General features: G+C 40.0%; 1 protein-coding gene across 6 annotated transcripts; it reads left to right on the top strand.

The window, feature by feature from the left end:
• The first annotated feature begins 78,914 nt into the window (after positions 1-78,914).
• On the top strand, positions 78,915-123,263 carry syk (spleen tyrosine kinase). 6 transcript variants are annotated; one of them, XM_056736008.1, is made up of 16 exons: positions 78,915-79,074; positions 80,284-80,500; positions 92,010-92,266; positions 95,297-95,400; positions 98,414-98,877; positions 99,017-99,177; positions 100,132-100,279; positions 101,363-101,446; positions 102,063-102,131; positions 110,038-110,110; positions 111,127-111,286; positions 114,615-114,824; positions 118,661-118,850; positions 119,420-119,560; positions 121,641-121,753; positions 122,028-123,263. In XM_056736008.1, exons 5-16 carry the CDS (start codon positions 98,476-98,478, stop codon positions 122,098-122,100), a joined length of 1,824 nt encoding a protein of 607 aa, XP_056591986.1. In that variant the 5' UTR covers positions 78,915-79,074; positions 80,284-80,500; positions 92,010-92,266; positions 95,297-95,400; positions 98,414-98,475; the 3' UTR covers positions 122,101-123,263. The 6 variants fall into 6 exon arrangements, 5 of the variants coding, with proteins under 5 accessions (XP_056591986.1, XP_056591985.1, XP_056591984.1 ...); XM_056736007.1 differs by lacking the exon at positions 80,284-80,500 and having other exon boundaries at positions 78,941-79,074; XM_056736006.1 differs by lacking the exons at positions 78,915-79,074; positions 80,284-80,500; positions 92,010-92,266 and adding an exon at positions 92,311-95,184.
• Positions 123,264-144,179: the final 20,916 nt, after the last annotated feature.

Here is a 144,179-nt window from a genome sequence, read left to right as displayed (position 1 = left end):
GGGGCGTTCCTCTCGCGATATTAAAGCGGTTGAGGATCTACTCGGGGCGGTAACAAAGGCAGTCGACAGACTCAAACTCGACTGGCCGCAGGAACAAGAGGCTTCCAAGAGTTCAAAGCTAAACGACAGATATCTGTCGGGTGGCTGGAGGGATGAGCCTCAAAATCGGGCTCTCCCTTTCTTTGAGGATCTCCACGGCGAACTATCTCGCTCATGGCAGAAACCTCACTCCTCCCGTGTTTTCGTGCCATCGACGTTGATTTATTCGACCATCGTTGGTGCAAGGACACGGGGATACACGGCGATGCCCAAGGTTGAAGAGACGCTGGCTAGCTATCTCTCCCCTGGGACATCGTCGTCCCTGAAGAAGCCTTCTCTTCCCACCAAGCCTTGCAGAGTTACATCTGGGCTGGTGGGAAAGGCTTTTCAGGCAGCGGGTCAGGCTGGTGCTGCACTGCACACCATGGCGGTATTGCAGGCGTACCAGGCTGACCTACTAGATGATGTCAGCACTGGCGGGGTGATTGACGAAGCAGCGTTTTCGGACCTACGCTGCGCCACAGATTTGTCTCTCCGTGCAACCAAGCAGACGGCCCGTGCCATCGGCCGTTCCATGGCTGCTTTGGTTACTGCGGAGAGGCACCTGTGGTTGAACCTCACGGGCATCAAGGACAGGGACAGAACCTTCCTCCTTGATGCCCCGATCTCGCCTTCCGGACTGTTTGGAGATGCGGTTAATACCGTTGTCACCAGGTTCCGGGAGGCGAGACGACATGAGGAGGCTTTCGTAAAATACCTACCCCGCCGTGCCCAAGCGTCTGGAGTGTCTGCCACCCACTCCGGACCAGTTCCACAGTCCCATCCAGGCACACAGTCTCGGATGGGTCCAGTCTACCTGAGACGTGAGGTCCTCCGGCAGAGTGTGGTGAGTCGCGCCCCCCCTCGCAGAGGCAGGGGAGCGGCCCACCGTGCCCCTCAGGCCGCCTCGGGAGGGCCGGACCTGAGGCGCCTTATCTCTTCTAAGAAGAGATCTTAAGATATGTGTGCCCGGGACTGTGGGGATGTGCCCCCACCGAGGAGGGGTTCTTAAAATTCCAAGAGTAATTGGAGGCTCCCCTTCGGCACCGTCAAAAGGTCACTTTGCAATCTCCGCCGCCACTGGGCGTTTCGGGGATTAGCGGGCTCAAAAAGTATGCTAGATGTTCGGTTGACTCCTGCCATATCTCAGGCCGCCATACATCTGGCATCCCCCAATGAGAAGTGCCAAAATTGATACCCCTTTCGGAGAAAAGCTGGCAGCGTGGAAACTACTGCCGGGTATCTCTCCATGGGTTGAAAGAACCGTAGACCAGGACTACAGGATAAAAATTTGCATATCGCCCTCCGCGAACGGCGTGGTCTTCACGTCCATGCAACTGGAGCGAGCAAATCTGTTGGCACAAGAATTACAAGCCCTGCTGGTTAAAGGGGCCACAGAATGTGTTCCCCTACCAGACAGAGAATTAGGCTACTAAAGCCGGTATATTTTAGTTCCCAAAAGGGATGGGGGATTGCGTCCAAAGACGCACATGTTCAAAATGTTGACAATCAAGATGATTATGTCGTACATTCAGTCCCACGACCGGTTTGTGACGAACGATCTGAAAGTGCATACTTTCATAAAGAGATCCTGCCACAACACAGGAAATTCCTGAGGTTCGCTTTCGGGGGCGAAGCTTACCAGTATCGGGTTCTTCCATTCGGCCTTGCCTTGTCACCCCGCACATACACAAAATGCACCCTGCGACTCCAGGGTATCCGCATTTGAACATAGACGACTGGCTGAATTTAAGCTCAGTCTTGCGAGTTAGCGCTTCGACATTGGGATGTCGTCCTATCTCATCTCAAAGCTCTCGGGTTAAGACTCAACGCCACAAAGAGCGTTCTCTCGTAAAATACAAGGTATTTAGGGAAAATATGGGACTCGACCACGATGCAGGCACAAATGTCTCCTGCACTTGTCGAATCCATCCTGAGCACCCTGAGAAGCATCAGGCTAGGCCAGAAAGCAAAAACTTTCAAAGAGCTATAGGTCTCATGGCGGCGGCTTCCACGGTGATACCTCTGGGATGCCCGCACAAGAGACCGTTTCAGTTGTGGCTCAAAGCCGGGGGTTTTATTCAAGGGCCAACCCCCAAAGGCAGACAAGGGTGACGCGCCAGGGGCTTCTCACCCTTACTATGTGGTTCAGACCTCGGTTTCTGACTTTAGGTCCCACTCTCGGTCCGTGTTGTCGTCGCAAGTTGCTAACGACAGACGCATCCCTTATGGGTTGGGGTGCGGTCTTAAATGGCTGTCCAGCCCAAGGGATCTGGAGAGGTCATCTTCTCGAATGGCACATCAATTGCCTCGAAATGATGGTTGTATTTCTGGCCCTGAAATACCTCCTCCGGTAGTTACGAGGCTACCACGTCCTAGTGCGGGGAGACAACACTTCGGTAGTCTCGTACATAAATCACCAGGGTGGACTGCGGTCGCGCCACCTGAAAACATTGGCCCAGCAGATTCTGCCCTGGGTAGAGGGCACATTTCTGTCCCTCAGTGCAATTCACATCCCTGGGCATATGAATGTGGGAGCAGACTTGCTGTCCAGACAAGCTGTGACAAACGGGGAATGGAAACTCCACCCCGAAGTAGTCAAATCTGGGAAAGATTTTACGAAACAGAGGTGGACCTCTTTGCTACGTAGGAGACAGCATAATGTCCCCTCTACTTCTCTCTGACTCGTCCAGCTCCCCTGGGTCTGGACGCGATGGCCCATACGTGGCCCAAACTGCGTCTTTACGCATTTCCTCCAGCAGCTCTGCTCCCGGGAGTCCTGGCGAAGGTCCGTCAACAGGGCTCGCGCCTCTTATTGATGGCTCCCCATTGGCCAACCAGTATCTGGTTCTCGGACCTAGTATCCCTCCTCGACGAATAGCCATGGGCAATCCCAGTCAGGAGAGATCTCTTTTCTCAGGCGCAGGGGACAGAGTTTCATCCCCATCCTGAGCTCTGGAACCTCCATGCCTGGCCCCTGAAGGGCACCAGCTGAGAGATGTCGAGCTTCCGCCTAATGTAGTAGAGACTATTCTAAGTGCTAGGCCTCCCTCCACTAGAAGGAGCTACGCCCTAACATGGAGCGATGTTCACAGATGGTGCATGGTACACCATGCAGACCCAATTACTGCCAGATCGTTTCAGTTTTGGAGTTTCTGCAAGAGAAACTGTCCTCGGTGACAAGCCGCGGTACTCTCAGGGTTTATGTGGCCGCCATTTCGGCTTGCCACGCCCTGATTGATGGGGTTTCTGTGGGAAACACCCTTTACTCGCCCGATTTATTGTGGAGCAAGGCGGCCGATGCCTCCTTCTAGAAGGACAGTCCCTCCATGGGACTATGGGGTCCTGTTTAAATTATGCCCCTGGGATGGTCAAAGCTATTCTGCATCCTCACCCCAGGTGCTTGCCTAAAGTTCCGTTCTCCACTGTGCATACGGTTATTCTTGAGGCCTTTTGCCCTCCGCCGTTCACGACGTCAGAGCAGGAACGATTACATCGACTGTGTCCAGTACGTGCTCTTCAGACTTACGTCCACCGCACTAGCCAGTGGCGTAAATCAGAGCAACTTTTTATATGCTATGGGGGCCGCAATAAAGGGCGGCTGTAACAAAGCAAACAATATCACATTGGGTGAGGATGCTATTGCTCTGGCCTATGAGGCGCGCTGTCAAGCTTCACCTCTAGGAGTCAGAGCTCATTCCACAAGGGGGTTTCATCTTCTATGGCCTTAACAAGAGTTATCCCCTTGCAGCAAGTGTGTGATGCGGCGGGCTGGTCCTTTCCGCACACATTTGTTAGATTTTGTAGTCTGGATGTCCATGCCACTCCAGGCTCACGTGTCCTGGAGTCCACATCCCAGAGTCGTATCTGAGGCCTCCTCTCGGATTGTGCACACACGTCACACAACCTTGGGGGTTCCAGACACTTCCAGTGCGGCGGCGTTGGTATTCTCGTTCCCATAGCGTTTGAAACGCAGCATCGAGTGTAGCTTTTGATAGGGAACGTCTCGGGTTACTTGGCTGTAACCCTGTTCCCTGAAAAAGCGGGAACGAGATGCTGCGCCTCAATGCCGCACTGTAGGCGTGCCCGGACGTCCTTTCAGACAAAGTTGGAACCTGATGACGCGTCCGCATTCACGCGTATTTATAACCGGCAGGTGCGGGTGTAATTAGCCACGTCACCTGCCGAGGTTATTTAAAGCCAAAATAATTTTTGGCGTGTTTGACACACGTGCTTCACAACCGGTCGAACAAAGACTGTTCTCCCATAGCGTTTGAAACGCAGCATCTCGTTCCCGCTTTTTCAGGGAACAGGGTTACAGCCAAGTAACCCGAGACGATATCTTTTGCAAGAAAAAACAGTTTATTAGTCAAAAGCTTGTTCTGTGCACATTCAATTCACAGGATAATGCTTCTTATTCTGAAAACAGTTTATTAGTCAAAAGCTTGTTCTGTGCACATTCAACTCACAGGATCATGCTTCTTATACTGAAAACAGTTTATAAGTCAAAAGCTTGTTCTGTGCACATTCAATTCACAGGATCATGCTTCTTATGCTGAAAACTGCTTTTTGTTACACAGAGCATGAGAGGAGCATGAAATGATATCTTTTGCAAGAAGAAACAGTTTATTAGTCAAAAGCTTGTTTTGTGCACATTCAACACGCAGGATCATGCTTCTTATACTGAAAACTGTTTTTTGTTACACAGAGCATGAGAGGAGCATGAAAAGATATCTTTTGCAAGAAGAAACAGTTTATTAGTCAAAAGCTTGTTTTGTGCACATTCAACACGCAGGATCATGCTTCTTATACTGAAAACTGCTTTTTGTAAATAAGAGCATGAGAGGAGCATGAAATGATATGTTTTGCAAGAAGAAACAGTTGATTAGTCAAAAGCTTGTTTTGTGCACATTCAACTCACAGGATCATGCTTCTAATACTGAAAACAGTTTATTAGTCAAAAGCTTGTTCTGTGCACATTCAATTCACAGGATAATGCTTCTTATGCTGAAAACTGCTTTTTGCTACACAGAGCATGAGAGGAGCATGAAAAGATATCTTTTGCAAGAAAAGACAGTTTATTAGTCAAAAGCTTGTTTTGTGCACATTCAACTCACAGAATCATGCTTCTTATACTGAAAACTGTTTTTTGTTACACAGAGCATGAGAGGAGCATGATAAGATATATTTTGCAAGAAGAAACAGTTGATTAGTCAAAAGCTTGTTTTGTGCACATTCAACTCACAGGATCATGCTTCTTATGCTGAAAACTGCTTTTTGTTACACAGAGCATGAGAGGAGCATGAGATGATATGTTTTGCAAGAAGAAACAGTTTATTAGTCAAAAGCTTGTTTTGTGCACATTCAACTCACAGGATCATGCTTCTAATACTGAAAACAGTTTATTAGTCAAAAGCTTGTTCTGTGCACATTCAATTCACAGGATAATGCTTCTTATGCTGAAAACTGCTTTTTGTTTGACACAGAGCATGAGAGGAGCATGAAATGATATCTTTTGCAAGAACAAACAGTTTATTAGTCAAAAGCTTGTTTTGTGCACATTCAACTCACAGGATCATGCTTCTTATGCTTGAAAACTGCTTTTTGTTACACAGAGCATGAGAGGAGCATGAAAAGATATCTTTTGCAAGAAAAGACAGTTTATTAGTCAAAAGCTTGTTTTGTGCACAATTCAACTCACAGGATCATGCTTCTTATACTGAAAACTGCTTTTTGTTACACAGAGCATGAGAGGAGCATGAAAAGATATCTTTTGCAAGAAAAAACAGTTTATTAGTCAAAAGCTTGTTTTGTGCACATTCAACTCACAGGATCATGCTTCTTATGCTGAAAACTGCTTTTTGTTACACAGAGCATGAGAGGAGCATGATAAGATATATTTTGCAAGAAGAAACAGTTGATTAGTCAAAAGCTTGTTTTGTGCACATTCAACTCACAGGATCATGCTTCTTATGCTGAAAACTGCTTTTTGTTACACAGAGCATGAGAGGAGCATGAGATGATATGTTTTGCAAGAAGAAACCGTTTATTAGTCAAAAGCTTGTTTTGTGCACATTCAACTCACAGGATCATGCTTCTAATACTGAAAACAGTTTATTAGTCAAAAGCTTGTTCTGTGCACATTCAATTCACAGGATAATGCTTCTTATGCTGAAAACTGCTTTTTGTTTGACACAGAGCATGAGAGGAGCATGAAATGATATCTTTTGCAAGAACAAACAGTTTATTAGTCAAAAGCTTGTTTTGTGCACATTCAACTCACAGGATCATGCTTCTTATGCTTGAAAACTGCTTTTTGTTACACAGAGCATGAGAGGAGCATGAAAAGATATCTTTTTGCAAGAAAAGACAGTTTATTAGTCAAAAGCTTGTTTTGTGCACAATTCAACTCACAGGATCATGCTTCTTATACTGAAAACTGCTTTTTGTTACACAGAGCATGAGAGGAGCATGAAAAGATATCTTTTGCAAGAAAAAACAGTTTATTAGTCAAAAGCTTGTTTTGTGCACAATTCAACTCACAGGATCATGTTTCTTATGCTGAAAACTGCTTTTTGCTACACAGAGCATGAGAGGAGCATGAAAAGATATCTTTTGCAAGAAAAAACAGTTTATTAGTCAAAAGCTTGTTCTGTGCACATTCAATTCACAGGATAATGCTTCTTATACTGAAAACAGTTTATTAGTCAAAAGCTTGTTCTGTGCACATTCAACTCACAGGATCATGCTTCTTATACTGAAAACAGTTTATTAGTCAAAAGCTTGTTCTGTGCACATTGAACTCTCAGGATCATGCTTCTTATGCTGAAAACTGCTTTTTGTTACACAGAGCATGAGAGGAGCATGAAATGATATCTTTTGCAAGAAGAAACAGTTTATTAGTCAAAAGCTTGTTTTGTGCACATTCAACACGCAGGATCATGCTTCTTATACTGAAAACTGCTTTTTGTGAATAAGAGCATGAGAGGAGCATGAAAAGATATATTTTGCAAGAAAAACAGTTTATTAGTCAAAAGCTTGTTTTGTGCACATTCAACTCACAGGATCATGCTTCTTATGCTGAAAACTGCTTTTGGTTACACAGAGCATGAGAGGATTATGAAAAGATATCTTTTGCAAGAAAAAACAGTTTATTAGTCAAAAGCTTGTGATGTGCACATTGAACTCACAGGATCATGTTTCTTATGCTGAAAACTGCTTTTTGCTACACAGAGCATGGGAGGAGCATGAAATGATATCTTTTGCAAGAAAAAACAATTTATTAGTGAAAAGCTTGTTTTGTGTACATTCAACACACAGGATCATGCTTCTTATAATGAAAACTGCTTTTTGTAACAAAGAGCCTGAGAGGAGCATGAAATGATATCTTTTGCAAGAACAAACAGTTTATTAGTCAAAAGCTTGTTCTGTGCACATTCAATTCACAAGGATAATGCTTCTTATACTGAAAACAGTTTATTAGTCAAAAGCTTGTTCTGTGGACATTCAACTCACAGGATCATGCTTCTTATACTGAAAACAGTTTATTAGTCAAAAGCTTGTTCTGTGGACATTCAACTCACAGGATCATGCTTCTTATACTGAAAACAGTTTATTAGTCAAAAGCTTGTTTTGTGCACATTCAATTCACAGGATCATGCTTCTTATGCTGAAAACTGCTTTTTGTTACACAGAGCATGAGAGGAGCATGAAATGATATCTTTTGCAAGAAGAAACAGTTTATTAGTCAAAAGCTTGTTTTGTGCACATTCAACACGCAGGATCATGCTTCTTGTACTGAAAACTGCTTTTTGTAAATTAGAGCATGAGAGGAGCATGAAAAGATATATTTTGCAAGAAAAACAGTTTATTAGTCAAAAGCTTGTTCTGTGCACATTCAATTCACAGGATCATGCTTCTTATGCTGAAAACTGCTTTTTGTTAAACAGAGCATGAGAGGAGCATGAAATGATATCTTTTGCAAGAAAACACAGTTGATTAGTCAAAAGCTTGTTTTGTGCACATTCAACACACAGGATCATGCCACTTGTACTGAAAACTGCTTTTTGTTACACAGAGCATGAGAGGAGCATGAAATGATATCTTTTGCAAGAAGAAACAGTTTATTAGTCAAAAGCTTGTTTTGTGCACATTCAACACGCAGGATCATGCTTCTTATACTGAAAACTGCTTTTTGTAAATTAGAGCATGAGAGGAGCATGAAAAGATATATTTTGCAAGAAAAACAGTTTATTAGTCAAAAGCTTGTTCTGTGCACATTCAATTCACAGGATCATGCTTCTCATGCTGAAAACTGCTTTTTGTTACACAGAGCATGAGAGGAGCATGAAATGATATCTTTTGCAAGAAAACACAGTTTATTAGTCAAAAGCTTGTTCTGTGCACATTCAATTCACAGGATCATGCTTCTTATGCTGAAAACTGCTTTTTGTTACACAGAGCATGAGAGGAGCATGAAATTATATCTTTTGCAAGAAAACACAGTTGATTAGTCAAAAGCTTGTTTTGTGCACATTCAACACACAGGATCATGCCACTTGTACTGAAAACTGCTTTTTGTTACACAGAGCATGAGAGGAGCATGAAATGATATCTTTTGCAAGAACAAACAGTTTATTAGTCAAAAGCTTGTTTTGTGCACATTCAACTCACAGGATCATGCTTCTTATGCTGAAAACTGCTTTTTGTTACACAGAGCATGAGAGGAGCATGAAAAGATATCTTTTGCAAGAAAAGACAGTTTATTAGTCAAAAGCTTGTTTTGTGCACATTCAACTCACAGGATCATGCTTCTTATGCTGAAAACTGCTTTTTGTTACACAGAGCATGAGAGGAGCATGAAAAGATATATTTTGCAAGAAGAAACAGTTGATTAGTCAAAAGCTTGTTTTGTGCACATTCAACTCACAGGATCATGCTTCTTATGCTGAAAACTGCTTTTTGTTACACAGAGCATGAGAGGAGCATGAGATGATATGTTTTGCAAGAAGAAACAGTTGATTAGTCAAAAGCTTGTTTTGTGCATATTCAACTCACAAGATCATGCTTCTTATGCTGAAAACTGCTTTTTGTCACACAGAGCATGAGAGGAGCATGAAAAGATATCTTTTGCAAGAAAAAACAGTTTATTAGTCAAAAGCTTGTTTTGTGCACATTCAACACACAGGATCATCCTTCTTATACTGAAAACAGTTTATTAGTCAAAAACTTGTTCTGTGCACATTCAATTCACAGGATCATGCTTCATATACTGAAAACTGCTTTTTGTTACACAGATTATGAGAGGAGCATGAAATGATATCTTTTGCAAGAAGAAACAGTTTATTAGTCAAAAGCTTGTTCTGTGCACATTCAATTCACAGGATAATGCTTCTTATTTTGAAAACTGCTTTTTGTTACACAGAGCATGAGAGGAGCATGAAATGATATCTTTTGCAAGAAAACACAGTTGATTAGTCAAAAGCTTGTTTTGTGCACATTCAACACACAGGATCATGCTTCTTATACTGAAAACTGCTTTTTGTTACACAGAGCATGAGAGGAGCATGAAAAGATATATTTTGCAAGAAGAAACAGTTGATTAGTCAAAAGCTTGTTTTGTGCACATTCAACTCACAGGATCATGCTTCTTATGCTGAAAACTGCTTTTTGTTACACAGAGCATGAGAGGAGCATGAGATGATATGTTTGCAAGAAGAAACAGTTGATTAGTCAAAAGCTTGTTTTTTGCACATTCAACTCACAGGATCATGCTTCTAATACTGAAAACAGTTTATTAGTCAAAAGCTTGTTCTGTGCACATTCAATTCACAGGATAATGCTTCTTATGCTGAAAACTGCTTTTTGTCACACAGAGCATGAGAGGAGCATGAAAAGATATCTTTTGCAAGAAAAAACAGTTTATTAGTCAAAAGCTTGTTTTGTGCACATTCAACACACAGGATCATCCTTCTTATACTGAAAACAGTTTATTAGTCAAAAGCTTGTTCTGTGCACATTCAATTCACAGGATAATGCTTCTTATTTTGAAAACTGCTTTTTGTTACACAGAGCATGAGAGGAGCATGAAATGATATCTTTTGCAAGAAAACACAGTTGATTAGTCAAAAGCTTGTTTTGTGCACATTCAACACACAGGATCATGCTTCTTATACTGAAAACTGCTTTTTGTTACACAGAGCATGAGAGGAGCATGAAATGATATCTTTTGCAAGAAGAAACAGTTTATTAGTCAAAAGCTTGTTTTGTGCACATTCAACTCACAGGATCATGCTTCTTATGCTGAAAACTGCTTTTTGTTACACAGAGCATGAAAGGAGCATGAAATGATATATTTTGCAAGAAGAAACAGTATATTAGTCAAAAGCTTGTTTTGTGCACATTCAACACACAGGATCATGCTTCTTATACTGAAAACAGTTTATTAGTCAAAAGCTTGTTCTGTGCACATTCAATTCACAGGATAATGCTTCTTATGCTGATAACTGCTTTTTGTTACACAGAGCATGAGAGTAGCATGAAAAGATATATTTTGCAAGAAAAACAGTTTATTAGTCAAAAGCTTGTTTTGTGCACATTCAATTCACAGGATCATGCTTCTTATGCTGAAAACTGCTTTTTGTTACACAGAGCATGAGAGGAGCATGAACTGATATCTTTTGCAAGAAGAAACAGTTTATTAGTCAAAAGCTTGTTTTGTGCACATTCAACTCACAGGATCATGCTTCTTATGCTGAAAACTGCTTTTTGTTACACAGAGCATGAGAGGAGCATGAAAAGATATATTTTGCAAGAAGAAACAGTTGATTAGTCAAAAGCTTGTTTTGTGCACATTCAACTCACAGGATCATGCTTCTTATGCTGAAAACTGCTTTTTGTTACACAGAGCATGAGAGGAGCATGAGATGATATGTTTGCAAGAAGAAACAGTTGATTAGTCAAAAGCTTGTTTTTTGCACATTCAACTCACAGGATCATGCTTCTAATACTGAAAACAGTTTATTAGTCAAAAGCTTGTTCTGTGCACATTCAATTCACAGGATAATGCTTCTTATGCTGAAAACTGCTTTTTGTTTGACACAGAGCATGAGAGGAGCATGAAATGATATCTTTTGCAAGAAAACACAGTTGATTAGTCAAAAGCTTGTTTTGTGCACATTCAACACACAGGATCATGCTTCTTATACTGAAAACTGCTTTTTGTTACACAGAGCATGAGAGGAGCATGAAATGATATCTTTTGCAAGAAGAAACAGTTTATTAGTCAAAAGCTTGTTTTGTGCACATTCAACTCACAGGATCATACTTCTTATGCTGAAAACTGCTTTTTGTTACACAGAGCATGAAAGGAGCATGAAATGATATATTTTGCAAGAAAAACAGTTAATAGTCAAAAGCTTGTTTTGTGCACATTTAACTCACATGATCATGCTTCTTATGCTGAAAACTGCTTTTGGTTACACAGAGCATGAGAGGATTATGAAAAGATATCTTTTGCAAGAAAAAACAGTTTATTAGTCAAAAGCTTGTGATGTGCACATTGAACTCACAGGATCATGTTTCTTATGCTGAAAACTGCTTTTTGCTACACAGAGCATGGGAGGAGCATGAAATGATATCTTTTGCAAGAAAAAACAGTTTATTAGTGAAAAGCTTGTTTTGTGTACATTCAACACACAGGATCATGCTTCTTATAATGAAAACTGCTTTTTGTAACAAAGAGCCTGAGAGGAGCTTGAAATGATATCTTTTGCAAGAACAAACAGTTTATTAGTCAAAAGCTTGTTTTGTGCACATTCAACTCACAGGATCATGCTTCTTATGCTGAAAACTGCTTTTTGCTACACAGAGCATGAGAGGAGCATGAAAAGATATCTTTTCCAAGAAAAAAACAGTTTATTAGTCAAAAGCTTGTTCTGTGCACATTCAATTCACAGGATAATGCTTCTTATACTGAAAACAGTTTATAAGTCAAAAGCTTGTTCTGTTCACATTCAATTCACAGGATCATGCTTCTTATGCTGAAAACTGCTTTTTGTTACACAGAGCATGAGAGGAGCATGAAATGATATCTTTTGCAAGAAGAAACAGTTTATTAGTCAAAAGCTTGTTTTGTGCACATTCAACACGCAGGATCATGCTTCTTATACTGAAAACTGCTTTTTGTAAATAAGAGCATGAGAGGAGCATGAAAAGATATATTTTGCAAGAAAAACAGTTTATTAGTCAAAAGCTTGTTCTGTGCACATTCAATTCACAGGATCATGCTTCTTATGCTGAAAACTGCTTTTTGTTACACAGAGCATGAGAGGAGCATGAAATGATATCTTTTGCAAGAAAACACAGTTGATTAGTCAAAAGCTTGTTTTGTGCACATTCAACACACATGATCATGCCTCTTGTACTGAAAACTGCCTTTTGTTACACAGAGCATGAGAGGAGCTTGAAATGATATCTTTTGAAAGAAGAAACAGTTTATTAGTCAAAAGCTTGATTTGTGCACATTCAACTCACAGGATCATGCTTCTTATGCTGAAAACTGCTTTTTGTTACACAGAGCATGAGAGGAGCATGAAAAGATATATTTTGCAAGAAAGACAGTTTATTAGTCAAAAGCTTGTTTTGTGCACATTCAACACACAGGATCATGCTTCTTATACTGAAAACAGTTTATTAGTCAAAAGCTTATTCTGTGCACATTCAATTCACAGGATAATGCTTCTTATGCTGATAACTGCTTTTTGTTACACAGAGCATGAGAGTAGCATGAAAAGATATATTTTGCAAGAAAAACAGTTTATTAGTCAAAAGCTTGTTTTTTGCACATTCAACTCACATGATAATGCTTCTTATACTGAAAACTGCTTTTTGTAACAAAGAGCATAAGAGGAGCATGAAATGATATCTTTTGCAAGAACAAACAGTTTATTAGTCAAAAGCTTGTTTTTTGCACATTCAACTCACATGATAATGCTTCTTATACTGAAAACTGCTTTTTGTAACAAAGAGCATAAGAGGAGCATGAAATGATATCTTTTGCAAGAACAAACAGTTTATTAGTCAAAAGCTTGTTTTGTGCACATTCAATTCACAGGATCATGCTTCTTATGCTGAAAACTGCTTTTTGTTACACAGAGCATGAGAGTAGCATGAAAAGATATCCTTTGCAAGAAAAAACAGTTTATTAGTCAAAAGCTTGTTCTGTGCACATTCAATTCACAGGATAATGCTTCTTATTCTGAAAACAGTTTATTAGTCAAAAGCTTGTTCTGTGCACATTCAACTCACAGGATCATGCTTCTTATGCTGAAAACTGCTTTTTGTTACACAGAGCATGAGAGGAGCATGAAATGATATCTTTTGCAAGAAGAAACAGTTTATTAGTCAAAAGCTTGTTTTGTGCACATTCAACACGCAGGATCATGCTTCTTATACTGAAAACTGCTTTTTGTAAATAAGAGCATGAGAGGAGCATGCAATGATATGTTTTGCAAGAAGAAACAGTTGATTAGTCAAAAGCTTGTTTTGTGCACATTCAACTCACAGGATCATGCTTCTAATACTGAAAACAGTTTATTAGTCAAAAGCTTGTTCTGTGCACATTCAATTCACAGGATAATGCTTCTTATGCTGAAAACTGCTTTTTGCTACACAGAGCATGAGAGGAGCATGAAAAGATATCTTTTGCAAGAAAAGAGAGTTTATTAGTCAAAAGCTTGTTCTGTGCACAATCAATTCATAGGATAATGCTTCTTATGCTGAAAACTGCTTTTTGTTACACAGAGCATGGGAGGAGCATGAAAAGATATCTTTTGCAAGAAAAAACAGTTTATTAGTGGAAAGCTTGTTTTGTGTACATTCAACACACAGGATCATGCTTCTTATACTGAAAACTGCTTTTTGTAACAAACAGCATGAGAGGAGCATGAAATGATATCTTTTGCAAGAACAAACAGTTTATTAGTCAAAAGCTTGTTTTGTGCACATTCAACTCACAGGATCATGCTTCTTATAATGAAAACTGCTTTTTGTTACAAAGAGCATGAGAGGAGCATGAAATGATACAGGATCATGCTTCTTATGCTGAAAACTGCTTTTTGTTACATAGAGCATGAGAGGAGCATGAAATGATATGTTTTGCAAGAAGAAACAGTTTATTAGTCAAAAGCTTGTTTTGTGCACATTCAATTCACAGGATCATGCTTCTTATGCTGAAAACTGCTTTTTGTTACACAGAGCATGAGAGGAGCATGAAATGATATCTTTTGCAAGAAGAAACAGTTTATTAGTCAAAAGCTTGTTTTGTGCACATTCAACTCACAGGATCATGCTTCTTATGCTGAAAACTGCTTTTTGTTACACAGAGCATGAGAGGAGCATGAAAAGATATATGTTGCAAGAAGAAACAGTTGATTAGTCAAAAGCTTGTTTTGTGCACATTAAACTCACAGGATCATGCTTCTTATGCTGAAAACTGCTTTTTGTTACACAGAGCATGAGAGGAGCATGAGATTATATGTTTTGCAAGAAGAAACAGTTGATTAGTCAAAAGCTTGTTTTGTGCACATTCAACTCACAGGATCATGCTTCTAATACTGAAAACAGTTTATTAGTCAAAAGCTTGTTCTGTGCACATTCAATTCACAGGATAATGCTTCTTATGCTGAAAACTGCTTTTTGTTTGACACAGAGCATGAGAGGAGCATGAAATGATATCTTTTGCAAGAAAAAAACAGTTTATTAGTCAAAAGCTTGTTTTGTGTACATTCAATACACAGGATCATGCTTCTTATACTGAAAACTGCTTTTTGTAACAAAGAGCATGAGAGGAGCATGAAATGATATCTTTTGCAAGAACAAACAGTTTATTAGTCAAAAGCTTGTTTTGTGCACATTCAACTCACAGGATCATGCTTCTTATGCTTGAAAACTGCTTTTTGTTACACAGAGCATGAGAGGAGCATGAAAAGATATTTTTGCAAGAAAAGACAGTTCATTAGTCAAAAGCTTGTTTTGTGCACAATTCAACTCACAGGATCATGCTTCTTATCCTGAAAACTGCTTTTTGTCACACAGAGCATGAGAGGAGCATGAAAAGATATCTTTTGCAAGAAAAAACAGTTTATTAGTCAAAAGCTTGTTTTGTGCACATTCAACACACAGGATCATCCTTCTTATACTGAAAACAGTTTATTAGTCAAAAGCTTGTTCTGTGCACATTCAATTCACAGGATAATGCTTCTTATTTTGAAAACTGCTTTTTGTTACACAGAGCATGAGAGGAGCATGAAATGATATCTTTTGCAAGAAAACACAGTTGATTAGTCAAAAGCTTGTTTTGTGCACATTCAACACACAGGATCATGCTTCTTATACTGAAAACTGCTTTTTGTTACACAGAGCATGAGAGGAGCATGAAAAGATATATTTTGCAAGAAGAAACAGTTGATTAGTCAAAAGCTTGTTTTGTGCACATTCAACTCACAGGATCATGCTTCTTATGCTGAAAACTGCTTTTTGTTACACAGAGCATGAGAGGAGCATGAGATGATATGTTTTGCAAGAAGAAACAGTTGATTAGTCAAAAGCTTTTTTTGTGCACATTCAACTCACAGGATCATGCTTCTAATACTGAAAACAGTTTATTAGTCAAAAGCTTGTTCTGTGCACATTCAATTCACAGGATAATGCTTCTTATGCTGAAAACTGCTTTTTGTTTGACACAGAGCATGAGAGGAGCATGAAATGATATCTTTTGCAAGAAAAAAACAGTTTATTAGTCAAAAGCTTGTTTTGTGTACATTCAATACACAGGATCATGCTTCTTATACTGAAAACTGCTTTTTGTAACAAAGAGCATGAGAGGAGCATGAAATGATATCTTTTGCAAGAACAAACAGTTTATTAGTCAAAATCTTGTTTTGTGCACATTCAACTCACAGGATCATGCTTCTTATGCTTGAAAACTGCTTTTTGTTACACAGAGCATGAGAGGAGCATGAAAAGATATCTTTTGCAAGAAAAGACAGTTCATTAGTCAAAAGCTTGTTTTGTGCACAATTCAACTCACAGGATCATGCTTCTTATACTGAAAACAGTTTATTAGTCAAAAGCTTGTTCTGTGCACATTCAATTCACAGGATAATGCTTCTTATTTTGAAAACTGCTTTTTGTTACACAGAGCATGAGAGGAGCATGAAATGATATCTTTTGCAAGAAAACACAGTTGATTAGTCAAAAGCTTGTTTTGTGCACATTCAACACACAGGATCATGCTTCTTATACTGAAAACTGCTTTTTGTTACACAGAGCATGAGAGGAGCATGAAATGATATCTTTTGCAAGAAGAAACAGTTTATTAGTCAAAAGCTTGTTTTGTGCACATTCAACACACAGGATCATGCTTCTTATACTGAAAACTGCTTTTTGTTACACAGAGCATGAGAGGAGCATGAAATGATATCTTTTGCAAGAAGAGACAGTTTATTAGTCAAAAGCTTGTTTTGTGCACATTCAACTCACAGGATCATGCTTCTTATGCTGAAAACTGCTTTTTGTTACACAGAGCATGAAAGGAGCATGAAATGATATATTTTGCAAGAAAAACAGTTTATTAGTCAAAAGCTTGTGATGTGCACATTGAACTCACAGGATCATGTTTCTTATGCTGAAAACTGCTTTTTGCTACACAGAGCATGGGAGGAGCATGAAATGATATCTTTTGCAAGAAAAAACAGTTTATTAGTGAAAAGCTTGTTTTGTGTACATTCAACACACAGGATCATGATTCTTATAATGAAAACTGCTTTTTGTAACAAAGAGCCTGAGAGGAGCTTGAAATGATATCTTTTGCAAGAACAAACAGTTTATTAGTCAAAAGCTTGTTTTGTGCACATTCAACTCACAGGATCATGCTTCTTATGCTGAAAACTGCTTTTTGCTACACAGAGCATGAGAGGAGCATGAAAAGATATCTTTTGCAAGAAAAAAACAGTTTATTAGTCAAAAGCTTGTTCTGTGCACATTCAATTCACAGGATAATGCTTCTTATACTGAAAACAGTTTATTAGTCAAAAGCTTGTTCTGTGCACATTCAATTCACAGGATCATGCTTCTTATGCTGAAAACTGCTTTTTGTTACACAGAGCATGAGAGGAGCATGAAATGATATCTTTTGCAAGAAGAAACAGTTTATTAGTCAAAAGCTTGTTTTGTGCACATTCAACACGCAGGATCATGCTTCTTATGCTGAAAACTGCTTTTTGTAAATAAGAGCATGAGAGGAGCATGAAAAGATATATTTTGCAAGAAAAACAGTTTATTAGTCAAAAGCTTGTTCTGTGCACATTCAATTCACAGGATCATGCTTCTTATGCTGAAAACTGCTTTTTGTTACACAGAGCATGAGAGGAGCATGAAATGATATCTTTTGCAAGAAAACACAGTTGATTAGTCAAAAGCTTGTTTTGTGCACATTCAACACACATGATCATGCCTCTTGTACTGAAAACTGCTTTTTGTTACACAGAGCATGAGAGGAGCTTGAAATGATATCTTTTGAAAGAAGAAACAGTTTATTACTCAAAAGCTTGATTTGTGCACATTCAACTCACAGGATCATGCTTCTTATACTGAAAACTGCTTTTTGTTACACAGAGCATGAGAGGAGCATGAAAAGATATATTTTGCAAGAAAGACAGTTTATTAGTCAAAAGCTTGTTTTGTGCACATTCAACACACAGGATCATGCTTCTTATACTGAAAACAGTTTATTAGTCAAAAGCTTATTCTGTGCACATTCAATTCACAGGATAATGCTTCTTATGCTGATAACTGCTTTTTGTTACACAGAGCATGAGAGTAGCATGAAAAGATATATTTTGCAAGAAAAACAGTTTATTAGTCAAAAGCTTGATTTGTGCACATTCAACTCACAGGATCATGCTTCTTATGCTGAAAACTGCTTTTTGTTACACAGAGCATGAGAGGAGCATGAAAAGATATATTTTGCAAGAAAGACAGTTTATTAGTCAAAAGCTTGTTTTGTGCACATTCAACACACAGGATCATGCTTCTTATACTGAAAACAGTTTATTAGTCAAAAGCTTATTCTGTGCACATTCAATTCACAGGATAATGATTCTTATGCTGATAACTGCTTTTTGTTACACAGAGCATGAGAGTAGCATGAAAAGATATATTTTGCAAGAAAAACAGTTTATTAGTCAAAAGCTTGTTTTTTGCACATTCAACTCACATGATAATGCTTCTTATACTGAAAACTGCTTTTTGTAACAAAGAGCATAAGAGGAGCATGAAATGATATCTTTTGCAAGAACAAACAGTTTATTAGTCAAAAGCTTGTTTTTTGCACATTCAATTCACAGGATCATGCTTCTTATGCTGAAAACTGCTTTTTGTTACACAGAGCATGAGAGTAGCATGAAAAGATATCTTTTGCAAGAAAAAACAGTTTATTAGTCAAAAGCTTGTTCTGTGCACATTCAATTCACAGGATAATGCTTCTTATTCTGAAAACAGTTTATTAGTCAAAAGCTTGTTCTGTGCACATTCAACTCACAGGATCATGCTTCTTATGCTGAAAACTGCTTTTTGTTCCACAGAGCATGAGAGGAGCATGAAATGATATCTTTTGCAAGAAGAAACAGTTTATTAGTCAAAAGCTTGTTTTGTGCACATTCAACACGCAGGATCATGCTTCTTATACTGAAAACTGCTTTTTGTAAATAAGAGCATGAGAGGAGCATGAAATGATATGTTTTGCAAGAAGAAACAGTTGATTAGTCAAAAGCTTGTTTTGTGCACATTCAACTCACAGGATCATGCTTCTAATACTGAAAACAGTTTATCAGTCAAAAGCTTGTTCTGTGCACATTCAATTCACAGGATAATGCTTCTTATGCTGAAAACTGCTTTTTGCTACACAGAGCATGAGAGGAGCATGAAAAGATATCTTTTGCAAGAAAAGACAGTTTATTAGTCAAAAGCTTGTTTTGTGCACATTCAACTCACAGAATCATGCTTCTTATACTGAAAACTGTTTTTTGTTACACAGAGCATGAGAGGAGCATGAAAAGATATCTTTTGCAAGAAAAAACAGTTTATTAGTCAAAAGCTTGTTCTGTGCACAATCAATTCATAGGATAATGCTTCTTATGCTGAAAACTGCTTTTTGTTACACAGAGCATGGGAGGAGCATGAAAAGATATCTTTTGCAAGAAAAAACAGTTTATTAGTGGAAAGCTTGTTTTGTGTACATTCAACACACAGGATCATGCTTCTTATACTGAAAACTGCTTTTTGTAACAAAGAGCATGAGAGGAGCATGAAATGATATCTTTTGCAAGAACAAACAGTTTATTAGTCAAAAGCTTGTTTTGTGCACATTCAACTCACAGGATCATGCTTCTTATGCTGAAAACTGCTTTTTGCTACACAGAGCATGAGAGGAGCATGAAAAGATATCTTTTGCAAGAAAAGACAGTTTATTAGTCAAAAGCTTGTTTTGTGCACATTCAACTCACAGGATCATGCTTCTTATAATGAAAACTGCTTTTTGTTACAAAGAGCATGAGAGGAGCATGAAATGATACAGGATCATGCTTCTTATGCTGAAAACTGCTTTTTGTTACATAGAGCATGAGAGGAGCATGAAATGATATGTTTTGCAAGAAGAAACAGTTTATTAGTCAAAAGCTTGTTTTGTGCACATTCAATTCACAGGATCATGCTTCTTATGCTGAAAACTGCTTTTTGTTACACAGAGCATGAGAGGAGCATGAAATGATATCTTTTGCAAGAAGAAACAGTTTATTAGTCAAAAGCTTGTTTTGTGCACATTCAACTCACAGGATCATGCTTCTTATGCTGAAAACTGCTTTTTGTTACACAGAGCATGAGAGGAGCATGAAAAGATATATGTTGCAAGAAGAAACAGTTGATTAGTCAAAAGCTTGTTTTGTGCACATTCAACTCACAGGATCATGCTTCTTATGCTGAAAACTGCTTTTTGTTACACAGAGCATGAGAGGAGCATGAGATGATATGTTTTGCAAGAAGAAACAGTTGATTAGTCAAAAGCTTGTTTTGTGCACATTCAACTCACAGGATCATGCTTCTAATACTGAAAACAGTTTATTAGTCAAAAGCTTGTTCTGTGCACATTAAATTCACAGGATAATGCTTCTTATGCTGAAAACTGCTTTTTGTTTGACACAGAGCATGAGAGGAGCATGAAATGATATCTTTTGCAAGAAAAAAACAGTTTATTAGTCAAAAGCTTGTTTTGTGTACATTCAATACACAGGATCATGCTTCTTATACTGAAAACTGCTTTTTGTAACAAAGAGCATGAGAGGAGCATGAAATGATATCTTTTGCAAGAAAAACAGTTTATTAGTCAAAAGCTTGTGATGTGCACATTGAACTCACAGGATCATGTTTCTTATGCTGAAAACTGCTTTTTGCTACACAGAGCATGGGAGGAGCATGAAATGATATCTTTTGCAAGAAAAAACAGTTTATTAGTGAAAAGCTTGTTTTGTGTACATTCAACACACAGGATCATGATTCTTATAATGAAAACTGCTTTTTGTAACAAAGAGCCTGAGAGGAGCTTGAAATGATATCTTTTGCAAGAACAAACAGTTTATTAGTCAAAAGCTTGTTTTGTGCACATTCAACTCACAGGATCATGCTTCTTATGCTGAAAACTGCTTTTTGCTACACAGAGCATGAGAGGAGCATGAAAAGATATATTTTGCAAGAAAAAAACAGTTTATTAGTCAAAAGCTTGTTCTGTGCACATTCAATTCACAGGATAATGCTTCTTATACTGAAAACAGTTTATTAGTCAAAGCTTGTTCTGTGCACATTCAATTCACAGGATCATGCTTCTTATGCTGAAAACTGCTTTTTGTTACACAGAGCATGAGAGGAGCATGAAATGATATCTTTTGCAAGAAGAAACAGTTTATTAGTCAAAAGCTTGTTTTGTGCACATTCAACACGCAGGATCATGCTTCTTATGCTGAAAACTGCTTTTTGTAAATAAGAGCATGAGAGGAGCATGAAAAGATATATTTTGCAAGAAAAACAGTTTATTAGTCAAAAGCTTGTTCTGTGCACATTCAATTCACAGGATCATGCTTCTTATGCTGAAAACTGCTTTTTGTTACACAGAGCATGAGAGGAGCATGAAATGATATCTTTTGCAAGAAAACACAGTTGATTAGTCAAAAGCTTGTTTTGTGCACATTCAACACACATGATCATGCCTCTTGTACTGAAAACTGCTTTTTGTTACACAGAGCATGAGAGGAGCTTGAAATGATATCTTTTGAAAGAAGAAACAGTTTATTAGTCAAAAGCTTGATTTGTGCACATTCAACTCACAGGATCATGCTTCTTATGCTGAAAACTGCTTTTTGTTACACATAGCATGAGAGGAGCATGAAAAGATATATTTTGCAAGAAAGACAGTTTATTAGTCAAAAGCTTGTTTTGTGCACATTCAACACACAGGATCATGCTTCTTATACTGAAAACAGTTTATTAGTCAAAAGCTTATTCTGTGCACATTCAATTCACAGGATAATGCTTCTTATGCTGATAACTGCTTTTTGTTACACAGAGCATGAGAGTAGCATGAAAAGATATATTTTGCAAGAAAAACAGTTTATTAGTCAAAAGCTTGTTTTTTGCACATTCAACTCACATGATAATGCTTCTTATACTGAAAACTGCTTTTTGTAACAAAGAGCATAAGAGGAGCATGAAATGATATCTTTTGCAAGAACAAACAGTTTATTAGTCAAAAGCTTGTTTTTTGCACATTCAACTCACATGATAATGCTTCTTATACTGAAAACTGCTTTTTGTAACAAAGAGCATAAGAGGAGCATGAAATGATATCTTTTGCAAGAACAAACAGTTTATTAGTCAAAAGCTTGTTTTGTGCACATTCAATTCACAGGATCATGCTTCTTATGCTGAAAACTGCTTTTTGTTACACAGAGCATGAGAGTAGCATGAAAAGATATCTTTTGCAAGAAAAAACAGTTTATTAGTCAAAAGCTTGTTCTGTGCACATTCAATTCACAGGATAATGCTTCTTATTCTGAAAACAGTTTATTAGTCAAAAGCTTGTTCTGTGCACATTCAACTCACAGGATCATGCTTCTTATGCTGAAAACTGCTTTTTGTTACACAGAGCATGAGAGGAGCATGAAATGATATCTTTTGCAAGAAGAAACAGTTTATTAGTCAAAAGCTTGTTTTGTGCACATTCAACATGCAGGATCATGCTTCTTATACTGAAAACTGCTTTTTGTAAATAAGAGCATGAGAGGAGCATGAAATGATATGTTTTGCAAGAAGAAACAGTTGATTAGTCAAAAGCTTGTTTTGTGCACATTCAACTCACAGGATCATGCTTCTAATACTGAAAACAGTTTATCAGTCAAAAGCTTGTTCTGTGCACATTCAATTCACAGGATAATGCTTCTTATGCTGAAAACTGCTTTTTGCTACACAGAGCATGAGAGGAGCATGAAAAGATATCTTTTGCAAGAAAAGACAGTTTATTAGTCAAAAGCTTGTTTTGTGCACATTCAACTCACAGAATCATGCTTCTTATACTGAAAACTGTTTTTTGTTACACAGAGCATGAGAGGAGCATGAAAAGATATCTTTTGCAAGAAAAAACAGTTTATTAGTCAAAAGCTTGTTCTGTGCACAATCAATTCATAGGATAATGCTTCTTATGCTGAAAACTGCTTTTTGTTACACAGAGCATGGGAGGAGCATGAAAAGATATCTTTTGCAAGAAAAAACAGTTTATTAGTGGAAAGCTTGTTTTGTGTACATTCAACACACAGGATCATGCTTCTTATACTGAAAACTGCTTTTTGTAACAAAGAGCATGAGAGGAGCATGAAATGATATCTTTTGCAAGAACAAACAGTTTATTAGTCAAAAGCTTGTTTTGTGCACATTCAACTCACAGGATCATGCTTCTTATGCTGAAAACTGCTTTTTGCTACACAGAGCATGAGAGGATTATGAAAAGATATCTTTTGCAAGAAAAGACAGTTTATTAGTCAAAAGCTTGTTTTGTGCACATTCAACTCACAGGATCATGCTTCTTATGCTGAAAACTGCTTTTTGTTACACAGAGCATGAGAGGAGCATGAAATGATATCTTTTGCAAGAAGAAACAGTTTATTAGTCAAAAGCTTGTTTTGTGCACATTCAACTCACAGGATCATGCTTCTTATGCTGAAAACTGCTTTTTGTTACACAGAGCATGAGAGGAGCATGAAAAGATATATGTTGCAAGAAGAAACAGTTGATTAGTCAAAAGCTTGTTTTGTGCACATTCAACTCACAGGATCATGCTTCTTATGCTGAAAACTGCTTTTTGTTACACAGAGCATGAGAGGAGCATGAGATGATATGTTTTGCAAGAAGAAACAGTTGATTAGTCAAAAGCTTGTTTTGTGCACATTCAACTCACAGGATCATGCTTCTAATACTGAAAACAGTTTATTAGTCAAAAGCTTGTTCTGTGCACATTAAATTCACAGGATAATGCTTCTTATGCTGAAAACTGCTTTTTGTTTGACACAGAGCATGAGAGGAGCATGAAATGATATCTTTTGCAAGAAAAAAACAGTTTATTAGTCAAAAGCTTGTTTTGTGTACATTCAATACACAGGATCATGCTTCTTATACTGAAAACTGCTTTTTGTAACAAAGAGCATGAGAGGAGCATGAAATGATATCTTTTGCAAGAACAAACAGTTTATTAGTCAAAAGCTTGTTTTGTGCACGTTCAACTCACAGGATCATGCTTCTTATGCTTGAAAACGTCTCGGGTTACGTCTGTAACCCTTGTTCCCTGAGAAGGGAACGAGACACTGCGTCGCCATGGCAACGCTTTGGGGAACGCCTCAGCGTGACCAGCTCTGAGCACGTGTGTCAACATCGTCCAGTAGTGGAACGCTACGTCATAGATGACGTATGGACCAGGAGGTATAAAACGACATCCGAAATAGTGAACTTCAGCTCGAAAAACTTCGAAGCAAAAAGGCTTACAGGGATGTAGGGAGTATGGCAAGGTGACGCAGTGTCTCGTTCCCTTCTCAGGGAACAAGGGTTACAGACGTAACCCGAGACGTTCCCTTTCGAGGGAACTCGCACTGCGTCGCCATGGCAACGCTTTGGGGAACGAAATACCCAAACCGCCATACGCCCAAATGCCTGTCTGTGTGTACAAAAATGTCACGTGGAAGACACAAGCACCTGGGCTCCCGGGGTGAGATTCATGTCCAAACTATAGAATCTCACGAATGTGAGCGGAGAGGACCAGCCTGCCGCATCACACACGTCCCGCATAGACGCCCCCGACCTTAAGGCTACGGAGGCCGCCATACCCCTAGTAGAATGAGCTCTGACATCCAAAGGCGATGGTCTGCCAGAGGCCTCATAGGCCAGAGAGATAGTCTCAACTATCCATCTGCTGATGGTTTGCTTGGTTGCCGACAGACCTTTCTTCGGTGAACCAAAACATACGAAGAGCTGCTGCGCTTTCCTGCAAGCCGCAGTTCTGTGTACATACGAGTCCAGTGCTCGCACTGGACACGACAAATTTAACCTTTCCTGGTCCTTGCTCCTGAAAGGTGGAGGACAGAATGCTTGCAAGGTAATGGGTCTCGGTACATATCCATAACCTTAGGCACGTATCCTGCCCGGGGGAAAAGGAACGCCTTAACCAAACCAGGAGCAAATTCAAGGCACGTAGGGGAAACCGACAGGGCCTGAAGATCTCCCACTCTCTTGAGAGAAGTAATAGCCATCAGGAAGACTGTCTTAAGAGTAAGAAACTTAAGAGCGACTGAATGGATGAAAATTCCCGGACAAGCGCTTAGTCTTTGTGTAATTCCCTGTCTAACTTGTTCAAACATAGCTCTTTTAAAATTTGCTTTTAATTTAGCAGAGCTGTGAATGATATTTCTTTCTCTACCGTTCTCTTCCCAGGTAGGTACCCTAGTGTAGCTCACAGGCCTCAACCTGCGAGCACCATGAAGAAACTGTAGAACCAAGGGGTCTCTACCACAGGTATGCCCCCTAGCCGAACATGAAAGGCAGAAATGGCTGCCATATACACCTATAAAGTAGATGGGGATAAGTCCGCAGCAAAGGGATCTTGTAAGAACTCAAGCACTGTAGAAACTGGGCAGTTACAGGGTCCAAACGGTGAGCTGAACACCAAGTAGTGACGACTCCCCACTTCAAGGCATAAAGCTTCCTTGTAGAAGGAGCTCTGGAATTAAGTATGGTCTCCACAGCCTCAGCTGAGAGACCAGTGTCTAGAAGGCTAGCCCTCTCAGAGGCCAAACCCATAGTTTCCATAACTCCGGGCGTGGGTAATGTATCTGACCCTCCGCTTGAGAAAGGAGGTACCTCCTCAAAGGAATCTCCCATGGAGAGTTCTCCAACAGGTCTAAGATGTCTGAGAACCACACTCAGGCCGGTCAGAACGGGGCTACCAACAGTAGGTGAACTCCGTCTCTGCGCACCCTTTCCAGAACTCCCGGGAGTAGAGCGATCGGGGGAAAGGCGTACAGGTGAAACCTCGGCCACACCTGTGCCATACTTACCTGAGTCGCGAACAGATTTACCTCTGCCCAGCAAAACCTCATCCAAATCTGCTCCACCACCTTGGGTGGAGTCTCCATTCCCCCGGCCTCAGCCCCTGCCTCGACAGGATGTCTGCTCCTCGGTTCAGGTGACAGGGGATATAGACTGCCCTCAAGGAGAGCAGCTCCCCCTGAGACCAAAGGAGGATCTGAGGTGCCAACTTGTATAGTTGCCGTGACCGCAGACCCCCCTGGTGATTTATGTATGAGACCACAGCTGTGTTGTCTGTCCTGACAAGCGCATGTTGGTCTCTGAGTTGTGGGAGAAAGTGTGTCAACGCCAGAGACACTGCCATCATCTCTAGGCAATTTATGTGCCAAGATCGAAATTGGCTCTCCTATCGGTTTTGGCCCCATTGGCCTTCCACAACAGCTCCCAAACCTGTGAGTGAAGCATCGGTTGTCAGTGCAACGCGCCGACAACTGCTTCCCAACACTGGTCCTTGGGAAACGAACCAAGGTTCTTTCCACATTCTCAACGTGTGCAGGCATCTGCGTGTCACTTTGATAATGCGCAACTGGTTGCCCCTCGGGGAAAACCCTTTGGTCTTGAGCCAACACTGTAGAGGTCTCATATACAGCAGGCCGACAGGAATGATGTTGGACGCAGCTGCCATGAGTCCCAACAGCCTCTGAAAAAGCTTTACCGTCAGTGATTGGCCTAGCTTTATTCTGCAAACGGCTGACAGGATTGCAACAATACGAGCAGGCGTGAGCCGCGCCTGCATTGTGATGGAATCCCATATTACTCCTAAAAAATGGTTCTCTGTACTGGAGAAAGCACACTTTTCTTGGTATTCAGCCTCAGCCCTAGCTCCTCCATATGTGCGAGAACAACATCTCGATGTTGAACCGACAGATGCGATTTTGCTAGAACTTCTTGTTCCATCACCAGAGTCTACTCAGGGCACACCTCGGTGTACAAAACCCTGTTGAAGCGGGGTGGGCGGATTTGAAATTGGATCCGGTAACCCTGCTCTACCGTGCGCAGGACCCATTGTGACACATTTGGTAGACTTTTCCAGGCTGCCAAATGGACAACTAAGGGGACTAGCCTCTTGGGGCCAGCCTCTGGTGATATTATTACGGGAACCGCAACGGCTCGGCAAACCTCGATTGGCAAAGCCGGCTGAACCCTCTGGGGACACCGAGGAGGAACGGGCACCGTATAATGAGGTGCGAGCGCACGCTCCTCGGGGGGAAATGGGCTGTCAGGACTTTTACTTGTTTTCCCCTTTCCTCGCCTGGATGACTGCCCTCAGGTCAGTCCTAGGTTTGTAAGGCTGCGGGTGAAATTTTCTTCCTGAACCCCCATCCTTCTGGGGTGGGGCTCTGGAAGCAACACTCTGCTTCTGACGCTCACGATAGCTAGTGGACGCCTGTGGCTGTTCTCGCCCCGCCGCCTGGGGAGTTTGTCCGCGGCGGGGGAGATAAAGTTTAAATGCCGCAGCCTGTTTCTTAGCCTCCTCGAACCTTTCAACAACGGTATCTACAGCGTTGCCGAAAAGGCCCGTAGGGGACAATGGGGCATCCAGAAGAAATGCTTTGTCAGATGGTTTCATGTCTGAGAGGTTCAACCATAAATGCCTCTCAGTGGCTACCATAGCGCCCATGGAACGGCCTAAAGAACGAGCAGTCTCACGAGTAGCACGGAGAGAAACATCCAAAGCATGACGGACGGGTTGTAAAACATCCGCCGCCACCAGTCCCGTGTCGACCAATTCACGTAGCGCATCTGCTTGATACGCCTGAAGTAGTGCCACAGAGTGTAAGCAAGCCCCGGACTGCCCTGCTGCCGCATATGCCTTGCCAATCAAAGTCGATGTCACCCTGCATGGCTTTGATGGCAAGGTAGGGGCTTTTAGGGACGAAGCCGTGGATGGAGACAGATAGCTCGCAAGCGTCTGTTCTATTCTCGGCATCGCCCCGTAACCTCTTTCTTTATAGCCCTGAACATTTGAATAAATGCAAGTCTGTGGCGTGAATACTCGTGCGGTATATGGATGCTGCCACGACTTACACACCTCCTGATGTAGGTCAGAAAAGAAAGGGAGTTTGCGTCGTGAGTGTTGTGTGTTATGCTTGAGACATCGCTCGTCCATCTTATTCTCAGGACGAGCGTTAGGTTTATCTTGCGGCCAGTCTATTGTTAGTTGGGCTACCGCAGCTGTCATGACTTCCACCAGATCGGCGTGAACCGAAGCAGCAAGAGGGGGAACACAATCTAACTCTCCTGCTTCGATACCAGTTATGTCTACATCCTCAGATGCAGAACTTTGCCGAACCGGACTCCCTCTCTGAGCGGGAGAAACCGCAGTGCGTGCTCCCGACTCAGCAGAGAGAGAGGTGGAAGCTACGGAGGGTAAAGAGAAGCCGGAGCATGTCTCTTCAGCCTCCCTGACGTCCATCTGCGAGCCCCACGAGCGAAGATTCCGCTCTGCCTCGGCAAAAGCGGGACCATCACCACGCGGAGCTCGCACCTGGCCGTGCTTATCAAATAGTGCTGAACGGGAACGGAGCGTACGCTGTGGTAAAAGTCCACAGGCTTCACAGTCAGCTCCCTCGAGCGCTGACTGTGCATGCTCCGCTCCCAGACAGACTACACAGAGATCATGCGTATCATTGCTCGTGATAAAACGCGAACAAGGAGGAGCACAATGTCTGAAACTTTTCTCTGACATGTTAGCAAACTGGCTAACCAAACACACTTCTTTTACAGAACACACTCACGCTTCTTTTAACTAGACAAACACACACTACACACAGAGCCGTTGCTGAGAAGAAAAGAGCTGAAGTTCACTATTTCGGATGTCGTTTTATACCTCCTGGTCCATACGTCATCAGAGCATGGGAGGAGCATGAAATGATATCTTTTGCAAGAAAAAACAGTTTATTAGTGAAAAGCTTGTTTTGTGTACATTCAACACACAGGATCATGATTCTTATAATGAAAACTGCTTTTTGTAACAAAGAGCCTGAGAGGAGCTTGAAATGATATCTTTTGCAAGAACAAACAGTTTATTAGTCAAAAGCTTGTTTTGTGCACATTCAACTCACAGGATCATGCTTCTTATGCTGAAAACTGCTTTTTGCTACACAGAGCATGAGAGGAGCATGAAAAGATATCTTTTGCAAGAAAAAAACAGTTTATTAGTCAAAAGCTTGTTCTGTGCACATTCAATTCACAGGATAATGCTTCTTATACTGAAAACAGTTTATTAGTCAAAAGCTTGTTCTGTGCACATTCAATTCACAGGATCATGCTTCTTATGCTGAAAACTGCTTTTTGTTACACAGAGCATGAGAGGAGCATGAAATGATATCTTTTGCAAGAAGAAACGGTTTATTAGTCAAAAGCTTGTTTTGTGCACATTCAACACGAAGGATCATGCTTCTTATACTGAAAACTGCTTTTTGTAAATAAGAGCATGAGAGGAGCATGAAATGATATCTTTTGCAAGAACAAACAGTTTATTAGTCAAAAGCTTGTTTTTTGCACATTCAACTCACATGATAATGCTTCTTATACTGAAAACTGCTTTTTGTAACAAAGAGCATAAGAGGAGCATGAAATGATATCTTTTGCAAGAACAAACAGTTTATTAGTCAAAAGCTTGTTTTGTGCACATTCAATTCACAGGATCATGCTTCTTATGCTGAAAACTGCTTTTTGTTACACAGAGCATGAGAGTAGCATGAAAAGATATCTTTTGCAAGAAAAAACAGTTTATTAGTCAAAAGCTTGTTCTGTGCACATTCAATTCACAGGATAATGCTTCTTATTCTGAAAACAGTTTATTAGTCAAAAGCTTGTTCTGTGCACATTCAACTCACAGGATCATGCTTCTTATGCTGAAAACTGCTTTTTGTTACACAGAGCATGAGAGGAGCATGAAATGATATCTTTTGCAAGAAGAAACAGTTTATTAGTCAAAAGCTTGTTTTGTGCACATTCAACACGCAGGATCATGCTTCTTATACTGAAAACTGCTTTTTGTAAATAAGAGCATGAGAGGAGCATGAAATGATATGTTTTGCAAGAAGAAACAGTTGATTAGTCAAAAGCTTGTTTTGTGCACATTCAACTCACAGGATCATGCTTCTAATACTGAAAACAGTTTATCAGTCAAAAGCTTGTTCTGTGCACATTCAATTCACAGGATAATGCTTCTTATGCTGAAAACTGCTTTTTGCTACACAGAGCATGAGAGGAGCATGAAAAGATATCTTTTGCAAGAAAAGACAGTTTATTAGTCAAAAGCTTGTTTTTTGCACATTCAACTCACAGAATCATGCTTCTTATACTGAAAACTGTTTTTTGTTACACAGAGCATGAGAGGAGCATGAAAAGATATCTTTTGCAAGAAAAAACAGTTTATTAGTCAAAAGCTTGTTCTGTGCACAATCAATTCATAGGATAATGCTTCTTATGCTGAAAACTGCTTTTTGTTACACAGAGCATGGGAGGAGCATGAAAAGATATCTTTTGCAAGAAAAAACAGTTTATTAGTGGAAAGCTTGTTTTGTGTACATTCAACACACAGGATCATGCTTCTTATACTGAAAACTGCTTTTTGTAACAAAGAGCATGAGAGGAGCATGAAATGATATCTTTTGCAAGAACAAACAGTTTATTAGTCAAAAGCTTGTTTTGTGCACATTCAACTCACAGGATCATGCTTCTTATACTGAAAACTGCTTTTTGTTACAAAGAGCATGAGAGGAGCATGAAATGATACAGGATCATGCTTCTTATGCTGAAAACTGCTTTTTGTTACATAGAGCATGAGAGGAGCATGAAATGGTATGTTTTGCAAGAAGAAACAGTTGATTAGTCAAAAGCTTGTTTTGTGCACATTCAACTCACAGGATCATGCTTCTAATACTGAAAACAGTTTATTAGTCAAAAGCTTGTTCTGTGCACATTCAATTCACAGGATAATGCTTCTTATGCTGAAAACTGCTTTTTGTTACAAAGAGCATGAGAAGAGCATGAAATGATATCTTTTGCAAGAAAAAAACAGTTTATTACTCAAAAGCTTGTTTTGTGTACATTCAATACACAGGATCATGCTTCTTATACTGAAAACTGCTTTTTGTAACAAAGAGCATGAGAGGAGCATGAAATGATATCTTTTGCAAGAACAAACAGTTTATTAGTCAAAAGCTTGTTTTGTGCACATTCAACTCACAGGATCATGCTTCTTATGCTTGAAAACTGCTTTTTGTTACACAGAGCATGAGAGGAGCATGAAAAGATATATTTTGCAAGAAAAGACAGTTTATTAGTCAAAAGCTTGTTTTGTGCACAATTCAACTCACAGGATCATGCTTCTTATACTGAAAACTGCTTTTTGTTACACAGAGCATGAGAGGAGCATGAAAAGATATCTTTTGCAAGAAAAAACAGTTTATTAGTCAAAAGCTTGTTTTGTGCACAATTCAACTCACAGGATCATGCTTATGCTGAATTTTTTTTTTGTTACACAGAGCATGAGAGGAGCATGAAAAGATATCTTTTGCAAGAAAAAACAGTTTATTAGTCAAAAGCTTGTTTTGTGCACATTCAACACACAGGATCATCCTTCTTATACTGAAAACAGTTTATTAGTCAAAAGCTTGTTCTGTGCACATTCAATTCACAGGATAATGCTTCTTATTTTGAAAACTGCTTTTTGTTACACAGAGCATGAGAGGAGCATGAAATGATATCTTTTGCAAGAAAACACAGTTGATTAGTCAAAAGCTTGTTTTGTGCACATTCAACACACAGGATCATGCTTCTTATACTGAAAACTGCTATCTGTTACACAGAGCATGAGAGGAGCATGAAATGATATCTTTTGCAAGAAGAAACAGTTTATTAGTCAAAATCTTGTTTTGTGCACATTCAACTCACATGATCATGCTTCTTATGCTGAAAACTGCTTTTGGTTACACAGAGCATGAGAGGATTATGAAAAGATATCTTTTGCAAGAAAAAACAGTTTATTAGTCAAAAGCTTGTGATGTGCACATTGAACTCACAGGATCATGCTTCTTATACTGAAAACTGCTTTTTGTAAATAAGAGCATGAGAGGAGCATGAAAAGATATATTTTGCAAGAAAAACAGTTTATTAGTCAAAAGCTTGTTCTGTGCACATTCAATTCACAGGATCATGCTTCTTATTTTGAAAACTGCTTTTTGTTACACAGAGCATGAGAGGAGCATGAAATGATATCTTTTGCAAGAAAACACAGTTGATTAGTCAAAAGCTTGTTTTGTGCACATTCAACACACAGGATCATGCTTCTTATACTGAAAACTGCTATCTGTTACACAGAGCATGAGAGGAGCATGAAAAGATATATTTTGCAAGAAAAGACAGTTTATTAGTCAAAAGCTTGTTTTGTGCACAATTCAACTCACAGGATCATGCTTCTTATACTGAAAACTGCTTTTTGTTACACAGAGCATGAGAGGAGCATGAAAAGATATATTTTGCAAGAAAAAACAGTTTATTAGTCAAAAGCTTGTTTTGTGCACAATTCAACTCACAGAATCATGCTTCTTATACTGAAAACTGTTTTTTGTTACACAGAGCATGAGAGGAGCATGAAAAGATATCTTTTGCAAGAAAAAACAGTTTATTAGTCAAAAGCTTGTTCTGTGCACAATCAATTCATAGGATAATGCTTCTTATGCTGAAAACTGCTTTTTGTTACACAGAGCATGGGAGGAGCATGAAAAGATATCTTTTGCAAGAAAAAACAGTTTATTAGTGGAAAGCTTGTTTTTTGCACATTCAACTCACATGATAATGCTTCTTATACTGAAAACTGCTTTTTGTAACAAAGAGCATGAGAGGAGCATGAAATGATATCTTTTGCAAGAACAAACAGTTTATTAGTCAAAAGCTTGTTTTGTGCACATTCAACTCACAGGATCATGCTTCTTATACTGAAAACTTATTTTTGTAACACAGAGCATGAGAGGAGCATGAAATTATATCTTTTGCAAGAAGAAACAGTTTATTAGTCAAAAGCTTGTTCTGTGCACATTCAATTCAAAGGATCATGCTTCTTATGCTGAAAACTGCTTTTTGTTACACAGAGCATGAGAGGAGCATGAAAAGATATCTTTTGCAAGAAAAAACAGTTTATTAGTGAAAAGCTTGTTTTGTGTACATTCAACACACAGGATCATGCTTCTTATAATGAAAACTGCTTTTTGTAACAAAGAGCCTGAGAGGAGCACGAAATGATATCTTTTGCAAGAACAAACAGTTTATTAGTCAAAAGCTTGTTTTGTGCACATTCAACTCACAGGATCATGCTTCTTGTAATGAAAACAGTTTATAAGTCAAAAGCTTGTTCTGTGCACATTCAATTCACAGGATCATGCTTCTTATACTGAAAACAGTTTATAAGTCAAAAGCTTGTTCTGTGCACATTCAATTCACAGGATCATGCTTCTTATGTTGAAAACTGCTTTTTGTTACACAGAGCATGAGATGAGCATGAAAAGATATATTTTGCAAGAAAAAACAGTTTATTAGTCAAAAGCTTGTTTTGTGCACAATTCAACTCACAGGATCATGCTTCTTATGCTGAAAACTGCTTTTTGTTACACAGAGCATGAGAGGAGCATGAAAAGATATCTTTTGCAAGAAAAACAGTTGATTGGTCAAAAGCTTGTCTATTGCACATTCAACTCACATGATCATGCTTCTTATACTGAAAACTGCTTTTTGTTACACAGAGCATGAGAGGAGCATGAAAAGATATCTTTTGCAAGAAAAAACAGTTTATTAGTCAAAAGCTTGTTTTGTGCACATTCAATTCACAGGATCATGCTTCTTATGCTGAAAACTGCTTTTTGTTACATAGAGCATGAGAGGAGCATGAAATGATATCTTTTGCAAGAAGAAACAGTTTATTAGTCAAAAGCTTGTTTTGTGCACATTCAACACGCAGGATCATGCTTCTTATACTGAAAACTGCTTTTTGTAAATAAGAGCATGAGAGGAGCATGAAAAGATATATTTTGCAAGAAAAACAGTTTATTAGTCAAAAGCTTGTTCTGTGCACATTCAATTCACAGGATCATGCTTCTTATGCTGAAAACTGCTTTTTGTTACACAGAGCATGAGAGGAGCATGAAATGATATCTTTTGCAAGAAAACACAGTTGATTAGTCAAAAGCTTGTTTTGTGCACATTCAACACACATGATCATGCCTCTTGTACTGAAAACTGCTTTTTGTTACACAGAGCATGAGAGGAGCATGAAATGATATCTTTTGCAAGAAGAAACAGTTTATTAGTCAAAAGCTTGATTTGTGCACATTCAACTCACAGGATCATGCTTCTTATGCTGAAAACTGCTTTTTGTTACACAGAGCATGAGAGGAGCATGAAAAGATATATTTTGCAAGAAAGACAGTTTATTAGTCAAAAGCTTGTTTTTTGCACATTCAACACACAGGATCATGCTTCTTATACTGAAAACAGTTTATTAGTCAAAAGCTTATTCTGTGCACATTCAATTCACAGGATAATGCTTCTTATGCTGATAACTGCTTTTTGTTACACAGAGCATGAGAGTAGCATGAAAAGATATATTTTGCAAGAAAAACAGTTTATTAGTCAAAAGCTTGATTTTTGCACATTCAACTCACATGATCATGCTTCTTATACTGAAAACTGCTTTTTGTAACAAAGAGCATAAGAGGAGCATGAAATGATATCTTTTGCAAGAACAAACAGTTTATTAGTCAAAAGCTTGTTTTTTGCACATTCAACTCACATGATAATGCTTCTTATACTGAAAACTGCTTTTTGTAACAAAGAGCATAAGAGGAGCATGAAATGATATCTTTTGCAAGAACAAACAGTTTATTAGTCAAAAGCTTGTTTTGTGCACATTCAATTCACAGGATCATGCTTCTTATGCTGAAAACTGCTTTTTGTTACACAGAGCATGAGAGTAGCATGAAAAGATATCTTTTGCAAGAAAAAACAGTTTATTAGTCAAAAGCTTGTTCTGTGCACATTCAATTCACAGGATAATGCTTCTTATTCTGAAAACAGTTTATTAGTCAAAAGCTTGTTCTGTGCACATTCAACTCACAGGATCATGCTTCTTATGCTGAAAACTGCTTTTTGTTACACAGAGCATGAGAGGAGCATGAAATGATATCTTTTGCAAGAAGAAACAGTTTATTAGTCAAACGCTTGTTTTGTGCACATTCAACACGCAGGATCATGCTTCTTATACTGAAAACTGCTTTTTGTAAATAAGAGCATGAGAGGAGCATGAAATGATATGTTTTGCAAGAAGAAACAGTTGATTAGTCAAAAGCTTGTTTTGTGCACATTCAACTCACAGGATCATGCTTCTAATACTGAAAACAGTTTATTAGTCAAATGCTTGTTCTGTGCACATTCAATTCACAGGATAATGCTTCTTATGCTGAAAACTGCTTTTTGTTACATAGAGCATGAGAGGAGCATGAAATGGTATGTTTTGCAAGAAGAAACAGTTGATTAGTCAAAAGCTTGTTTTGTGCACATTCAACTCACAGGATCATGCTTCTAATACTGAAAACAGTTTATTAGTCAAAAGCTTGTTCTGTGCACATTCAATTCACAGGATAATGCTTCTTATGCTGAAAACTGCTTTTTGTTACAAAGAGCATGAGAAGAGCATGAAATGATATCTTTTGCAAGAAAAAAACAGTTTATTACTCAAAAGCTTGTTTTGTGTACATTCAATACACAGGATCATGCTTCTTATACTGAAAACTGCTTTTTGTAACAAAGAGCATGAGAGGAGCATGAAATGATATCTTTTGCAAGAACAAACAGTTTATTAGTCAAAAGCTTGTTTTGTGCACATTCAACTCACAGGATCATGCTTCTTATGCTTGAAAACTGCTTTTTGTTACACAGAGCATGAGAGGAGCATGAAAAGATATATTTCGCAAGAAAAGACAGTTTATTAGTCAAAAGCTTGTTTTGTGCACAATTCAACTCACAGGATCATGCTTCTTATACTGAAAACTGCTTTTTGTTACACAGAGCATGAGAGGAGCATGAAAAGATATCTTTTGCAAGAAAAAACAGTTTATTAGTCAAAAGCTTGTTTTGTGCACAATTCAACTCACAGGATCATGCTTATGCTGAATTTTTTTTTTGTTACACAGAGCATGAGAGGAGCATGAAAAGATATCTTTTGCAAGAAAAAACAGTTTATTAGTCAAAAGCTTGTTTTGTGCACATTCAACACAAGGATCATCCTTCTTATACTGAAAACAGTTTATTAGTCAAAAGCTTGTTCTGTGCACATTCAATTCACAGGATAATGCTTCTTATTTTGAAAACTGCTTTTTGTTACACAGAGCATGAGAGGAGCATGAAATGATATCTTTTGCAAGAAAACACAGTTGATTAGTCAAAAGCTTGTTTTGTGCACATTCAACACACAGGATCATGCTTCTTATACTGAAAACTGCTATCTGTTACACAGAGCATGAGAGGAGCATGAAATGATATCTTTTGCAAGAAGAAACAGTTTATTAGTCAAAATCTTGTTTTGTGCACATTCAACTCACATGATCATGCTTCTTATGCTGAAAACTGCTTTTGGTTACACAGAGCATGAGAGGATTATGAAAAGATATCTTTTGCAAGAAAAAACAGTTTATTAGTCAAAAGCTTGTGATGTGCACATTGAACTCACAGGATCATGTTTCTTATGCTGAAAACTGCTTTTTGCTACACAGAGCATGAGAGGAGCATGAAATGATATCTTTTGCAAGAAAACACAGTTGATTAGTCAAAAGCTTGTTTTGTGCACATTCAACACACAGGATCATGCTTCTTATACTGAAAACTGCTTTTTGTTACACAGAGCATGAGAGGAGCATGAAATGATATCTTTTGCAAGAAGAAACAGTTTATTAGTCAAAAGCTTGTGATGTGCACATTGAACTCACAGGATCATGTTTCTTATGCTGAAAACTGCTTTTTGCTACACAGAGCATGGGAGGAGCATGAAATGATATCTTTTGCAAGAAAAAACAGTTTATTAGTGAAAAGCTTGTTTTGTGTACATTCAACACACAGGATCATGCTTCTTATAATGAAAACTGCTTTTTGTAACAAAGAGCCTGAGAGGAGCATGAAATGATATCTTTTGCAAGAACAAACAGTTTATTAGTCAAAAGCTTGTTTTGTGCACATTCAACTCACAGGATCATGCTTCTTATAATGAAAACAGTTTATAAGTCAAAAGCTTGTTCTGTGCACATTCAATTCACAGGATCATGCTTCTTATACTGAAAACAGTTTATAAGTCAAAAGCTTGTTCTGTGCACATTCAATTCACAGGATCATGCTTCTTATGTTGAAAACTGCTTTTTGTTACACAGAGCATGAGAGGAGCATGAAAAGATATATTTTGCAAGAAAAAACAGTTTATTAGTCAAAAGCTTGTTTTGTGCACAATTCAACTCACATGATCATGCTTCTTATACTGAAAACTGCTTTTTGTTACACAGAGCATGAGAGGAGCATGAAAAGATATCTTTTGCAAGAAAAAACAGTTTATTAGTCAAAAGCTTGTTTTGTGCACATTCAATTCACAGGATCATGCTTCTTATGCTGAAAACTGCTTTTTGTTACATAGAGCATGAGAGGAGCATGAAATGATATCTTTTGCAAGAAGAAACAGTTTATTAGTCAAAAGCTTGTTTTGTGCACATTCAACACGCAGGATCATGCTTCTTATACTGAAAACTGCTTTTTGTAAATAAGAGCATGAGAGGAGCATGAAAAGATATATTTTGCAAGAAAAACAGTTTATTAGTCAAAAGCTTGTTCTGTGCACATTCAATTCACAGGATCATGCTTCTTATTTTGAAAACTGCTTTTTGTTACACAGAGCATGAGAGGAGCATGAAATGATATCTTTTGCAAGAAAACACAGTTGATTAGTCAAAAGCTTGTTTTGTGCACATTCAACACACAGGATCATGCTTCTTATACTGAAAACTGCTATCTGTTACACAGAGCATGAGAGGAGCATGAAAAGATATATTTTGCAAGAAAAGACAGTTTATTAGTCAAAAGCTTGTTTTGTGCACAATTCAACTCACAGGATCATGCTTCTTATACTGAAAACTGCTTTTTGTTACACAGAGCATGAGAGGAGCATGAAAAGATATCTTTTGCAAGAAAAAACAGTTTATTAGTCAAAAGCTTGTTTTGTGCACAATTCAACTCACAGAATCATGCTTCTTATACTGAAAACTGTTTTTTGTAACAAAGAGCATGAGAGGAGCATGAAATGATATCTTTTGCAAGAACAAACAGTTTATTAGTCAAAAGCTTGTTTTGTGCACATTCAACTCACAGGATCATGCTTCTTATACTGAAAACTTATTTTTGTTACACAGAGCATGGGAGGAGCATGAAATTATATCTTTTGCAAGAAGAAACAGTTTATTAGTCAAAAGCTTGTTCTGTGCACATTCAATTCAAAGGATCATGCTTCTTATGCTGAAAACTGCTTTTTGTTACACAGAGCATGAGAGGAGCATGAAAAGATATCTTTTGCAAGAAAAAACAGTTTATTAGTGAAAAGCTTGTTTTGTGTACATTCAACACACAGGATCATGCTTCTTATAATGAAAACTGCTTTTTGTAACAAAGAGCCTGAGAGGAGCATGAAATGATATCTTTTGCAAGAACAAACAGTTTATTAGTCAAAAGCTTGTTTTGTGCACATTCAACTCACAGGATCATGCTTCTTATAATGAAAACAGTTTATAAGTCAAAAGCTTGTTCTGTGCACATTCAATTCACAGGATCATGCTTCTTATACTGAAAACAGTTTATAAGTCAAAAGCTTGTTCTGTGCACATTCAATTCACAGGATCATGCTTCTTATGTTGAAAACTGCTTTTTGTTACACAGAGCATGAGATGAGCATGAAAAGATATATTTTGCAAGAAAAAACAGTTTATTAGTCAAAAGCTTGTTTTGTGCACAATTCAACTCACAGGATCATGCTTCTTATGCTGAAAACTGCTTTTTGTTACACAGAGCATGAGAGGAGCATGAAAAGATATCTTTTGCAAGAAAAACAGTTGATTGGTCAAAAGCTTGTCTATTGCACATTCAACTCACATGATCATGCTTCTTATACTGAAAACTGCTTTTTGTTACACAGAGCATGAGAGGAGCATGAAAAGATATCTTTTGCAAGAAAAAACAGTTTATTAGTCAAAAGCTTGTTTTGTGCACATTCAATTCACAGGATCATGCTTCTTATGCTGAAAACTGCTTTTTGTTACATAGAGCATGAGAGGAGCATGAAATGATATCTTTTGCAAGAAGAAACAGTTTATTAGTCAAAAGCTTGTTTTGTGCACATTCAACACGCAGGATCATGCTTCTTATACTGAAAACTGCTTTTTGTAAATAAGAGCATGAGAGGAGCATGAAAAGATATATTTTGCAAGAAAAACAGTTTATTAGTCAAAAGCTTGTTCTGTGCACATTCAATTCACAGGATCATGCTTCTTATGCTGAAAACTGCTTTTTGTTACACAGAGCATGAGAGGAGCATGAAATGATATCTTTTGCAAGAAAACACAGTTGATTAGTCAAAAGCTTGTTTTGTGCACATTCAACACACATGATCATGCCTCTTGTACTGAAAACTGCTTTTTGTTACACAGAGCATGAGAGGAGCATGAAATGATATCTTTTGCAAGAAGAAACAGTTTATTAGTCAAAAGCTTGATTTGTGCACATTCAACTCACAGGATCATGCTTCTTATGCTGAAAACTGCTTTTTGTTACACAGAGCATGAGAGGAGCATGAAAAGATATATTTTGCAAGAAAGACAGTTTATTAGTCAAAAGCTTGTTTTTTGCACATTCAACACACAGGATCATGCTTCTTATACTGAAAACAGTTTATTAGTCAAAAGCTTATTCTGTGCACATTCAATTCACAGGATAATGCTTCTTATGCTGATAACTGCTTTTTGTTACACAGAGCATGAGAGTAGCATGAAAAGATATATTTTGCAAGAAAAACAGTTTATTAGTCAAAAGCTTGATTTTTGCACATTCAACTCACATGATCATGCTTCTTATACTGAAAACTGCTTTTTGTAACAAAGAGCATAAGAGGAGCATGAAATGATATCTTTTGCAAGAACAAACAGTTTATTAGTCAAAAGCTTGTTTTTTGCACATTCAACTCACATGATAATGCTTCTTATACTGAAAACTGCTTTTTGTAACAAAGAGCATAAGAGGAGCATGAAATGATATCTTTTGCAAGAACAAACAGTTTATTAGTCAAAAGCTTGTTTTGTGCACATTCAATTCACAGGATCATGCTTCTTATGCTGAAAACTGCTTTTTGTTACACAGAGCATGAGAGGAGCATGAAAAGATATCTTTTGCAAGAAAAAACAGTTTATTAGTCAAAAGCTTGTTCTGTGCACATTCAATTCACAGGATAATGCTTCTTATTCTGAAAACAGTTTATTAGTCAAAAGCTTGTTCTGTGCACATTCAACTCACAGGATCATGCTTCTTATGCTGAAAACTGCTTTTTGTTACACAGAGCATGAGAGGAGCATGAAATGATATCTTTTGCAAGAAGAAACAGTTTATTAGTCAAACGCTTGTTTTGTGCACATTCAACACGCAGGATCATGCTTCTTATACTGAAAACTGCTTTTTGTAAATAAGAGCATGAGAGGAGCATGAAATGATATGTTTTGCAAGAAGAAACAGTTGATTAGTCAAAAGCTTGTTTTGTGCACATTCAACTCACAGGATCATGCTTCTAATACTGAAAACAGTTTATTAGTCAAATGCTTGTTCTGTGCACATTCAATTCACAGGATAATGCTTCTTATGCTGAAAACTGCTTTTTGCTTAACAGAGCATGAGAGGAGCATGAAAAGATATCTTTTGCAAGAAAAGACAGTTTATTAGTCAAAAGCTTGTTTTGTGCACATTCAACTCACAGAATCATGCTTCTTATACTGAAAACTGTTTTTTGTTACACAGAGCATGAGAGGAGCATGAAAAGATATCTTTTGCAAGAAAAAACAGTTTATTAGTCAAAAGCTTGTTCTGTGCACAATCAATTCATAGGATAATGCTTCTTATGCTGAAAACTGCTTTTTGTTAGACAGAGCATGGGAGGAGCATGAAAAGATATCTTTTGCAAGAAAAAACAGTTTATTAGTGGAAAGCTTGTTTTTTGCACATTCAACTCACATGATAATGCTTCTTATACTGAAAACTGCTTTTTGTAACAAAGAGCATGAGAGGAGCATGAAATGATATCTTTTGCAAGAACAAACAGTTTATTAGTCAAAAGCTTGTTTTGTGCACATTCAACTCACAGGATCATGCTTCTTATACTGAAAACTTATTTTTGTAACACAGAGCATGAGAGGAGCATGAAATTATATCTTTTGCAAGAAGAAACAGTTTATTAGTCAAAAGCTTGTTTTGTGCACATTCAACACACAAGGATCATGCTTATACTGAAAACTGCTTTTTGTAACACAGAGCATGAAAAGATATATTTTGCAAGAAAAACAGTTTATTAGTCAAAAGCTTGTTTTGTGCACATTCAACACACAGGATCATGCTTCTTATACTGAAAACAGTTTATTAGTCAAAAGCTTGTTCTGTGCACATTCAATTCACAGGATAATGCTTCTTATGCTGAAAACTGCTTTTTGTTACATAGAGCATGAGAGTAGCATGAAAAGATATATTTTGCAAGAAAAACAGTTTATTAGTCAAAAGCTTGTTTTTTTGCACATTCAACTCACATGATAATGCTTCTTATACTGAAAACTGCTTTTTGTAACAAAGAGCATGAGAGGAGCATGAAATGATATCTTTTGCAAGAACAAACAGTTTATTAGTCAAAAGCTTGTTTTGTGCACATTCAATTCACAGGATCATGCTTCTTATGCTGAAAACTGCTTTTTGTTACACAGAGCATGAGAGGAGCATGAAAAGATATCTTTTGCAAGAAAAAACAGTTTATTAGTCAAAAGCTTGTTGTGTGCACATTCAATTCACAGGATCATGCTTCTTATACTGAAAACAGTTTATTAGTCAAAAGCTTGTTTTGTGCACATTCAACTCACAGGATCATGCTTCTTATACTGAAAACAGTTTATTAGTCAAAAGCTTGTTTTGTGCACATTCAACACGCAGGATCATGCTTCTTATACTGAAAACTGATTTTATTAACACAGAGCATGAGAGGAGCATGAAAAGATATATTTTGCAAGAAAAACAGTTTATTAGTCAAAAGCTTGTTCTGTGCACATTCAATTCAAAGGATCATGCTTCTTATGCTGAAAACTGCTTTTTGTTACACGGAGCATGAGAGGAGCATGAAAAGATATCTTTTGCAAGAAAAAACAGTTTATTAGTCAAAAGCTTGTTTTGTGCACATTCAATACACAGGATCATGCTTCTTATACTGAAAACTGCTTTTTGTAACACAGAGCATGAAAAGATATATTTTGCAAGAAAAACAGTTCATTAGTCAAAAGCTTGTTTTTTTGCACATTCAACTCACATGATAATGCTTCTTATACTGAAAACTGCTTTTTGTAACAAAGAGCATGAGAGGAGCATGAAATGATATCTTTTGCAAGAACAAACAGTTTATTAGTCAAAAGCTTGTTTTGTGCACATTCAATTCACAGGATCATGCTTCTTATGCTGAAAACTGCTTTTTGTTACACAGAGCATGAGAGGAGCATGAAAAGATATATTTTGCAAGAAAAAACAGTTTATTAGTCAAAAGCTTGTTCTGTGCACATTCAACTCACAGGATCATGCTTCTTATACTGAAAACAGTTTATTAGTCAAAAGCTTGTTCTGTGCACATTCAATTCACAGGATCATGCTTCTTATACTGAAAACTTATTTTATTAACACAGAGCATGAGAGGAGCATGAAAAGATATATTTTGCAAGAAAAACAGTTTATTAGTCAAAAGCTTGTTCTGTGCACATTCAATTCACAGGATCATGCTTCTTATGCTGAAAACTGCTTTTTGTTACACAGAGCATGAGAGGAGCATGAAAAGATATCTTTTGCAAGAAAAAACAGTTTATTAGTCAAAAGCTTGTTTTGTGCACAATTCAACTCACAGGATCATGCTTCTTATGCTGAAAACTGCTTTTTGTTACACAGAGCATGAGAGGAGCATGAAAAGATATCTTTTGCAAGAAAAAACAGTTTATTAGTCAAAAGCTTGTTTTGTGCACATTCAACACACAGGATCATGCTTCTTATACTGAAAACTGCTTTTTGTTGTACACAGCATGAGAGGAGCATTTAAAGATATCTTTTGCAAGAAAAACAGTTGATTGGTCAAAAGCTTGTCTATTGCACATTCAACTCACATGATCATGCTTCTTATACTGAAAACTGCTTTTTGTAACAAAGAGCATGAGAGGAGCATGAAATGATATATTTTGCAAGAAGAAACAGTATATTAGTCAAAAGCTTGTTTTGTGCACATTCAACACACAGGATCATGCTTCTTATACTGAAAACTTATTTTTGTAACACAGAGCATGAGAGGAGCATGAAATTATATCTTTTGCAAGAAGAAACAGTATATTAGTCAAAAGCTTGTTTTGTGCACATTCAACACACAGGATCATGCTTCTTATACTGAAAACCGCTTTTTGTAACACAGAGCATGAAAAGATATATTTTGCAAGAAAGACAGTTTATTAGTCAAAAGCTTGTTTTGTGCACATTCAAGACACAATATCATGCTTCTTATACTGAAAACAGTTTATTAGTCAAAAGCTAGTTCTGTGCACATTCAATTCACAGGATAATGCTTCTTATGCTGATAACTGCTTTTTGTTACACAGAGCATGAGAGGAGCATGAAAAGATATATTTTGCAAGAAAAACAGTTTATTAGTCAAAAGCTTGTTTTTTGCACATTCAATTCACAGGATCATGCTTCTTATGCTGAAAACTGCTTTTTGTTACACAGAGCATGAGAGGAGCATGAAAAGATATCTTTTGCAAGAAAAAACAGTTTATTAGTCAAAAGCTTGTTCTGTGCACATTCAATTCACAAGATAATGCTTCTTATTCTGAAAACAGTTTATAAGTCAAAAGCTTGTTCTGTGCACATTCAATTCACAGGATCATGCTTCTTATTCTGAAAACTGCTTTTTGTTACACAGAGCATGAGAGGAGCATGAAAAGATATCTTTTGCAAGAAAAAACAGGTTATTAGTGAAAAGCTTGTTTTGTGTACATTCAACACACAGGATCATGCTTCTTATGCTGAAAACTGCTTTTTGTTACACAGAGCATGGGAGGAGCATGAAATGATATCTTTTGCAAGAAAAAACAGTTTAATAGTGAAAAGCTTGTTTTGTGTACATTCAACACACAGGATCATGCTTCTTATACTGAAAACTGCTTTTTGTAACAAAGAGCATGAGAGGAGCATGAAATGATATCTTTTGCAAGAACAAACAGTTTATTAGTCAAAATCTTGTTTTGTGCACATTCAACTCACAGGATCATGCTTCTTATGCTGAAAACTGCTTTTTGTTACACAGAGCATGAGAGGAGCATGAAAAGATATCTTTTGCAAGAACAAACAGTTTATTAGTCAAAAGCTTGTTTTGTGCACATTCAACTCACAGGATCATGCTTCTTATGCTTGAAAACTGCTTTTTGTTACACAGAGCATGAGAGGAGCATGAAAAGATATCTTTTGCAAGAAAAAACAGTTTATTAGTCAAAAGCTTGTTTTGTGCACATTCAACGCACAGGATCATCCTTCTTATACTGAAAACAGTTTATTAGTCAAAAGCTTGTTTTGTGCACATTCAACTCACATGATCATGCTTCTTATGCTGAAAACTGCTTTTGGTTACACAGAGCATGAGAGGATTATGAAAAGATATCTTTTGCAAGAAAAAACAGTTTATTAGTCAAAAGCTTGTGATGTGCACATTGAACTCACAGGATCATGCTTCTTATGCTGAAAACTGCTTTTTGCTACACAGAGCATGAGAGGAGCATGAAAAGATATCTTTTGCAAGAAAAAACAGTTTATTAGTCAAAAGCTTGTTCTGTGCACATTCAATTCACAGGATAATGCTTCTTATACTGAAAACAGTTTATTAGTCAAAAGCTTGTTCTGTGCACATTCAACTCACAGGATCATGCTTCTTATACTGAAAACAGTTTATTAGTCAAAAGCTTGTTCTGTGCACATTCAATTCACAGGATCATGCTTCTTATGCTGAAAACTGCTTTTTGTTACACAGAGCATGAGAGGAGCATGAAATGATATCTTTTGCAAGAAGAAACAGTTTATTAGTCAAAAGCTTGTTTTGTGCATATCCAACTCACAGGATCATGCTTCTTATACTGAAAACTGCTTTTTGTTACACAAGGCATGAGAGGATGATGAAAAGATGTCTTTTGCAAAAAAAAACAGTTTTCTTAGTCAAAAGCTTGTTTTGTGAACTTTCAGAAGCATGCTTCTTGCATTGAAAACTGCTCTTTGTAACACAGAGCATGAGAGGAGCATGTAAAGATGTATTTTGCAAGAAAAAAGAGTTGATTCGTCAAAAGCTTGTTTTATGTACGTTCAACACACAGGATCATGCTTCTTATACTGAAAACAGTTTATGAGTCAAAAGCTTGTTTTGTTTACATTCAACTCACAGGATCATGCTTCTTATACTGAAAGCTGCTTTTTGTTACACAGAGCATGAGAGGAGCATGAAATGATATCTTTTGCAAGAATAGACAGTTTATTAGTCAAAAGCTTGTTTTGTTTACATTCAACTCACAGGATCATGCTTCTTATACTGAAAGCTGCTTTTTGTTACACAGAGCATGAGAGGAGCATGAAATGATATCTTTTGCAAGAAGAAACAGTTTATTAGTCAAAAGCTTGTTTTGTGCACATTCAACTCACAGAATCATGCTTCTTATACTGAAAACTGCTTTTTGTTGCACAGAGCATGAGAGGAGCATGAAAAGATGTCTTTTGCAAGAAAAAACAGTTCTCTCAGTCAAAAGCTTGTTTTGTGAACTTTCAGAAGCATGCTTCTTGCACTGAAAACTGCTTTTTTTATACACATATTATGAGAGGAGCATGAAAAGATATATTTTGCAAGAACAAACAGTTTAATAGTCAAAAGCTTGTTTTGTGCACATTCAACACACAGGATCATGCTTCTTATACTGAAAACAGTTTATTAGTCAAAAGCTTGTTCTGTGCACATTCAATTCACAGGATCATGCTTCTTATGCTGAAAACTGCTTTTTGTTACACACAGCATGAGAGGAGCATGAAATGATATCTTTTGCAAGAAAAAACAGTTGATTAGTCAAAAGCTTGTTTTATGTACGTTCAACACACAGGATCATGCTTCTTATACTGACAACAGTTTATTAGTCAAAAGCTTGTGTGCACATTCAACTCACAGGATCATGCTTCTTATGCTGAAAATTGCTTTTTGTTACACAGAGCATGAGAGGATTATGAAAAGATATCTTTTGCAAGAATAGACAGTTTATTAGTCAAAAGCTTGTTTTGTTTACATTCAACTCACAGGATCATGCTTCTTATACTGAAAGCTGCTTTTTGTTACACAGATTATGAGAGGAGCATGAAAAGATATCTTTTGCAAGAAAAACAGATTATTAGTCAAAAGCTTGTATTTTGCACATTCAACTCACAGGATCATGCTTCTTATACTGAAAACTGCTTTTTGTTACACAGAGCATGAGAGGAGCATGAAATGATATCTTTTGCAAGAAGAAACAGTTTATTAGTCAAAAGCTTGTTTTGTGCACATTCAACTCACAGAATCATGCTTCTTATACTGAAAACTGCTTTTTGTTGCACAGAGCATGAAAAGATGTCTTTTGCAAGAAAAAACAGTTTATTAGTCAAAAGCTTGTTTTGTGATCTTTCAGAAGCATGCCTCTTGCACTGAAAACTGCTTTTTTTATACACATAGCCTAAGAGGACCATGAAAAGATGTCTTTTGCAAAAAAAATCAGTTTATTAGTCAAAAGCTTGTTTTGTGAACTTTCAGAAGCATGCTTCTTGCACTGAAAACTGCTCTTTGTAACACAGAGCATGAGAGGAGCATGTAAAGATGTATTTTGCAAGAAAAAAGAGTTGATTCGTCAAAAGCTTGTTTTTGCACATTCAACTCACAGGATCATGCTTCTTATGCTGAAAACTGCTTTTTGTTACACAGAGCATGAGAGGAGCATGAAATGATATCTTTTGCAAGAAGAAACAGTTTATTAGTCAAAAGCTTGTTTTGTGCATATCCAACTCACAGGATCATGCTTCTTATACTGAAAACTGCTTTTTGTTACACAGGGCATGAGAGGATGATGAAAAGATGTCTTTTGCAAAAAAAACAGTTTTCTTAGTCAAAAGCTTGTTTGTGAACTTTCAGAAGCATGCTTCTTGCACTAAACACTGCTTTTTGTTAAACAGAGCATGAGAGGACCATGAAAAGATGTATTTTGCCAAAAAAACTGTTGATTTGTCAAAAGCTTGTTTTGTGAACATTCAACTCACATAACTATGCTTCTTGTTGCACAGAGCATGAGAGGAGCATGAAAAGATGTCTTTTGCAAAAAAACAGTTGATTTGTCAAAAGCTTGTTTTGTGAACATTCAACTCACATAACTATGCTTCTTGTTGCACAGAGCATGAGAGGAGCATGAAAAGATGTCTTTTGCAAAAAAACAGTTGATTTGTCAAAAGCTTGTTTTGTGAACATTCAACTCACATAACTATGCTTCTTGTTGCACAGATTATGAGTGGAGCATGAAAATATGTTTTTTGCAAGAAAAAACTGTTTATTAGTCAAAAGCTTGTTTTGTGAACTTTCAGAAGCATGCCTCTTGCACTGAAAACTGCTTTTTGTTACACAGTGCATGAGAGGACCATGAAAAGATGTATTTTGTTAGAAAAAAACTGTATATTAGTCAAAAGCTTGTTTTGTTAACATTCAACTCACATAACCATGCTTCTTGTTGCACAGAGCATGAGAGGAGCATGAAAAAATGTATTTTGCAAAAAAAACAGTTGATTTGTCAAAAGCTTGTTTTGTGCATATTCAACTCACAGGATCATGCTTCTAATACTGACAACTGCTTTTAGTAACACAGAGCATGAGAGGACCATGGAAAACAGTTGATTAGTCAAAAGCTTTTTTTGTGCATATTCAAATCACTGGATCATGCTTCTAATACTGACAATTGCTTTTAGTAACACAGAGCATGAGAGGACCGTGAAAAGATGTCTTTTGTAAAAAAAACAGTTCATTAGTCAAAAGCTTGTTTTGTGCACATTCAACTCAGAGAAACATTCTTTTTGCACTGAAAACTGCTTTTTGTTACACAGAGCATGAGAGGACCATGAAAAGATGTCTTTTGCAAAAAAAACAGTTGATTTGTCAAAAGCTTGTTTTGTGAACATTAAACTCACAGGATCATGCTTCTTATACTGAAAACTGCTTTTTGTTAAACAGAGCATGAGAGGAGCATGAAAAGATGTATTTTGCAAAAAAAAATCATTTTTCTTAGTCAACAGCTTGTTTTGTGAACTTTCAGAAGCATGCTTCTTGCACTGAAAACTGCTTTTTTATACACATAGCATAAGAGGACCATGAAAAGATGTCTTTTGCAAAAAACTGTTGATTTGTCAAAAGCTTGTTTTGTGAACATTCAACTCACATAACCATGCTTCTTGTTGCACAGAGCATGAGAGGAGCATGAAAAGATGTATTTTGCAAGAAAAAAGAGTTGATTCGTCAAAAGCTTGTTTTGTGAACATTCAACTCACATAACCATGCTTCTTGTTGCACAGAGCATGAGAGGAGCATGAAAAGATGTCTTTTGCAAAAAAATCAGTTTATTAGTCAAAAGCTTGTTTTGTGAACTTTCAGAAGCATGCTTCTTGCACTGAAAACTGCTTTTTTATACACATAGCATAAGAGGACCATGAAAAGATGTCTTTTGCAAAAAAACTGTTGATTTGTCAAAAGCTTGTTTTGTGAACATTCAACTCATAACCATGCTTCTTGTTGCACAGAGCATGAGAGGAGCATGTAAAGATGTATTTTGCAAGAAAAAAGAGTTGATTCGTCAAAAGCTTGTTTTGTGAACATTCAACTCACATAACCATGCTTCTTGTTGCACAGAGCATGAGAGGAGCATGAAAAGATGTCTTTTGCAAAAAAAATCAGTTTATTAGTCAAAAGCTTGTTTTGATTACATTCAATTCACAGGATCATGCTTCTTATGCTGAAAACTGCTTTTTGTTACACACAGCATGAGAGGAGCATGAAATGATATCTTTTGCAAGAAAAAACAGTTGATTAGTCAAAAGCTTGTTTTATGTACGTTCAACACACAGGATCATGCTTCTTATACTGAAAACAGTTTATTAGTCAAAAGCTTGTTGTGTGCACATTCAACTCACAGGATCATGCTTCTTATGCTGAAAACTGCTTTTTGTTACACAGAGCATGAGAGGATTATGAAAAGTTATCTTTTGCAAGAATAGACAGTTTATTAGTCAAAAGCTTGTTTTGTTTACATTCAACTCACAGGATCATGCTTCTTATACTGAAAGCTGCTTTTTGTTACACAGATTATGAGAGGAGCATGAAAAGATATCTTTTGCAAGAAAAACAGATTTTTTGTCAAAAGCTTGTATTTTGCACATTCAACTCACAGGATCATGCTTCTTATACTGAAAACTGCTTTTTGTTACACAGAGCATGAGAGGAGCATGAAATGATATCTTTTGCAAGAAGAAACAGTTTATTAGTCAAAAGCTTGTTTTGTGCACATTCAACTCACAGGATCATGCTTCTTATGCTGAAAACTGCTTTTTGTTACACAGAGCATGAGAGGACAATGAAAAGATGTCTTTTGCAAGAAAAAACAGTTTATTAGTCAAAAGCTTGTTTTGTGATCTTTCAGAAGCATGCCTCTTGCACTGAAAACTGCTTTTTTTATACACATAGCATAAGAGGAACATGAAAAGATGTCTTTTGCAAAAAAAATCAGTTTATTAGTCAAAAACTTGTTTTGTGAACTTTCAAAAGCATGCTTCTTGCACTGAAAACTGCTCTTTGTAACACAGAGCATGAGAGGAGCATGTAAAGATGTATTTTGCAAGAAAAAAGAGTTGATTCGTCAAAAGCTTGTTTTTGCACATTCAACTCACAGGATCATGCTTCTTGCACTGAAAACTGCTTTTTGTTACACAGAGCATGAGAGGAGCATGAAAAGATGTATTTTGCAAAAAAAAATCAGTTTTCTTAGTCAAAAGCTTGTTTTGTGAACTTTCAGAAGCATGCTTCTTGCACTGAAAACTGCTTTTTTATACACATAGCATAAGAGGACCATGAAAAGATGTCTTTTGCAAAAAAACTGTTTATTAGTCAAAAGCTTGTTGTGTGCACATTCAACTCACAGGATCATGCTTCTTATGCTGAAAACTGCTTTTTGTTACACAGAGCATGAGAGGATTATGAAAAGATATCTTTTGCAAAAAACTGTTTATTAGTCAAAAGCTTGTTTTGTTTACATTCAACTCACAGGATCATGCTTCTTATACTGAAAGCTGCTTTTTGTTACACAGAGCATGAGAGGAGCATGAAAAGATATCTTTTGCAAGAAAAACAGATTATTAGTCAAAAGCTTGTATTTTGCACATTCAACTCACAGGATCATGCTTCTTATACTGAAAACTGCTTTTTGTTACACAGAGCATGAGAGGAGCATGAAATGATATCTTTTGCAAGAAGAAACAGTTTATTAGTCATAAGCTTGTTTTGTGCACATTCAACTCACAGAATCATGCTTTTTATACTGAAAACTGCTTTTTTTATACACATAGCATAAGAGGAACATGAAAAGATGTCTTTTGCAAAAAAAATCAGTTTATTAGTCAAAAGCTTGTTTTGTGAACTTTCAGAAGCATGCTTCTTGCACTGAAAACTGCTCTTTGTAACACAGAGCATGAGAGGATTATGTAAAGATGTATTTTGCAAGAAAAAAGAGTTGATTCGTCAAAAGCTTGTTTTTGCACATTCAACTCACAGGATCATGCTTCTTGCGCTGAAAACTGCTTTTTGTTACACAGAGCATGAGAGGAGCATGAAAAGATGTATTTTGCAAAAAAAATCAGTTTTCTTAGTCAAAAGCTTGTTTTGTGAACTTTCAGAAGCATGCTTCTTGCACTGAAAACTGCTTTTTTATACACATAGCATAAGAGGACCATGAAAAGATGTCTTTTGCAAAAAAACTGTTTATTAGTCAAAAGCTTGTTGTGTGCACATTCAACTCACAGGATCATGCTTCTTATGCTGAAAACTGCTTTTTGTTACACAGAGCATGAGAGGATTATGAAAAGATATCTTTTGCAAAAAACTGTTTATTAGTCAAAAGCTTGTTTTGTTTACATTCAGCTCACAGGATCATGCTTCTTATACTGAAAGCTGCTTTTTGTTACACAGATTATGAGAGGAGCATGAAAAGATATCTTTTGCAAGAAAAACAGATTATTAGTCAAAAGCTTGTATTTTGCACATTCAACTCACAGGATCATGCTTCTTATACTGAAAACTGCTTTTTGTTACACAGAGCATGAGAGGAGCATGAAATGATATCTTTTGCAAGAAGAAACAGTTTATTAGTCATAAGCTTGTTTTGTGCACATTCAACTCACAGAATCATGCTTTTTATACTGAAAACTGCTTTTTTTATACACATAGCATAAGAGGAACATGAAAAGATGTCTTTTGCAAAAAAAATCAGTTTATTAGTCAAAAGCTTGTTTTGTGAACTTTCAGAAGCATGCTTCTTGCACTGAAAACTGCTCTTTGTAACACAGAGCATGAGAGGATTATGTAAAGATGTATTTTGCAAGAAAAAAGAGTTGATTCGTCAAAAGCTTGTTTTTGCACATTCAACTCACAGGATCATGCTTCTTGCGCTGAAAACTGCTTTTTGTTACACAGAGCATGAGAGGAGCATGAAAAGATGTATTTTGCAAAAAAATCAGTTTTCTTAGTCAAAAGCTTGTTTTGTGAACTTTCAGAAGCATGCTTCTTGCACTGAAAACTGCTTTTTTATACACATAGCATAAGAGAACCATGAAAAGATGTCTTTTGCAAAAAAACTGTTGATTTGTCAAAAGCTTGTTTTGTGAACATTCAACTCACATAACCATGCTTCTAGTTGCACAGAGCATGAGAGGAGCATGAAAAGATGTATTTTGCAAGAAAAAAGAGTTGATTCGTCAAAAGCTTGTTTTGTGAACATTCAACTCACATAACCATGCTTCTTGTTGCACAGAGCATGAGAGGAGCATGAAAAGATGTCTTTTGCAAAAAAAATCAGTTTATTAGTCAAAAGCTTGTTTTGTGAACTTTCAGAAGCATGATTCTTGCACTGAAAACTGCTCTTTGTAACACAGAGCATGAGAGGAGCATGTAAAGATGTATTTTGCAAGAAAAAAGAGTTGATTCGTCAAAAGCTTGTTTTTGCACATTCAACTCACAGGATCATGCTTCTTGCACTGAAAACTGCTTTTTGTTACACAGAGCATGAGAGGAGCATGAAAAAATATCTTTTGCAATAAAAAACAGTTTATTAGTCAAAAGCTTGTTCTTTGCACATTCAACTCACAGGATCATGCTTCTTATGCTGAAAACTGCTTTTTGTTGCACAGAGCATGAGAGGAGCATGAAAATATGTTTTTTGCAAGAAAAAACTGTTTATTAGTCAAAAGCTTGTTTTGTGAACTTTCAGAAGCATGCCTCTTGCACTGAAAACTGCTTTTTGTTACACAGTGCATGAGAGGACCATGAAAAGATGTATTTTGTTAGAAAAAAACTGTAAATTAGTCAAAAGCTTGTTTTGTGCACATTCAACTCACATAACCATGCTTCTTGTTGCACAGAGCATGAGAGGAGCATGAAAAAATGTATTTTGCAAAAAATACAGTTGATTTGTCAAAAGCTTGTTTTGTGCATATTCAACTCACAAGATCATGCTTCTAATACTGACAACTGCTTTTAGTAACACAGAGCATGAGAGGACCATGAAAAACAGTTGATTAGTCAAAAGCTTGTTTTGTGCATATTCAAATCACAGGATCATGCTTCTAATACTGACAATTGCTTTTAGTAACACAGAGCATGAGAGGACCGTGAAAAAATGTCTTTTGTAAAAAAAACAGTTCATTAGTCAAAAGCTTGTTTTGTGCACATTCAATTCAGAGAAACATTCTTTTTGCACTGAAAACTGCTTTTTGTTACACAGGGCATGAGAGGACCATGAAAAGATGTCTTTTGCAAGAAAAAACAGTTTTCTTTGTCAAAAGCTTGTTTTGTGAACTTTCAGAAGCATGCTTCTTGCACTGAAAACTGCTTTTTGTTACACAGAGCATGAGAGCACCATGAAAAGATGTCTTTTGCAAAAAAAACAGTTGATTTGTCAAAAGCTTGTTTTGTGAACATTCAACTCACAGGATCATGCTTCTTATACTGAAAACTGCTTTTTGTTAAACAGAGCATGAGAGGAGCATGAAAAGATGTCTTTTGCAAGAAAAATCAGTTGATTAGTCAAAAGCTTGTTTTGTGCACATTCAACTCACAGGATCATGCTTCTTATACTGAAAACTGCTTTTTGTTACATAGAGCATGAGAGGAGCATGAAAAGATGTATTTTGCAAAAAAAACAGTTTCTTAGTCAAAAGCTTGTTTTGTGAACTTTCAGAAGCATGCTTCTTGCACTGAAAACTGCTTTTTTATACACATAGCATAAGAGGACCATGAAAAGATGTCTTTTGCAAAAAAACTGTTGATTTGTCAAAAGCTTGTTTTGTGAACATTCAACTCACATAACCATGCTTCTTGTTGCACAGAGCATGAGAGGAGCATGAAAAGATGTATTTTGCAAGAAAAAAGAGTTGATTCGTCAAAAGCTTGTTTTGTGAACATTCAACTCACATAACCATGCTTCTTGTTGCACAGAGCATGAGAGGAGCATGAAAAGATGTCTTTTGCAAAAAAAATCAGTTTATTAGTCAAAAGCTTGTTTTGTGAACTTTCAGAAGCATGCTTCTTGCACTGAAAACTGCTCTTCGTAACACAGAGCATGAGAGGAGCATGTAAAGATGTATTTTGCAAGAAAAAAGAGTTGATTCGTCAAAAGCTTGTTTTTGCACATTCAACTCACAGGATCATGCTTCTTGCACTGAAAACTGCTTATTGTTACACATAGCATAAGAGGACCATGAAAAGATGTCTTTTGCAAAAAAACTGTTGATTTGTCAAAAGCTTATTTTGTGAACATTCAACTCACATACTCACAACTCACCCTTGTTCCCTGAGAAGGGAACGAGACACTGCGTCGCCATGGCAACGCTTTGGGGAACGCCTCAGCGTGACCAGCTCTGAGCACGTGTGTCAACATCGTCCAGTAGTGAAACGATACGTCATGGATGACGTATGGACCAGGAGGTATAAAACGACATCCGAAACAGTCAACTTCAGCTCGATAAACTTCGAAGCAAGAGGCTAACAGGGATGTAGGGAGTATGGCAAGGTGACGCAGTATCTCGTTCCCTTCTCAGGGAACAAGGGTTACAGACGTAACCCGAGATGTTCCCTTTCGAGGGAACTCGCACTGCGTCGCCATGGCAACGCTTTGGGGAACGAAATACCCAAACCACCATACGCCCAAATGCCTGTCTGTGTGTACAACATTTCACGTGGAAGACACAAGCACATGGGCTCCTGGGGTCAAATTCATGTCCAAACTATAGAATCTCACGAATGTGAGCGGAGAGGACCAGCCTGTCGCATCACACACGTCCCGCATAGACACCCCCGACCTTAAGGCTACGGAGGCCGCCATACCCCTAGTAGAATGGGCTCTGACATCCAAAGGCGATGGTCTGCCAGATGCCTCATAGGCAATAGAGATAGTCTCAACTATCCATCTGCTAATGGATTGCTTGGTTGCCGAAAGACCTTTCTTCGGTGAACCAAAACATACGAAGAGCTGCTGCGCTTTCCTCCAAGCCTCAGTTCTGTGTACATACGAGTCCAGTGCTCGCACTGGACACGACAAATTTAACCTTTCCTGGTCCTGGCTCCTGAAAGATGGAGGACAGAATGCTTGCAAGCATTGCTTGCAGAACATGAAAGGCAGAAATGGCTGCCATATACACCTTTAAAGTAGATGGGGATAAGTCCGCAGCAAAGCGATCTTGTAGGAACTCAACCACTGTTGAAACTGAAACCGTAGAGGGGCTGGATGTGTCAGGGAAAACCAGAGCCGACAGTGCGTGTGTTCCTGAGTTGCAAAGAGGTCTAACTCTGCCTGGCCGAACCTCATCCAGATCTGCTCCACCACCTCTGGGTGGAGTCTCCATTCCCCGGCCCTTAGCCCCTGTCGGTTCCTCGACAGGAAGTCTGCTCCTCGGTTCAGGTGACCGGGGATATATACTGCCCTCAGGGAGAGCAGCTTTCCCTGAGACCACAGGAGGATCTGACGTGCCAACTTGTATAGTTGCCGTGACCGCAGACCCCCCTGGTGATTTATGTATGAGACCACAGCTGTGTTGTCTGTCCTGACAAGCACATGTTGGCCTCTGAGTTGTGGGAGAAAGTGTGTCAACGCCAGAGACACTGCCATCATCTCTAGGCAATTTATGTGCCAAAATCGAAACTGGCTCTCCCATCGGTTTTGGCCCCATTGGCCTTCCATAACCGCTCCACAACCTGTGAGTGAAGCATCGGTTGTCAGTGCAACGCGCCGACAACTGCTTCCCAACACTGGTCCTTGGGAAACGAACCAAGGTTCTTTCCACATTCTCAGTGTGTGCAGGCATCTGCGTGTCACCTTGATAATGCGCAACGGGTTACCCCTCGGGGAAAACCCTTTGGTTCTGAGCCACCACTGTAGAGGTCTCATATACATCAGGCCGAGAGGAATTATGTTGGACGCAGCTGCCATGAGTCCCAACAGCCTCTGAAAAAGCTTTACCGTCAGTGATTGGCCTAGCTTTATTCTGCAAACGGCTGACAGGATTGCAACAATACGAGCGTCGTGATGGAATCCCATACCACTCCTAAAAAAGTGGTTCTCTGTACTGGAGAAAGCACACTTTTCTTGGTATTCAGCCTCAACCCTAGTTCTTTCATATGTGCGAGAACAACATCTCTATGTTGAACCGCCAGATGTTCCGATTTTGCTAGAATGAGCCAATCGTCTATGTAATTTAACACTCGAATGCCCTTCATGCGCAGCGGAGCTAGGGCTGCATTCGTTCACTTCGTGAACGTGCGTGGAGACAGAGCCAGGCCGAACGGGAGAACACGATATTGATAAGTCTTTCCCCTGAAAACAAATCTTAGGAACTTTCTGTGACAAGGAAAAATGGAGACGTGAAAATACGCGTCCTTTAGATCGATCGTGACAAACCAGTCCTTGGATCTGTCTTGTCTTACGATCTGTCTCAACATCAACATCTTGAATTTGAGTTGTTGCACTACCGATTTAGATGTCGCAGATCTAAAATCGGACGTAATCCCCCGTCTTTTTTTGGAACAGTAAAATACCGGCTGTAAAAGCCTGAGTTTCTCTCGTGAGGATGTACAAACTCTATTGCCTCCTTGCACAAGAGAGTTTTTACTTCTTGTTCCATCACCAGAGTCTGCTCGGGGCACACCTCGGTATACAAAACTCCGTTGAAGCGGGGCGGACGGACTTGAAATTGGATCCGGTAACCTTGCTCTACCGTGCGCAGGACCCATTGTGACACATTTGGTAGACTTTTCCTGGCTGCTAAATGGTCGATTAAGGGGACTAGCCTCTCGGGGCCAGCCTCTGGAGATATTATTACGGGAACCGCAACGGCTCGGCAAACTTCGATTGGCAGCAGTGGCGGTTTTAGGCACGGGCGAACCGGGCAGCCGCCCGGGGCGCCAAATTTTCACGACACGTGGGGGGCGGCACAAGCACTTGAAAAAGAAAAATAATCCGCGCCGCAAAGCAGGTTTCTATTATGTATAATATAACTGTCTGTGTGGGGAATTGGCAAATCGCCGCCCCTGCTTGCTGAGAAGCGCAGAAGCTGTGTGAAAACTGTAAAGGGGAGGGGCTGATCCCCTGATGGACAGTTCACCTCTCCCAAATGGAGCGGACAAGGAGGGGGGCCCATTTAGTGGGCTAAAATCAGTCACACCTTGACTTTCTTCTAAATAACGCACATTTCATTCATAATTTTAAAGCACAGGCCTATTTTTCCACATTTTTTTTCTGCATTGTGTGTGAAATGGCTAATAAAAAAAGTTAATCCAAAACGATTATGTGGAGGTGAAGTGGTTTAGTCTTGATTGTCGAGTGCCAGATAAACATGAAAGCGATGGAGAGAAAAAGGTTTAAGCCGTCAGGTGCCCAATATAAGAAAAAATCAAAGTAGAAGCGGAGAAAGGAGCAAAAGATAAAGGTATGTAACTACGTTCTCTCTGTATGATTACGTTGACGTTATCCATCATCAATGAAGGGCTAATGTTAATGGGTGGTAACGTTAACTCTTACGTTTGTTAGCCTTCTTGCTATGATGCTTATACAACAATAATTCGGTCTTAACTCAACAAACACGAGATCTAATTTCACCATAAGATTGTGCTTTGCAACAAAACTGTTACAAGTAAAGTTATTATTTATTTCCATCATTGGGGTTAATGTTGGGCCCTGTAATTAGCCAACGAAATTAACATATGTCTGGATGTGTTCAAAGGCAAACATTTGCTATAACTCTGTTGCGTGACAAAGAATATAATTTGAGGCAGTAACCAAGGAGCTAATTGTTCCTCCCTTAGATTAGATTAATAAAGCGTCTAATGAGTCATGACAGACATTTGGCATGTAAGGGCATGTTTATTTAAATTTGCAATTCATAAGAGTTATACTGTAGCCTACTGTCTTTTGATGTCAATTTCAATTGCAAATTCATGGGCACTTCTAAAGTATTTTGGAGAATCCTCTGTCACTGGTCAGCCATCAAAAACCATCAGCCTCCTTGAATTTTATCACTTTTATGCATGATAAGGATCTATCAGAGATCTACCCCAACTTTTGGACTGCTCTCAGGATTACACTTACTCTGCCAGTCACTGTGGCTCAAGCAGAGAGGAGCTTTTCAAAAGTTGATCAAGTCATACCTGAGGTCAACCATGTCTCAAGAACAGCTCACTGGCCTTCCTATCATCAGTATCAATAACTCAATAGGGGGCAGATTTCGTATGATGACATTATTGATGATTTTGCATTAAGGAAGGCCAGAAAGGTCAGGTTTTAGTTTGTGTTTTCTGTTCTTAGTGCAATAGTGTAATAATTAGATTTGCTTTTGTGTGATGAAGGATTTGTGCCATTTAGAATATTTTTTCTATATTTTATTTGTATATTATTCTTAATATTTTAATGTTGTTGTTCTCTGGTCGTGTTACATCATGATACATATGTACATCATGTACATATGTTGCAACATTTATGTACATAGAGTATATTTAAGTTCTGATAACTTATACTGATTTGTGCAGAATTGTGTTTTTAAAATGTTCTGTTGAAGGATTTGTGCAATTGAGAAATATAAGGTTCGTCTTACACTTATATAGTTATGGTAAAAAATGACTTTTTTTCTCTCGGATGGGTGGGAGTAGATGGGGGGGCACCCAGAGCGGATCTCGCCCGGGGAGTGATTCAATGTAGAACCGCCACTGATTGGCAGAGCCGGCTGAACCCTCTGGGGACACCCAGGAGGAACGGGCACCGTATAATGAGGTGTGAGTGCACGCTCCTCGGGGGGAAATGGGCTGTAAGGACTTTTTCTTGTTTTCCCCTTTCCTCGCCTGAATGACTGCCCTCAGGTCAGTCCTAGGTTTGTAAGGCTGCGGGTGATATTTTCTTCCTGAACCCCCATCCTTCTGGGGTGGGGCTCGGGAAGCAACACTCTGCTTCTGACACTCACGATAGCTAGTGGACGCCTGTGGCTGTTCTCGCCCCGCCGCCTGTGGAGGTTGTCCGCGGCGAGGGAGATAAAGTTTAAATGCCGCAGCCTGTTTCTTAGCCTCCTCGAACCTTTCAACAACGGTGTCTACAGCGTTGCCGAAAAGGCCCGTAGGGGACAATGGGGCGTCCAGAAGAAATGATTTGTCAGATGGTTTCATGTCTGACAGGTTCAACCATAAATGCCTCTCAGTGGCTACCATAGCGCCCATGGAGCGGCCCAAAGAACGGGTAGCCTCACGAGTAGCACGGAGAGAAACATCCATAGCATGACGGACGGGTTGTAAAACATCCGCCGCCACCAGTCCTGTGTCGACCAATTCACGTAGTGCATCCGCCTGATACGCCTGAAGTAGTGCCACAGAGTGTAAGCATGCCCCGGACTGCCCTGCTGCCGCATATGCCTTGCCGATTAAAGTCGATGTCACCCTGCATGGCTTTGATGGCAAGGTAGGGGCTTTTAGGGACGAAGCCATGGATGGAGACAGATAGCTCGTAAGCGTCTGTTCTATTCTCGGCATCGCCCCGTAACCTCGTTCTTTATAGCCCTGAACATTAGAGTAAATGCAGGTCTGTGGCGTGAACACTCGTGCTGTATAAGGATGCTGCCAAGACCTACAAACCTCTTGATGCCGGTCAGAAAAGAAAGGGAGTTTGCGTTGTGTGGGCTGTGTGCTATGCTTAAGACATCGCTCGTCCATCTTATTCTCAGGACGAGCGTTCGGTTTATCTTGCGGCCACTCTATTGTCAGTTGGGCTACCGCAGCTGTCATGACTTCCACCAGATCGGTGTGTACCGGAGCAGCAAGAGGGCGAACATAATCTAACACTCCTGCTTCGATACTAGTTCGATCCTCAGATGCAGAACATTGCCGAACCGGACTCTCTCTCTGAGCGGGAGAAACCGCAGTGCGTGCTCCCGACTCAGCATAGAGAGAGGTGGAAGCCACGGAGGGCAAAGAGAAGCCTGAGCATGTCTCTTCAGCCTCCGTGACGTTCATCTGCGAGCCCCACGAGCGAAGTTTCCGCTCTGCCTCGGCAGAAGCGGGACCATCACCACACGGAGCTCGCACCTGGCCGTGCTTATCAAATAGTGCCAAGCGGGAACGGAGAGTATGCTGTGGTAAAAGTCCACAGGCTTCACAGTCAGCTCCCTCGAGCGCTGACTCTGCATGCTCCGCTCCCAGACAGACTACACAGAGATCATGCGTATCATTGCTCGTGATAAAACGCGAACAAGGAGGAGCACAATGTCTGAAACTTTTCTCTGACATGTTAGCAAACTGGCTAACCAAACACACTTCTTCACAAACACACTCACGCTGCTTTTAAACTAGAAACACACACACTACACACAGAGCCGTTGCTGAGAAGAAAAGAGCTGAAGTTGACTGTTTCGGATGTCGTTTTATACCTCCTGGTCCATACGTCATCCATGACGTGTCGTTTCACTACTGGACGATGTTGACACACGTGCTCAGAGCTGGTCACGCTGAGGCGTTCCCTAAAGCGTTGCCATGGCGACGCAGTGCGAGTTCCCTCGAAAGGGAACTGCTGTTTGTTACACAGAGCATGAAAAGATGTCTTTTGCAAGAAAAAACAGTTGATTAGTCAAAAGCTTGTTTTGTGCACATTCAACTCACAGAACCATGCTTCTTATACTAAAAACTGCTTTTTGTAACACAGAGCATGAGAGGACGATGAAAAGATGTCTTTTGCAAGAAAAAACAGTTTATTAGTCAAAAGCTTGTTTTGTGCACATTCAATTCACAGGATCATGCTTCTTATACTGAAAACGTCTTGGTCATGTATGTAACCTCAGTTCCCTTTCTGTCGGTCTCTCGACGTTGTGTCGAGAACGACAGATGGGGTCGCCCTTGAGAACCGATTAACTCTGACTACTATAGAAAAGGCCAATGAAATTTGGCGAATGAAATTTGCATGCCGGGCTCCGCCCACGGATATCCGGTATAATAGGAAGCCGGCGTGCAGCATTCATTTACCTCTTGTTCTGAAGAGCCTGAGAGCCTGTCACGACTGCAGTAGAAGACGATACGTGTTTGTGGCATAAGGGATACAACGTCTCGTTCCCTCCATCAGGGAACTGAGGTTACATACGTAACCAAGACGTTCCCTTTCTGTCGTTCTCTCGACGTTGTGTCGAGAACGACAGATGGGGTTGCCTATGGAAAACGACGGTAACAAGCACAAGGCCCCGATGACTGTTACACAGAGCATGACAGGACCATGAAAAGGTGTATTTTGTGAGAAAAAAACAGTTTATTTGTCAAAAGCTTGTTTTGTGCACATTCAACTCACAGAAGCATTCTTATTGCACTGAAAACTGCTTTTTGTTACACAGGTTATGAGAGAACCATGAAAATATGTATTTTGTTAGAAAAAAACAGATTATTAGTCAAAAGCTTGTTTTGTGCACTTTCAGAAGCATGCTTCTTGCACTGAAAACTGCTTTTTGTTACAAAGAGCATGAGAGGAGCATGAAAAGATGTCTTTTGCAAAAAAAACAGTTTATTAGTCAAAAGCTTGTTTTGTGCACTTTCAGAAGCATGCTTCTTGCTCTGAAAACTGCTTTTTGTTACAAAGAGCATGAGAGGACCATGAAAATATGTCTTTTGCAACAAAAAAATGTTGATTAATCAAAAGCTTGTTTTTTCCACATTCAACTTTCAGAAACGTGCATCATGCACTGAAAACTGCTTTTTGTTACACAGGAGAGGCGCATGAAAAGATGTCTTTTGCAAAAAAAACAGTTGATTTGTCAAAAGCTTGTTTTGTGAACATTCAACTCACAGAACCATGCTTCTTATACTGACAACTGCTTTTAGTAACACAGAGCATGAGAGGACCATGAAAAGATGTCTTTTGCAAATAACAGTTTATTAGTCAAAAGCTTGTTTTGTGCACTTTTAGAAACATGCTTCATGCACTGAAAACTGCTTTTTGTTACATAGAGCATTAGAGGACCATGAAAATATGTCTTTTGCAAGAATAAACTGTTTATTAGTCAAAGGCTTGTTTTGTGCACTTTCAGAAGCATGCTTCTTAAACTGAAAACTGCTTTTTGCTATACAGAGCATAAGAGGACCATGGAAAGATGTATTTTGCAAGAATAAACAGTTGATTAGTCAAAAGCTTGTTTTGTGCACATTCAACTCACAGTAACATTCTTCTTGCACTGAAAACTGTTTTTGTTACACAGAGCATGAGAGGACCATGAAAAGATGTATTTTGCAAGAATAAACAGTTTATTAGTCAAAAGTTTGTTTTGTGCACTTTCAGAAGCATGTTTCTTAAACTGAAAACTGCTTTTTGTTACACAGAGCATCACAGGACAATGAAATGGTGTCTTTTGCAAAAATAAACAGTTTATTAGTCAAAAGCTTGTTTTGTGCACTTTCAGAAGCATGCATCTTGCTCTGAAAACTGCTTTTTGTTACAAAGAGCATGAGAGGACCATGAAAAGATGTATTTTGCAAGAATAAACAGTTTATTAGTCAAAAGCTTGTTTTTTGCATGAGAGGACGATGAAAAGATGTCTTTTGCAAGAAAAAACAGTTTATTAGTCAAAAGCTTGTTTTGTGAACATTCAATTCACAGGATCATGCTTCTTATACTGAAAACGTCTTGGTCATGTATGTAACCTCAGTTCCCTTTCTGTCGGTCTCTCGACGTTGTGTCGAGAACGACAGATGGGGTCGCCCTTGAGAACCAATTAACTCTGACTACTATAGAAAAGGCCAATGAAATTTGGCGAATGAAATTTGCATGCCGGGCTCCGCCCACGGATATCCGGTATAATAGGAAGCCGGCGTGCAGCATTCATTTACCTCTTGTTCTGAAGAGCCTGAGAGCCTGTCACGACTGCAGTAGAAGACGATACGTGTTTGTGGCATAAGGGACACAACGTCTCGTTCCCTCCATCAGGGAACTGAGGTTACATACGTAACCAAGACGTTCCCTTTCTGTCGTTCTCTCGACGTTGTGTCGAGAACGACAGATGGGGTTGCCTATGGAAAACGCCACAACGCTGTATCGCGTCACAATCTCAGCGAAGCGACGGTAACAAGCACAAGGCCCCGATGACTGTTACACAGAGCATGACAGGACCATGAAAAGGTGTATTTTGTTAGAAAAAAACAGTTTATTTGTCAAAAGCTTGTTTTGTGCACATTCAACTCACAGAAGCATTCTTATTGCACTGAAAACTGCTTTTTGTTACACAGGTTATGAGAGAACCATGAAAATATGTATTTTGTTAGAAAAAAACAGATTATTAGTCAAAAGCTTGTTTTGTGCACTTTCAGAAGCATGCTTCTTGCACTGAAAACTGCTTTTTGTTACAAAGAGCATGAGAGGAGCATGAAAAGATGTCTTTTGCAAAAAAAAACAGTTTATTAGTCAAAAGCTTGTTTTGTGCACTTTCAGAAGCATGCTTCTTGCTCTGAAAACTGCTTTTTGTTACAAAGAGCATGAGAGGACCATGAAAATATGTCTTTTGCAACAAAAAAATGTTGATTAATCAAAAGCTTGTTTTTTCCACATTCAACTTTCAGAAACGTGCATCATGCACTGAAAACTGCTTTTTGTTACACAGGAGAGGCGCATGAAAAGATGTCTTTTGCAAAAAAAACAGTTGATTTGTCAAAAGCTTGTTTTGTGAACATTCAACTCACAGAACCATGCTTCTTATACTGACAACTGCTTTTAGTAACACAGAGCATGAGAGGACCATGAAAAGATGTCTTTTGCAAATAACAGTTTATTAGTCAAAAGCTTGTTTTGTGCACTTTTAGAAACATGCTTCATGCACTGAAAACTGCTTTTTGTTACATAGAGCATTAGAGGACCATGAAAATATGTCTTTTGCAAGAATAAACTGTTTATTAGTCAAAGGCTTTTTTTGTGCACTTTCAGAAGCATGCTTCTTAAACTGAAAACTGCTTTTTGCTATACAGAGCATAAGAGGACCATGAAAATATGTATTTTGCAAGAATAAACAGTTGATTAGTCAAAAGCTTGTTTTGTGCACATTCAACTCACAGTAACATTCTTCTTGCACTGAAAACTGTTTTTGTTACACAGAGCATGAGAGGACCATGAAAAGATGTATTTTGCAAGAATAAACAGTTTATTATTCAAAAGCTTGTTTTTTGCACGAGAGGACCATGAAAGATGTCTTTTGCAAGAATAAACAGTTTGTTAGTCAAAAGCTTGTTTTGTGCACTTTCAGAAGCATGCTTCTTAAACTGAAAACTGCTTTTTGTTACACAGAGCATCACAGGACAATGAAATGGTGTCTTTTGCAAAAATAAACAGTTGATTAGTCAAAAGCTTGTTTTGTGCACTTTCAACTTACAGCAACATGCTTCTTGCAATGAAAACTGCTTTTTGTTACACAAAGCATGAAAGGACCATGAAAAAGTGTCTTTTGCAAGAGAAAACAGTTGATTAGTCAAAAGCTTGTTTTGTGCACATTCAACTCACAGTAACATTCTTCTTGCACTGAAAACTGTTTTTGTTACACAGAGCATGAGAGGACCATGAAAAGATGTATTTTGCAAGAATAAACAGTTTATTAGTCAAAAGCTTGTTTTTTGCATGAGAGGACCATGAAAGATGTCTTTTGCAAGAATAAACAGTTTATTAGTCAAAAGCTTGTTTTGTGCACTTTCAGAAGCATGCATCTTGCTCTGAAAACTGCTTTTTGTTACAAAGAGCATTAGAGGACCATGAAAATATGTCTTTTGCAAGAATAAACTGTTTATTAGTCAAAGGCTTGTTTTGTGCACTTTCAGAAGCATGCTTCTTAAACTGAAAACTGCTTTTTGCTATACAGAGCATAAGAGGACCATGGAAAGATGTATTTTGCAAGAATAAACAGTTGATTAGTCAAAAGCTTGTTTTGTGCACATTCAACTCACAGTAACATTCTTCTTGCACTGAAAACGTCTCGGGTTACGTCTGTAACCCTTGTTTCCTGAGAAGGGAACGAGACACTCCGTCGCCATGGCAACACTTTGGGGAACGCCTCAGCGTGACCAGCTCTGATTACGTGTGTCAACATCGTCCAGTAGTGGAACGTTACGTCATAGATGACGTATGGACCAGGAGGTATAAAACGACATCCGAAATAGTGAACTTCAGCTCGAAAAACTTCGAAGCAAAAGGCTTACAGGGATGTAGGGAGTATGGCAAGGTGACGCAGTGTCTCGTTCCCTTCTCAGGGAACAAGGGTTACAGACGTAACCCGAGACGTTCCCTTTCGAGGGAACTCGCACTGCGTCGCCATGGCAACGCTTTGGGGAACGAAATACCCAAACCGCCATACGCCCAAATGCCTGTCTGTGTGTACAAAAATGTCACGTGGAAGACACAAGCACCTGGGCTCCCGGGGTGAGATTCATGTCCAAACTATAGAATCTCACGAATGTGAGCGGAGAGGACCAGCCTGCCGCATCACACACGTCCCGCATAGACGCCCCCGACCTTAAGGCTACGGAGGCCGCCATACCCCTAGTAGAATGAGCTCTGACATCCAAAGGCGATGTTCTGCCAGAGGCCTCATAGGCCAGAGAGATAGTCTCAACTATCCATCTGCTGATGGTTTGCTTGGTTGCCGACAGACCTTTCTTCGGTGAACCAAAACATACGAAGAGCTACTGCGCTTTCCTCCAAGCCGCAGTTCTGTGTACATACGAGTCCAGTGCTCGCACTGGACACGACAAATTTAACCTTTCCTGGTCCTTGCTCCTGAAAGGTGGAGGACAGAATGCTTGCAAGGTAATGGGTCTCGGTACATCATCCATAACCTTAGGCACATATCCTGCCCGGGGGAAAAGGAACGCCTTAACCAAACCAGGAGCAAATTCAAGGCACGTAGGGGAAACCGACAGGGCCTGAAGATCTCCCACTCTCTTGAGAGAAGTAATAGCCATCAGGAAGACTGTCTTAAGAGTGAGAAACTTAAGAGCGACTGAATGGATGAAAATTCCCGGACAAGCGCTTAGTCTTTGTGTAATTCCCTGTCTAACTTGTTCAAACATAGCTCTTTTAAAATTTGCTTTTAATTTAGCAGAGCTGTGATTGAAATTTCTTTCTCTACCGTTCTCTTCCCAGGTAGGTACCCTAGTGTAGCTCACAGGCCTCAACCTGCGAGCACCATGAAGAAACTGTAGAACCAAGGGGTCTCTACCAACAGGTATGCCCCCTAGCCGAACATGAAAGGCAGAAATGGCTGCCATATACACCTATAAAGTAGATGGGGATAAGTCCGCAGCAAAGGGATCTTGTAAGAACTCAAGCACTATAGAAACTGGGCAGTTACAGGGTCCAAACGGTGAGCTGAACACCAAGTAGTGACGACTCCCCACTTCAAGGCATAAAGCTTCCTTGTAGAAGGAGCTCTGGAATTAAGTATGGTCTCCACAGCCTCAGCTGAGAGACCAGTGTCTAGAAGGCTAGCCCTCTCAGAGGCCAAACCCATAGTTTCCATAACTCCGGGCGTGGGTAATGTATCTGACCCTCCGCTTGAGAAAGGAGGTACCTCCTCAAAGGAATCTCCCATGGAGAGTTCTCCAACAGGTCTAAGATGTCTGAGAACCACACTCAGGCCGGCCAGAATGGGGCTACCAACAGTAGGTGAACTCCGTCTCTGCGCACCCTTTCCAGAACTCCCGGGAGTAGAGCGATCGGGGGAAAGGCGTACAGGTGAAACCTCGGCCACACCTGTGCCATACTTACCTGAGTCGCGAACAGATTTACCTCTGCCCAGCAAAACCTCATCCAAATCTGCTCCACCACCTTGGGTGGAGTCTCCATTCCCCCGGCCTCAGCCCCTGCCTCGACAGGATGTCTGCTCCTCAGTTCAGGTGACAGGGGATATAGACTGCCCTCAAGGAGAGCAGCTCCCCCTGAGACCAAAGGAGGATCTGAGGTGCCAACTTGTATAGTTGCCGTGACCGCAGACCCCCCTGGTGATTTATGTATGAGACCACAGCTGTGTTGTCTGTCCTGACAAGCGCATGTTGGTCTCTGAGTTGTGGGAGAAAGTGTGTCAACGCCAGAGACACTGCCATCATTTATGTAAATGATGGCATAGGCAATTTATGTGCCAAGATCGAAATTGGCTCTCCCATCGGTTTTGGCCCCATTGGCCTTCCACAACAGCTCCCAAACCTGTGAGTGAAGCATCGGTTGTCAGTGCAACGTGCCGACAACTGCTTCCCAGCACTGGTCCTTGGGAAACGAACCAAGGTTCTTTCCACACTCTCAACGTCTGCAGGCATCTGCGTGTCACCTTGATAATGCGCAACTGGTTGCCCCTCGGGGAAAACCCTTTGGTTTTGAGCCAACACTGTAGAGGTCTCATATACAGCAGGCCGACAGGAATGATGTTGGACACAGCTGCCATGAGTCCCAACAGCCTCTGAAAAAGCTTTACCGTCAGTGATTGGCCTAGCTTTATTCTGCAAACGGCTGACAGGATTGCAACAATACGAGCAGGCGTGAGCCGCGCCTGCATCGTGATGGAATCCCATATTACTCCTAAAAAATGGTTCTCTGTACTGGAGAAAGCACACTTTTCTTGGTATTCAGCCTCAGCCCTAGCTCCTCCATATGTGCGAGAACAACATCTCGATGTTGAACCGACAGATGCGATTTTGCTAGAACTTCTTGTTCCATCACCAGAGTCTACTCAGGGCACACCTCGGTGTACAAAACCCTGTTGAAGCGGGGTGGGCGGATTTGAAATTGGATCCGGTAACCCTGCTCTACCGTGCGCAGGACCCATTGTGACACATTTGGTACCGTATGAGGTGCGAGCGCATGCTCCTCGGGGGGAAATGGGCTGTAAGGACTTTTTCTTGTTTTCCCCTTTCCTCGCCTGAATGACTGCCCTCAGGTCAGTCCTAGGTTTGTAAGGCTGCGGGTGAAATTTTCTTCCTGAACCCCCATCCTTCTGGGGTGGGGCTCGGGAAGCAACACTCTGCTTCTGACGCTCACGATAGCTAGTGGACGCCTGTGGCTGTTCTCGCCCCGCCGCCTGGGGAGTTGTTCCGCGGCGGGGGAGATAAAGTTTAAATGCCGCAGCCTGTTTCTTAGCCTCCTCGAACCTTTCAACAACGGTGTCTACAGCGTTGCCGAAAAGGCCCGTAGGGGACAATGGGGCATCCAGAAGAAATGCTTTGTCAGATGGTTTCATGTCTGAGAGGTTACCATAACGCCCATGGAACGGCCCAAAGAACGAGCAGTCTCACGAGTAGCACGGCGAGAAACATCCAAAGCATGACGGACGGGTTGTAAAACATTCGCCGCCACCAGTCCCGTGTAGACCAATTCACGTAGCGCATCTGCTTGATACGCCTGAAGTAGTGCCACAGAGTGTAAGCAAGCCCCTGACTGCCCTGCTGCCGCATATGCCTTGCCAATCAAAGTCGATGTCACCCTGCATGGCTTTGATGGCAAGGTAGGGGCTTTTAGGGACGAAGCCGTGGATGGAGACAGATAGCTCGCAAGCGTCTGTTCTATTCTCGGCATCGCCCCGTAACCTCTTTCTTTATAGCCCTGAACATTAGAATAAATGCAAGTCTGTGGCGTGAATACTCGTGCGGTATATGGATGCTGCCACGACTTACACACCTCCTGATGTAGGTCAGAAAAGAAAGGGAGTTTGCGTCGTGAGGGTTGTGTGCTATGCTTGTCCATCTTATACTCAGGACGAGCGTTCGGTTTATCTTGCGGCCAGTCTATTGTTAGTTGGGCTACCGCAGCTGTCATGACTTCCACCAGATCGGCGTGAACCGAAGCAGCAAGAGGGGAAACACAATCTAACTCTCCTGCTTCGATACCAGTTATGTCTACATCCTCAGATGCAGAACTTTGCCGAACCGGACTCCCTCTCTGAACGGGAGAAACCGCAGTGCGTGCTCCCGACTCAGCAGAGAGAGAGGTGGAAGCTATGGAGGGTAAAGAGAAGCCGGAGCATGTCTCTTCAGCCTCCCTGACGTCCATCTGCGAGCCCCACGAGCGAAGATTCCGCTCTGCCTCGGCAAAAGTGGGACCATCACCACGCTGAGCTCGCACCTGGCCGTGCTTATCAAATAGTGCTGAACGGGAACGGAGCGTACGCTGTGGTAAAAGTCCACAGGCTTCACAGTCAGCTCCCTCGAGCGCTGACTGTGCATGCTCCGCTCCCAGACAGACTACACAGAGATCATGCGTATCATTGCTCGTGATAAAACGCGAACAAGGAGGAACACAATGTCTGAAACTTTTCTCTGACATGTTAGCAAACTGGCTAACCAAACACACTTCTTTTACAGAACACACTCACGCTTCTTTTAACTAGACAAACACACACTACACACAGAGCCGTTGCTGAGAAGAAAAGAGCTGAAGTTCACTATTTCGGATGTCATTTTATACCTCCTGGTCCATACGTCATCTATGACGTAGCGTTCCACTACTGGACGATGTTGACACACGTGCTCAGAGCTGGTCACGCTGAGGCGTTCCCCAAAGCGTTGCCATGGCGACGCAGTGCGAGTTCCCTCGAAAGGGAACTGTTTTTGTTACACAGAGCATGAGAGGACCATGAAAAGATGTATTTTGCGAGAATAAACAGTTTATTAGTCAAAAGCTTGTTTTTTGCACGAGAGGACCATGAAAGATGTCTTTTGCAAGAATAAATAGTTTATTAGTCAAAAGCTTGTTTTGTGCACTTTCAGAAGCATGCTTCTTAAACTGAAAACTGCTTTTTGTTACACAGAGCATCACAGGACAATGAAATGGTGTCTTTTGCAAAAATAAACAGTTGATTAGTCAAAAGCTTGTTTTGTGCACTTTCAACTTACAGCAACATGCTTCTTGCAATGAAAACTGCTTTTTTTTACACAAAGCATGAAAGGACCATGAAAAAGTGTCTTTTGCAAGAGAAAACAGTTGATTAGTCAAAAGCTTGTTTTGTGCACATTCAACTCACAGTAACATTCTTCTTGCACTGAAAACTGTTTTTGTTACACAGAGCATGAGAGGACCATGAAAAGATGTATTTTGCAAGAATAAACAGTTTATTAGTCAAAAGCTTGTTTTTTGCATGATAGGACCATGAAAGATGTCTTTTGCAAGAATAAACAGTTTATTAGTCAAAAGCTTGTTTTGTGCACATTCAACTCACAGTAACATTCTTCTTGCACTGAAAACTGTTTTTGTTACACAGAGCATGAGAGGACCATGAAAAGATGTATTTTGCAAGAATAAACAGTTTATTAGTCAAAAGCTTGTTTTTTGCATGATAGGACCATGAAAGATGTCTTTTGCAAGAATAAACAGTTTATTTGTCAAAAGCTTGTTTTGTGGACTTTCAGAAGCATGCTTCTTAAACTGAAAACTGCTTTTTGTTACACAGAGCATCACAGGACAATGAAATGGTGTCTTTTGCAAAAATAAACAGTTGATTAGTCTAAAGCTTGTTTGTGCACTTTCAACTTACAGCAACATGCTTCTTGCAATGAAAACTGCTTTTTGTTACACAAAGCATGAAAGGACCATGAAAAAGTGTCTTTTGCAAGAGAAAACAGTTGATTAGTCAAAAGCTTGTTTTTTGCACTTTCAACTTACAGCAACATGCTTCTTGCAATGAAAACTGCTTTTTGTTACACAAAGCATGAAAGGACCATGAAAAAGTGTCTTTTGCAAGAGAAAACAGTTGATTAGTCAAAAGCTTGTTTTGTGCACTTTCAACTTTTAGAAACATGCTTCTTGCAATGAAAACTGTGTTTTTATTACACACTGTATCATAGGACCATGAAATAGTGTCTTTTGCAAGAGAAAACAAGAGCTTTGCACTGAAATCTTTATTTTGTGGTGAACTGGCTGGGTGCATAATGAAAAATGTCTTGATTACGTCTGTAACGTTCGTTCCCTGTTGGAGGGAATGAGACGTTGTGTTGAAAGACAGACTGGGGTTTGATTCTGAGAACCTATCATCTCCAAGATAAAACTAAAACGCCAATGGGGATTGGCCAATGGCCCGCCCACGCCAGGCTCCGCCCCGTACATACGGGTATAAAAGGAAGATGGTGGCGGTCATTCATCACCCTTTGTACTGAGGAACCTGGAGGTGCTCCTAGCAGAGGATCGGCAAAGAGTTGTGGCATGAAGACACAACGTCTCGTTCCCTCCATCAAGGAACGAAGGTTACAGACGTAACCGAGACGTTCCCCTTTAGTCGGTCTATAGACGTTGTGTTGAGAGACAGACTGGGGACCTATCTCTACACAGCTCTGAGCCGTATTACGACCTCAAGCTGAGCGACACTGACTAGCCTGGCAAGTCACAAGTGAGAGGAGCAGCGAGATGTAATCTTCCAGTGGAATAGTAGTGGACATACTGCAAACCTGTACTGACAGTCATCACGGACAGGGCGTATGCCTTATAGCGAGGCGCTGTCCGGATCTGTCGCACTGGGAAAAAAACCCTGCCCTCCCCTTGGAGAGTGTGTTACGGAGACCACATCCTGCCATATGGGAGGTGACATGTGGAGATACTGACATACTCTCCCAAAGGAGATCACATGCGAACATATTTCCCGGCCGTAAGGGGCCAGAACCCATGTGGATGTGCCACCGGAGGGGAGGTCACAGATTCGCCAACAGGGGATCAGGAGTGAGGAAATCAACATACGGTACTACCCAACGGGGGAGTCACTACGTATGGGGCAATAGTCCTATTATAGGGGTACACCTGAGTAGGGGCGACACTGCCAGTACTGGACTTGGTTCCAATGGACCGCTCCGCCCGGTCCGTTACCAGATTGCTTTCATGATGGATGGAATGCCTATACTTTATCCAATGGGGAAAGTAGGGAGATTACATGACGCACTGTACTTACCTGAAGAGGGAAGAAGGCGCTTTCGCAGGCGTACACCCAGGCCAGATGCCTGTCCTACACGGTAGGGTGTAGGACACTGGTTCCATTCGGAGGTTGTAAAGCCTCGCAAGATAGGCATAAAATATAGAATTTTAATGGGAGATGGTTACCGTTAAATATATATTTTTACCGTGAAATAACATTACTTACTCGTAGCTGTCAATTTAATTCAATTCAAGTTTATGTATATAGCGCTTTTCACAATGTGTATTGTTTCAAAGCAGCTTTACAGGGGCAAACAGGAAAAACAGAAAAGTTAAAAGACAGCACAGTGCATGGTATTTATACAACGAGTAAGATCATTCTAATAAATAATATCTAATTTCTAATTAAATAAATAAATAAATGAATGAATGAATGAATGCAGTCTCCCGGTGAGCAGGCCAACACTGCCCTGCTGTGGCGAGGAACCCAAACTCCAATGATTGATTAATGGAGAAAAAAACCTCGGGAGAAACCAGGCTCAACCGGGAGGGCCAGATCCCCTCTGACGTGTCATAGCTGCACTCAAACTGGTGACATGTGATTTTAGTTTAGCATTTAATACCAAATATTGTAACTTCAGCATTAATAAGACAAATAGTCCGTCTTTGCTCTTGGTTTGGGATGTAGTGGTCTGAGCTTGGATGGTCCGATGGTCATATTTCTCTTGGCTGGGTGGTGGAATTGCCTTAGATGGAGCTGGGATGGTCAGTCAGTCTGCAGCTGTAGCTGGCGTAATCTCAAATTGGGGATGGGTATCTGTCGGTCGTCTGGACATGGTGGAACATCTTCCTACCTCGGGATGGGCATCCCGAGGCAGAGGCGGAAAGAGAATAAAGAGAATAATTAGCGTAGCTGCTGTTCATTAACTATGCATTAAGTGAAGGCTTGGCTGAAAAGATGTGTCTTTAATCTAGATATAAATTGGGAGAGTGTGTCTCACCCTCGAATAGTATCAGGAAGGCTATTCCAGAGTTTAGGTGCTACGTATGAGAAAGCTCGTCCCCCTTTGGTGGATTTTTTTATTCTAGGTGTTGTCAAAAGTCCTAAATTTTGAGATCTCAGAGAGCGTGATGGGTTGTAACGTGATAAAAGCTTGGTTAAGTAAGTAGGTGCTAAACCGTTCAGGGCTTTGTAAGTAATTAAAATAATTTTAAAATCAATATGATACTTTATGGGTAGCCAGTGAAGCGATGATAAAACTGGGGTTATGTGATCGAATTTTTTTGACCTAGTAAGAACTCTGGCAGCTGCATTCTGAACTAACTGTAGTTTGTTTATCGATGATACAGGACAAGCACTAAGTAGAGCATTACAATAGTCAAGCCGTGAGGTCACAAATGCATGAATAAGCTTTTCTGCTAAATAAACTTCGTAATTTGGCAACATTTCTAAGGTGGAAGAAGGCTGTTTTTGTGATATTTGAGATATGATTTTTAAATGACAGGTTGCCGTCTAATATAACGCCTAGGTCTTTAACTGTATTTGTTGGAGTAACAGTGCAGTTTTCAATTTGCAGGCTGTAATCGGAGATATTCTGTTTGCTTGATTTTGGTGCTATAAGTAATATTTCTGTTTTGCTAGAGTTTAAAAGGAGGAAATTACTAGTCATCCAATGTTTTATGTCCTCGATGCACTCTGCCAGTTTGGATAGCTTAAAGGAATCATCTGGTTTTGATGAGATATATAGCTGAGTATCATCTGCATAACAGTGGAAGCTAATTCCATGTTTTCTAATTATGTTGCCGAGGGGCAGCATGTATATGGAGAAAAGCAAGGGTCCTAAAATCCATAATTTACTTGTGTAAGATTTGACGATTTCCCATTTAAATGGACGTATTGATATCTGTCTGTTAGTAAGATCTGAACCATTGCAGTGCCTGTCCCTGAATACAGATATAATTGTGTAAACGATCTAGTAGTATTTTATGGTCTACAGTATCGAAAGCAGCACTAAGGTCAAGCAGGACTAAGAGTGAGATGTTACCTTTATCTGATGCAATAAGGAGGTATTGGAGGTATAGTATTTCAGACAAGTACGGGAGATTTGAAATCGGTCTATAGCTTCCAAGTTCATTGGGGTCTAAGTTTGGTTTTTTGATAAGAGGCTTAGTTACAGCCATCTTAAAGGGCCCTGGGACATGTCCTAGATTAATTGACGAGTTGATTATGTTACAAATGGGCTCAATTACAGCAGGTAGTAACTCTTTTAATAAAGTAGTCGGAATGGGGTCTAGTAAGCATGTCGTCGGTTTGGATGTTGCAATAATTTTAATTAAATCTTCCTGATTTATAGGAGAAAAACACTCTAGCTTTTCTTTTTGGGTGACGGTTGAAACTAATTCTTCCGACACACTTGGAGGTTTGGTTTTAGCTATGTTGTCTCGTATTATTTCAATTTTCTTAGTAAAAAACTTCATGAATTCATTGCTACCAAGGTGCGGCGGAATACCCAGGTCAGGTGGAGTCTGTTTGTTTGTTAGTTTAGCAATTGTACTAAATAAAAACCTTGGATTGTTTTTGTTATTTTCTATGAGGTTACGGAAGTGCTCAACTTTTGCTGCTTTTAGTGCCTTTTTGTAACAGCTTGCACTCTCTTTCCATGCAATTTTAAAGACCTCTAATTGTGTTTGTTTCCATTTCCATTTACATTTAGTCATTTGGCAGACGCTTTTATCCAAAGCGACTTACAGTGCACTTATTACAGGGACAATCCCCCTGGAGCAACATGGAGTAAAGTGTCTTGCTCAAGGACAGACTGGTGGTGGCTGCTGGGATCGAACCAGCAACCTTTGATTTACCAGCTCAGTGGTTTAACCCACTAGACCACCATCTCCGCTTTGGATAAAAGCGTCTGCCAAATGACTAAATGAGCCTGGCGGCTCCTAAATGCCTCGTGCAACTCCATGTGCCTGCTCAGTTCTGTAATGGCCAGTTCGTTCTGTCACGAGGTGTGTGTGAGGATGAACCAAGATGCAGCCAGCACTGAAAAGGTTAGCACAAGGACTTTAATAAAGATCAAAACAAAATTCCATGATGGGGAAAACAAGACACGATGGGAAAACAAGACATGATAAAACAAGAATTCAAACAAAACACTTCCCACAGGGGGCAAAACAGACTGGCGACACAACAGCTAAAGGAACAGGCAAGGTAAGGGTTGGAAAGGTAAGACAAGAGTATCCACAGTCAAGGTAATACACAAAGCAATATAGCACACAACTTGGAAACAATACAAAATGAACTGGCACAGGACAACAAAAATGAGGGCATTAAATAGGGAGACGAACAAAGGATGATTAACAAGGGAACACGTGTGGGTGATGAAACACTGAAGGGAAGCTAACGAGGAAATGAGAGGGGCGGGGCCATAGACATGACATGCCATGCCAATATCTGAACAATGCCATGTCTTTCTCACACTTAACACGTGGGTCTGTCATGATTCTGCCTCCCGACTGAGAGATTCCATGACTTGGAAGGTAGAACCATGACATGTAAATGTTTGGACAAGGGATTTTGATGATATTTTTGAGACAGTTGTTAATAAAAACCCTGGATTTTCTTTATGTTATTGGGGCAGATTCTCTATACAGCAATACGGGCTTCACAATAGTATTGAAAACCCTGATCTTGGTGTTAATACAGATCTCTGAGGATCGCTAGATGTTCTTCATTCGGGGAAAAGCTGTTCTGGCTTTGCTGATTCGTATTTTAACATTTACATCTGTTCCCCCATGCTTATCAATTATGTCTCCAAGATAGGGGAAACTATCCAATTCCTAGTGTCTCCTCTCCCAGCTTTATGGGTGTTGTGCGGGTTGCATTTATCTTTAGCATCTTGCTGTTTTCTCTATGGATAACTATATTTATTTCTATATTTGACTTATATGTGGTGTGTCAGTAAAGTGTGATATGTATACTTATAATCTCAAACCTTAATGTACACTGATGACAGGAGTGCAAAGATAAGGGATGCTAATAAAACCCTAATGGGATGTTGGAAGACATATACAAATTTTGTTCTAATGGCTATCTAATACAATCATATAGAATGTTTAGGCAGGCACCATGTCTACCCAGAAAGATTCACAGATTCTGGTATTCAAGCAACAGCAAGTATTATTTTTGTCTCCAGTACTCTACTGTCACAACATAGTTACCTATATTATTTGTGACAACATAGCATTCTAACTTGCCAAATAATTCACTGCACTGTGTATGGTGGCAGTATATCAGTAAATTTGAGAGAATACAATCAAGGCAAAATGTAGAGACAATGCATTTATAAATTAGTTCATGGAAGGAATAGTAATATGTATGTGTACTAATACAACATTGATATGCCCAGGGGCCCGTTTCAATAAGGAGTTTCAACCAACTCTAGGTTAAACCTTGAACTCAGAGTTGGTTTACTCAGAAATGAGAAATTTGAGTTTTTCAGAACAGCTGATTTGAGTTAGTTCAATTTACTCTGGATAGGCATACCTTGGGTTGAGCGCTTGTCCCACGACTATAAAAAGCCATCATCAATGGAGCTCCGATATTACGATTCACCATGGCAACGGCACCAAAAAAAGGAACATGGTGGCAGAAACCACTTGAGAGTGGGGCACACTTTCTGCTCTGCATATAGTGGATTTACTGATGTGCTGAAAATGACTTAAGTTTAAATTAATAAATAGATAAATGTACCAATAAACAAATAAATGAATAATTATATGAATGAAACAACAAGATATAAGAAAAATTGTATGTTCTCACATGCCATGTGTGCACTAGTTACGGGACTTAGACGTAATGGTGTATAGGACACCATTACGGTGTGTCAGACTCTTGTGTAAAGTTTACTGATCGCCGTTTTAAACCCTGCTCGGAGCAGATTTGAGTTGGAATGGTTGCATGTCAAAATTAAATGTTTATCACCTTAATCGCTTCATTTCTGCATGTATGTCTGTATTTATTCATGCACTTTATTTATACACTTTATCAAGCCATTTCTCAATTTCCATAGAAAACTATGCTCTGATGTAATACCAGTGCGGTGGCTGGTGTAATTGATGTAAGGATGGATGAGATATATTTTTAAATATCTTATTCGAAAAACAGTACAGTTTTAATAAAAATGCACAGGGAAATGACAACATTCCACTCAGGTCCTATATTGCCCTCCTGAAATCAAAGTACACCCCAATGACTTAATGCAGCATCTTCTGAATCCTACAATAAAAGCACATATGCCATACTGTATAAGTCACTAAGATGGTCTCTGTGTGATCAAAATGTGTGCCATGAATGACTGTATTAATGAATGAATAAATGAGTTACACCTCTTGCGTTTTAAAAATGGGGAGGAGATTAAAATAAACTCTGGTTTTACCAAAGAAAACCTGCTCCCGACCAGGTTAGATTCATAGAGTAAGTTACTACGGTTACTGACTCGGAGTATAAATTACCTCTCATTTAGAAATGGGCTCGAGTTAACTCGCTTTCTCGATTTTTACATACCTCACATTCCGAAATGGAAAACCCAGAGTTTCCCTCATTTCACAGGGTTAATATACTCAGTTTTCACTAAACCTCCTTTCTGAAACGGGCCCCAGTACACAGACATATGTTATGTAAACACAAATTTTTATTCTGGATGCGATTGATCGTTTAACAGCCCTAGTATAGAGCTACTGTTTACCATGAATATCTAAAGTTGTGATGATTTACATTAAAGAATAACTAATGCCTATAAATCACTATACTGCTGTGCATTATCAAGCTCATTTTATTTAAAATGTTGATGAAATATTAGAGCAATTAAAATGATAATTCCTACAATGACAAGGAACCTTCTTAGAAAGTAGAGAGTAAAAAGATGAGAGTAAAAAGATTTTGGGGGTCTTTATATATATTATACATGTCTGGGTGGGACTTGGAATAAAAGTTTGGAAAGCCCTGCTACAGACGACAGAACAAGCTGGCTATGTTCTGTTGTTTGCAACTGAGGTTTAGTGCAAACTTGCAGCAGGTGAATAATGCAGTTATTGATTTGAGAGATGCAGCAGAGCTGGAGATTATCCATAAAGAACAGATGCGAACATTTAAAGTAAAAGTTCTGTTACCCCTTTATTTGTTTCCACTTTTTTGCCATGACCTTTCAGTCCCCTGACTGCACCTCAGGACCGACTGTCTAATTGCTCTTGTTGCTCACTATCATGATGGTAGGCTAATGTTCTCCACATTACACTTAAACTGGCGGATTTGCTATAAAAATAGTCTTCAGCAACTCCAGAGACTGTTTGCTGGTGATTGCGTACACTAAGATGAAGGCGTTGCCCTAAAGATAGACAGGCGCTGCATTTCTGGAAACTGTTGAGTGCCAGTAGTGTCTGTGATCTGCAGCGTGCAAATGCGCTGTTTCATAGCTGATCACTTGTCTGTAGGTGTCCTCTGCTGTGGGGATGTAGGTCTCACGAAAAGTCCCCTTGACAAATCACAAGACCAGTGAGCTTTTGTAAACCCCACCAGCACCAAATACAACAACAAGGTAATCATTACTTTCTTCATACCACACACAAAGAGTGAATAAAAGCAATTATTGTAAAAACATATACAGTAAGACTACTTAGTTTTATATCTTAATGACAATCTTAAGAACAAATCAAACTCAATGAAAACAGAAAAATGATAACAGTTTAATAATAGCCTAACACACATTTTATTAATATAATATGTAACAACATAAATAAAAATAAAATGTGAAACAAAAAAAACATAAAAAAATCACGCTATTCACATTCACAATTTACCAAGCATCAAAATAAACTCAGCTATGAACATATCAACACATGCGTTTTACAGATAGACAGGGTTAATGGACTACTGGCCAATGAGACCTCTGCCAGTCTGTGATCTGTGCTTCTCTGTTCTCTGATTAGAGGAACATAATTCCGCTAGCTCAAATATCAAATACAGAAGCACCATATGCTCAGTCAGTACATAATACAAGCGTCCGTATAAACCATTGTAAAAACCTTTGCAGTTGCCATACTTTGCAGAAAACTGATGATAACAGTATGCAGCGCTGCTGGATGATGCAGGATCACAGAGGATAGAGACAGGATAAAATACATAGGAAACATCACTGTGAGTACATACCAAAAGAGGCTATCCCTTTTATATACTGTGTCATAATTATGCCTATAATGTTCGGCAAGGCATAGCAACACATAATAATAATAATTCACAAGGTGGATATGATGCAAAATCGTACCTAAATGTTGATGTAAAAACACGTATTTTTAAATTCCGTCTTTCATGTCGTGGTGGATAATAAATAGAGAAGATCGTAAGTTGGTTGTTTTTTGGAGGTTTGTGATGATCCAGTAAGTTGCTTTTCGGAGGTTTGTGATCCTCTGAAAAACCATGTGATCTGAGGCATGCCCGTGATTTTTAAAGGGACGGCTCTGTTTCTGTGTGCTGACGCTCTCTCTTTACAATGTCACGAGGAACTTTGCAGTTCCCGAAGCTGTATCCAGCAGCTACTTTTTCGCAGTCTCTTATTGAATCGAATTAGTGTCCGTTCCACCTTAAAATACGAGACCCTTCCGCTTTTCCCATTAAAAGTCATTACTGCAGAATGCTGCTACATCCAGGGGCAGGGTTGGATCCGGATCCAGTCTCTTTCCACTGCGTTTTGATTGGTCGACAGATTTCACGTCACTCTCGTGTTGTTGTTCTTTCATTTCCGCATTGAGTCGAAACTAAAGTTATTCTTTGGACGGAAAACAAACTCGCTGAAGAAAAACTTTATTTATTAACATATTTTTAATAACGCATTTTATTAGATTTAGTGTTAGGGTAAGGGTGTTTTAATAACGTATTTTATTAGGTTTAGGGTATGGGTTATGTTTAACAAATAATTAACTGTGATCATTACAGGCGTACACCAAATTATGACATTGATAAGAGCAAAAGTTGGCGACCACGAATTGCAACTTACTCTCCAAATTGCGGTTAATTATATAAAGCGGGAGGAGTTGAATCTGGATCCAACCTCACACCTGGATCTTGTGTTCTGCACTTGAGTTCTCATTCACGCTTAATTTTTGCATCTGCAGCATTTCTCTTATTCGCGTTTTTGTGACTGGAAAATAATTACACTTTTCGAAATATTAATAACACAGAGCAAAACTATACACTCTCACATTCATACCCATACATATGAATGTGCTTGTGTGCGTGCGTGCGTGTGTGATTGCTGCTGCTGCCTGTGCATTCATAATTAGCCATCTAATGTATATTATTATTTGACCTTTTATATATTTTTTTCTATAATTTTTTTTCCATTTCCAGCGTTTGTCTATACCAGTGATCTTCAACCCTGCTCCTGGAGAACTTAGCCGTTTCTCAATATGCATTCTTGTTTGTACCTGTGTTCATGTGGACTTATGAAACGTCATCCGTAGCAGCCCAAGTAATGTTCCAATTCAAAGTTCACATCTTGACAAGAGCAGTTAAAATCCCCGGATGTGTCCTTGCTCCGCCCCTTTTAACGAGGATGCATTACAAGGTGACATATGTTGACTTATGATGCTATATTTTCATACATTCCGCAACAACTAGGGTTGTCACACGTTCGTTAGAATATGGAATAAAGTATTTAAGAATGAAACAGCGCATCCCGTTTTGAATCAATTTTTAGATTAGATTATACTTTATTGTCATTACACATATACAAGTACAGTGTAACGAAATGTAGTTTAGGTCTAACCAGAAGTGCAATTAGCAAGTGCAGGATATACAGTGTGATTAAATATAGAATACAATATTAGGAAAAATACTTTACAATAGTTAGGTTAGGGTTTACAGAATATTTACAGAAGGCTATATACTGTGAACATTAATGTACATGTGGTTATGAACAGATAACAGTTTAGACTATACAATAGTGCAAGTGACTTAAGTGTGCATTAATAATAGACTTTAGCTTTTGAAGTTGCAGTGCAATAGATGAGTCAATGCGGTTATTAAAGGTACAGTGCAGTATATGAGTTAATGCGGTTATTAAGGTTACAGTGCAGTAGATGAGTTAATGCAGTTATTGAAGTTATAGTGCAATAGATGAGTTAATGCAGTTATTGAAGTAATAGTACAATAGATGAGTAGATGCAGTTAATAGAGTTACAGTGCAGTAAATAAGTTAGTGCAGTTATTGAAGTTACTGTAGGAGCCACACATTGGGTTTGACTTCATTTCTTCTTGTACTGCTGTGTATGTGCACAAGCATTGTGACGTCATTACTGTGGGTGGCACCGGGGGTGTGGTGTCTACATTAGTGCGTTCACCTGGGAGGTTATGGAGCATGGCTGCAGGGTGAGCATGGGAAGAAACTTTTTATTGACCGTCACCATCACATGCATTATATGAAGTATCTTTGCACGGTTTTTATGAGTACATCAATGACCGTAAGTACCTATGTTTTCTAAAGCTTGTGAAGGAGAGAAATAAAGACATCATACCATCATGTGCAATGGTTCAGCGTGACGCGTCTTCAATCGTAAATTCTCATGTTTCAGCCTGCTGCGGCGTTTGGTTTAGTTTTGTGTAAAATACGTCGCAATATTATGTCAATAAAAAGTTTTCTGTTGTTACGCGGATTTCAATGTATTGTCGGGACTACACTAGATGTTTGAGATTGCTCTCATCGTTGTGTAAGCGATAGACGCGGACGCGCATTTGACTCACGTAAAGTATATTCATTCATAAATTGTCTGTTATGATGCTTATTCAGTCATCACAGTTGTCTCCGTTGAAAGTTATGCTATCCCCATGAACATTGTTGATCGCTTGTCAACGAAAGAATTGTGTTCCCTGCTAGGCTCAGCGGTACTTTCACATAAGGTGATTGTACTGTTTTGTTTGTTTTGGGACTTTAGTAGTGTTTTGGTTCGTGTATCAAGCGGGTGAAGCATTGCGCTTGGGAGTACCGCCGTAGTTCTTGTTCTAAGACGGTTTGTCTGGTTCGAGACTATCGGTATGGAGGTACATAAATACCCACCGCTAGTATGCACAGAAGACTAGGGTTGAGTTTAGCTTATGATTGGTGGATAAGTTAGAGGGAATCAAAGACAGTGCAGTTTATTTTGTTCATGTGGAAACATAAGTCATAAGGGGAGCTGTGTTTAGTGTCATTAGCAGATATTTTTGTGATTATTTTGTAAATGAAAATGGAATTGAATGGTACCAGATCAGATGAGAAAAGACGAACAACACTTACACCCAAGGCTTTTGAGTATAAATTGGAGCGGCTTCAAGAAGAACGTCAAGCAAAAGTAAAAAGAATTAAAGGTGTAATAAAAGAAGTTAAAGACCTAATGCGAAGTGCTGGTAATGCTGAAAAAATACGGTCGTGTCTTGAAATTATATCGAGCTTGTTTAAAGAAGCAAGTCATCTTCATGGTGTTGTGGTGCCTTTGATTCCACCTGAAGAACAAGAAAAACAAAATGCTTGGTTTGATAATGTTGAAAAACATGAAATTGCCTTTGTGGAGGAGACGAATAAATGGCTGCTGGAGAGGCTAGATGCACCAGCAGACGGTGTTGTTGCCCCATGTCTAGGATCTACTGTTTCTAATGAAAATGAGGCATGTTTATTTGAAAATATGGAAAATGCAGTATACGATGACATTCGGCCAAATGATAGTGCCTCTAATGTGTCAGTGAGGTCGAAAAGATGCAGTACAGTAGTGAGTAAATCTATGTCCACTACATCATCAGCCAGAATAAGGGCTGAGGCTGAGACAGCTGCTCTTATGGCTCGTCAAAGGCTGATGGGTCAGAAGCATGCCCTGGAGGAACAGCAAGAACTGTTGAGGAGAAGGAAGGAGGAGCTGGATATGGACATGGAGCTGGCAGCGTCGATGGCTAAAGTGAATGTGTTTAAGGCTTCTGAAGGATCTCGTGTGTCTCATGTTTCTGTGAAATCAGATGGGATGAACTCCTATTTGGAAAGAGGGAAAAGAACACAGCTAAAACATGATGCTGCAACATTCGTGCCTGAGCTTAACACTCAAGTCACGGCTGCTAAGGCTGTAGAGGAAGCTTTACTCTTAGGTCATGCTGCTTTGAGGCCCAAGACATACAACAAACTTGAGCTGCCTGCTGCTGGGACCAGGGCCGGTCCGTCCACTTTGCCAGAAGATGTTTCTCACCTACCAGTTACTCACCTTCAGTATGATGCTGCACCTGTTACAGCGAATAATTCTGATCAACGTTTTCTCACAGTTTTGGAAAGGCAAAATCAAATTACTTCTTTATTGGTTGAACAACAGTCACTTTTTCTCTTACCTAAGCGAGACCTACAAGTTTTTGACGGCGATCCACTGCAATATCAAACCTTCATAAGAGGATTTGAACACGACATTGAAGGGAGAACATCAAGTCAGAAGGATTGTTTGTATTACCTCGAGCAGTATACGAGAGGTCAGCCCAGGGATTTGATCCGAAGCTGTCAACATCTGCCACCATCTCATGGATACACTAAGGCAAGGTCACTGCTTCAGGAGCATTTTGGTGATCCATTCAAAGTAGCCTCTGCCTACATGGATAAGGTGCTTTTATGGCCGATGGTTAAATCTGAAGATTACAAGGCCTTACGGGCCTACAGTTTACTATTACAGGAATGTTGCAACTCTATGGGAGTTGCCATAACTGACCTGAACGTGCCTACAAATATGCAAATTATTGTGAAAAAACTGCCTTATAAGCTGCGGGATCACTGCCTTACAGGCCTGCGATATTCAGGAGAAGTTCGGTCGTAGAGCTACATTTTCGGACATTGTGGAATTTGTTGAGAGGCAAGTTAAGATAGCAAGTGACCCTCTTTTTGGAAATATACAAGATACAGCTGCGACAGGAAGAAAAAAACTAAACATGGTCAAGTCTCAAACTAATTCAAAGGCTAGAGGCAGTAGTTTTGCCACTACTGTTGCACCTGCTGAGAAGAAAGTGGAGTCTGGAAACAAACGGGTGAAAGACTCACTGGAGAAAGTTTGTTTGTTTTGTGGGGTTGGGTATTTGTTAGATGTCTGCCGCCTTCTGCATAAAAGGACACAAGCTGAAAAAATGTCTTTTTTGAAGGAAAATCGTATGTGCTTTGGGCACATGAGTAAAGATTGCAGAAAACGTCTGATATGTAGCGTGTGCAATTGTAGACACCCCACGTTGTTGCATATCCACCCCAAAGCAAAACAGAATAGTTTGACTCAGGCTAATAATGGTGGTTTGGAAATGGCCAGAGAAGATGCTGTGGTGTCTGTTCAGTCCAGTGGCTTGACTGGGGCCGGTAAGCAGGACTGTACGCTCTCTATTCTGCCTGTTCAGGTGAAATCAAAAAGGGGACAAGAGACCCTGGTCACGTATGCGTTTTTGGATCCTGGGAGTACTGCCTCGTTTTGTACAGAGCGACTCATGACCCGTCTCAATCTAAAAGGGAAGAAGCTGGGAATCCTCCTTAGAACTATGGGACAAGAGAAAGTGGTGGACAGTTACAAGTTGTCAGACTTGGAAGTCGCTGAGCTGGATTCGAATAACTTTTGTGGCTTGCCAGAGATTTTTACTCAACGGAGCATGCCTGTTCATCGAGGTAACATTCCACGATCAAAGGACCTCCAAAGATGGCCGCACCTGAGACACATAGAAATACCAGAGATTGATGCTGATGTTGACCTTTTGATCGGCACTAACGTCCCTCGAGCTCTGGAACCATGGCAGGTGGTTCGTGCAGTGAATGGGGGCCCTTATGCAATTAAGACCATCCTAGGTTGGACGGTGAATGGCCCGCTCCGTGGAGATTACCAGATTAGCGATCAAAAGTTTGTGCAGCCAGACATCACAGTCAATCGGATCTCGGTGGCGAGGCTTGATGAGCTTTGGGAGAGGCAGCTGAAGGTGGACTTCCCTGAAACTCTGCAGGATGAACAACCTGGGCTGTTAAGGGAGGATGAACGCTTCATTGAGTTAGTCTCCGAATCAGCCAAGCTCATTGATGGTCATTACAGTATTGGTTTGCCGGTAAGACAAAGATACCTCAAAATGCCAAATAATAAGACCGTTGTAGAACAGCGTGCATTGAGTCTTAAAAGACGTTTGAATAAAGATCCATCTTTTCGTTCCGATTACATCACATTTATGTCCAGGATGCTGTCTAATGGCTATGCAGAAAGAATTCCATCGGAGCAGCTGGCCCGGTGTGATGGAAGGGTGTGGTATATACCCCATCATGGAGTGTATCATCATAAAAAGAAAAAATTGCGGGTAGTTTTTGATTGTGGGGCCTCGTTTCAGGGGACGTCTTTGAACTCACAGCTTCTTCAAGGACCAGATCTCACAAATCTGTTAGTGGGAGTCCTCACAAGATTCCGCAAGGAGCCCGTGGTGCTCATGGCAGATATTGAGGCCATGTATCATCAGGTCAGGGTGCCGGCTGAAGATACTGATTTGTTGAGATTTCTGTGGTGGCCTGATGGAGATTGCAGTCGAGAGCTAACGGAGTACAGAATGGTGGCACATCTGTTCGGCGCTACTTCCTCTCCTAGTTGTGCCTGTTTCGCCCTGAGGAAGTGTGCTGAAGACAATCAAAAGTGCTTCAGTCCCATGGCAGTTAACACTGTTCTGCACCATTTCTACGTAGATGATTGTTTGGTGTCTGTCGGCTCTGAGGAGGAAGCAATATCTTTATGTCGAGAGCTTAGTGCCTTGTGTGCTGAAGGCGGTTTTAAGCTTACAAAATGGACTAGTAACCGACGCACTGTTCTCGCTACTATTCCGCGCCAAAGAGGTGAAAGATCTGAATTTGAATGCCGATGCTTTGCCTGTGGAGCATGCCCTGGGTGTACAGTGGTGTGTCCAATCTGACTCATTCAAATTTAAAATCATACTTAAAACCCACCCACTCACAAGGAGAGGAATCTTGTCTGTGACTAGTTCAATTTACGACCCTCTTGGTTTCTTGGCGCCTGTTGTTTTATCCGCCAAGAAAATCCTCCAAGATCTTTGCAGGAGACGTCTGGGATGGGATGATCCTTTGCCCTCGGCTTGGCTGGAAGACCTTCATGGTCTTGAAAATTGGGAGGTCAGTAGGTGTTTAAAACCTGTGGACTGTGGTCGTCTTGTCTCTGCTCAGCTCCACCACTTTGCAGATGCAAGTGAAGAAGGGTTTGGGACTGTGACTTACCTGTTAGTCCATGATGATAGCGGGTGTACTCACAGTGCATTTGTAATGGGAAAGGCACGAGTAGCTCCTCTAAAACTTGTCACTATTCCCCGCATGGATCTGACTGCTGCAGTGGTGGCTAGCAGAATGGACAAATTGTGGAGGAAGGAGCTTCAAATGGACCTTCAAGAGTCTGTCTTTTGGACGGACAGCACTTCTGTTTTGAAATATATAAAGAACGAGAAGTCCAGATTTAAAATCTTCATAGCAAACAGAGTGTCTGAAATATTGAAAATGTCTAACGTATCCCAATGGAGGTACGTGAACACATTAAACAACCCTGCGGATCTAGCCTCCAGAGGTGTTAAAGTTCAGTTATTGTTAAAGACTGGTGCATGGCTCTGTGGTCCTGATTTTCTTCACGAGCACGAGAGCAGGTGGCCTGAAAACCCTGAGACCATGGAAAACTCTCTTGTTGATGACCCGGAGGTCAAGGTTGTGATGGTGAACGCTGCTCAGGTTGAGCAGGACAGTCCATTGGAGAAGCTCATTGATTACTTTTCCTCCTGGCACCGTCTAAAAAGAGCTGTCGGTTGGTTTCTCAAGTTTAAGACCTTGCTTTTCTCTCTGGTGCGACATCGAAAGCTGCTGAGAAAAACCCTGTCAGAATTGGACCAAAGTGCTGAACAGTTGGAAAGAGAGCTACAGGTCCGAATGGAGGAAGTCAGGGCTCAAGTGCCAATGGGTGTCCTGTCCGTGGATGATATGGTTGTAGCTGAGTCAGATATTATCCGTTTTTGTCAGAAAATAAGGTTTCCAGAAGAGTTGGCCAACTTGAAGAAAGGAGAGTGTGTAAGAAAGACAAGTCACCTCTACAAGCTTAACCCGATTCTGGATGGTGATCTCATTAGAATTGGAGGAAGGCTTAGTAGAGCAGCTATGCCGGTTGAAGCAAAACATCCCGTTATCCTGGCTAAAGATGAACATGTCTCCACTCTCTTTCTCCGTCATGTACACCAGGAAACAGGTCATGGTGGGCGTAACCACATGCTTTCTCATCTGCGTCAGAAGTATTGGGTTCCTGGTGCTTGTGCTGCCATCAGAAAAGTTTTGACTAAGTGCGTCATCTGTCGTAGATTGTCTGCTTCACCTGGACATCAGAAAATGGCCGACCTTCCTCAGAACAGAATAACTCCTGATGAACCGCCATTCAGTCGAGTTGGTTTGGACTGCTTTGGACCGTTTGAGGTTAAACGTGGAAGGGCTGTGGTCAAGAGGTATGGGTTAATTTTTACATGCTTGGCGATGAGAGCTATACACCTCGAAGTTCTTTCATCTTTAGACACAGACTCCTTCATCAATGGTTTCAGAAGATTTGTGGCGAGACGTGGTCAAGTCCTAGAAATCCGTTCGGATAATGGTACTAACTTTGTGGGCGCTGAACGTGAATTGAGGAAGGCCATTGAGAATTTGAATCACAACCTCATAAATGACATATTGCTACAAAAGAGTGTGAAATGGGTTTTTAATCCTCCAGCAGCATCACACCATGGAGGTGCTTGGGAAAGGCTGATAAGGTCAGTCCGTAAAGTGCTAAACTCCATTTTGAAGACTCAGACCTTGGACGAAGAAAGCTTGGTGACAGTGTTTTGTGAAGCTGAAGCGATTGTCAATGGCCGTCCATTAACGAAAGCGTCGACAGATCCTCAAGATTTGGAGGCATTGACCCCTAACCATCTTCTTCTGCTTAAATCGCAGCCGTTGTTGCCTCCAGGGTTGTTCGAGAAGGAGGACGTTTATGCTCGTCGTCGCTGGAAACAAGTACAGTATATGTCGGACTTGTTCTGGAAGCGCTGGGTGAAGGAGTACCTTCCTGGACTTCAGGAGCGCCAGAAGTGGAATACTGTCAAAAGAAACTTTGTTCCAGGAGATCTCGTGGTGCTGGTGGATGATATGGCACCTCACAATACTTGGATTATAGGAAGAATTGTGGATACTGTTCCGGACAAAAATGGACTGGTGCGAAGTGTACGGATTAAAACCAGCTATTTGAATAGGCCAATAACCTAAGTCTGCCTTCAGCAGGAAGTAGAGGGGCAGTGAAGATCTTCAGATATAATATACCTGAACTTTGACATTATTGGACTTTAAAGGACTAACAGTTAGCTTTGCATTTTTTGACTGCGGTCTGTCTCCCACAAGGTAATGGTGATCAATTATTACTTTGAGATAATTTGGGGCCGGAATGTAGGAGCCACACATTGGGTTTGACTTCATTTCTTCTTGTACTGCTGTGTATGTGCACACGCATTGTGACGTCATTACTGTGGGTGGCACCGGGGGTGTGGTGTCTACATTAGTGCGTTCACCTGGGAGGTTATGGAGCATGGCTGCAGGGTGAGCATGGGAAGAAACTTTTTATTGACCGTCACCATCGTCACCATCGTCACCATCACATGCATTATATGAAGTATCTTTGCACGGTTTTTATGAGTACATCAATAACCGTAAGTACCTATGTTTTTTAAAGCTTGTGAAGGAGAGAAATAAAGACATCATACCATCATGTGCAATGGTTCAGCGTGACGCGTCTTCAATCGTAAATTCTCATGTTTCAGCCTGCTGCGGCGTTTGGTTTAGTTTTGTGTAAAATACGCCGCAATAGTTACAATGCAGTAGTTGAGTTAATGCAGTTATTGAAGTTATAGTGCAATAGATGAGTAGATGCAGTTATTGAAGTTACAGTGCAGTAGATGAGTTAATGCAGTTATGAAAGTATTCCATTAGTGCAAATGAGCATTCAGTATAATATTCCTGGTGAGCAAGTGAGCAGTATAGAGTGCAAATGATGCTATGGTGTGTAAACAGTCCGGTGGAGCAGATAACATGAAGTACTGGTGTGTACAGTTCAGTCATGCATGGCAGCCATGTAGTGCAATGTAAACAATGTAATAGCAGCATTGAAGTTAAAGTTATGAGGGGTGGTGGAATCAGTGGGGGGTAGAGTTCAATAATGAAACAGCTCTGGGAAAAAAGCTGTTTCCTAGTCTGCTGGTTCTTCTCTGGAGGCACCTGAAGCGCCTACCGGAAGGTAGGAGAGTAAACAGTCTATGAGCGGGGTTAGAGGAGTCCTTGAGAATGCTGCGAGCTCGACGCAGACAGCGTTTCTTTTGGATGTCCTCAATGGAAGAGAGTGTAGTCCCTGTGATGTGCTGGGCTGTTTTCACCATCCGCTGCAGTGCCTTGCGTTCAGCAACAGAACAGTTCCCGTACCAGACTGTGACACAGTTGGTCAGGATGCTCTCTATCGTGCAGCGATAGAAGTTCACCAGGATAGTTGAAGACAGAAAGAAGAGACGCTGGTGAGCCTTCTTGACCAGGCATGGGGTGTTGGTGGTCCAGGACAGGTCCTCCGAAATATGAGTCCCCAGGAACTTAAAACTGGAAACACGTTCAACAGCCATCCCATTAATGTGGATGGGGCTGTGTGTGCCTCCTTTCGCCTTCCTGAAGTCCACGATGATCTCCTTTGTCTTGGAGGTGTTAAGGAGTAGTTTGTTGTTTGAGTACCATGTGGCCAGGTGCCGGACCTCCTCCCAGTAAGCAGTGTCATCGTTGCTGCTGATGAGACCAATCACTGTTGTATCATCTGCAAACTTGATGAAGGAGTTAGGTCAATTCACAGGCCTGCAGTCAAGTGTGAAAAGGGATTAGAGAAAGGGGCTCAGTACGCATCCCTGTGGTACACCAGTGTTGAGGGTGATGGTGGTGGAGCAGATGTGGCCTACCCTAACCAGCTGAGGCCTGTTCGTCAAGAAATCCATAATCCAGTTGCAGGTTGAGTTGTTAATGCCTAGGTTTCCAAGTTTGATGATTAGTTTGGTGGGGGTCCAGGGTGGGGTCCAGATGGACTACAAGCTCGCCATCTATGGGGTGGGTTGGAGCTTGAGAGCTCTGACCCCACAACAATTGATCTCGCTCTGGCTCACCCTGAACATCATAAAGGAAGTCCTCTGGACCACCAGAAACCTGCTGGTAGGAAAACAGGTTATGGTGCCCCTCCACGCCTGCGAGCAGATGGTGACATCTAAGCTGCAGGGGCACTGGGCTTTGTCATTCGGAGGAGGGGCCTGGGGTCACGCTTAGGATCCCGGCCTTGCCCCCGCACCTGGTCGCCCGTAGATGCACCCTCACCAATCTGGCTACGGGAACAGCGGGCCAGCAGGCCGGAGGGAGAGGATTTCCGCTCGGCGTCAGAAGCAGAAGGAAATTGACTTGTTCTGCAGAGCGGGGTGATGGCCATCTTGTCAGGGACTCCTTCCGGTTCTGGACAAATGATGACGAGAGACAGAGTTTTTTTCCCTCTCTGACCTTCTCTCATTTTAATGATTTTAATTCAGTTCAATTCAGGTTTTTTTGTATAGCGCTTTTCACAATGTGTGAAAAGCTTTCAAAGCGGAATCTTTCAAAGCAGCTTTACAGGGGCAAACAGGAAAAACAGAAAAGGTAAAACACAGCACAAGTGCATGGTATTTATACAACGAGTAAGATCATTCTAATAAATGATATCTAATTTCTATATAAATAAATAAACTTTTACTTCTCTTTCTATAAATGATCTACAAATTTGATTTATTTATTAATGTGAAATGTTGATTTTATAAAAAAAATGCGAAGGAGATGTAAAATTTGTGAAATGATGTCAACAAAACTTTTCGAAAGAAAAAATCTGTTCTTATCAGTTTAAAATCTGTTTAAAATCTATCTGGGGACCATATATTAAATGGACTTTTGAATACGGGCCGGGGTTTGTCGCATATATCCGAGTTGTCTTATACAAATCATCCCACCCGCATTCTGTGAAGAAGACTCGTCATTTTCAACCGTTGACTGGGTTATACTCGCTTCCATCATTGGTTTGAAAAATTTGTTTAATACTGTCAGATTCAGTGGCAATAAAAGGAAGGTGGGTCCCTCACCAGAATATGGTTCTCTATAGCTCTAAAAGTGGTTCCCCTATGGTTACGAGCCAAGAACCACTTTTAGTGCTATATTGCATTTTATTTTGGAGTGTAGTGCTTTAGAACTTTACAACTATGTGTTTTGCTAAACCAATCTAGAAAATTGCATCCTTCAATACTATAGAATTACCAATAAGCTATATAATGGTAAATAAATTATACAGCTTAATAAATACATAAATAGATTTACTAACTAGCAACAAAAAAACTGAATTTAGAAATTGGTATCAATTTACTGAAAATATACTACTTGTACACAATGCACATTTCTTTAAATTAATCCTAAAATGTGTTTTAATGTCACTTTTGATAAGGATTGTATGATTTTTTTTATAATGTCAGTCTTGAAATGAGAGATTTTTAAAGTGTACCTGAAGTGGCCTATACTTGCAGTAGTTTCACTTTAGCACAATCCTATATCCTTCAGTATATATTTAGTTGGACATCAGAACTACTTCCGCACAATTAAAGTGCATTAATTACAAAGCTAGTTGCTCCAATTTAACAGACTTTAAGTATACCAATTTAGTAGACCTATACCAAAAGTATTAAATACATACAGTATATGTAAATGCATGAATTTTGCATTATGCTTAGCATGAAATAAATGTATTTAGTATTTTAGTATCATGTACATTTATCACACTTTAGTAGACATCAGACATGTGGTCATTGTGGCCCCCACTGAGGCAGCCGTCCATTATTTTTCTGTTAAGAAGGTGGAAACCCGATTGCAACAGCGGAACTGGAGGCACAACCCTCATACTACTGTTAATTTGTCACAAAGTGTAGTTTTAAGTATTGTTTAGGCGAAACAATTTTACAATTGTAACAATTTTTCTTAGTCCCGGATTGGACAATTCTCCCGGAAAAGCACGCGGCACTCCCACGCGGCAGCATGGAGAGCAGAAGAAGGATGTCAAGACGTCACTTTCACTTGTGTGCAGGAGAGAGAGCATGAGTTCAGGTGTTTGTTTGTTCACTGCATTTGGGTGATGAATGTTATATAAACGGAGTATATAACGCTGGATTTGGAGATCATTTGAAACTGATATATGGAGCCGTCCCAGCGCTAAAAGATGCCGGACATGAACTGCATGTGGTGAGTAAAACTGATGTCTGAGTTTTGTTGACAATGCGCTTAAGTTCAGCCTACCCCTCCCCCCTACAGGCGCCGTATGATTCCGGAATCTTTTATAAACGTGATGAAAATAAATACTCTTCAAAGATATGACGTATGCAATACTACTCTATAGGTACTCAAGATTAATATGAGATTTGCAGAAACCCTGTGTGTTTGGGCTGCTTTAAAGTTAATGCAATGATTTATAGTTAACCAGTGCATGGTTGACAGAACAGGGCTTTTAAACTCATAATTTTTTGTATGTATAAGAACTCAAGATGCCACAATTTGGAACAGTTAGAGTTTTTGTACTGAGCCTGCAGGGCAACCACCTAACAGTGCATTACAGTTATCTAGTCTTGATGTCATGAATTCATGAATTAACTTTGCATCTGACAGTGACAGCATATTACGTTGTTTAGATATATTCTTAAAATGGTGAATCAAATTTTAAAGGGTGGTGGTGACATGGCTCTCAAATGACAGATTACTATCGAATATAACCCCAACATTCTTAGCTGACAACAAGGGTTTTATGGAGCATCCGTCAATAGTTAAGCAGTAACACTTCTGTTTTGCCTGAGTTCAGTTATTACTCATCCAGTTTTTTATATCGACTATGCATTTCATTATTCGATGGAACTCCTCCGTTTCATGAGGCTTTGAGGAAATATAAAGTTGAGTGTCATCTGGTGACAAAAAATAGAGTTAAATGCAGAAGAATTTTAACTGTGCAGATAAAAAAACACTTCACAAGAAAGTTCTATTTGTTAACATTAGTTAATGTATTGGCTAATAACATACACAATATTTCTATAGCATTTATTAATGCAAGTTAGAGTTCGTTCCAGCATCCATCCATCCATCCATTTTCTACCGCTTATCCGAACTACCTCGGGTCACGGGGAGCCTGCGCCTATCTCAGGAGTCATCGGGCATCAAGGCAGGATACACCCTGGATGGAGTGCCAACCCATCGCAGGGCACACACACTCACTCATTCACTCACGCACTCACACCCTACGGACAATTTTTTCCAGAGATGCCAATCAACCTACCATGCATGTCTTTGGACCAGGGGAGGAAACCGGAGTACCCGGAGGAAACCCCCCGTTCCAGCATTTATTAAGAAATATTTTTTTAAACAAATTAATGCCTGGTTTCACAGGCAAGGCTTCACCCTTTAATACTTTGGATACTTTATCCAAAAATCAAAATTCTGTCATCATTTCCTGACAGCTTTCCTGTGGCTCAGTGGTTAGGGCATGGCACTAGCAACACAAATGTCATAGGTCCATCCCAGGGATTGCACGTAGTCAGAAACTAATGTTTGCAATGCAATGTAAGCTGCTTAGGATAAATGTATCTGTCAAATGTGTAAATGTAAATTTAAGTTTTGTTCCAAACGATTTGTTCCAAATCTGTATAAATTTCTTTGTTCTGATGAACAAGCAGAAAGATATTTGGAAGAATGCTTATAACCTGTAGGAAAAAACACAATGCTATTGTCAAAAGTGCCCCATAATTGTGTGTTGTCCTACTGTCCTATATTATTGCAAATGTCTTCATTTGTGTTCAACATAACAAAACATACAGTATATAAAGTATTTTTTCCTACTGTGGGTGTCAATGGGGGGCAAGAGCATTCTCCCAAATATCTTTCTCTACATTCATTAGAACAAGTAAATGTATACAGATTTGGAACATCTCTAAGGTGAATAAACAATGACAGAATTTTCGTTTTTGGGTAAAATTTCACTTTAAGACTTGTACCAGACTAAAATTAAAGTTTGAGCTGTTTTAACTGAAAATAAATTGCCCTGACGTATCTTAAAATATGTCATTGCCCTTTCTTTTGTCTCAATATGCACCAGTTATATTTTATTGATGGCATTTTAATAAAAGCGAATTACTAATTTAACTAAGGCATAGTCCTTGCTAAGCCTTGTCGTGAAACCAGGCCATAATTATATTAACTGATATTAACAAACATTTATAAATGAGAAAAACTATATTGTTCATTGTTAGTTCATGTTACATGATGCATTCACTTATGTTCACTAAGGCAAATGTTACACCAGAAAAACAGTCACCACATTACAAGTGTGAATCTTCAGGGTTATGTTCAGGGTTAAAGTCACACTGTTTCAAAATGCTTGAATGATTCTTACAGCTGTATGGCACAATATACTTTTTGTACTTTTGCGAGAAAAGCTAAATATAACATTATAACAGTTCCTCCACAATAAGACAGAAAAACACTTTTCTTTAACAGAAAGTTTGTCAAGTCAACATAATAAAATAATATAAGGAAGAATACAGAAGTAAACAGAGGAAGAAACGATATTTGCATAGTGACTGCACATTGCATCTGGATTCAGATCACTGAGCTGTATAAAACTATTGGGTCTATGGGTGGAAACCTCATACAAATTAATTACAAATGCAATTATTAAATGTCTATGTTATTTGAAACTGTGATTCATGCAACATTTTACATATTTTATATGCACAAATGTAGTCATTCATGCTTTTGTGACTACATTTGTTATCTATTTCAGTGTAGCATGTTTAAACTTTTAATCCAGTTAACTAAGTGGGTGTTTACTGATTAAAGGTAAACTAATACATCTTATTCAAATGAGACCACTAGTACTTGTTTCTGGTCTTTGTTACTCTATTATATCATATTGTATTTAACTATATTGTGAATTCTGTTTGTGCATTATAAAATATTACTCCGAAATGGAACATTAGGTTTTCGCATCATAAATACACCATTATGTGTTTTTGGTCTCAAAGGGAAGTCAAAGATATAGGACAGAAAAAGTAGTGAAGGAAGTAGGTAGATGTTTCTGAAAATGAGGAAGCTTACAAATAGTTCAATATACTTTTAAGGTTCGTCATTGCAATGATAGAAAAACAGCCTAATGTGTTCTGAGTTTTAGTATCAGTATACAGCACATTTTCTGCACTCAAAACTGACTTTTACAACTTGTGTTCCCGGCAGCTTTCTTTGAACTATCCACTAAGTTTTTTGGCCATACCACATCCTGTTCATCTAGACAGCATTTGAATATGGTATGCAGTTGTTGAGTTTTACCATTTTGTAAGGTAAGAGTATATCTACTTCTTTACATTTCATATATTTAAAAGAGGCTACATTTTAAACAAGATCATTTTAAACCCTTTTTGGCTATTGCACTTTGAGATCATTTAATTATTTAATTTAGCGAATGATAGGCTAACTTGTTTCTGTTTTAGACTTGAACAAAAACTTTACATTTACATTTTTTACCACACATGTCTTTAAACATAATATTAATCTACAGAATTGCAACTCATATAATTTATATTTGTAAAGCTAATTGTTTAAAACCATGTAAATGGTCTTCTCCACTAGCTTGGTTACAGTTAAATATGTTAAATATCTGTATAATTTCTACTAGCACTTTGTTGTGGCATTATCTGATGTTTCTTGATGATTATTTTTTCACTTTGAAGTAAATGTTGCAAAGCTTGTTGAAAATGTGAACATCTTTCAGATGTTATACCTTATTAATTAATTTACAACATGAATAAAAATAGATGTTTACACAAAAAACATTAATTTAAATAATTTAATGAAACATATATTGTTAAACATGTATATTACAAACGTATGCAAAGGTATAGTCCAATTTATAGTCCACATTTATTTAGCAGCAATTTATCTTTTTATCTACTGAATAATATTATGACTTTATGTCAACTAGCCTATAAATAATAAAAGATAGTTGACTGGTAAAATAAAACTATCCATCATCACACGTATTTCTTTAAATGATTTCTCGTATAGAACGCTGCAACCACATTTATATTACAAATTATACATTTGGCTATTGGGATGAATGTTTCTTGCTTATTCAAAATGGCTGCTTCTGTTACCTCTCACAGAATCTTTTATGTTCAAATCTCTTTTTTATAAATCATACATTTAGTTTTATTTCTCTCTCTTTCATGCATTTATGTGAGGCATTCAGATGTGTTTGTGTAGGTAGTTGAATGCTAATCTGAGTTCATCTAATGCGTCATTTTAACTGGTGATTACTAAAGAAAAAATCGTAAAACTTAATTTGTAAACATTGAACCAAAACATAGGGAAAAAGTGGTTAAATTGTTACATACAGTACTGCTTTTCTACAGTTTCTTTGTCTGGATATTATGACCATGTATAAGCTAAGTATGTTTTTTTGATGTTTAGTCATGTGATCAGAAGTCAGATTGTGGTCTTTTATAAATAAACTACACAATAGGCAAACTAAAGGCCAAATAATAATGTCAAAATTGCTTCTGATAAGTATATTCAAATTATTACTGTTTTTTAATTGCTTTTTCTATAATATAAAACTGATATTGTCAAGACATTTTGTATAATAAATGTTGCAGCATGTTTTTGTTGTATACTCTTAAAGATGCAGGCTAAAAAAACCCAGCCTTTGGGTTAAATTAAATCAGACACCAACAATGGGTTAAACAGCCCAGCATTTTGCGATAAATCAATCCAGCATTAGTTTAATGGTTGAGTTCATCCTTCGTTGAGTTTGACCCAGCGCTGGGTTGATAACACGTCATTTTTAGAGTGTATTCAGAGTTATGATAGTTCCTACCATGAAACTGCCCTAAAAGTCCAGACAGGTTGAATCTACATGCACAAGAGTGCCAAAGAACACACCATGGGAGTGGATTTAAGTTACAGAAAATATCTGACAACTTCCTCTTTTGCATTGTACTAATATCTCAGTGGTGAACGCGACGTCTTGATGCCGTTTACTTGTACCATCTACTGGCTTTGACTATTTTGAATAATAGATATAAGCAAAATAGTCAGAGCCAGTAGAAATAGTTGCTGCTGCATGTACACAAAATACATAGATTATTTTAATAATATTTTTTTTATTCTATTGATTAAGTTGGGAAGGTGAAGTAGCCAAAAGGTTAAAAGATTTAAAAAGTAAAAAGAATAAGTTTTTATTTGATCATTATCTGAACACAAAATACATTTATTGTGATGAACCATTTTTAAAAATATGCAAAAATATCAATAAAAACAATAAGTTGGTATGTCAAACTTCTAACTAATCACTGACTTATCACTGGAGTAATTAAATAGTTTAAATAACGTTAACTTCTAATTCCTGTGACACATTCTTCCTTTTGAGTTGAGTATAATAATTATTTTTTAATTTATTTAAATGTATTGTGTTCAATGTTCGTTTTCTTGCAGATTCAAAAGAGTTTTATATATTCTTTGGTTTCGCGGTTACAATTTTTCAAAAGAGTGGTGCATGATCTTAGCCTGTGGGAGGCTCAGTGTAGATTGTAATGTGCATTATGTCAGTGATGAGCAATAACTGTGGAAATGGCATAGTACTAAGATCATTTAGGCTCTTCTTCTTCATTGTGGGTTGCAGAAGTCAATGTGTATCGTTTATGTGTTAAAGCCTGAGAAATAAGAATAAAATAAAGTATAAGAACATAAAAAAATGTTTAGTTAACATAAAAATGCATCTTTATGTATGACATTTTTAAGTTAAGTTAAGCCTAATTTCATGGGAAATATGAATGAAAGTTTTGAGTCACATTACCAAAAAAATGTATTGAGTTAGTTAGAACTTTAATTTAATGATAATCAAAATCTTTTTACTCAAAGCAAGAACTTCTTAACCTCAAAAGTTTGAGGCAATGACTCGATCAATCATTAATTCATATTTACTTTAATCAATAAAATATTATTTACTTTTCTCAGATAGAACACTAGAATTTACTCTTAACTCTCATGTATAGCATACTGAGAAACTGAGAAACTGGTATTAAGTGGTTATCTCCTGAACAGTTTAAACGAATCTATACGTTTTCCTGTATCTCAGTGGTTAGAGCATTGCACTGACAATGCCAAGGTCATGGGTTTGATCCTAGGGATTTTACATAATTAGAAACAAAATGGTAGTATATGCAATGTAAGTCACCATGGATAAAAGCGTCTGCCAAAATGCATAAATAAAGAATGTCTAATAAATAATTTAATGTACCAATTCTAATAATATTAACATATTAATTGCTATGATATAAACATTTTTATTTACAGGTTAGTGAGTGTCTACTCTGTGGGTTGAACAGATATCAGAATCAAAATAAGCTTTATTCACCATGGCAGACAAGGTTCAGACTCTGCCGTATTTCTTTGGCAACATCACCCGAGAGGAAGCTGAGGAACACCTGAGATATGGGGGAGCAGGAGATGGCCTTTACCTGTTACGTCAGAGCCGTAGCTACCTTGGTGGCTATGCGTTGTCAGTGTCATATGGCCGTCAGTTCTGCCACTACACTATAGAGAGAGATCTCAATGACACATATGCCATTGCAGGGGGCAAGTCACACAGAACCCCAATAGATGTGATTGACTATCACTCACAGGAGTCAGATGGGCTCATCTGCTTGCTCAAGAAGCCCTTTAACCGGCCACGAGGCATAGAACCTAAAGTTGGACCATTTGAAGACCTGAAAGAGCAACTCATAAGGCAGTATGTCAAACAAACATGGAACCTGCAGGTCAGTTCTAGTTTAAGACCATCCGATGGGACGTTTATTGCACACAAGTTAAAGATTTGTAACAGGTTAAAGCAAGTGTCTTCACTTCTCATCTTGGAGAGCCACTATCTAGCACTGTCTATTTTGTATTGTGTTTCAGGGTTCTGCCCTCGAGCAGGCTATCATTAGCCAAAGGCCTCAGCTGGAGAAACTTATTGCAACAACAGCGCATACAAAGATGCCTTGGTTCCATGGCAAAATCGATCGTGAGGACTCAGAGTTGCGTTTGCTCAGGAGCCCACGCACCAATGGCAGATTTTTGTAAGTATCCTCTGTAAACCCATGAAGGACACAAATAGAAAAGTAGGTGCTAGGGTACATTTACATGATAGATGCTAAAGATGTTAAATCTTAAGAAAATATATATTTTTTAATATTATATGTTAATTAGTTTCTAGTTTTAATTGAACTAATTGTACTTAGTTATGACTTTGAGCAATACTCTAAATTTAACTTGCAATTTTTTTATCATATGATTTTGTGTACAGTATAATATACACATGAATGTGACAAAATGTTTGTGAAGAAATATTTTTTAACTAGATTAGGAGAAGTTTAAAAGTATCATTCAATTTAAACAAACACTGCATGTGACTGCAGTACCACTACTCTAAAGTGAAAGAAACACACTAAAGAAAGGCGAAGTGTGGTTTCCGCTGTGACACTGTTTCAGAGGACTTCCTGAAGTGACCAGACACGCAGTGTGGAGGCGTTAAACAAGAGCAGGGCTGAGTGGGGGTAGTGCAATCGCTTTAAATATAGCACTTAAGTATGGCATTTCCTAAAGAATGTCTACAGAAAATAGAAAAAATGAAACTATAAATATTGCTCCATTCTTTTGACTTTTGTTAAAATTGTGCCAATAACTTTTCTACTTCCTACTAGTTAGTAGTTATTTTATTTAAATATAAAAATTCTTACAAATCATTTCCTTACATTATTTTACTACATAAAAATTTACTTAAACTCTTAGCCACAAACTACACAGTAAGAAGCCATTGAAAAACATCTGCTAAATGTACAGTTTCTACCAACTTACATTTGCCCTTTTTTGCTTGCCTGCTTACAGTACTTGTTTAAATGCATTTTCTTCTGCATCCCCCTCTAGTTGCGATCCGTCAGAGATCCTATTGTAGGACCTTCTCAAAATGTACAATGTTGTGAACTATTCTTTGCCTTTTATCTGTGTAACATTTATTGTATATCTCCTGACAGAATAAGAGAGAGGGAAACCAGTGGCAGATTGGTGTCTTATGCACTGTGTCTCCTGCATAGTAATCAAGTCATGCACTATCGAATTGATAAAGACAAAGCTGGAAAACTCTCCATTCCTGACGGCAAGAAGTTTGACACACTTTGGCAGGTAATTCCCTAAGAAAACATCTTCCAAGAGTTCTTAAACCTTTCTTACAACTAAAAAAAAACGTTGCCGTTCTCTATTCTTTATTTACTTTTCTCTATATGGTTTCACTATTCTTTATCTACTTTTCTCTACATGCTTTCTTATATTATGCCCTGGTTGAATTAAAATAGTTGCCATTAAAGTGTAATTGGAAAAGCACAGGGTTATTATAAATATTAATATTTTAATATAGAAATTATAAGGTCATTGTTAAATGACAGGTTATGCCCCAATAAATTAGCTGGACTATGTATCCTTTTGTTGGTCTTTTGGTTGCATTTTAGTATTTAAAGTGGTCATATGACACGGCTAAAGTGAATATTATCGTTTGTTTTAGATGTAATGCAATGTGTATACACGATTTATGGTTAAAAAACACTGTATTTTCCACCTACCATTCATGTTTGTGTCTCCTCTTTGCCCTGCCTCGCTGAAACGCAGAGTTTTTACAAAGCTCATCGGTCTAAAAAGCAAGGTGTGCTATGTTTGCCCAATTAAACAGTGCACTGTGATTGGTCAAATACTGCAAGCGTGTGACTGAAATGGTAATGCCTCATACCATATTTGGAGCTTTAGGTTCCAAAGCGATTGTACTGACAGGTCCGCCCACCTTACTTGCTATATCATTAGCTGACGTGGATTTGTATGGGTGTGGTTACACAAGGCGTTTCAGGCAGGTCTGGGTGAGCATTCACTTTTTAGATAGAATGTAGCTACGGTTTCCGACACTTTAATATTTCTAAACAAGGTATGGGTATTGCAATGGTGGGGGATTGTTTTAACATGTCATGTTTAATAAAGAATTAATTAATGTATTACTTTATTGTTAGGTAGAAAGGATTGACTATTTGTGCAACAAAGTACTGCTTTCGTTTTCTTCTAGTCTGTTTGTTCTTGCAACATACAGTACAGTACATACAGTACATACAAATATGCATGCTTCAAAACTTAACCACAATACATAAACAAGTAAACAATAGTTACAACACAAAAGCAGTTATGACTAGAATATGACTTCAATGTGTTGTGTGTTTTCTACGATAGCTAGTAGAGCACTATTCTTACAAGCCTGACGGACTTCTCAGAGTACTTACTGAGTCTTGCCTGAGACCATCAAATTCATCTGAGGTAGGTTCTTTTAAAGTTATTATCTTTACAAGTAAGAGTGTGTCTTAACAAGTGCTTGTGTGCACATGCTTTTATGTAAAGACATTACAGGAAAATGTATGTAATGCAAAATACATGCTGTCAGGCATTTTCTTTTTGTATCAGGAAAGCATGCATGGTGGCAATGTTGTATTATGTTAAATAAATAATTATGTAATTATGTTGGACATATGTCGTTTGTGATCATAAGATTACTATATTATTTTGATTAGTTTTTGTTTACAAATTCGGGATTTTGTTGGGTTGTTACTTGATATGTTAAATCTTGGTCTCGAAACAAAACCAGTGACCACTGACCTAGACTGTATTATACCATTTAACATGTGGGCCACTGAATATGGTACCATGTGAATGTTGGTAAATATACATTCAGTTTGTACATGTCTGAGCTTTGTATTGCTGAGAAAACAATAGCCCTATTTTTAATAATTTCACTTAACGTCTTTACCAGTTGCTGCTGTAATGCATAAAGCAATAGCCTACAAATGGGTCATGTATCTGTAGGATTAAACATTGACATTAAATAGTGTAGGATCCAGGAGAATAACCTTATGCTCTTTAAAATTGTGGTTTCTAGCGAGGTGCCACAGGTGGATTTTTCTCCAGAATCAAATCATACTCCTTCCCCAAACCTGGGGAAAAAAAGGTGCACTAACACGCCCCTCTCCTGTTTCCCCCACTGGCAGTGGTAGGACACCGCCTTGCTTGCGTGTGATTTTCGCTTCTAATTTTGCCTATGGGATGCCTAAACCCTTTCTTCCTCCATTCATTGTCCTGTACATCACATCAAATTACCACCAACAATATTTACTCTTTACAAATAATGACTGTATATTCCTTATTAATTTCTTATTGTGTCCAACAGAGTTGTATGTTGGTTGTTGTTTGGTTGACCTTCATGACATTTTATAATTCTGCCCAGCTTCCTACAATAATAATAATGAATCCATCTTCCTAAAATATACTGCATCTTATGTGCCTAATGCTTTTGTACAGTACTGCAGGTGTTAAAAAACAAGAAAAGCACTACCATAAAAACTAAACATGTTTGTTCTTGGTAATTTAGCCACTTAGAAATACCCCGTAAGGCGTCTGACAACTAGCTTGTTCCCTAAAAGCACAAATACAAGCACATAGGGCTTGACAATAACACCTGCCAAAAGCATAAACATCTTAGTCGTGCATATTGTTTTTTTGGTAAATACTACAGTGTTAGCAAAGTGTAAATAAGCTCTATGAAGAAGGCTCCATATAAAAAACACAATTGAAACCTTATAAACATTCTTTATTAAAGACAAGAGGCCAATAACATGAGTAAACAGTCCACTAACTCCTCTACCTTACCACCCATGAGAGAGGACCCACTTAAAGAGTCCAAAGCTTAGAATTGCAGTTAATAGTGACAAGACTTCACTATAGACCGATTGATTTAACAGGGATTATATAGTCAGATCGACAAGGCTTATAAGGCAATGAAGTAAATTCAAAGTCGTAGGGAAGGAAGGAGGTGAGAACCAGCAGATATTCTATAGCTTTTTAATAAAATGAACAAACAATAACACGGAAGAAAAACCCCTGGCAGCCACCTAACTGTCAACTGCCAGCCACAAAAACATAAATACAAATTTAACACATGTCCGGGCCCGGTCCTCTCTCGTCAATAGTCCTGTCGCTCGTCCGCTTATGCTCCCGAGCTCCTCCGTGAGAGATGCGGGACCGGTTTGCGCACAGCTGATTCCCACTATCAATTATAGAGATGATGCAACATTTCTTTCTGGTTCTCAAATCTGATTGGGTGAGAGCCATGCAATATTCCACCAGTATCACGGACACCATTTGTATGAAGCAGCACAGCGCAAATTTACAAGACATGATGGTTTGGAATTAGAAGCTGAGGTTTGTTTAACTGTTATGAAGGGCTGAAATTTGTGTCGGAAGAAAGTAGTTCCTCAGTTCCTTTAAAAACTAGATCCATCCTTGCCCCCTGGATGTTGCGTTCTGCAGTGAGGAGCGACTGAAATGTATTATGCAGCGTATAGCCGCGTATGGCCCGACCACACCACTGCTTAAAACACTTCCGGTTCTCCCTATTCTCCCGTTGTTGATTTCTCCCAGAAAACTTTCATAACTCGGGTGCGAACAGATGGGTACCCTCCGAAGCTATCCCCTCGGACCAAAGCAATCGCAAAAGAACATACAGGGATCTCAAATAAGATTACACAGAAAGGTAATCCCCTGAATGCAAACGTGAATGGACGCTCATAAATCTACCGGATTCTGGTACGCAAATGTTGACTGTATAAAACATTTTTTGGAACACTCTTGTATCTTTGTAATCTATACAAAATGGAGACATGTAGGCTATACTTAGTTGATGTCATAAAATATCTTACTGTAGGAAGAAACAAATGCATAGTACAATGCAATGTAAGTGGCTTTAGATAAAAGCACCTGCCAAATTAATAAATGTAAATCTATCATGGCGGCAGATCTATTGTGTATTAATAGAAACCATTAGAATTTCTGTAATTGTTTTTATTGTTTTTTTTCAGCAGGGTAGTTATTTTAAGTAATTTTAAGTAACTCAAAAGTAATACAAAAGTCTGTAATGCATTAAAATTCAGAGAAAGTAGTATTGTCCATCCATCCATCCATCCATTTTCTACCGCTTATCCTGGGCCGGGTCGCGGGGGCAGCAGTCTAAGCAGGGATGCCCAGACTTCCCTAGACACTTCCTCCAGCTCTTCCGGGGAGACATAGTCCCTCCAGCGTGTCCTAGGTCTTCCCCCGGGTCTCCTCCCGGTGGGACATGCCCGGAACACCTTCCCGGGCAGACGTCCAGGGGGCATCCGAAAAAGATGCCCGAGCCACCTCAGCTGACCCCTCTCGATGTGGAGGAGCAGCGGATCTACTCTGAGCTCTTCCCGAGTGACCAAGCTTCTCACCCTATCTCTAAGGGATCGCCCAGACACCCTGCGGAGAAAGCTCATTTCGGCCGGCTGTATCTGGGATCTTGTCCTTTCGGTCATGACCCACAGCTCATGACCATAGGTGAGAGTAGGAACGTAGATTGACCGGTAAATCGAGAGTTTCGCCTGGGGGGCTATAAGCAAACCCACACCAGCCCACCGCCTCTCACCATCGGCATCTCCAGAGTGGTGAAGAGTCCATCCTCTCTCAAGGAGTGTGGTTCCAGTGCCAAAGCTGTCACCTCAAGTCGGAATCTCTGAACCTCATGCACAAACTCAGGCTCCTTCCCTGCCAGAGAGGTGATGTTCCATGTCCCTAGAGCTAGGTTCCACGTCCAGGGATCGGGTTGTCGAGGCGCCTGCCTTCGACTGCCGCCCGATCCACTATGCACCGGCCCCTTACGGTCCCTCCTGCAGGTGGTGGGTCAACGGGAGGGTTGCCCCACGTCGCTCCTTCGGGCTGAGCCCGGACGGACCCCATGGGGGGGGCCCGACCACCAGGCGTTCGCATACGAGCCCCAACCCCGGGCCTGGCTCCAGGGTGGGGCCCCGGCTGCGCAATACCAGGTTTTATCAAAAGTCCAGGAACCTAACTGAATGAGACATTCTAGCCTTGCAGAGGATTTTGTAATTGCATCACCTGCTGCTCCTGTTGTGTGGTGAGAACAGCAGGACACAGCAGAGACGTTTCTGATTTTTTTAAACCAATACGGAGCCAGAGAATATTTGTTTTTAGAGAATATGACATTTTATCGTCTTGGTGTATGTAACCTCAGTTCCCTGATGGAGGGAACGAGACGTTGTGTCGAGAACGACAGATGGGGTTCGCCCTTGAGAACCAATCAAATCTGACTACTATAGAAAAGGCCAAGGAAATTTGGCGAATGATATTTGCATGCCGGTCTCCGCCCCTGGATATCTGATATAAAAGGAAGCCTGCGTGCAGCATTCATTTACCTCTTGTTCTGAAGAGCCTGAGAGCCTCTCACAACTGCAGCAGAATACGATACGTGTTTGTGGCATAAGGGACACAACGTCTCGTTCCCTCCATCATGGAACTGAGGTTACATACGTAACCAAGACGTTCCCTTTCTGTCGGTCTCTCGACGTTGTGTCGAGAACGACAGATGGGGTTATCTATGGAAACGCTGTTTTGCGTCACAGTCTCTAGCGAAGGCCTTCAAGCTGACAGGCCTATTGGCTAATTGTAAAAGAAAGACATTCCACTCCATTGTTTGAGGAATTTGATCCATAAACTGAGCTCGTCGCTGCATGATTTTGAATGCGGATGTGATATCGACTTTGGCTAGCCAGGCACCGTGTCCGGCAAATTTAATCAGCTTGATGGCTTGCTCGATGTCGTGGTAATATTACTCAAATTCGTAAAGGCGGAATTAAGCTGTTGATGCTTGGAAAGGGGGAGCCGTGGGGGGACGAGAGATCAAATAAGAGGAGCTCTTTCCCTGAAAATTGGGGTTGACATGGAAAACGGGAAACGGTGGGGGGAAAAGGGCCAATCATGAATTTATCGTCAATCTCTTTTTTGATGAGAAGATCGGTTTCGGGTTCGCCGAGTGTGGACTGGAGATTGGGGCAGAAGATGATACTGAAAAGTGGGATTATGATGCCAGGATTGAAGCCTGTAGAGAAGCCGGTTATAAGGTATTCTGTGAATGCACGATCAGGGTGGATAGATAATTCTGAAGCTAGGTGTAAAAAATTGACAGGAGTCGAGAAATATTTGTTAGAAGTTTATTGCCAGCTTTACTTACTGGGCAAACTATGAGGGCGTGGCCGTCTCCGCAATAGGGGCAAACGTGCAGGTACCAGTAGCGTTGCCTTGTGTACCGGTTTGCATTGAAGCTTCTTCAAACCTCGTAAGCTGAGGTGTTGGTGGCATCAGGTTTGGCTGAGAGGACTGAGAGTGATTTGGCAGGATTGGTACGTAGGCGGTGGAGACAGGAGGATGCGAAATTTCACAGGGGGGAATGGCGGGAGTGACTAGGGGACAGACTATGGTGCTGTTTGACACGGAGCGGCACACCACGCAGGATATGTTTTTTATTGTGGAGCTCAGTGTCCAGTGACCCCCAGTAGGCGCACTAGTTCCCCTGAGCCACCCTTATAGCGCACTTTGCTGAAAACAGCTTATGGTATGTATAAAAAGGTGCCCCCTCCGTAGGAGAGCGCAAGCTCATGCCTCCTGTGAGGGAACAACGTGCAGACGATGTCAGTGAAGCGGGAAAATGCTGCGGTGAATTCTAGGAAGGACAGAGTGCGGGAGTGATTGGGGGACCTGTTTTTTAAAGTGAATGAAATGTTGCCGTAGGAAATCTGCAGATCTGCGTACTGGGGTGAGAGTTGTGATAGAAGCTGAAATAAATGTACGTCTGCACCTGCCAAGATCTGCGTCCTGATGCTGGTGGAGACGGAGGGTGGTTCCAAAACCGGGGTGTTGACTGGCACCGGCATGGAAGATGCTGTAGCCAGTGAGAAACTTGCCCGTGCCTGCAGTAAAGAGAGAAGAGAGGGAATAGCGGCCGATTGAACGGCTAACGGAGGCAGCCTCGCGTTAGTGGTGGCATCCATGGCGGGCCGTACCCTTAGGGGGAGGTGAAGCCGGAAACCGGGGCCTGAGATGCTAACGGAGGCAGCCTCGCGATAGGTATCTGCTGGCAAGGGTCTTGGCGAGAAGTGGGGGAACGGGTTAATGACTTGTTGAACCGTCATTGGAGGCCAGCTTACGTTGTCCAAGTAGCTGAGGGAAATGGGAGTCGGAAACGATTCCTCCATATCTCCGAGCTGGAAGGCAGCTAGCGACATTAGCTGCTCCTCATACGAGCCCAAACAAGCCCAGACTTGCAGATGGCCTGCTGCGGCAGCATGGTGGCTGGAAAATTTGCCTTGCCGTGGAGGTGGAAGGGCCTGGCTGGGCTCGTGATGATCCGGGATCCTGATTCGTCTTCTCTGTGGAGGAAGGCGAGCCTCTGTCTGCAGACTTGCGGATGGCCTGCTGCGGCAGCATGGTGGATGGGAGATTTGCCTTGCCATGGAGGTGGAAGAGCCTGGCTGTGCTAGTGACGATCCAGGATCCTGATTCGTCTTCTCTGTGGAGGAAGGCGGGCCTCTGTCTGCAGACGTCCCGATTGGGCAATGCGCGACAATTTTCCGATAGCTGGGATGGCCGTATGCGCTGAAGCGTACGACGCCGCAGGCGAGTGGAGATGCTGCCTGGTTGGGCACGGTGAAGAAGTGCAGTAGCGCTTCAAGATGTGTTGTTATGACCAGTCAAGCTGGCGGCCTCGTAGGGTAGCCTCGGGCTTGTTCTCTGCAGCTGCGCCGGGACTGGAGCGCTCAGAGGAGCTCAAATGCGCAAGTGAATCCTGTTCGGTGGGACTGAAGTAAGTGACTGGAGTCGGTGTCTCTGACATGTTGCAATAATGTTGCAATACTTGGAGAGAAGGCGCAGGAAATATACTGGTCTTATTTATGAGGAGGCTCGCTTGAGCTGATAGGATAGATGTTGTGATTGCTGATAGCGAACCAGCCGAGTTTGATTATGTGCTCCGGCTTTGTTAATAAAACATCATTCAAAGAAAGCAGCCCCCGAATTTGGACAAAGCCAATGACTTCACTGCTCTCGAGAAACCCGACAAGTCTCAAAATGGTGTTTTCTGTGTAGCCGGTTTATTACAATGCATTTAAATGCGTTAAAGCAGGTTTCTTATAAGCTGATTTTTGATAGATATCCGTTTATTTTGTGCATGTGAACGCACTTATTATCATCATCATGCTGTGTGTTAGTGTTTCACAGACGATTAAAAGTACAATATACATTTCCGACTTTGTGTAGTTCCACAGCTGATAACATAAAACAATATATAATACAACACAACATTTACTGTTGCTGTCATAAAATTAAAAAAAAAAAAAAAACTTTAGACAGGGAATGTTTAAGAATGTCATTAATGTTAGATTTCTCTCTTAATTAAGTATGACAGGTAAGAATTAAGTGACATGAGATCATCTAAGGTTATAATAACATTACAATTTCTCAGGAAGTACACATAACTTTAAATACAAAAATAAGTTAACAGTTAAATGAATTCAGCAAATTAATTTTATAAGCTCATTCTAACATAGTGTAGATCTCTGGCTGTAAAGACTACTAGTGGTCACATTAAAAGTACCTACCATTACTTAACTGCCTCATCTCGGCTCCGTCTGCGTCTCCATTGCTCCTCCTCACCTTCCATTCCAAGACATCCGAAGTGTGTGTATTTGTGTCTATTTCAAAGCCCTTTTAATATAAGCAGTAGACTTATATATTCAAAGCTGCGAACAAGAGCTTGTGGCTGCCCACTTGTAAACTGCTCAATGTACAGTAGTACAGCGTGTCCTGTGGATTATCTGTCTTGTTCTCAGACACATGTTCGAAGGCCTTCATGAAAGAAATATAGGCATAGGCATAGGCATAGGCATATCTCTTTGCGGTAACTCAGTGGTAGCCATCTCAGCTTGGTGGCCAGAAATATCACAGACAGTATATCCTTTTATATTACAGTATGTCATTCATGCCAGTCAAATTTGCCAACTCAACAAAGTCCATAACATAGTCCTTAATGAGCCAAACTTCTTGACGGAGACACATAATTTGTGTTGCTAAATTCAAAGTAGGTTGTTCGTTCTGTCACATGTGAGCCAGGACAAGGAGGAGCTAAAATCCAAATGCAAGTACAAAAGCTTTATAAAACACAAACACAGATAATTCACAACAATAACCAGGCTACAATCCACATTGATGATACTGGAACATAATCCACGCAGAGTACAATCCACATAGGGGAATCAGGAACATAATCCTCAGGAAAGGGTTTATGGGAAATGTAGTTCTATGACTTGAAATAGTAAGGAGTAGCCTCTGATGGTGCACATGGGCACTCTAGCTGGTGATATTGACAACAATATTATCATTGCGATTTGTCTTTATTTTTAAAAAGGCTCAAATCCCCAAAGCCCTGCCACAATGTCCCTGGTTAAATACAGTGTATAAAGATTAGCAGCCAATTAGGCAGCACTGTAAGTATTTAAAAGAATGTAGAAAAGCTGTAAATTGTTTCTATTATGTTTCTAAATTGCTATTCTATATATGCTTTTTTAAGGAGACTTTCCCCGGATTGTATATCTATCTTTTTCATTTTACTTTCCTATCACTTCATTGTTACATTATAAGCTACTTAATTATCAGTCCTGTGTGCAAAATATCTCCTGTTTTCTTTTTTTAAATATCCTTTATGTGATTGCTTTTTTACGTTTTTTAAGAAAATACTCCTGTTCTTCATGGACACTGATGACAGTGTTTTTATACCGTATATACGAATTACAATTTATTTACCCTTTAAATAGCTGTAGATGTCATTAAGGCATTCAAAATTAATCAAGGTGCCATGAAGAACACAGGAAACAGTGTGATTGGATTTTCCCTTCAGGCATTTCAGATAGCATTATGCCTGTGTTCTGTCCGCATTTTCCTTTTCTATTTCACTGTGTATTTTCACAAATATAAATGTGTGTGCTTTGCAGGGCCTTCTTCAAAATCCTTATAATATTGACTCAAACTGCAGAGAGGATCTTCAAGGCAATATCTTTCACACAGGTTAGTTTTATCGCTACTACATTACATTACAATTAAAAATGCTTAAAGTGCACAAGATCATGTAAACAAGTTTAATACAGAAAAACAATGTCATCATGAGCTGTTTATATTGTGGAAGAAATGTTTTCCTTTGGTGCAGACTTTGTCATTTTGCGGACTGTTTTTTATTCTCAAGCAGCCACACTACACACTAAATAAAAAATATTAAAAAATAAATAATATTGTTTATTTATTTTGGCTAACGCATCAGGTAATGTTGAATTATCATATAGAGTGGTTCTCAACAGGGGGGCCTTGGCCCACAAGGGGGCCCCATCGTACTACCAATGGAATCGCAAGATAATTATTATATTAAAATAGACTAAATGAGCAATGAAATACATTTAAAAAAACTAAAAACCAAGAATTCTATTATTTTGGCATTTTATGATGAATGCACATTTTAATGTCAAGCTATAAATATTTTATTGGGTAGATATTTTGATTTTTTGTGAGTGGGAGGGATGCCTATGAATATTGTTAATTACAATTGGGGGCCTTGGAATAAAAATGTTGAGAACCCCTGTAATATGAGATAACAAGCACCAAAGATTTATTTCAGTCATTATTTTCAGAATTTTGGTCTTTCAAGAATTTCGGTCTTTGCCCTTTCTCCGTCTTTACGTATGCAGAAAACAGTAAATCATGAAATAATACTTTAGTGGGGTTTTCACTGGCAGTTCTTTGTTTTCACTGGCAGTTCTTTGTTGTCTGTGTGTGCATGCGCGTCTGTGTGTCTGCACGTCCGTATGTGTATCTATGTCTACGTGTGTTAGCATGTGTTCATATTGTGTGTGTGGAGCGATTGTATGTGGTATGTCTGTCTTCTGTGTTTTCACTTTGTTTTTTACGGGTATACATTTAATTGTTTTGCTTTTAGTCAATATGTCTCATGTACAGCTGCTATGTTACAATAAAAAAATTATTTAGCCTAATATTTTTTTCTTTTAAAATTTAGTAAAATCATGTTTCTACAGAGGCTATGCCAATGGACACAAAGGTGTATGAGAGTCCATATGCAGACCCCGAAGAACTGAGGTCAACTACTGTAAACCGGAGTGATCTGACACTTGAGGATGGAGAATTGGGCTCAGGCAATTTTGGAACCGTCTTAAAGGGCATCTACCAAATGAAGAAGTCAGTCAACCAAGCTTATATAAAACATTTGAATGTACTTTAAAAATATTAGGGCTATTTAAGAACTTTGGAGATAATCACACTTCACTGTGTGTGCACTTAATGCAGAGCACTAATTCCGAGTATGGACAGCATCACTTCACTTAAATCATTTCACTCTGAAATGCTTTATTCTGATTGCCCAGTCACAAATTTCCATGGTCAGTTATTTCTCGACAACAACCATTCAAAACTAACAAAGTCATGCAGGTACTGCAAGTCATCTCAGCTGGTGCAATTTTATATTACAAATAAAATAAATAACTATATTATTGAATACACTATCCCTTACATTATACAGTATTCCTTAATGTCATAACTAATCAGAATCATGTCTAGTCATCAAGTTAATAAGTCAACTGTCAGTCTGTTTATCCAACTTTTGTATAATTCAGAAGAATTAGACCATGGTGAGAATTATGCAAACTTCTTTAGCAGCCCCTGAAACATTACACATAGGAAAATAGATATATAGACAGTATATAGAATAGACAGTCTGAATTTATGTCATAGCAAAATTCTCAATCAGCCTACTATAGCGTGTTTCTCTTATCCTTATAACTTTTGAACCTAAAAACAGATGATTTTTTCTCAAATTCCTGTGCTTATGCCATGGCAGACACATACCATCATAAATCAAAATTTATTTAACATTTTGAATTTATTTGAAAACTCACTTTTTTAATTTACTCCTAAACAAATTGTTCAGTTGTAAAAAGTTGTGTGTAGGCTAACATACAGTATGTTAGCCTACATACAGACACATCAAAAAAGTATGAAAAGCATTCTAGGCATTTTTTCTCTACATAGACTTTTCTAGTATCCATCGAGTGATATCTTTTAACACTATTTCTTTTTTAAAGGAGCTTTCCTGTAGCTCAGTGGTAAGAGCATTGCGTTAACAACGCAAGGATGTGGGTTCGATCCCAGGGGATTGCACACATTTAGAAACAAATGTATAGGATAATGCAATCTAAATCGCTTTGGATAAAGGAGTCTGCCAAATGCATAAATGTCAATCCTGATTGAGATTCTTGCAAATCTCTATCTATGTATATTCCAGGAACCAGGAACTCTAGGTGGAGCTTTTAAAGTCACCTGCATGCACACTGACCTGCTCCACAATCTGCTTGTTTTTACCATTTTAAACAATTTTGACTTAATATTTGCCTGGAAATGCTTGAATAGACCATTTACTTATGTGATTAATTGCCTATATTGTAAATCAGGACATGTAGATGGAATTGATTTTAGGAGATTTTTGATGGATTCTAGCCAATGTGGCCTATTTTTATATATGGATGAATGATGCCTCCCACTTCTATTACTCAGACAACTGCATGATTTCTCCTTTTGACAAAATGTATGAGGAACAAATCATTTGTAAGTTGTCAGAGTGTTCCTTTACTGAGTATAGGACAAGTCAAGACCAAACTTCGTGAAGTGAATGCAGCAAAGGCGTTTTTCCAAAACAATGGAAAAAACGAATTATTAATTTAATACTTAGCTGTGTTGGGAAAGTGTATGAAGGAATTCTTAGCGATGGCATTCAGGAAGATGTAGCTGGTCAAATTTAAACATCGCAAATAGATCAACGGGTAATGTTCTGATTCAAATTTTACAACATTGGCACGATGCACTCAATAGCAACCCTAAAGTGGATATTCATGCTGTCTTTGTTAATTTAACAGATAGCAGGTCTCTCAAATGCCACATTTCCATTACTGAGTGAGAGGCGTGGTGAGGCTACAACACATACTTTTACCAAATTACATAAGGACAGTTCATCACCACTGCATTGTTTCCTGACTGTGGCTCCAACACCTCCTTATCTACTAATAGGGAATTAGTTATTCCCAGGAGTAAAACAAAAAAGCATGATCTGTCCTTTATGCCTTGTGCTTTTAAAGGGGTCATATGGCAGAAATACTTGTTTTTCTGTATCTTTGGTGTGTTATAAGTTCCCCGTGCATGTATTAGACAAGTAAAATTGCAAAAATTTAAGTGTCGGAAACAAATTATGCAGACCTTCCTGAAACGCCTCGTGTAACCACACCCCCACGCATGTACGTCACATTGTGGTATGGTTTGAATAAGACCGCCCAAATGTATGTGCAAGCTTTCCTTTTGCTCAGTGGTAAGAGCATTGCGTCAACAACGCAAGATTGTGGGTTTGATCCCAGGGGATTGCACATACCTATTTATAAATGTATAGGATAATGTAATGTAAGTCGCTTTGGACAAAAGCGTCTGCCAAATGCATAAATGTTAATATATGTGCAAGTAAGTGGGTGGTCTTGTTAATCTCATTGTACCATCGCCGGTACAGCCTGATGTTCCGAATTTGATAAGAGGGGTTACAGTTCCGTGCAGTATTCGACCAATCACTACGCACTAGTGACCTGTCCAATCATAGCACACCTCGCTTTCAGAGCGATGACCTTTGTAAAATATCAGTGCGTTTCAGAGAAGCGGAGCAAAGAGGAGATACAAACATGCACGGTATGCGGGAAATACAGCGATTTTTAACCGTAAATCATTTAAACACAGTGTATTAAATTTAAAGCAAACAATAATATTTGTATGAGCCGATTCAAATGACCCCTTTAAATTGTTTTCACGAGAGCACTTTGACCAATGTGTATTCGGTTTGTACGGTTTGGAAAAAACTTCGAAAACTTCCTCAATATCGAAATCATGAGGCATTTTGTGAAGAGCACTTTTATCAACTGACCAAGGCTACAGTGTTAGACCCATGTGCAGTTTAAGATAATCAATCCTTATTGTCAGGCAGAAAGACAAAGTAATTACATTAACAGTGAACTTAACCCAAAAAGACAGCCCAACCAGGCAAACAGAATGAAGGTTTATCCAAAAATCAAATATTGCAGTGAAACAGACAATGGTTAAAACAAGGATCAATTTCAGTAGCAAAGTGTTTTTGGCAATGGTGGGGTTTAAATATGGTTGCAATATGTACATGAAGTACAAAATGAACTGTCTATGGGTAATCCCCAGGAGAGGGTTCCCTCTGGCAGTTGGGTAAAAGCTCCCCAATTATTACACTTACCCAAATCAGTTAAATCATTATCATATGCTTACCGTTGTTAATTGCGATAATAAAATTAGGTTGTTTTCAACACTGATAGGTTGTGCTTGCTTTAAGTTAATTTTTAGGTTGCACAAATGTGGTTTGTTCGGTACCAAACTGATATCCAAAGCATGTGAAAATCTATAGCCCTCAATAATGACACAGCAACGTACCAATAGAGTTTCATCTGATTTTCAGGACACAAAAGGTTGTGGCTGTGAAGATTCTGAAGAACGAAGATAATAACACAGCAGTAAAGGAGGAGATGTTGCGTGAGGCAAGTGTCATGCAGCAGCTGGATAATCCCTACATCGTACGCATGATTGGCATCTGCGAAGCTGAAAACCTCATGCTTGTCATGGAGCTTGCTGAGCTGGGCCCACTGCACAAGTTCTTACAGAAAAACAAGTGAGTCACAGTGACAATAACATAAAGTAAGATACTACAAATTAACATAATAACATAAAGTCACAGCTGATGCTTTGCAAAGTACATTTACAATAATGCACAGCATCCTGTACATGAACACTGAAAGGGTAATGAAGGTAATAACATTTAGGACACAGTTTTCATCGGTTTGTTATTTTTTAAGGCAAATTAATTAAGTTCCATCCTTTAACTTAAATATGCAGATCAATATAAACGATCTAAATTAGGTATTTTTGGCTGCCATTAATCTGGCTGCTAATAATAACTACTGTAGAGACAGCTGTTCAGCTGTTCAATAGCACTTTAAAACCTAATTGTAATAAGTTAATTTTAGAAAAATGTAATGGGAAATCAATATTTGAAGCAAAACTCTTATCTGAATATGTTATATTTAATTTTATGTCTATGGTTGACAACAAATTATAAATTAGTAACTAGGTTATTTTCCAAGAAATTGCTTTAAAGGAACACTTCTCCGGAGAAAATAACTAAGCAGATATTTTACTCACCCACAAGCCATCCCAGGTGTTTATAACAGTGGGGTAGTCCTAACAAAAAAAGTGTTGAACTATACTATACAATGATAACCCCGACCACACATGGCCAAAAGAAAGGGGTCAGTGTGTTTGTTTGAGTTGTTTTTCTAGTAAAATATGACAACTTTTTCTGTTAAATATTTATGCATTCTTCGCTTATGCTTTGAATATGAAGTACCCAGTACTGTCGACCACAATACAATATATTTTTTTCAAAGCATCATATCTTTGTAATGCATCACATATACAAGAATGCGTAAAAACTAGTGGTGGGCATAGATTAATTTTTTTAATCTAGATTAATCTAGATTAATTCCAAAATGAATCTAGATTAATCTAGATTAAAATGGCTCATTTGAATTCTGCCGAAGGCATTCAGAATGTATGCTACCCAAATAATGACTAAAAGTAAGTCTTTGAGAACGGGTGTCTAAAGCCAGGTGGCGCATTAGACCAGGGGCTCATCTCCTGTTTCCAAAATGCATCACAAACTGCTTGAGAAAGCTGTTCTACTATGATAATTGGTGATGAAAATTAAATTATGTTCAATAAAATGAACTTGTGACTCCTGAGATAGGCGCAGGCTCCCCGTGACCCGAGGTAGTTCGGATAAGCGGTAGAAAATGGATGGATGGAAAATGAACTTGTGTTTACTTCCGCATTAGCTAAGGGATTCTTTGCGTTTAGGTGGTACTTGAGACTGGAAGAGCTCCTACAGTACATTTACATTTAGTCATTTAGCAGACGCTTTTCTCCAAAGCGACTTACAAAGAGTGAGGGAGCAACAAGCGATATGTCATACAGGAGCCATAATACATTAGATCTCAATACAAAGTTACTGATTTTAACTAAAGCTAGACCACTACCTGTTGAGAGAAAGTTTTTTTTTTAAACCAATTCCGCATTGCACAAGGTGCAAACAACCTTAGTCTTGTCGATGTTTCCATTGGGAAGCTTTTTTAAAATTAATATTCCCTGAAGCAAACCCGGCGGCTTCATAGCTGCATCCATGTTAGCACGTCACGTTTGATGCGGTAATTTCACAGTAACGTGATGTTGTGTTCAGACCAAACGCGAATGGCGTGTCAAGCGCGAGTGATTTATATGTTAATGCAAAGAGCCAATAGAACTACTTGCTGCGCGAATCGCGCGAATGAAGCCCTGCTTATGAGATGATGAGGCGGCTTCTGCTTCCGCTTCCGCGAATGGCGCGAATCACGCGAGTTGAAAAATCTCGTTCTCGCTCCGTACAGTGCAGTTAAGCTGGTATACATCCGCGCTAAAATATCAAGGTGAAAGTCATCATAGCTTGCGTAGTATAGACCCAGCTCCCAACCCAACTTTGAGAATAGATTAACGGCGACAATTTTTTTAAAGCGCGATAATAGTCTCACTGCGTTAACGCCGTTAACGCCGTTAACGGCCCACCACTAGTAAAAACTTATGCAAGATTTTACAGAATAGATTTTGGAGTTTTATCAATATTAGCTGATGTCTTCAGCTGGACTCTTTGAAAGTAAGCATACGGCGTATGCGTTCGTATGGCCCCGACCACACCACTGGTTTATAACCTTCTTCTTTAAACGGACCACAGTCTGAGTTATATGAAATAATATCCTAGCTCTTCCCAGCTTGGTAATGGTGGTGGATGGCATGATTTTGAAGCTCCAAAAAAATACATAAATCCATCATAAAACTAATCGGTATGCCTCCAGGGGGTTAACAAATGTCTTCTGAAGCAGCTCGATCAGTTTTTATAACTATATTATATAAATATTTGAATATTTTATATTATATTAAACTAAAATCTATGGTTCCAGCAACTCAATCCGACGCATTATGACGCATTGGCAGGGCACTTTTCTTTGAGGGCCAGACTCCAAAAGTATAAATAAGATGCAGTTACTTATTGGCCATATCTTAAAATATTGCAACATTGCAGCCAGTATTTTTTCCTTTTCATGATATTTAATAAAAATAGAAATTGGCTTTGTAATTGTTTTGATATTTCTTAATGCGTTATTTTACCCAAAAATGACATTGCTATTCATTTACTCGCCCCCAGTCCCCAGTACATCCAAGATGTGGGTGGTGTTGTTTTTTCAAGAAGATATTTATGAAGATATTGGGTTGAAGTCAAATCAATAAAAGCAAAAAACGCAAATACATTCAGCAAAAAAGCAGTCCTGGCCTTTGTGACATTAAACTGATATCTTATAAAGCAAATCTATTGGCCTGTGCAAGAAAAGGGATGCTATTATCGCATCTTCGGGTGAATTCCAATCGCATTCATATGCCCCACACGCTTTGCACATGCAAGTTCTGGAGGGAGATGAACAGCTGTTTTTCGTAAATATAGTTTTAAATCATACATAATGAATGCAGTATTAAAAACAACAAGTTTTTCCCAAATCTGAGAAAAAATTTCACATGTGGTACCCTTCCTGGAGATACTTTTAAGGTCACAAGACGTGTTTTGGAAACAACCAATCGCGTGTGCAAACTGACTTCCTGTGGCTGTGGATTGTAGATTGTAACGTTGTAAATAACATTAAGTTTCTTGGGCAGACCGATCAAATCGCTTTATCAGATGTCAATATATCGTTGTGAGCCGCGGGAATTACTTTTGTATTGAATGCAGCATTGTTTTGGACTTTCATGGCTTCTTAGGAAGTGCATTTCTTAAAGCACACCGTTTTAAAAGTCTCTCCACTTATTTTAAATGTTAAGGGGGGCAGGTAAAGATTTATAATATAACAAATGTATTATATTTGGTTATAATAATCATTTTTATTATTTACTTTTTTTCATGTAACTTAAACGGATTACAGTAATGTACATGTAACCAGTTACTCCCCAACCCTGTTATTAGCTATACTACACTAGTATTGCTAGAAGACATCGAAGCAGCAGACTGGGAAAATTGCCCGTATTGCACTTTAAAGAACATTCCAAAAAAAATTACATAAAAAATATGAACTGGAATAGAACAAATTGCCTATTAAATGTTATTTTGTTATAATATAACTACTTTTAATGTCCATCAAAAAAGAAAGACGTTTGCACCCATTATAATGTAGTCAACATACACTAGCAAAGTGTTACTGGTAAATCATTTTAGTGATAAATCCACAGTATTCCACAGGTATTTTATGAAAGTGTTTGTTCTCTGAATGGATTATCTGTTTTAAGAAAATGACAAAAACAATAGTAATAAATTGTTAAGTACTTATAAAAACTGAATTAATAAAAAGCTTTTGTTTTGTGTTTACATGTAAGACACATCTCTGGGAAGAACATTACTGAACTGGTTCATCAGGTTTCTATGGGTATGAAATATCTGGAAGAGCACAACTTTGTTCACAGAGATCTGGCAGCCAGGAATGTGCTTTTAGTTACTCAGCACTATGCCAAGATCAGTGACTTTGGACTCTCTAAAGCCCTGACAGAAGATGAGAACTATTACAAGGTAGTATATCTCAGTCAGCTGATGCTATAAGTAAACAGGTTTTTTAATAATCTATGGTTCATATAATGGCAATTTGTGTAATTAAAGCAACACTATAGAACATTTGCTTACGGGTTCACTCACAAATCTTTTGATTCACAAATCTTTTGAATTCACAGAAACATTTGAATTTAAATGTACACTTTTTTCAAAAAATGTACTTTGCTTTCTTCAAAACATTTGAAAACAGAAAAATTGTTTTTCAAACATTTTCAGAAAAATATTTTTTGTACACTGACAGAATTTTTTACATATGCTGTCACTGGGAACTTTTATGTAGGTTCTGCTATATGCTATATTATATGCTATATGGTACCAATATTTATCTTCAATAACTAATACTGTATGTACTTTCCAGAAAAAGGGTACCGCCCCAATGACAGTTTTGACCCTTATTTCTGACAGTTTTTTGTTTATTATCCAATATTAATTTTATATTAATAAATAATACTCTTCGAAAAGTCTTCGTTTCAGTGCTCTAGAATCAGTGCTTAACATAATCTGAATGTTTTTGTTCTCTTCTTCTGTAGGCCAAAGGTCATGGTAAATGGCCATTGAAATGGTATGCACCTGAGTGCATGAATTACTTGAAGTTCTCCTCTAAGAGTGACGTGTGGAGCTTTGGAGTCCTGATGTGGGAGGCTTATTCATTTGGACAAAAACCATACAAGGTGTAAAAACTGTCAAAATAATCAAGTATCCTTTAAAATCAACAGTTAAAATGTTCAAGGACTATTATACTGTAGCAAAGCTAAGGCATTGATAAATTGGGGCAGGAAAAGATGGTACAGTACATCAAATGCTTTTGGAGAAAAGTTTAATTTAATAATTTCTGCCAATAATATATTAATATACTGAAATTAATGTTATTAAAGTGGCCCTAACACACTAACCAATCTCATATTAATCTTGAGAACCTATAAAGCAGTATTGCATACGTCGTATCTTCGAAGGGTATTTAGTTTGATCACATTTATAAAAGATAGATACAGCTGTACTATTACTTGAATTGAATTACTTCCGAAATTATATGGCGCGTTAGGGGGTGAGGGGGAGGCTGAACTAAAGCACATTGTCAACAAAAGACAGACATCAGATTTACTCACCGCATATGGTTCATGTCTGGCATCTTTTAGCGATGGGATGGCTCCATGTCTTATATTCAAACGATCTCCAAATCCAACATAATATCCACCGTTTATATTACATTCATCACCCAAATGTAGTGAACAAACAAACACCTGAACTTCGCGAACATATGCTCTCTCTCTCTCTCCTGCACACAAGTGAAAATGATTTCTGCAGATGCTCCTTCTCCTGCTCTCCGTGCCGTGTGCTTATCCGGGAGAATTGTCCAATAAGGGACTAAGAAAAATTGTTACAAAACAGTTTTATATGTTCGCAAAAAACTTTCCGAAACCTGTACGATCGCTGGGGAGTGTATTGAGCACAGAAATACTATGTAATACGGCCAACTAGTTTTTTGACAATGTTAAGCATGAGAAGACAGCACGTTTAACATTGTGAAGGAGTCCGAATGCATGACACATCGTTCCAGCACCCCTTTAAAAACTCATTTGCAGATTTATGATGGGGACATTTAATTTGTTCATCTTCTGCTGTACAGTTATCTAGCCTGTAAATCAAATATAAAAGATCTGTTTAATCTTGGGTAACACTTTATTTTACAGTGCCCGTGTTACAGTATTTTAAATAAACTACATGTACTTAATATAGGGTTATTATTAGGATTAGTGTTTGGTTTAGGGTTAGCTACATGTAATTATGTTTAATTTATAGTAAATACTATAGTGAATAAATGTAACATGTGTAACAAGGGCACCGTTAAAAAGTGTTACCTAATGTTGTATTAAAGTTCGATCCTAATGAAGAGATCCAAAACTTGCTTGTCTCAGATTTTGGATGTGTTATAAAAGTCAATCATAAGGTCAGTGTATTAATCCAGGCATGATGATTATGCACATATCATCAGCAGCCAACAGGATCTGATAATGTTTTCTCCTGCTTTTTATTCCAAAACAAACTTAACTACAGCAGACAGAAAGCAAAACTAACACAATTAGCCAAACTGTCCAACTAAACCAAACCCTGATTACCATAAATATGACATCAAACCAAACAATTATTTTCAAAAAACATTATAAAAAATTTGGTAACACTTTCCTTGAAGCATGTATGTATAATGCATTATAAAGAGTTATTAAAGGGAAAAGTGCTTTATAATTCTTCATCATGTGTGTTGTAATGAACTATATGAAGTTGTAAATAATTTTAACCTATTTAAAATGTGTAGTGTAACAATGAATTGCTATGTGTTACAATGTATTAACTGTAATAACAATTATTTATAAGACTTAACAACAGACATTAAAAGATGCATTACAATGCTTTAAAACTACTTTTATAATGCATTACATATACATGCTTCAAGGAAAGTGTTACTAAATGTTTATTCTCCATTTACATGCTGCAACAAAAGCGTAGATGATGTTGGTGTTTGTGGAGTTGTTTAATTCTCCTCAGAGTTTTATTTTCATCTGATTTCATCAAAGGCTGTGGCTAAAGTCAGCTGTACTTCTTGTGTTTGATTTATTTATATTCTTGTTTCTCTGTCCATCAGTTTCTGCTTGTAATGCAAAACTAAACTCTTGCTCATCTTTCCTGGCTTGACCATTTAAAACTGTGATAACACTGTAATTACTAAATGTAATGGTTTGTGTGTGCATGTAGGGAATGAAAGGAAATGAGGTCATTCAAATGATTGAGGTTGGTGAGAGGATGTCTTCCCCACCCGATTGCCCAGCAGAGATGTACAACCTTATGAAGAAATGCTGGACATACAAGTAAGTGAACATAAGCAGTATATTATATAGTAGAGAATTCATTAACAAAAGTTTTTATTAACATTTATCTAGCTTCAAGCTGCCTAAAAGAACCTTTGAGAGGACCTGAGAGATTTGGGGCTTTTTAAAGTTTAACGCACAATTTGATTTGATGCAGATGATTCTCTAATTTTCTAGGTGTCTTGTTCAAAGCAAGAATAAAATAAACATAGTTTGGTACAGTCATAATTGTCAATCAGTTTTTCTAATGATAAATTGTTCACTTTTTCTATAGGGCAGATGAGAGGCCTGGATTTTCTGTAGTTGAACCCAGGTTGCGACATTACTATTACGACATATCCCAATGATGACTTAGACTAGAGCATGTGCAAACAATCTGCTATATGATATCATTTATATTAGCAAATGTTTAATATTGAATTTTTGTAATACTAATTATAAGTTGATAAACTCCCTCACTATTATTTATGTACGAATTCCAGTTAAATCATTTAAAGCATTTTGATGTTTTTTCCATTTAATAATTTTGAACATGAACATAATTGAAACATTAAGTTCTGTTTTTCTATCATTAATTGAACATAAATTGCATGATATGCAGTAAGAAAAGCAAAAATGAATGGTTGAATATTGCTTATAAAGGTGAGGTTTAACATTTTACAAATCATAGCCAATCAGATCCATCTGTTGATAAGATGTCTCTACTTGCATGCTCATACAGCACATACATATTTACTGTGATATTTCAACAGATGTCATGTTTCATATACAGCTTGACTTATGGTCACATTGTTTTCTAGGATGTGATGGCTAAAGAGCTCTATATTATTTGTAATGTATGTCTTATCTAAATGCCACTTGCATAATATTAAACCAAATTTTATCAGATACGTTTTGTTTATACATTTGTTGTGTTCCAGTTAGTTTACTGACTGCATGTTCCTCATACCATTTTTAAATTCCGTTTAACATTTTTAATTTCTCTGTTAAAAGTGTCAAGTCATTGCCAACTTAAATACGGCACAAATAATAAACATAGTTTTATTCCACATGTATGTTGTCTAATTTAAATATATCTATTCATTGTGATGTGCACAAGCTGTAAAATTGAACTGAATTGCATGTAATCAGAATCTTGATCTTTCTCTGATTATAAATGTAACTTCTGACATTAGAATCATCTCTAATCAGGCAAACCTGTGATGTTTGGGCAGCCGAAAGAGTACGACAGTCATGCGTGACTTCTTATATTGTGCAACGCGATATGCATCTTAATACGAAACGCATCTTAATACGAAACATAGGTAGGTACAAACATAATTCGGATGCATTCATTCTCTCTTACAACTATACTCTTCTGCTGAAGAGGGATTTTTCCCCCAAACCAGTAAAGCTCAAACAACGCCCCCGCTACCATGACTCTCATAATTAACAGTTTCATTGGTTAACTATGTAAATACTGTTATATGCTGTAAAAATAATAAAGCTATAAGCACTGTTAAGAATTTTGCACCATATTTTGTTTGTATTTTTTGTTGTGTTTTCTTTATTTCCTCTGGCTGTTTTTGGTAACCTATTTTTTGCACACTTATAGCGTCACCAGCAGTTCAAAAACGCATTTTTCAAATAGCAGTAACTTTTGAACCCACTGATCCACAGTAATCAATCGCTTAAAGACAGCGATACCTGCCGTTCTCGTATTGAACTATTCTGAGTAACGTTTTGTGCACCACAATGCAAAATGGTCTTCTTGAGTTTCTCAAATACGTAGTATTTCTATTATTTCTGCTCTAAAACTCATTTCAGCATCTTCGCTACTTGCAGCTCTAGCACATCTCCTCAGGAGCATAGACACTTTGAGCTCTGTGGCGTGCTTTGCTGAACCGCAAGTCTGGCATCTCAGATGATGTGGGTTCAAATCCCTCCTAGTGCGTTTGTTGTACTTGTGAATGAAGTCACCAATTTGATCTCAGTTTCAATTGCGTGTTTTATTTTCACTTTGCTTTACTGTTCTGTGCTTTGGCTCTGTGGTTCTACAGTCCCCGAACGCGAAGGGCCGGTGAGCGCGAGTCTTTGAGGTTGTATGTTCGAATCCAGTGTGTAGCGTTTGAGTGTTTTTGTGTAGAGTCTGCGCTTCGTTCTTGCCTGTTCTTCCTGTACTGGCCGTTTTTCACATGCGTTCCGTTTATGCCGTTTTTTCACTCTCTGGACAATGCGCTACTCTTGTGGTGCATCTTCGGGGGCTGGCCCCGCACCTTCGGGGGCTTTTCAGATTATATGCAACACATTTCTACAAAATAAATGTACTTGGTAAATATTTTACTGGGTACTACAGCACTGATCATTCCTAATAAATCTTCACCTAATGTAAGCTTTGTAACATTTTAGTTTATTTTAGTAAACAGTCAGTGTCATAAAGTAGAGCATAATTAAAAAATTTGGCTATATAACAATAATTTTCACGTGACTGCCACTGTGAAAAAGAATCTATGCATTTAGATTAGTATGGCTTACGCAATGACAAAAACACTTTCTATTTTGGTGGCACTCACAAATTGTCTGACAAAATAGCTAGCTTTTGAAGCAAGAATTAAATGTTTTAAATCAGTTACTACATTTTGCATTCATGCAATTGAGTTTTGATGTTCCAACGCACAGTTGTGACCATTAAACTTATAGTTAAAGAATGTTAAGTCTCATTCAAGCACTGCATTACAAAAGTAGCCCAAAAATACACGGCTCCCCCTGGCAACACTGCAAATTTGGATCAAATCGATCTGCTAAGGAAAAGAGAGCGGGGGTACTGTTGGTTTAAAGTACCCGTGAAATAAAACATGACAATTCTTATTTCTTTATGAACTATTGCATCGTTTATAGTAAATAGTTTATCAATGTGGGGCATTTTCGTTTTTAAATTCATGTACCATGGTAATCTTCAGTCAAAATCTGAAAATGCACTTCTGCCCTGAAATGACTATCCATCAAAAATGACGTAAATTAGACAGCTTGGGCAGACCATCCGTTAACAAACCACCTTCAACTGTCAGTCTGCTGCCAGGTTCATTTCAAAATCAATGCAACAGCTGTTTTAACACATCCAATAAATTGGTAGTGAAAAACGCAAGCCACACCCACTAATTTTCTCCTTTGAAATTCCTTTTCACTCGGAAATGTGTAAGAATATGGAAGTAAAAAAGATCGCAACTTCCGGTTCACAGGGACTTTAACGGTGGTTGACACTAGCGTGTTGGTGCATTAACGCCACCTTCTGCAAAACGTGTAAATAACAGTGTGAAGGTAATACAGCTGCAAATAATGAAACCAGACTCAAAGACTGGCAAGACATTCCTAAATGACTCAAGGCATGCATATAAAGTGTTCAAGTTTATTCATATAGCCCATTTTAATACAAATAAATTATACAATACAATCTTTGCTACAGTTAATTCAAACAGTAAGCAATGAAAAACTGTTCATCAATAAAATATCTTGTACAAAAATGTTAAGGCTACATTAGTTGTTTTTTTATATAACATGTATTACAATACAGTGCTGTATAAATGTCTTAGGCATTAGGTATCAGCAATTGTATATTTTGCATATATATTAATATTATATACTACATATATGTCTATACTGTATATAATATATCTTAGCCTCAAAAAACAACTAGAAAGAAACCCTGTGAGTATGAAAGTTGACATTTATTGTCAATAAGTCAATAAGTCATCACTGTTTCCACATTAGATATTTGAAGGCCCATTTGTGTGGTTAGGTGCTCACTTTGTGTATTTTCAAAATAGCATTGTCTGCAGGACACTGACTAGCCCCTATTAGACTGGGACCACAGGTGACAAGGGAACAAAAAGGGAAGTCATCAGAACAAAACAGAGCACCATCCCATCAAATCATTATCTATGTTCCTACAGAATAATGGAAAGAAGAAAAAGACTGTAAACTCTACCTCCTCACAAAAAGGGGCTGAATGTAGATGTCACCGGGTGGAAAAACCCAGAGACTCAAAAAATCCCTCATTGGTCCCAACTCTGGCTGTGCTTGATTGCTGGCCATAATGAGCGGCAGCTGAAGGAAATTAAGCTGCGCTTCATTGAAGCACGCGCTCAGGACAAGGGTGCATAAAAGTGGTGTATCTGGGCAAGCAAGAGTGGTGTATCTGGGCTGGTGTGTGTCTTGACGGCGGCGTAACAGGAGAGAGTTGAAGGTTGGATGTCTGATCGGTGTTCTATTGGGAAGAGATTACACAGCAGAGGAGAGGACCGCTGATGTGTTCACGTCAATCTTCTGAAGTCGCCATCCTTGGAGTCATTCACCCTACAGCGAGAGGAGAAACAGGTCGACTAATCACTGTGGAGATGAAGTGAGTTTGCAGTGTCTGAGAGAGTGAAATGTACACACGTGAGGATTTCTAAGAGTGATTTATGCACGAGTGTGGTGAGGTCTAACGACTGTGTTTCTTCCGAAACTGAGATGAATGACAATTGACGTCTGAATATGAAGATCCCTTTAAATAGATCTGTCTGAAGCTGTGTCCAGGTTTTCCTTTGCGCCCGGTGTGGCGACAGACTCAAGCCGAGCTCGAAAACCCGTCGTTGTCTGTCCCTCGGGGAAGAGGTGAAGCTGCTGTCCTTCCGCCGACTGTTCTATGAACACACACACCAGCCGAGCCCGAGCCCAAACACCGTCATTGTCTGTCCCTGGGGGAAGAGGAGAAGTTGCTGTCCTCCCCTGGATTGTTCTGTGAACTGACACACCAGCCGAGCCCGAACACCGTCATTGTCTGTCCGTCGGGGAAGAGGAGAAGTTGCTGTCCTCCCCTGGACTGTTCTGTGTACGGACACACCAGCCGAGCCCGAAACCCGTCGTTGTCTGTCCCCCAGGGAAGAGAAGTTGCTGTCCTCCCCTGGACTGTTCTGTGAACTTACACACTAGCCGAGTCTGAGCATTGTCGGCTGCCTGTCTCACGAACACATCCGAGGAGGCGAAGAAAGCCACTGTCTCACCCACGAACATTCGCATCACTGCTTTTATTGTTTTAAATTAATAAAATACTTACCCTTTTAAATTCACTTCTTGTTGTCCGCCTCCTGGTGTCCTCTGGTGTCTGCTCCTCCGGAGTGTGGTTATTTACCCTCTGCCCTAACATCGGTGACATCCCTTTTGGCGCAGTCGGCAGGGTTACCACTCGGAGTTGAGCGGCCGGAGGTCCCAGGATGGCGGACGAGGACTTGCCAGCCGCCCGGCAGCCGATGGCATCTATGTTCATGGGAGTTCCGTGGGCTCAAAAGTATGGTGGATCTGGCTCTGAGTTGAGTTTTACGGACTGGAGGGCGCAAGTGGAGTACTTGGCCGGACTGCAAGGGCTCAGTGAAGCCCAGAAGATACAGTTTGTCTTGAATTCACTTGAGGGGGAGGCGAAGAGAGAAGTCCGAGCAGCACCTGAAGCCGTCCGAGCCACCACACGGGCCATATTCGAATTTCTGTCTGGGCAATACGGTGATTCGACTCCGGTGGCAGTGTTACGAACGCATTTTTTCAACTGTAAGCAGGGACCTGGGCAGACACTGCGAACGTTCGCTCTGCGACTACGGGAACTGTTCTCCAGGCTGAAGAATCGAGAACATCATGGACTGGGAGAGGAAGAGACATTGTTAAGAGACCAGTTCCTGTTGGGGTTACGAGAAGGTCCAATACGACAGAGTCTGAGGTTACAGCTTCGAAGGGACGCCACCCTGACATTCGAAGATGTACGTAAGGAGGCCCTAGCCTTGGAACAGGATCACCATCAGACTGTAGAGACACCGGTGTGTATGGCTGCAAGTGGAATGAGTGCCCCAACACAGCCCGAACCGACTGACTGGAAGCGGACCCTACGTGCGGAGTTAATGAAAGACGTCCGAGAAGAAATGGCCGAACTCTCAAAATCCATTCTTGGAGAACTCCGCCGTGGACGGCCAGAGCCCCTGCCCCTACCTCGAGAACGTTCGTATTCTGACGGAGGGGGAGGTCTGGGAAGACGCACCAGCCGTCCGTTCAGTTCCAGGTTCCAGTGGGATGAGCAGGGGCGCCCGATCTGCAACACCTGCGGAGAGCCCGGACACTACAGCCGCCAATGTGGTTCCCGACGTAGCTCGCAAGGGGGTTTTTAGAACGACCGGCCACTGTGGGTCAAGTGGTCGGGACCCCCCGGATAGACCCTTGTGTGGACTCAGCTCCACGAGACGGCCTAGTGGGACGCTGTCCCCTCCTGGAGATTAAGATCAATGGCGTTACTGTTCGGTGCCTGGTAGACATGAGTGCCCCAACACAGCCCGAACCGACTGACTGGAAGCGGACCCTACGTGCGGAGTTAATGAAAGACGTCCGAGAAGAAATGGCCGAACTCTCAAAATCCATTCTTGGAGAACTCCGCCGTGGACGGCCAGAGCCCCTGCCCCTACCTCGAGAACGTTCGTATTCTGACGGAGGGGGAGGTCTGGGAAGACGCACCAGCCGTCCGTTCAGTTCCAGGTTCCAGTGGGATGAGCAGGGGCGCCCGATCTGCAACACCTGCGGAGAGCCCGGACACTACAGCCGCCAATGTGGTTCCCGACGTAGCTCGCAAGGGGGTTTTTAGAACGACCGGCCACTGTGGGTCAAGTGGTCGGGACCCCCCGGATAGACCCTTGTGTGGACTCAGCTCCACGAGACGGCCTAGTGGGACGCTGTCCCCTCCTGGAGATTAAGATCAATGGCGTTACTGTTCGGTGCCTGGTAGACACAGGGTCCCAGGTCAGTATGTTGTCTGAGAATTTGTCTAAAGATCTGTTCGATGCTCATCACTTACCCGAAGCTGAAGTCCCTTGGCTCACCCTGCGTGGGGCAAATGGCCTGAGCATCCCCTACATCGGATACCAGGTCACCAACTTCGAAATTCACGCCACCACAACCCGAAGAAGGGGGTAGTGATTGTGAGAGACTACTGTCTGGGAGAACATCGAGCCCTGTTAGGGATGAACGTCATCATGGACTGTTGGGAGGAACTGTTCCAGGCTGGACCTCTTCGTTACACCTCCACAGCCGAGAAGGAGGAGTGGGAGCGTGTTGTGACTGACTGTCGGCGAGTTCAGGTGGCGATTTCCCAACGCGACCGGGAGGACGTGGGTCGGGTGGCCTGCCGTTATGCTGTCTTGCTGTCCTCCCCTGGATTGTTCTGTGAACTGACACACCAGCCGAGCCCGAACACCGTCATTGTCTGTCCGTCGGGGAAGAGGAGAAGTTGCTGTCCTCCCCTGGACTGTTCTGTGTACGGACACACCAGCCGAGCCCGAAACCCGTCGTTGTCTGTCCCCCAGGGAAGAGAAGTTGCTGTCCTCCCCTGGACTGTTCTGTGAACTTACACACTAGCCGAGTCTGAGCATTGTCGGCTGCCTGTCTCACGAACACATCCGAGGAGGCGAAGAAAGCCACTGTCTCACCCACGAACATTCGCATCACTGCTTTTATTGTTTTAAATTAATAAAATACTTACCCTTTTAAATTCACTTCTTGTTGTCCGCCTCCTGGTGTCCTCTGGTGTCTGCTCCTCCGGAGTGTGGTTATTTACCCTCTGCCCTAACATCGGTGACATCCCTTTTGGCGCAGTCGGCAGGGTTACCACTCGGAGTTGAGCGGCCGGAGGTTCCAGGATGGCGGACGAGGACTTGCCAGCCGCCCGGCAGCCGATGGCATCTATGTTCATGGGAGTTCCGTGGGCTCAAAAGTATGGTGGATCTGGCTCTGAGTTGAGTTTTACGGACTGGAGGCCGCAAGTGGAGTACTTGGCCGGACTGCAAGGGCTCAGTGAAGCCCAGAAGATACAGTTTGTCTTGAATTCACTTGAGGGGGAGGCGAAGAGAGAAGTCCGAGCAGCACCTGAAGCCGTCCGAGCCACCACACGGGCCATATTCGAATTTCTGTCTGGGCAATACGGTGATTCGACTCCGGTGGCAGTGTTACGAACGCATTTTTTCAACTGTAAGCAGGGACCTGGGCAGACACTGCGAACGTTCGCTCTGCGACTATGGGAACTGTTCTCCAGGCTGAAGAATCGAGAACATCATGGACTGGGAGAGGAAGAGACATTGTTAAGAGACCAGTTCCTGTTGGGGTTACGAGAAGGTCCAATACGACAGAGTCTGAGGTTACAGCTTCGAAGGGACGCCACCCTGACATTCGAAGATGTACGTAAGGAGGCCCTAGCCTTGGAACAGGATCACCATCAGACTGTAGAGACACCGGTGTGTATGGCTGCAAGTGGAATGAGTGCCCCAACACAGCCCGAACCGACTGACTGGAAGCGGACCCTACTCGCGGAGTTAATGAAAGACGTCCGAGAAGAAATGGCCGAACTCTCAAAATCCATTCTTGGAGAACTCCGCCGTGGACGGCCAGAGCCCCTGCCCCTACCTCGAGAACGTTCGTATTCTGACGGAGGGGGAGGTCTGGGAAGACGCACCAGCCGTCCGTTCAGTTCCAGGTTCCAGTGGGATGAGCAGGGGCGCCCGATCTGCAACACCTGCGGAGAGCCCGGACACTACAGCCGCCAATGTGGTTCCCGACGTAGCTCGCAAGGGGGTTTTTAGAACGACCGGCCACTGTGGGTCAAGTGGTCGGGACCCCCCGGATAGACCCTTGTGTGGACTCAGCTCCACGAGACGGCCTAGTGGGACGCTGTCCCCTCCTGGAGATTAAGATCAATGGCGTTACTGTTCGGTGCCTGGTAGACACAGGGTCCCAGGTCAGTATGTTGTCTGAGAATTTGTCTAAAGATCTGTTCGATGCTCATCACTTACCCGAAGCTGAAGTCCCTTGGCTCACCCTGCGTGGGGCAAATGGCCTGAGCATCCCCTACATCGGATACCAGGTCACCAACTTCGAAATTCACGCCACCACAACCCGAAGAAGGGGGTAGTGATTCACTTCTTGTTGTCCGCCTCTTGGTGTCCTCTGGTGTCTGCTCCTCCGGAGTGTGGTTATTTACCCTCTGCCCTAACATCGGTGACATAGACATGCTATATAAAAATGAAGAAATAATAATAAAGTTGGAGACAGTGACACATAACCTGTTGTTTCAACACTATTTAGTATTCTTTTTTTCCCAGCAAGCACCCTCAACCTTCTATAAAATAATTTTATTAAACTGAAGGAAAAGTAAAAAATTAAAGCTACAAAAAATATAACTGCCTGTTTAACGGTCATCAAAATTGTATTTATTGTCCCAATCCTTCTCTACAACCATCATTGGCAGCCTCTCTCTCCTGAGGCAGACAAATATAACATTTGACATTTTTGAAAACTAGGCTATAAATTATTTGGATTTAGATATTAGGTCTTTTTGCCTAGTATAATTGTTTGAAATTTCTGTTTCTAGCTATTATCATTTTATTGGGGAATGTTTAAATTCAAACTTTATTGACATTAGTTTAAACATTTGATATGAAATCAATGTAATTAAACACAGACAACTTTGTAATTTATTATTGTGCATTTTTATATGTTTGATAAAGTGATGCAATATTGCATCATGTAAGAGAACAAGTGGTAATTATATCACATTACTGGCGAGTCAGTGTTAACAGAGCTCTAGAAAATCAACAACTAAGGCTTAGCCTGACAATTAGCCTGCCCCCGACCAGGGCTGCATTTCCCCAAAGGACCGTAAGCTTACTTTGATCCTAGCTCCATTGAAGACTATGGTTCCAAGATCAACTTTAGGTTACAATGCTCTTGGGAAACACAGTCTAGGTTAGTTTCACAGCACAAATTGCTATAGTAACTGAGTTCAAACTATTTTAAGTATGATTTATGAAATCAAATCCACTGACAATAAATCTGACTTGCCAAAATTAGCCTGGTTTATTTCATAATCTTGTTTTGTGAAACAGCCCTTAGGTGTCTGCTGTGGTAAACATTTTCCCTGATTAGCCAGTCATTTGTTTTAACACCACTAGATGTGGTGGGTAAATCACTTAAAAATATGACCCTGGGGGGGCACTTGTGTGCCTTGTATGGAGTAAGACGTCTCTGCGAGAGCTCCTCTCCGTTCATTTTTTGTTTGTTTAATTTTCTGTCTTTAACCAAGTTTGCTTGAAAATATCATCCCAATTTCGTTTCTATATCCCTGTGTGACCGTTTAGGACCACTGTTAACTACCGTTTACTCTTAAGCCACAGAAAAGAAAGACAAGTCACTCAGGCTGAGGCTAGCTAGCAGCAGCGTGGTAATGGCTAGCGAGGATGTCCCCGGTGATCTACACGCCTCTTCTATGAAGGACATGCATCCAATGATCCTGAAGACCATCAACACCCGGTTCGACCTACTGGATGAGATGTTCGCCTCTCTCCAGTCGTCACACAACAGCCTGGTGACCCGAATGGATGAAATAGATGAGATGGTGTCAGATCACGACGCTTGCCTGCAGTCTATGGAGACAGCTATCAACAAGTTACAGAAGGGGAACGCTGTTCTCCGAGGCCAAGAAGAATGACTTTATGGGGCCGCTCAAGTTGCAATAATGCAAGTTTGTAGGGATCCTCAAAGGAGAGGCGAAATCCGATTGAATTTGTAAGCGATCTCATTCTTAAACTGTCAGGCGAGAATCATTTCCCAAAGCCGGTAATTGTTGACCGCGCTCATCGCTCTCTACAGCCCAAGCCAGCAGGGGGAGCCTCCGGTCCTACTGCCAGACACCGCACGATCATCGCCAGGTTCCACCACTATCAGGAGAAAGAGTCGATAATACGGCTCGCTCGGCAACAGTCTCTCATGTACGGCGCACACAAGTTCACGAGTTCACCCTTGCAGATAAAAAGCCAAATTGTAAGGAATAAATGGTAATGCATGGGTATGAAGGTTATGCGTATTTGGCATGCTGTGCATGTAGTGGGCTCTGAGCTCAGCGGATCTATCCAAACCCGGAGCACTCTACCCTTGTCAGGGCAAATGCGCCGGGCTCGGAACCAGCTCGAGCCCAGAACACACCTCCCAAATGCAGATAAAGCTGGACAGCCACCGGAGTACGCATAAACCCCCCGAGGTGCAAACCCAAAAGTGGTTAAAGACAAGAGAATGAGGGCCCCTCTGGGGCTGTCGCTGCAGCGATACTGGATACATGTGAGGTGGTGACTGCTGCGGCAGAGCAAGAGTTGGAAGCACGGGCCCCTTCGGGAGAGGTCGCAGCTGCGATACTGGCTTCATGGCGAGTGGTTTTTGCTGCTGCAGGGCATTAGTTGGAAGCTTGGGCCCCTGCTGTTGCAGTCGCTGCTGCGATACTGGCTTCATGGCAGGTGGTGTCTGCTGCTGCAGAGCACGAGTTTGGAGCACGGGCCTCTGCGAGGGCGAGACTGTCTTTGAGACGTTGAGACCAACGTTGTGAGATGGAAGCGCTGGCTGCATCGGAAACGATCCATGTGGCGTTGCTGACTTCAGCAATGAAGGCCAGCTCTGCCGTGCGCAAGATGTGAGAGCCAGACCCTGTGGGGCGGTCCCGAGTGACAAGGCTGGAAAACAAGTAACTATTATAATGAACTGGTCGCAGGCTGAGATCCAGATGAGACGTCTGAGGATCAGCATTGAGGTGGGGGAGTGAGATCGACCTTTGTTAATGCAAACCACGGCTGCCTCCTTGTCTCAGTGCACGACGATGCTAGAAGCCGCCCATTCCGTACCCCATAGGGATGCCAAGACCACAAGTGGGGCGAAAAGTGCAGAAGATGCGAGATCCTGGGGAAGGTCAGTGAGCTGGTGGGGCCAAGCAGAGGCTAACCAACAACCTTGGTAGAAACCTCCAAAACCTACAGAAGGTCAGTGAACAGTCGAATATCGACAGTAGAGGAGACCATCTCACTGTAAAAGAACGACAAGCCATTCCATTGACTGAGGAATTTTATCCATAAACTCAGCTCGCCTCGCCAAGAGGAACTAGAGACTGTGTCCTCTAGTGCGTGGAAGGAGGACGCGAGAGAGAGGAGATGCGAGACGAACGGGCAGCCTTGCGGGATTATGCGCATTGCAAACTTTAGGTGGCCGAGAACGGACAGGAGCTCGCGTTTCGAACATCGGAGGATATCAATGAGGATGCGATCAGGATCGTTCTGTCAATTTTATTCTTTGGCAGAGAAGCCTGGAAATGTCTACTTCTATGAGTCTAATTTAATGCCGTGTAATTCAGTGGATGCACATGGTCCGGATGTTTTGTCTGGGGCGAGGGGAATGTTGAGCTGCTCAAAAACTCGTTGGACTGTGACGAGATGTGCGGCGGGCATGGAATCAGGTGGTTAGATTATCAAAAATCATCCAACAAGTGGATTAGATATGGGACCGCATAATTGTTGGAGAGAAGGTTATTTCATTGCTGCCGGTGGCTAGCTTGTATCCTCTGATACTTGCTTCACCTCACATTTGTTCTTGGTCTTAATATTTGTGTATTTTACTATCGTTACCTATCGCTGTCATTGCCAAACTATATATAACCTTATATTCTAAACCTATATTAATTGAAACTCAACGCCGCTAGCATTGTATTAGCGTGTTAGCTTGCCTTCTGTTTACACTGTGGAATATCATCTCCCCCTATTTGTCTTGTGTGCTAACTGTTTCTCTTTTTAAGCGTATATGCTAAGACTCATCAAGCAACCTTGGTAAATTAGGATTGCACTTCATACCCGGTGAGTCATGGCTTCTATTCCTATTGTTGTTACTTGCACCTCATGTCATATGTTTAGCTTAGCCTTCTCTGTCAGTGGCGAGGGTTTTACATGCGATATATGCAGGGAAGTAGTTAGGCTGACGGAGAGGATCTTAGAATTAGAGTCTCGCATCCAATCTTTATTTGAGGATAGTAAGAGTGTTAGGACCGTAGAAAACACTTTGGATGCGAGCAATGATAGCGCACACAGCTCGGTTCCGGTTAAAAATCCCCTGCAGCTGGGAAACTTTGTGACCGTGAGATGGCATAGTCGCAAGACAAAACATCACTCAACTGTTCCGATTAAAGTCTCGAACAGGTTTGCCCCGCTCAGTGACGCACCGACTGAGAAACCTGCTGAAAGTGCCCTAGTGATCGGTGATTCTATCGTCTGCAACGTTAACATAGAGGCACCAGCCACCATAGTCAAATGTTGGTTCTTATCAAAACTGGAACTGGCTGCAGATAGAGTCCTTGTCGTTGGTGACTTTAACCTCCATGTAGATAATGATACAGATGCCTTGGGAATGGATTTCAAAGACACTCTTAACTCCATGGGCGTTAGTCAACATGTGTCAGGACCCACACACATTCGTAATCATACTTTAGATTTAATACTATCTTACGGTATAAATGTGGACGATGTTAAAATCGTTCAGCAGAGTGAAGACATTTTGGATAATTATCTGATATTATGTTTGCTTCACTGGCCTACGGCTGCAAATCAAACTCCTTGTTAAAAATATGGTAAAACGATTACTTCAACTACCAAAGATGCATTTCTCAACAATCTGCCTGAATTGCTTCAAATATCTAGCATGAGTAAAAACGTTGACGATCTTGACATTACTATTGAAAGTTTTAACTCTACCTTCTCGGAAACATTAGACACAGTTGCTCCTCTGCGTTTAAAGAAAATTAAAAATAGCAGCCCAACACTGTGGTATAATGAACACACTCAGACTCTAAAAAAAGCATCCCGTAAAATGGAGCGCAACTTTAAGAAAACGAATTTAGAGGTATTTCGTATAGCATGGAAGGATAGTACTCGAAAATACAGGAATGCCATAAAAACGTCTATATCCGCCTACTTTTCATCACTAATAGAAGAAACCCATCACAACCCTAGGTTTTTATTCAACACCGTGGCTAAATTAACAAAAAATAAGTCGTCAGCGACTTCAGATTCTGATTAACAGCAAAACAGTGATGAATTTATGAACTACTTCACTAGTAAGATCCAAGATATTAGAGAAAAAAGTATAACAATGCAACCAGAAGTGAAACCCGCTGAACAAACTAACTACAGAACCCCTAAGGAGAAATTGCAATTAATTTCTACATTAGATCACGATGAACTCTCTAAAATCATTAGATCATCTAAACAACATGCGTGCTAGACCCTATACCTACAAAACTACTGAAAAAAATGCTTCAAGAAATTATAGATCCTCTTCTTAGTATTATTGATTAATTTCTGACATTAGGACATGTGCCTGAAGCATTTAAGGTGGCTGTTATAAGGCCCTTTGTCAAAAAAACCAAACTCGACCCTAGAGAACAAGGGAGTTACAGTTCTGGAAAAAGTAGTTTCAACTCAGTTATACTCCTTCCTCCAAAGGAATGACATTAATGAAGAATTCCAGTCTGGATTTCGAGCATGTCACAGTACAGAGACTGCTTTGATCAGAGTTACAAATGATCTGCTTTTAGCGTCTGACCGTGGCTGTATTTCGTTATTGGTGCTGCTAGACCTTAGTGCTGCATTTGACACCATTGACTATAGCATCCTCCTACACAGACTCGAAAAGTACGTCTGCATTAATGGAATAGCATTGAAATGGTTTAAGTCTTATTTATCTGAACGTTTTCAATTTGTAGCAATAAACAATGAGGTGTCCCGCAAATCGCAAGTCCAGTACGGTGTACCTCAGGGCTCAGTCTTAGGGCCTCTGCTCTTCGCATTATATATGCTACCTCTAGGAGATATAATGAAGCGACATGGAATTAGCTTTCACTGTTATGCTGATGATACTCAACTATATATTTACTCGAAGCCTCATGAAACTCCATCGAATAAAACAATGAATAGCTGATTTAAAAAACTGGTTGAGTAATAATTTTTTACTACTGAACTCGGACAAAGCAGAAGTGTTACTTACTGGACCGAAAACCACCATACGTAACAACCAAGAATACTTCTTAACTATTGATGGATGCTCCATAAAATCCTCGTCGTCAGCTAAGAATCTTGGCATTGTATTCGATAGTAATCTGTCATTTGAGAGCCATCTCGCCAACACCTGTAAAATTGCATGTTTCCAATTTAAGAATATATCTAAAATATGTCATATGCTGTCACTGTCAGATGCAGAGAAATTAATTCATGAATTCATGACATCAAGACTAGATGACTGTAATGCACTTTTAGGTGGTTTCCCTGCAGGCCTATTACAAAAATTCAACTGGTTCGAAACACTGCAGCTCGAGTTCTTACACGTACAAAAAAGTATGAGCATATAACCCTGGTTCTGTCAACCTTGCACTGGTTACCTATAAAGCATTGCATTAACTTTAAGATCTTGCTTATTACCTATAAAGCCCTACATGGTCTAGCGCCGCAGTATTTGAATGAACTTCTATTGTAATACAATCCTCCACATCCATTACGCTCTCAGGCGTCCTGTCAGTTGGTAATACCTAGAATTTCAAAATCAAGTGCAGGTGGTAGATCCTTTTCTTATATAGCGCCAAAACTTTGGAATATTCTTTCCTGCACTGTCCGGGAGAAAGACACACTCTGTCAGTTTAAATCTAGACTAAAGACGCATCTTTTTAATCTTGCATAGACTACACTTCTATAATATAAATCCTCAGAGAGTTTAGGCTGCATTATTTAGAACAACTGGAACCAGGTACTCTTCCAACAACAACTGATGTACTTGTTGCATCAAAGAGTGCAGAACAGTACTCTACTCTCAGCAAGTCTTGTCTCATTGTTCCAAGGTTACCGCAGGATGCAGTTCATGCCCAGACCTGATGGCAGTGCGGAGAATGGGACGCGCTGACCTGACAAGACTCCACTTCAAAATTTCAAATGCTATTGGATTATTTATGATAATCAGAAATCTATAATTTACCTTATTAGTAATGTTTTTTTTTTATTAAGCCTTGCCGTGCAAGCACTATCGAGCTTGTGGATAGGGGAACAGGAAACCTTTTTTTTTTGAGTTTTTTTTCTCGATTGGAGTTTTGGGATTCTCGCCACTGTTTGCATACTGTTTTGCACTATTTGCCTGGCTGGGGGGCTGCTTTAGAATTGAGAAGTCTTACATAATTAATATTGCATATAGAAATGTCTAGTCTGTGGTGTAGTGTTATACATTTTTGGTGCAATTACATATTCACTCCACTAGAGGGCCACCTTGTCTTTCATTATGGTGTGGTTACCCGGAGTGAGTGAGAATTTTACATGCACGAGCTTGTGAGCAGCACATGCGGTTAGTGTTCAATAATAAATACCTAGTTCTGAGTTACATCTACATGTGTGTGTAGTTTAATGAATACACAACACAGGAAGGAACACTACATGGTGTCAGAAAAGAGTCGTTTCATGAGCTCATGAACCTGCGTTATACAGCACTGAGACGCGACAGAGAAAGTCGACGCATCGTGATTGAAGTGAGTCTGCCAAGTGAAACAAAAACATGGACCAGTTCAGATTACCACCCCCATTAGTGCTGTCGGGAAATACAGGTGAAAACTGGAGGAGATGGATACAGCGGTTCAACATTTACATGACTGCTACTGGATCAGACTCAAAAAGTGAAAGGTAAAAATAGCCATTCTACTTCATGCATTAAGAGAGGAGGCCTTAGAAGTGTACAATTCACTGTCCATTGAGTCAGAAGAGGATAAGGAGACAATGCAAGATATAGTAACTGCACTGGAGAAGTATTGCTTACCGAGAAAGAATGTTGTTTTCGAAAGGCACCAGTTCTGGGCTTACCCCATGCCCTTATTCAATTACCATTGATAAATATGTCACAGAACTAAAACAAAAGACTAAAGACTGTGAGTTTGGCTCAACAGAATCTGACATGTTAAGAAATCTGACAGCGTTTAAAAGAGAGGCTCTTAAGAGAAATAAACCTGACCCTTGAAAAAACAGTGGACATTTGTAGAGCAGCAGAGGCAGCAAAAACATAGATTCAAGCAATGGGAGAGCAGAATAAAACTGTTCATGCCATCAAAAAGAAGACAAAAGATGTTAAACAAAACAAGAGATTTGATAGAACGTCATCTCAACAGCAAAAACCTAATGTGAACTCGTTCATTTGCAAAAAGTGTGGAAAATCCCACCTTCCACGACAGTGTCCAGCCTTTGGAGCTACATGTCATGCCTGTGGGAAACGTAATCACTTCGCCTCTGTGTGCATATCAGAAAAAAAAGACACTCAGCCTAAACATAATAGAAATGCCACTGTTGATTCATTATTGGGACAGTGGAACTAAAAGAGACCCCCAGCTCTGCACAGAAAGCATGGTACACAGATGTAGATATTGGAAATGTGACAGTGAAGTTTAAATTGGACTCAGGGGCTGAAGCCAATATTTTACCTCTCGACATTTATCAATCTCTGCATGAAACAGTGTTGTTGCAATCGACTTAGACTATGATGGTGGCGTACGGTGGAACAAAATTAAAGCCAGAAGGTGTGGCCAAGCTGCAGTGTGTCACTCCCAAAGTGCAAGTTTGCTTACCATTCTACATCACCAGACACTCATCCATCCCAATACTTGGTAAGGATGCATGTGAACGGATGCAACTGCTGAAAAGAGTTGAGACTGTTGTAATCAAGCATCCCGTCTCAAAAGAGGAGCTGATAAAACAACATTCTGCAGTTTTTGAAGGACTTGGTCAGTTTCCTGGTGAACATCACATACATGTCGATCCGAAAGCAGTACCGGTCATACATGGCTGTAGAAAAATTCCCTTAGCAGTGCTGGGCAAACTGAAGGATACACTGGAACAGCTGTTGCAAGCAGATGTCATAGCGCCTGTCACCCAGCCCACTCCATGGGTTAACAGCCTTGTCATAACTGAAAAAAAGAATGCGTCATAACGAGTATGCTTGGATCCTCGTGACCTTAACAAAGCTGTTCTTCGCCAACACTTCTCTATTCCAACAACCGAAGATGTACTGTGCAGGCTTGCTGGTAAGAGAATTTTCTCCATCTTCGATGAAAAGGGTGGCTTTTGGCAAGTCAAACTTGACACCGACTCCTCCCTGCTATGCACATTCAACACACCGTGGGGTAGATACAGATTCAAAAGTCTGCCATTTGGTGTCAAATCTGCTAGTGAAGTCTTTCAGCAGTATAATAATGAAGTGTTCGGTGACATAGAAGGTGTACATATCGTAGCCGATGACATGATTGTTGCCGCTGCCACAGAACAAGAACATGACATCATTGTTGCTAAAATCATGAAGAGAGCGGAAAAACACAATGTGAAATTTAACCCTGACAAGATTCAGTACAAGGTGAACACTGTTAATTTCATGGGACATGTGATAACTCCACAGGGTGTGAGAGCAGATGATGGCAAGATACAGGTAGTAGTGAGCATGCCAAGACCCACAGATAGACAATCACTACAGCGTCTTTTGGGCATGATCAGATATCTCGCCCCGTTTATCCCAGGTGAGGCATCTCTTACAGCACCTCTCAGACAGCTGCTGAGAAAAGACATTGCATTCCACCAGATTTACACCAGTTCTAAGGTTCTATGACCCCAACACAGCGCTCACAATACAAACTGATGCATCTTAAGATGGCTTAGGATCATGTCTGCTGCAGCAGGGTCAACCAGTAGCATACGTGTTTAGGGCTTTAACGGATACGGAAAAGAACTACGCCCAAATTGAGAAGGAGCTACTGGCGATTGTTTTCTCGACCAAAAAGTTCCATCAGTATGTCTATGGACGTAGTGTGAATGTCCAGTCAGACCATAAACCATTGGAGGCCATCTTCAAAAAGCCACTGAGCAAAGCACCAGCAAGACTCCAACGTATGCTCTTACAGCTGCAGAGATATGACCTCATTGTCCAATACACGCCAGGGAAGGACATGTTAATTGCTGATACATTGTCACATGCCATTGCTGATGGTCAGCACTCATGTACAGATGACCTCAGTGATGAAAGAGTTGTATATGCACTTGAAGCAACACAGGCTCTCAGTGAAGACATGCTTAAGCAGCTTACAGACGCTACTGCAAGTCTCTCTTGCAAGTCTCTCTTACTACAGTACTCTCCAGCTGCTTGTGAAGATGCAAAAGACAGGATGGCCGACGCATAGAAAACAACTCAGTCCCTCAATTCAACAGTACTGGCCTGTTAGACATACTGTCGCTGTGCAAGATGGTATATTAATGGTATCTGATAGGATCCTGATTCCTGAGACGATGAGATCAGAGATGCTCAAGAAACTACATATTGCACATCAGGGGATGCAACGCACGAAAGCATATGCCAGAAAGTTTATGTTTTGGCCTGGTATGACCAAACATATTGAGTAGATGGTCGAAACATGTTCAACATGCCAACAGTTTAGCAAAACAGAAATATTACTTATAGCACCAAAATTAAGTAAACAGAAGATCTCCGATTACAGCCTGCAAATTGAAAGCTGCACTGTTACTCCAACAAATACAGTTAAAGACCTAGGCGTTATATTAGACGGCAACCTGTCATTTAAAAATCACATCTCAAATATCACAAAAACAGCCTTCTTCCACCTTAGAAATGTTGCCAAATTACGAAATAGTTTATGTGTTGCAGATGCAGAAAAGCTTATTCATGCATTTGTGACCTCACGGCTTGACTATTGTAATGCTCTACTTAGTGGTTGTCCTGTATCATCGATAAACAAACTACAGTTAGTTCAGAATGCAGCTGCCAGAGTTCTTACTAGGTCAAGAAAATACGATAACATAACCCCTGTTTTATCATCGCTTCACTGGCTACCCATTAAGTATCGCATTGATTTTAAAATTATTTTAATTACTTACAAAGCCCTGAACGGTTTAGCACCTACTTACTTAACCGAGCTTTTATCACGTTACAACCCATCACGCTCGCTGAGATCTCAAAACTTAGGACTTTTGACAACACCTAGAATAACAAAATCCACCAAAGGTGGACGAGCTTTCTCATACGTAGCACCTAAACTCTGGAATAGCCTTCCTGATACTATGCGAGGGTCAGACACACTCTCCCAATTTAAATCTAGATTAAAGACACATCTTTTCAGCCAAGCTTTCACTTAATGCATAGTTAATGAACAGCAGCTACGCTAATTATTCTCTTTATTCTCTTTCCGCCTCTGCCTCGGGATGCCCATCCCGAGGTAGGAAGAAGTTCCACCATGTCCAGACGACCGACAGATGCCCATCCCCAATTTGAGATTACACCAGATACAGCTGCAGACTGACTGACCATCCCAGCTCCATCTAAGGCAATTCCACCAGCTGCCAAGAGAAATATGACCATCGGACCATCCCAGCTCAGACCACTACATCCCCAACGAAGAGCAAAGACGGACTATTTGTCTTATTAATGCTGAAGTTACAATATTTGGTATTAAATGCTAAACCTAAACCATACGTCAGCAGTCTGAGTGCAGCTATGACACGTCAGAGGGGATCTGGCCCTCCCGGTTGAGCCTGGTTTCTCCCGAGGTTTTTTTCTCCATTAATCAATCATTGGAGTTTGGATTCCTCGCCACAGCAGGGCAGTGTTGGCCTGCTCACCGGGAGACTGCATTCATTCATTCATTCATTTATTTATTTATCTATTTAGAAATTAGATGTTATTTATTAGAATGAACTTACTCGTTGTATAAATACCATGCACTGTGCTGTGTTTTAACTTTTCTGTTTTTCCTGTTTGCCCCTGTAAAGCTGCTTTGAAACAATACACATTGTGAAAAGCGCTATATAAATAAACTTGAATTGAATTGAATTGAATTGAAGTTTCAGCCCAGGAACCAGAAAGATCCACTCATCTCTCATGAAGTACCAGAGCTCCCCTGGTTAAAAGTTGCAGCTAACATCTTCGAAATCAGAGGTCAGTCGTTTCTTCTGATCGTTGATTATATGTCAAAGTTTCCTGAGCTGATGAATATCAAAGACAAAACTGCACACACAGTCATTGCAAAGATGAAAGCAGTGTATGCCAGGCACGGCATTCCTAAAGAGCTAGTGTGTGATCACGTACCGTTCGCAAGCTACGAAATGAAGAAATTCACATCTAAATGGGGCATCAAACTGACACACTCAAGTCCGGCCTACCCTCAGTCAAATGGGTTGGCAGAGAGAACTATCAGAACCGTCAAAAGTGTCCTGAAAAAACAGGCGTCATATGAGGATAACAATTCACAGAAACACAGAAACATTTGATCCTGCAGAAGAGACTAACGATGGTGCACACTCTCACATCCCAGAGGCACATGAAGTGAGAGATCGGTCTGCACAGGGTGTTCCAGATCAATCCTCACATAATAACAGTACCACAATCACCAGGAGCAGTTGAGTTGTGAAAGTTCCTGTGAGGTTTCAGGACTACTGTTTGAACTGACTATGTGCTTGGCTAGTAATTAAGGTTATACATGTTTAAGCCTTGAACTGCTTATTTGACAGAACATTTGATATATATATATATATACAGTTGAAAGAAAAAGTATGTGAACCCGTTGGGCTTACTTGGATTTCTTCATAAATTGGTCATAAAATGTGTTCTGATCTTCATCTAAGTCACAACAATAGAGAAACACAGTCTGCTTAAACTAATACTGCACAAACATTATATGTTTTCATGTTTTGATTGAACACAACATGTAAACATTCATAGTGCAGGGTGAAAAAAGTATGTGAAACCCTAGGCTAATGACTTCTCCAAAAGCTAATTGGAGCCAGGAGTCAGCCAACCTGGGGTCCAATCAATGTGATGAGATTGGATGTGTTGATTAAAGCTGGCCTGTCCAATAAAAAACACACACCAGTTTTGAGTTTGCTGTTCTGAAGAAGTGTTGTCTGATGTGAACCATGCCTCGCACAAAAGAGCTCTCAGAAGACCTACGATCAAGAATTGTTGACTTACATAAAGCTGGAAAGGGCTACAAAAGTATATCTAAAAGCCTTGATGTCCATGTGTCCACGGTAAGACAGATTGTCTACAAATGGAGAAAGTTCAGCACTGTTGCTACACTCCCTAGGCGTGGTCGTCCTGTAAAGATGACTGCAAGAGCACAGCGCAGAATGCTCAATGAGGTGAAGAAGAATCCTAGAGTGTCAGCTAAACACTTACAGAAATCTCTGGCACATGCTAACATTTTTGTTGACAAATCTATGATAAGGAAAACATTAAACAAGAATGGACTTCATGGGAGGACACCACGGAGGAAGCCACTGCTGTCCAAAAAAAAACATTGCAGCAAGTTTGAAGTTTGCAAAAAAGAGCACCTGGATGTTCCACAGCACTACTGGCAAAACATTCTGTGGACAGATGAAACCAAAATTGAGTTGTTTGGAAAGAACACACAACGCTATGTGTGGAGAACAAAAGGCACAGCACACCAACATCAAAACATCATCCCAACTGTGAAATATTGTGGAGGGGGCATCATGGTTTGGGGCTG

The sequence above is a fragment of the Triplophysa dalaica genome, chromosome 22, assembly GCF_015846415.1.
Source record: "Triplophysa dalaica isolate WHDGS20190420 chromosome 22, ASM1584641v1, whole genome shotgun sequence".
Lineage (NCBI taxonomy): Eukaryota > Metazoa > Chordata > Actinopteri > Cypriniformes > Nemacheilidae > Triplophysa > Triplophysa dalaica.
The sequence above is the reverse complement of the archived record's forward strand: the minus strand, read 5'-3'. Positions and strand labels throughout refer to the sequence as shown.

What these genes read in the sequence shown, in the direction of transcription:
- syk (XM_056736008.1), top strand. Translation starts at nt 98,476, where the DNA reads ATGGCAGACAAGGTTCAGACTCTGCCGTATTTCTTTGGCAACATCACC. An exon ending in AGTTTGACACACTTTGGCAG is followed by an intron (nt 100,280 to 101,362) that starts GTAATTCCCTAA and finishes TTTCTACGATAG; the next exon opens with CTAGTAGAGCACTATTCTTA. An exon ending in TTGGACAAAAACCATACAAG is followed by an intron (nt 119,561 to 121,640) that starts GTGTAAAAACTG and finishes GTGTGCATGTAG; the next exon opens with GGAATGAAAGGAAATGAGGT.